Source organism: Ovis canadensis, chromosome 3 (genome assembly GCF_042477335.2).
Source record: "Ovis canadensis isolate MfBH-ARS-UI-01 breed Bighorn chromosome 3, ARS-UI_OviCan_v2, whole genome shotgun sequence".
In the NCBI taxonomy this organism is placed as follows: domain Eukaryota; kingdom Metazoa; phylum Chordata; class Mammalia; order Artiodactyla; family Bovidae; genus Ovis; species Ovis canadensis.
The window spans coordinates 143,301,750-143,445,928 of record NC_091247.1 but is presented as its reverse complement, the minus strand read 5'-3'; the positions used below and the strand labels follow the sequence as shown (position 1 = coordinate 143,445,928).

Genomic DNA, 144,179 nt, shown 5'->3' with positions numbered 1-144,179 from the left:
TAAATATATGAAAGAAGTGAAAGTCATTGCATGAATAGCTAGGGAAATGAGCATTTGTGTGATAAGCTTGATTGCTGTTATGATATTATAATAACTGATCTATCACTATCATGAATCTAGTGAGCAGATCAAGTGGCAATGAACAACTGGAAAGCATTTGAGAGGATGTGTTGAAAAGTATTAATAGAACTGTGATATTTCCTTCCAACTTATCCTTTAATTCACTTACTCCCCTAAATCCACACCTCTTGCCCAATTATAGAGAAAACAGAGAACAAAGACACAAAAATCTTTGAAATCTTAAGTTGAAAAGGTCAAAAACATTTTAAAGAGAACACAAATAGGCATTCCCTCACTAAACAGGGAAGGAGAGAAAAGAGAAAATTCAGGAGAGTTAGTATTTAGAATATGGGTCTCTTGTCATGCTGCTTTCCGTCCTTGGACAATATTTGAGACATTTGTGTGTACTAAATATTCCCCCTTCTTTAAGTTTGGAGACGTAAATGTGAAGGAGAACTGAGTCCTCCTTCTACGTGTAGATCAGAAAGACGTAAATCCCTGTGAGAATTAACTACAGAGATTTTTCTGGTCTTGTATAACAACCAAGGGGGCTTTCCTGGTGGCTCAGATGGTAAAGACTCGGCATATGATGCCAAAAGACCAGAGTTTGAACCTGGGTCAGGAAGATCCCCAGGAGAAGGAAATGACAACCCACTCCAGTATTCTTGCCTGAAGAATCCCTTGGACAAAGGAGTTACACTCCAACCAAGACCAGAAAAGGCAGTATGAATTATTAGATGTTATTGCAGAAACTGGCTGTTGAGAAACCAAGCAACACTCAAGAGCATTGGAGAACTCAGGTTTATTACACTGGTGGCCCAGAGGAGTCAACACTCCAAGCTCTGAGCCCCAACTGTTGGTGTACCATTCCCTTATGGAATCCCAATTCCGGGTTTCCATTCTATATCTTCTATTGGTTACTTTAGGCACGCAGGATGGGGAGGGGGGTGGGGAACTGCCTGACCTTCACACAGACAAGCATGGCTAAGCAAGATTACAGGGACTGGGTAATTGCAATAAGCAGGGTGAGTGAGATAAGCTTAAGTTCCTAGCATGGTTGTAAGTTTCCATTTCCCCAAAACTACATGATCTACAGGATCATGCAAGAGGCAAACTGAGTCACAGAAGCAGAAAGCATTTATTAGGCTCCATTTTGATTTGTATAGGTCCCTCCACAAAGTAAGTGACCAGGAGACGTTCTCCTGACTTTCCTTGATCTTAGAATGCATGGGAAGGGAGGGGGAGAATAGCTCCCTATTAGAGGTCCAAGGCTATAAGCTTAATATGAGAGAGCAAATGCCTGCAAAGTGTCCCATGAGGGGAGTAAGATGCAGTTGAATGAGAAGAATCAGAGTGCCCAGTCTTGCCAGAAAATGAATGGGGAAGATTCACATCATGATAGATTTCCCAGAGAGAGAGGGGCGGGGGAAATGCCTGAGGACAAGAAGGGATGACTTACTTGTGGAGTAGGAGAACAGCACAGGACAAAGACAAACGCTGAGAAACAGATGCTACTCCTCAAAAACATCACAGTCCGTGCCAGACCAGGAGCATAACACTAACGCCTGGAAAGAGACAAAAAGGTGAAAATCATGAATTATAATAAGTTTTAAATTTTAAATGAGAAATTACTAAATGTCATTGCCTTCTTAATCAAGGAACTCGACTAAGCTTCGGTATAACACCTTAATGACAGTTTGAAAGATAAATTATTGTCATACATAAAAAATAAAGTTATATAGTTCCACTCCTGAGGCTACAGATTTTTAAAAAATAACATACACAGCCCATCAAGCAAAGGTATGATGGTATTGATATTATGGAAAACATCTTGCATTTATAGCCAAGAAACAAAGATGATGAACTTTGTGGCATGCATACAGATAACTGAAAATGAGTTCAGTCATAGAAATAAAGGCCAAGACCTTTTCTGCTGATGAACCTCAAAAAGCACTTAAAAGATAATAAGACTCCCTGATTTAGAGTAGGAGAAAGGTGAGTATGCTGTCTTTGTCTCTGGGGATTAGGCAGCAGTCTTTTGCTTTAACCAAAACTCAGCGGCAACCCACTCCAGTATTCTTGCCTGGAGAATTCCATGGACAAAGGAGCCTGGTAGGCTACAATCCATGGGGTCCCAAAGAGTCAGACACGACCAAGTGACTATCACTCACTCATGGTCCTATGCTCTGCTATTTTTACTTAAATGACTTTGAGCATGATGCTGAACCTTTCCTGCCTTGGTTTCCTAATCTATAAATAGGTTGATAATATTACCTACTTATAGGTTGGTTATATTGATTAAAGTATACCCTTAATACATTAAAAACTTAAAATAGTACTTGACCCATATTGCTGTGCTGTGCTTAGTCACTCAGTCATGTCTGACTCTTTGCAACTCCATGGACTGTAGCCCACCAGGATCCTCTGTCCATTGAGATTCTCCAGGCAAGAATACTGGAGTGGGTTGCAATTCCCTCCTCCAAGGGATCTTCTCCACCCAGGGATCGAACCCAGGTCTTCCACACTGCAGGCAGATTCTTTACCATCTGAGCCACCAGGGAAGCCCACATTAACTGTTAATGATTACTGGTTACTTTTCAACTTCTTAAAGAATATTTGACCTTCCCTTTTACCCATGTTTACCAACTATATTTAGACAGATTTCAGTTCAGTTCAGTTCAGTTGCTCTTTCATGTCCAACTCTTTGCAACCCCATGAATTGCAGCACGCCAGGCCTCCCTGTCCATCACTAACTCCCAGAGTTCACTCAAATTCACGTCTATCGAGTCGGTGATACCATCCAGCCATCTCATCCTCTGTCATCCCCTTCTCCTCCTGCCCCCAATCCCTCCCAGCATCAGAGTCTTTTCTAATGAGTCATCTCTTCGCATGAGGTGGCCAAAGTATTGGAGTTTCAGCTTTAGCATCAGTCCTTCCAAAGAACACCCAGGACTAATCTCCTTTAGAATGGACTGATTAGATCTCCCTGCAGTGCAAGGGACTCTCAAGAGTCTTCTCCAACACCACAGTTCAAAAGCATCAATTCTTCGGCACTCAGCCTTCTTCACAGTCCAAGTCTCACATCCATACATGACCACTGGAAAAACCATAGCCTTGACTAGACGGACCTTTGTTGGCAAAGTAATGTCTCTGCTTTTCAATATGCTAAGTTGGTCATAACTTTCCTTCCAAGCAGTAGCATCTTTAATTTCATGGCTGCAATCACCATCTGCAGTGATTTTGGAGCCCAAAAAAATAAAGTCTGACACTGTTTCCACTGTTTCCCCATCTATTTCTCATGAAGTGATGGGACCAGATGCCATGATCTTCGTTTTCTGAATGTTGAGCGTTAAGCCAAGTTTTTCACTCTCCTCTTTCACTTTCATCAAGAGGCTCTTTAGTTCCTCTTCACTTTCTGCCATAAAGGTGGTATCATCTGTGTATCTGAAGTTGATATTTCTCCTGGCCATCTTGATTCCAGCTTATGCTTCTTCCAGCCTAGCGTTTCCCATGTTATACTCTGCATAGAAGTTAAATAAGCAGGGTGACAATATACAGCCTTGACGTACTCCTTTTCCTATTTGGAACCAGTCTGTTGTTCCATGTCCAGTTCTAACTGTTGCTTCTCGACTTGCATACAGGTTTCTCAAGAGGCAGGTCAGGTGGTCTGGTATTCCCATCTCTTTCAGAATTTTCCACAATTTATTGTGATCCACACAGTCAGAGGCTTTGGCATAGTCAATAAAGCAGAAATAGATGTTTTTCTGGTACTCTCTTGCTTTTTCCATGATCCAGCGGGTGTTGGCAATTTGATCTCTGGTTCCTCTGCCTTTTTTAAAACCAGCTTGAACATCTGGAAGTTTATGGTTCATATACTGCTGAAGCCTGGCTTGGAGAATTTTGACCATTACTTTACTAGCGTGTGAGATGAGTGCAATTACGCGGTAGTTTGAGTATTCTTTGGCATTGCCTTTCTTTGGGACTGGAATGAAAACTGACCTTTTCCAGTCCTGTGGCCACTGCTGAGTTTTCCAAACTTGCTGGCATATTGAGTGCAGCACTTTCATAGCATCATCTTTCAGGATTTGAAACAGCTCAACTGGAATTCCATCACCTCCACTAGCTTTGTTCCTAGCGATGCTTTCTAAGGCCCACTTGACTCCACATTCCACCATCTGGCTCTAGGTGAGTGATCACACCATCATGATTATCTTGGTCATGAAGATCTTTTTTGTACAATTCTGTGTTTAAGGAGGGGGGCATCACCCAGAGTTAGTGATGGCAATCCACGACCAAAGGCCCCTGGGTTAGAATCCATCTTGGAAAAAAGTTGTGCACACATATTGGAGAGGACCCTAGGGACGATTAGGGGTGGAAAAAGAAACTAGATAATTGGCCAAATGTAAACAAAGACCCAGAACAACTTGGCCAAAGATAAACAAAGACCCCGCAGAACTGCCCCCATGTAAGTGACTTAACTACTTCTTTACTCTGCTCCTCCTCATTAGTGGGGAAGCCCACATCCTTACTCTCCAGAGTGGGTATCTCTGCCTTGCTTCTGTCTTAACTAAACAAAATGTTTCTCTATGTGCTCTCCCACTTGTTGCGCTATGTCTCTAATAACAAACTTTATACCTGCTTTTACAGTTTTCCTCCCTGAGAAATGCATTTTTCAACGGGAGCAACTTTGCTTTTAGCCTCTAGCCCCCGGTGGGCTGGCAGCTAGGATTTCTGGTTTTCATCCAGCTGCTGCTGCTGCTGCTGCTAAGTCACTTCAGTCGTGTCCGACTCTGTGCAACCCCATAGACGGCAGCCCACCAGGCTCCCCCGTCCCTGGGATTCTCCAGGCGAGAACACTGGAGTGGGTTGCCATTTCCTTCTCCAGTGTGTCAAAGTGAAAAGTGAAAGCGAAGTCGCTCAGTCGTTTCCAACTCTGTGCTACGTAGGTCCAATTCCTAGGAGGGAATTATAGTCTCACTTCAAGCCACTGCTCACTGCTGCCTCTCCGAGATCACATTCATATAGAGATAAAAAGCTGCAGAATAAAGAATAAGATTCGTTTTATTACTGTTTATACAACTTGACCTACATGGACAGATGCAAGAACAAATGATTCCTGCACCAAGAAGTTTGCAACCACCACCATGCCCCTCCTTCACCTGGCCTTTAAAAATGCTTTGCTGAGAGCCTTTGAAGGGTTCAGGGTTTGGGGGACATGAGCCACCAATTTCCTTGCACAGTCCTGCAATCAACTTTTCTCTGCTCCAGACTCCAATGTTTCTGTATTGTTTGGCCTCACTATTGGCCTCACCAATCTGCATTTGGTTACATTTTCATTTCTACAAGTATCCATGTGCCCATGTTACTCATATTTAAAAATAAAATAAATAGCAATCCCCTCTCAACTTTACTGCCTTCAGCCCTATCTCTCTCCTATCTGTTAAAGTGATTCACCATCGAGGTACTGTCAAGACACAAACATGAATAAAGACACAGCATTTAAAAGAGACATTGCCTTTAAAAGAGAACAGCAGATATATAAACACTTAACTATTATATCACAATAGTGTAATTTCAATTTTACACTCAGTGCACAGAATACTAGTAGAACTCACTTCAGTTCATTTCAGTCGCTCAGTTGTGTCCGACTCTTTGCGACTCCATGGATCACAGCACACCAGGCCTCCCTGTCCAACACCAACTCCCAGAGTTCACTCAAATTCACGTCTATCGAGTCAGTGATGCCATCCAGCCATCTCATCCTCTGTCCTCCCCTTCTCCTCCTGCCCCCAATCCCTCCCAGCATCAGAGTCTTTTCCAGTGAGTCAACTCTTCCCATGAGGTGGCCAAAGTATTGGAGTTTCAGCTTCAGCATCATTCCTTCCAAAGAAATCCCAGGGCTGATCTCCTTCAGAATGGACTGGTTGTATCTCCTTGCAGTCCAAGAGACTCTCAAGAGTCTTCTCCAACACCACAGTTCAAAAGCATCAATTCTTCGGTGCTCAGCTTTCTGTACAGTCCAACTCTCACATCCATACATGACCACTGGAAAAACCATAGCCTTGACTAGATGGACCTTTGTTGGCAAAGTAATGTCTCTGCTTTTCGATATGCTAAGTTGGTCATAACTTTCCTTCCAAGCAGTAGCATCTTTAATTTCATGGCTGGAATCACCATCTGCAGTGATTTTGGAGCCCCAAAAAAATAAAGTCTGACACTGTGTCCACTGTTTCCCCATCTATTTCCCATGAAGTGATGGGACGAGATGCCATGATCTTAATTTTCTGAATGTTGAGCTTTAAGCCAGTTGATGATAGATAATAAAATAATTTGGGTGGGGAGCATCAGAAAAAAACTTATTTAAAGCAATGGACTTAGTCTCAAGGGATAATTCTTCACCTAATGCCTCTAGATTCTTCCATCCTAATTGCGTTGATACAGTTTGGCACTACAGATGATGTCTTTCTCTTGAAACTTTGCTTTTTCAAAAAAAAAAAAAACACATTTTTTATATGGACCTTTTTTTAAAAGTCTTTATTGAATTTGCTACACAAGTGCTTCTGTTCTATGTTTTTCTATTTTAGCCACAAATCATGCCAGATCTTAGCTCCCTGAGAGATTGAACCCACACGCCTTACAGTGAAAGGTGAAGTCTTAACAACTGGACCACCAGGAAAGTTCAGAGACTTTGCTTTTTGAATCTCCTGGCTCTCTCTCCTGATTCTAAAGACAACTCCACCAGTCTATTTGCAGTTTCCACTTTTTAAACTACCTCTTTAGGTGATGCTATTCCCCTTGTATCTGTCCTTGGGAATCTTATTTTAATACCCTTCATTCTTTCCTGGTATTACAGTTGACGCTTGAACAATATGGGTTTGAACTACATGGGTTCCCTTACATGCAGATTTTTTTCACTAGATACTACTACAGTAGTACACAATCCCCATTTGGTTGAATCTGCTGATGTGGAACCAAGGATATAAAGGGCCAAATATACTAGTTTTTGGACTTCCCTGGTGGCTTGGATGGTAAAGAATCCTCCTGCAGTGCTGGAGACCTGGGCTCGATCCCTGGAGGAGGGCATGGCAACCCACTCTACTATTCTAGCCTGGAGAATCCCCATTGACAGAGGAGCCTGGTGGGCTACAGTCCATGGGGTCGCAAAGAGTTGGACACAACTGAGCAACTAAACAAATACTGGTTTTCGACTGTGAGGAGGGTTTGTTCTCTCACCCTTAACTCCACTTTTTTCAAGGGTCTGCTACTGCTAAGTCACTTCAGTCATGTCTGACTCCGTGCGATCCATAGATGGCAGCCCACCAGGCTCCCCCATACCTGGGATTCTCCAAGCAAGAACACTGGAGTGGGCTGCCATTTCCTTCTCCAATGTATGAAAGTGAAAAGGGAAAGTGAAGTCACTCAGTTGTGTCCAACTCTTGGCGACCCCATGGACTGCAGCCTACCAGGCTCCTCCGTCCATGGGATTTTCCAGGCAAGAGTACTGGAGTGGGGTGGTCAACTGTGTATTATTCACCACCATAATTTCCACTATCAGAGTACATTCAATTATACCTTCAAGCAATAAATATTTATTGAAATACCTATTGTGGCATCCCCTTACAAGTGAAAGTGGAGAGTGAAAAAGTTGGCTTAAAGCTCAACATTCAGAAAACAAAGATCATGGCGTCTGGTCCCATCACTTCATGGTATATAGATGGGGAAACAGTGGAAACAGTGTCAGACTTTATTTTGGGGGGCTCCAAAATCACTGCAGATGGTGATTGCAGCCATGAAATTAAAAGATGCTTACTCCTTGGAAGAAAAGTTATGACCAACCTAGATAGCATATTCAAAAGCAGAGACATTACTTTGCCAACAAAGGTCCGTCTAGTCAAGGCTATGGTTTTTCCTGTGGTCATGTATGGATGTGAGAGTTGGATTGTGAAGAAAGCTGAGCGCTGAAGAATTGACACTTTTGAAGTGTGGTGTTGGAGAAGACTCTTGAGAGTCCCTTGGACTGCAAGGAGATCCAACCAGTCCATTCTGAAGGAGATCAGCCCTGGGATTTCTTTGGAGGGAATGATGCTAAAGCTGAAACTCCAGTACTTTGGCCACCTCATGGGAAGAGTTGACTCATTGGAAAAGAATTTGATGCTGGGAGGGATTGGGGGCAGGAGGAGAAGGGGAGGACAGAGGATGAGATGGCTGGATGGCATCACTGACTCGATGGACGTGAGTCTGAGTGAACTCTGGGAGTTTGTGTTGGACAGGGAGGCCTGGCGTGCTGCGATTCACGGGGTCGCAGAGTCGGACAAGACTGAGCGACTGAACTGAACTGAATACATTATACACACTAATAACGTGAAACTCTTCACTGTTCTTCTGTTTGATGCCTCCTGGTTGGTGGCATAAATTAAATTGTGAACATCAGAAAAACCTAAAGCATGAATACCATGCTCTGCAATGGTCTCATCTTCTATAAGCCAATTTCATTTCCTCATATAAGAAAATTAAAAATGTTAAACCAGATCGAACTTCTGCAAACATGTTTTAACTCTGAATAAATCTGTGTTGTAGGAAAGCAAGATATTAGCACTTCTCTTCACAAAAATGGAAGAGGCCCTCAGGTCTGTTCAACAAATATATGGTTAGGGATTGCCACTTACTTCATAGCATCATTCATAGTTTTACAACTATTTATTATTTTTTCTAAAGGACAATTAGCCATATAAATTTTTATTGTTGTTTCAATTGTTTCTTAAGGGATAATACACATATTTTTAACTTAGCCTAATCAGCATTGATATTCTATGACTTCATTACTTATATATGATCACTTATACTTCCCACCTTCTGTTTCACTTCACACTATTCAATGTACAAATGTGCAATATCCAAAGATAATGAACTTACAGCATCATATTTTAAAAACTTATATAAAGACAAAAACAGAAGTGAGTAAAGTAGAACCACCCTGGATGAACTGGAGGATTGAAAAGTAACCTCATTCACCTAACCCTTCCTTTCTCCTACTCCCAACAGTGAAAGTGAAAGTGAAAGTCACTCAGTCCTGTCTGACTCTTTGCAACTGTATCAGTTCAGTTCAGTTCAGTCGCTCAGTCATGTCCGACTCTTTGCGACCCCATGATATATAGTCCATGGAATTCTCCAGGCCAGAATACTGGAGTGGGTAGCCTTTCCCTTCTCCAGGGGATCTCCCCGACCCAGGAATCGAACCCAGGTCTCCCACATTGCAGATGGATTCTTTACCAGCTGAGTCACAAGGGAAACCCAAGAATACTGGAGTGGGAAGACTTTGGCTTTTCCAGGGGATCTTCCCAACCCAGGGATTGAACCCGGTTCTCCCACATTGCAGGAGGATTCTTTTCCAACTGAATTATCAGGGAAGCTACTCCCAATAAGGCTACATAAAACTGCCATCACTCAACCACCTGTTTCCTTGGCAACTACATAGAAAGAGTTCTCTCACAAATAACATCAAGTTCAAAAATGTCAGTAACGTTAAGGCTCTCATCTCATGTATACCTCTTATTTATAGATGTAATACAGTCCATGAACAACATTTTCCAAACAACATAAAAATCAAGCCCAACTGACTTCTATTACAAGGGGAAATGTTTGCTTCTTAGAAATGAGGTATCAATTCGCTAACATGAAGTCAAATATTAAAGAATGAGTTAGGACTGGATTTAATGTCTCTCAAAGGATAAAATTACAAAAATAATGCCTATTTCCATCCAGTGAGTTAGTGAAAGTCGCTCAGTCGTATCCAACTCTTTGCAACCCCATGGACTATACAGTTCATGAAATTCTTCAGGCCAGAATACTGGAGTGAGTAGCCTTTCTCTTTTCCAGGGAATCTTCCCAACCCAGGGGTTGAAGCCAGGCACACTGCAGGTGGATTCTTTACCAACTGAGCTATCAGGGAAGCCCCTGATTTCCATCTAGGAGGGCTTAAATGAATGACAAGAAACATGTATTATTTATCAGGAAGCCCATCAGCTGTCAGTACCAAGCACACGACAACAAAATGAGGAAGTACCCAATGAACAAATATCTGTTGGCCATACACGGCGTTAATTAAATTAAGAGACATGTACGTCCTCTGTGTCTTTTAGTTGTATGCAAGTCCATTCAAATGTTGACAATGTGATCTAACATATCTCAGATAAGAAATCAAAACAAAATGTCTAAATTGACTTTAGACATTCTAATAACATATGGCAGAAATTATTAATACTAATTTATTATATTCTTGAACTATTAACTTTTTAACTTAGTATTTAAAAATTCATTGTATGCTTGAACTATAGAAACTCTATAAAACCAAGGCCCAATAATTTTCCTAGGTGGGGTTATCGCCTCTCATTTAATCAATGTAAAGGACAATCTTGATGTATAAAGAAAAACTCTCATCTACAGTAGAAAATGACCTGGAGTTCAGTGATATGTCATACCTCCGAGCCACTGAGAATTCCTAGAGGGCCTTCACAGTCCCATATGGTCATTAGGAAAATGTCCCTTTTTCAGCAAATTAGTTATTTTAATCCATTTCTTATTCTCCCCTTTTCTGCCCCAGCTAACCTTGGTGGCTCAGGTGGTAAAGAAGCTGCCTACAATGTGGGAGACCCAGGTTTTATCCCTGGGTTGGGAAGATGCCCTGGAGAAGGAAATGGCAACCCACTCCAATATTCTTCTATGGAAAATCCCATGGACAGAGGAGCCTGGTGAGCTACAGTCCATGGGGTCACAAAAGAGTCAGACATGATTAGTGACTAACAACCTAATAATACCTTCTTCCAGGCTTTCAATGATTGACTTAAGTGAGAAATTTCAACCACGGCCCTGAAGAGGATCCTATGTGCCTTCTAATAAAGTTGACTTTCTGGTTAACTGAAAACTGTGAGCTTAGTGAGTCCAAAGTTTGGCATCAGAACGAGACTTCAACGAATACAGGGCAGTGGCCCAGCTTCCCCTGGGTGCATGACCCAACCCCTCTGTGACTGCATGAGCACAGATGGCCTTCTGATTGGTTCCATAAAAAGTTCTTTAAGTGGTGCCCTTAGAATAGCATTCAGAACCACAAAGGAAATAAATGAAAAGAAGGCACATTACTGCACTTGATGTCATAAGAGAAGATTTTTCAAGAAATGTATGTGCTGCTGCTGCTGCTGCTGCTACGTCGCTTCAGTCGTGTCCGACTCTGTGCGACCCCATAGACAGCAGCCCACCAGGCTCCCCCGTCCCTGGGATTCTCCAGGCAAGAACACTGGAGTGGGTTGCCATTTCCTTCTCCAATGCATGAAAGTGAAATGTATGTGAGTTGTACAGAATTTGAGCTTCTTTAGTAAGATTGTTTTTCTCCTTTCATATAGTGGCCAGTATTACAGAATGATACTTCTTTAAGATATGCAGAAGAATAATCCAGAATCTGTGATATTTCCAATACTGAGAAGTTGAACTACTCAAATGCTCATTACTCATTGGCAACAAAAAGAAAAGGCCATCTGGTATATCAAGTATCAAACTCCTGTGACACAGGTTCTCCCATGGAGAGACTTTACCACTGATGTGTCAACTTGTGAAAGGAAAGACAGAAAACTCTGGAGCTATTCCCACTGAAAATGTCAAAGACCCAGTAATATCCTCCTTCATTTTCTGATGGTCCCATATTTTCATTCCTGGAAAGTTCTCTATGAGTTTTAATCTGCTGATGATCCTCTCCTCCACTCCTAACCACAGTCACTTGATGACACATTCCATTCATTCAAAAGTCTGAGGTTCCTACTATGCCCATCCCTGGCTGCTGAGCTAGAGATGGTAACTTCCCACTCCTTGGAATGGTACCTTCCTTGGAGGGTACCCAGGTATCACTACTCTCCCAAAGATGCAATTGTTCCAATTGTTCCACTGCCTTGCACAGCTTATCAGAAATTTCTCTCTTCCCTCCACGCACAACACTGAGGGCCAGTGTATCTTACAACCTGGGCATAAATCCTCTCACTGCAGAAAGTTGACACCTGGAATGAGGTGTCACAGATAGATACTGGATTTCTAGGGCTACTAATTCCCCCTAATTGGCAAGAATTCCATTAGGGTGATGGCAGGACATATTTTCGGCTACTTCCCATGGAGGCAGTGTGAATAGTGTGAGGGAGCATAGAAGCAGACAGCTCTGAGAACAGTCTCCAGTGGGTGAAGTTGTCTTGAGTCTCTGACTAATTCTAACATTTCTATCTTTCTCTGCTGATCAAATACCTCCCTCATGCACATAAAGTCTGAATTTGCCCCTAAGCTTTGAGGTCCCTTGAGCCAACCTGTCCAGACTGACCCTACACATACACACGTCATTAATGCATGAATTCATTCCAAAAATGTCTGTAAACAACTGCTGTGGGCAAGGCTTGTCTAGAACATCTCTGAAATTATCTTTTCACAAAGTTTGCCGTTCACCATGATTAACTGCCCCACCCTTCACTTTCCACAGTTTTCTTGTATTTTTACTCTCGCAAAAAATCAGACTCAGCCTCTCACAGTTCAGCATGAAGTGATGCCAGTATCATCCGCTTGGTAAGTAAATGAAAACTTGTAACTGAATGCTTTGATCCAGAATTGAATGGAAAGATTTTATCAGGGTTTAAAGAAACTGACTACATCTGTGTCAGGTGTCGTCTAGGATGGGGAAGTTAGGTCGCCTCCTTTCTCTGTGATACCCTCTAAATCACACAATGCAGCAATTGATGTCTTCATGCACAGTAAATATGGATGCAAGAGAAGAGAGAAAAGAGTTTTCCAGAAATATCACACTGACTAAATACAAGAGATTCCAGACATAGTCTTACCTACTGTGAGGCCCTGAGTCTGCCATGGACACTGTGGTCAGGTCTCCCTGTGAATAAAGGTGGAATGATGAACACGATTTTCAGAATAGGTTGAAAATATCCAAATAATTGAGGTACTTTAAAATAGTTAAGCTTTGCAAAAAAAAAAAAAAACTAAGTCCAATTCATTATTTTAATTTGCTTTAATACGTTTCATGAGAAAATTTTGCTTTCAGCAATATTTATGTATTTATCCATGCATAATCCTGAAAAGTAAATTCTTCAGTTGCCAATGCTTCATTAATACTGGATCCAGGTTCTACAGATACACAAAGGTAAGCATTGCACTGTTTGTCCAGACCCCCAGGTAACATTCACTAATTTAAGATGGGCTTAAGCTGATAGCTTTGTTAATGTGATCAGAATTTAAGCTTCTCCTGATTATTCAGTTTATGGTCATAGATTGCTGGCAAGGACAGAGTGACCAAAAACAGGTGCTCTGTGAAAAAAAGCAATTTTAACATTTTTGTGAATTCAGAAAGTTACCTTGAGTTAGATGGTAGAGTGCTAAACAAAAGAAGAAAACTGGTCAGTCAGCCTAAAATGACCAAGACAGGCAGGAATCTTCATATTATGAGACATGCCCTGGTACATAGAACTATGAATTAGGATTCAAAATTATCCAGAGTATAGCATCCCTTCCCAAATGTACTGCTCACCATCCTGGTCCTCATGAACAACTAAGTGAGACTAAGGGCAAGAGGATGAAAATTATGGTTAAGAAAAAACTGTAGTAACATTTCATCCAACCCTCAAAGAGCAATAAAGGAATAATGCACCCATATCAAAACTGGAAGGAGCTTCTTCCATTATTGCAAAAGGTCTGTACCCTCTGAAGAGTGATATATCATCAGGAATTTTGCAGTGACAAGAAATAACATGACCCATATTGATAACAGCATCCTTGAAATTCAGTAGCAGAACTTCTGCCAGGCATTAGTGCTATTTGGACATTTGGAAAAAAAGGAAGGAAATTATGCTTGGAGGTGTGGGAGTCTTGTCTGAGACACCCATGAAATACCATATAGAAGTGTCTAGACTCATACTAAAGGCATAACTGAAGCTAACACAGAATGGAAATGAAGTATAAGAACTGGCGGCTTATGATTGCTGTTATTATGATGGGATCCATGTTCACAAGGGGTTCACAGTGTGGAGGGAAAAACTGAGATGTGTGTTAAACATCAAATGAGAAAAGAAGCAAATTTCAGACTCTGACATAACACAGGGAACCTAGCATTTGAACAGAGAGCAGTAGGGAGCAATCAAGACAGGGTACAAGAGAAAAGCTCAGGCTGGAAGGGCCATGAGAATGTAGATCAACTAAATTAAGAAGGAGGACATTTGAAGTAGAGAAAAGTAGTATAAACATAGACAGAGGGAAATACAAACCAATCTGACATCAAAAGTAACTTAAAACTTTGAAAAGTTAAGGAAAAACAAAGATGAACTCCAACTGTAAGAGTAGGAAAACAGTCTATGATGCCATGCACTAAAATTAGATCTGACTTAGCCAAAATAATTGAATTTATTTCCTGGTTCTTATACTGTTTCTCAACATGTCATTATAAAATCTTCATGGATATCAGTTTCATCATGAATAAAATGGACATGAGTGACTGCTAAAATAAATGACAAAATCACAGTAAGAATAAATTGAAAGTGATTAAGTATAGACCCTATACATAAAAATCTCATTAAAAATTAATATCCTATTAAATTTAAAAGCTACTAGATGACCATGAGCAAAGAAATAATGATTGGGGAACAAGGAGCTGAGAGAAGATTTAGAACAACTGCTGCAGATAATGGTTTTCAAAACTAAGTGATTATAAGGATTTCTAAACTATATGAAGAATTAAACTGAAATGAAATACTATATATGAGTAGATGAGCCAGATACAATCATTTTTTCAGTTAAAACTCTATGGAAAAAGAATAGGATTCTCTGAAGTATGTGAAGACTATGACACAAAAACAAATATAAAAAATCAACATACACACAGTGAGGGCAAGTTTGAGATGTTATCACACAGTATTCGGGGAGACCAGGGAGGGATGGTGAGGAAAAGTGATGATGACATAAAGGAAAGGGACAATGACAAGTGATCTCATTTCTCTTTCTATTGTCCTTCAAGGAAACAGCCTCCACAAATGGCCTTGAGGAACCACAGCACCATCACCGAGCTCATCCTCACTGGGCTGTCAGACGACCCCCACATCCAGGCTCTGCTCTTTGTGCTCTTCCTGGTGATTTACCTCCTGACCGTGATGGGGAACCTGACGATGCTGCTGCTGATCAGGGCTGACTCCCACCTCCACACGCCCATGTACTTCTTCTTGAGTCATCTATCATTCCTAGACCTCTGCTTCTCCTCTGTCACTGTGCCCAAGCTCCTGAAGGACCTCCTGTCTGAGAGGAAGACTATCTCCATAGAGGGCTGCCTGGCTCAGGTCTTCTTTGTGTTTATTGCTCCAGGGACTGAAGTCTGTCTGCTCTCTGCCATGGCCTATGACCGCTATGCTGCAGTCTGCCACCCGCTGCTCTATAGCCAGGTGATGAGCAACCAGCTCTGTGTGAGGCTCGTGTTGATTTCGTGGGGTCTGGCCTCTCTTGATGCAGTCATCATTGTGCTTTTGGCTGTTAACCTGGACTTCTGTGAGGCCCAAACTATCCACCACTACACCTGTGAGCTGCCCTCCCTCTTCCCCCTGTCTTGCTCTGATATCTCCATCAATATCAGTATCTTGATCTGCTCAATCTTACTCCATGGATTTGGAACCTTCCTCCCAATAATCTTCTCTTATGCTCGCATTGTCTCCACCATCCTGAGCATCAGCTCCACCACAGGCAGGAGCAAGGCCTTCTCCACCTGCTCCTCCCACCTCATCACAGTGATCCTGTTCTTTGGGTCAGGTATGCTTCGCTATCTCATGCCTTCCTCTGGTTCCTCCCTGGATTTGCTCTCTTCCTTACAATACAGTGTGATCACACCCATGCTGAATCCCCTTATCTACAGCTTCAAAAACAAGGAGGTAAAGGGAGCTGTGAAAAGGACTTTGGGGAAATATCTGCACTATTGCACAGGTTGAACTGTAAGTCACAGTTTACCCAGCATACCTGGAAAGACTAAATTTCTTCTTGTGTTCCCTCCTGTTCTGTTTCCAACCTCTCCCCCTACACAGAGTCAAGTAGGACTCAGGAAAGAACACAGAGCTTCCCTGAATATCCCAGGTAATGATTACAAAGGAATCCTCACTTTTGAGACACTATTTGGAAATTCTATGCTGTACCAAAGTGGGACACAATGTAAAGAAACACTTACACAAAGCCCATCAATAATAAAACATGATTATTAGGGGGAAAAAAACAGGGATTGTTCGAATTCTCAAAAGGCATAAAAGTCACAAGAATTTCTACTTAAAATGATTCATAAATAAAGATTCAAATCATTCTTCCTGTATTTGATAAATGCTTCATAATAAAATGTCAGATTGGGAGAATGACATTTGAAATAACCAGAAAAAATTTATTATAAGCTCTTATTACTTATCAGAATTATGCAATTTCTCTACAATGTATTCATATGAAGATAAGATCTGGTATTTAAATTTCCATAGAAGAAGAAGAACCTATGACTATTTGAAGATGACATAATTCTATGGAAAGCCTAAAAACTCCTCATAGGAAAATAAACTTATTGGTACTCCAAAGAATTTAATAGGCAAAAAATTAATATTAATACAATCAGTACTATTTCTATATACTAGCCACTGTTAAGTAAACAAAAAATATGCTTCAGGCAGAAAAAGATATATTCACTCAGGATTAAACTTGATGAGTAGTTAGAGCAAATACAATTAAAGTCAAAAAATTAACTAAATGATATAAAAGATGCTTAAATATAGGATATATTTTTAGACATACTCTTCCCTTACAGTTTTATGCAATCAACAAAAGAAAAATATTGAATTTACAAGCAATCTGGAAATCCAGAGTTCTAGTCTTGATTCCATAGAACCATTAGTGATTCAGTCTTTCCTTTTCTTTTTTTTTCCTTCTATTGAATATGTCATCTTCATATATTGGGTTTTACTCTAGGCATTATGTTTTTTACAACACATAACATAGCTATTTTTTTTGTAGAGCTATTTGTTGGAGAAGGCAATGGCACCCCACTCCAGTACTCTTGTCTGGAAAATCCCATGGACGGAGGAGCCTAATGGGCTGCAGTCCACGGGGTCGCTAAGAGTCAGACACGACTGAGCGACTTCACTTTCACCTTTCACTTTCATGCATTGAAGAAGGAAATGGCAACCCACTCCAGTGTTCTTACCTGGAGAATCCCAGGGATGGGGGAGCCCGGTGGACTGCCATCTATGGGGTCGCGCAGAGTTGGACACGACTGAAGTGACTTAGCAGCAGCAGCAGCAGCAAAGCTATTTGTATATTCTGTTCTTGAACTTTATATAAATGGAATGATTCTAATCCTAAAATTAAAATACTGGATATATTCAAGACTTGATGAGGCAGTGGAGCAATCAGACTCACATATATTGGTAGTGGAATTGTAAATGGGTTCAATCACTTCAGAAAAATAGTGGGCAGTATCTACTAATTGCACACTATATGTCTACTCTAAGATTCACTAGTTATATTTTTAGGTAAATATGAAGAGAAATGAGTAAACATGTCCAGAAAAGACATTAATAGAATAGTCATAACAGTTTATTATTGCAGCCAAAATCTATAATAAACCTAAATGTCCATCACTTGGAGAACAGATAAATAAATTCATACATGTAGTATATTTATACAATGAAACATAATACAGAAAAAATTTTTAACTGCAAACAATAAGTGAATAAATCTCACAGACACTATGTAACAGAAGCCAGATATAATGGGTACTTGTTTATTTATATGAGGTTAAAGACAGTGAATTGATCATGTTTCTATTTTCTTAATTTCTTTTCCTCGCCTTTACTGAGATATAATTGACATATAATTTTGTATAAGTTCAGTTCAGTTCAGTCACTCAGTCGTGTCCGACTCTTTGTGACCCCATGAATCGCAGCACACCAGGCCTCCCTGTCCATCACCAACTCCCGGAGTTCACCCAGACTCACGTCCATCGAGTCTGTGATGCCATCCAGCCATCTCATCCTCTGTCGTCCCCTTCTCCTCCTGCCCCCAATCCCTCCCAGCATCAGAGTCTTTTCTAATGAGTCAACTCTTCGCATGAGGTGGCCAAAGTATTGGAGTTTCAGCTTTAGCATCAGTCCTTCCAAAGAAATCCCAGGGCTGATCTCCTTCAAAATGGACTGGTTGGATCTCCTTGCAGTCCAAGGGACTCTCAAGAGTCTTCTCCAACACCACAGTTCAAACGCAACAATTCTTCGGCGTTCAGCCTTCTTCACAGTCCAACTCTCACATCCATACATGACCACTGGAAAAACCATAGCCTTGACTAGATGGACCTTAGTCGGCAAAGTAATGTCTCTGCTTTTGAATATGCTATCTAGGTTGGTCATAACTTTTCTTCCAAGGAGTAAGCGTCTTTTAATTTCATGGCTGCAGTCACCATCTGCAGTGATTTTGGAGCCCAAAAAAATAGTCTGACACTGTTTCCACTGTTTCCCCATCTATTTCCCATGGAGTGATGGGACCAGATGCCATGATCTTCGTTTTCTGAATGTTGAGCTTTAAGCCAAGTTTTTCACTCTCCTCTTTCACTTTCATCAAGAGGCTTTTTTGTTCCTCTTCCCTTTCTGCCATAAGGGTGGTGTCATCTGCATATCTGAGGTTATTGATATTTCTCCCGGCAATCTTGATTCCAGAGGTGTACAATGTGCTGATTTGATACACTTACATGTTGCAAAATGTTTACCATCTCCATCAATTCACATCCTTACCATTCATTTTTTAAGGTCTGAGTATTTGAGATACATTTTCTTAGCAACCAAGTATAAAATATAGTATTATTAACTATAATCACCATGCTGTCTTTTTTTTTCTGCCCTCTTAAGTTTTATTTTAATTTATTTATTTTAATTGGAGGCTAATTACTTTACAATATTGTATTGTTCTGCCATACATCAATATGAATCCGCCACGGGTATACACGTGTTCCCCATCCTGAACCCCCCGCCCACCTTCCTCCCCGTACCATCCCTCTGGGTCATGCTGTCTTTTAGATTCCCCAAACTTACTCATCTTATAACTGGATGTTACATTTTATTTTTCCTGATACTTTGATATCTTCAAATCTTGCTGACCTTGGAGAGACTATCCACCCAGGGCTAGCTGGGTCCTAGGAACAATAAACAACTCACCTGATCAACACATTTTTCAGATGTAATCTAATTAATCAAGAACCCATACCCTCAATTGCCTCCTTTATTTAGCAATCACACTGCAGGCCACTATCTACATGCTCTAATCACTTCAGGGCCAGGTACCAGACAACAAGAGACAGCCCCTTAAACCAAGATTCCACTGAAATAATTCAAATTATTCTATCCTAAACTTGCTTACACTGCCTTATTCATCTCTTCCTACAAAAAACACAATAAAGCCTGTTACCCACATTTTCCTCTCACTCTCTCTGCCTCCTGACCAGTCCAAGGCCTCCCTGTGTGGTCCTATAAGTAATAAATTATCTTTTCAATAAAAAATTGTCTCCTATCTCTTTATTTTATCATACCTGACTAATAATAAAACTTGCATTTTAAAATAGTCAGGAAAAGTAATAATTTCATAAATTCATTCACGATGAAATCAGAACAGCAGTTTCCTATAGAGAATGGATTGACCAGGAAGTATCAAGAGGAATCTTTTCAGGCAGATGAAAGGTTTTGGACTTGGTCTCTGTAGTGGTTACTAAGTGTACACTTATCAAAATTCACCAAGCTGTCCCTTTAAAATGGGTGCACTTAATCACTTTATATATGTATTTTAAATTGAAATCAATGGGAAAACAAAACAACCAAAAACATTTGTTTCATGAATGTTCTCATACTTCTTACAGGTACCTATTGCCCATGTCCTACAAATACTTTAGTGAATAATTCCCTTCCTTTCATATCAAGGCAGTATTTCCCCCACTCCAGTCATGATGGGAATTAACCCCCACTATAAGTCTCAAGGATCTTCCCTGTAGCTCAGATGGTAAAGAATCTGCCTGCAGTGCAGGAGATCTGAGTTTGATCCCTAGGTCGGGAAGATCCTCTGGAGAAGGGAATGGCAGTTCACTCCAGTATTCTTATCTAGAGAATCCAGTGGACAGAGGAGCCTGGCAGGCCACAGTCCAGGGGGCTGTAAAGAGTTGGACACGACTGAGCAACCAGCCATTTATAAGTCTCGAAGCCATGGGGGAGGTGGCAGAGGACAAGTAACATCTTCCAAGGTATCTACCCAAAGCGAAGCTTTGCTTGGTCTCTGCATTAGTAATGGGTCTCCAAAGAAACAGAGCCAATAGGAGAGACACACACAGACATGGTGAATTCTAAGGCACTGACTCACACACTTGTGTGGCTTGACAAATCTGGAATTTGTAGAGCAAGCTGGCGTATTCAGGTGAGGCTTCTTGTTGTAATTTTGAGGCCAAAATCCACAGGGCAGGCCAGCAGGCTGGAATTTCAGACAGAGTTTCTATGTTCCAGTCCTGAGGAGAACTCCTTCCTCTTTGGGAAACCTCAGTCTTTGCTCTTACAGCCTTCAGTTTTTTGAGGCCTGTCCACACTATGGAGGAGAATCTGCTTTAGTCACAGTCAACAGTTTAAATGTTATATCTAAAAAATACTTTCACAGGAGCATCTAGACTGATGTTTGATTAAACAGCTGGGATCCATATACTAGTTGTTTTTTTTTTTTCACTTCTAAACATTTAATATGCATTTATAAAACTATGAATATTTTAGGATAACCACAACACCAGTATCTCTACTAATATAATTAACAAATATTTCCCAATAGTGCCTAAAACACAATTCTAGTTAAATTGACACAAAACTAACCATTACAGCCTCTGAGCAAAGAGAAACTGTTTTTTGCTAGCAAGCATTAGTAGGTTAATTCTGTGGTCCCCTTCAGAGACTCAGTGTCTCAAACATATCTGTCCAGGTATCCTCATCCCATGTGTTGTGGTCCTAGTCTTTTCCTAGTGGGACCCTGAATTTAACATAGAAGTTACATGAATACAGCCTTCTTCATAATTCAGTTTCTGTCATACTCATAACCTGGGCCTGGTTTTTGGCACAATTTACCTACTTGGTGAAGGAGATATGTCCTTTAATAAAGCCATTAATAAATAATAAGAACAATGCCATAAAGACTCTGGCCTTGGGATGGTATGTGCCTAACACAAGTCTCATTTTATCTCTTTAATATACCAACGACATCGCAACAGCAAAGTACCTGCACACTTCCTGTACTTGACATTGTGCCCTTATACTTCAATTTGCATATGCCAACGCATTCCCTTATACAAGTTTCTCTTCCCATTCACCACAGGTTGGAAATGTTTGGTCACATGGATCACAGCTTTGTGTAACTGAATGAAACAGAGCCATGCCATGTGGGGCCACCCAAGACGGACAGGTCATGGTGAAGAGTTCTAACAAAACATGGTCCACTGGAGAAGGGAATGGCAAACCACTTCAGCATTCTTGCCTTGAGAACCCCATGAACAGCATGAAAAGGCAGAAAGATATGACACTGAATGATGAACCCTCCAGGTCAGCAGGTGTTCAATATGCTACTGGAGAAGAGCAGAGAAATAGCACCAGAAGGAATGAAGAGGCTGAACCAAAGTGGAAATGACCCCCAGTTGTAGGTATGTCTGGAGGTAAAGTAAAGTCCAATGATGTAAAGAACAATATTGCACAGGAATCTGGAATGTTAGGTCCATGAATCAAGGTAAATTGGAAGTGGTCAAACAGGAGATGACAAGAGTGAACACAGACATTTTAGGAATCAGCGAACTAAAATGGACAAGGGTTTCCCTGGTAGCTCAGATGGCAAAGAATCTGCCTGTATTGCAGGAGACCCCAGTTCTATTCCTGGGTTGGGAAGACCCCCTGGAAAAAACATAGGCTACCCACTCTAGTATTTTGGGGATGTCCCTGCGGCTCAGTCAGTAAAGAATCCACCTGCAATGTGGGAGACCTGGATTTGATCCCTGGGTTGGGAAGATCACCTGGAGGAGGGCATGGAGACCCACTCCAGTATTCTTGCTTGCAGAATTCTCAAGGACAGGAAAGCCTGGCAGGTCACAACCAAGCAACTAAGCACATCACACAAAATGGACAGGAATGGGAGAATTTAATTCAAATGACCTTTATATCTACTACTGTGGGCAACAACCCCTTAGAAGAAATGGAGTAGACCTCACAGTAAGCAAAACAGTCCAAAATGCAGTACCTGGGTACAATCTCAAAAATGACAGAGTGATTTCGGCTCTTTTCAGAGCCAAACCATTCAATATCACAGCGATCCAAGTTTATGCCCCAAACACTAACATCAAAGAAGACAAAGTTGAATGGTTCTATGAAGACCTATAAGACATTCTAGAAATAAAACAAAAAAGATGCCCTTTACATCATAGGGGACTGGAAAGCAAAAGTAGAAAGTCAGGATATACCTGGGGTAATAGGCAACTTTGGCCTTACAGCACAAAATGAAGGAGGGCAAAGGCTAAGAGAGTCTTCCCTAGAGAATACATTGGTCAAAGCTTATACCCTCTTCCAACAACACAAGAGACGACTCTACACACAACATCAAAAGAAGGTCAATACAAAAATCTGATTATATTCTTCACAACCAAAGATGGAGAAACTCTATAGAGTCACCAAAAACAAGACTGGAGGCTGACTATGATTCACATCATGAACACCTTACTGCAAAATTCAGACCTAAATTGAAGAAAGTAGGGAAAACCACTAGGCCATTCAGGTATGAACTAAATCAAATCCCTTATGATTATACAGTGGAAGTGAAAAACAGATTCAAGGGATTAGATCTGATAGAGTGCCTAAAGAACTATGGACAGAGGTTCATAACACTATACAGGAGGAGGTGACCAAAACTATCCCCAAGAAAAAGGAAATGTAACAAGACAAAATGGTTGTCTGAGGAGGCCTTACAAATAGCAGAGAAAAAGAAGCAAGAGGCAAAGAAGTAAAGGAAAGATATACGCATCTGAATGCAGAGTTCCAAAGAATAGCAAGGAGAGAATAAGAAAGACTTCCTAAGTGAACAGTGCAAAGAAAAAGAAGGAAATAATAGAATGAGAAAGACTAGAGATTTCTACAAGAAAATCAGAGATACAAAGGGAACATATCATGCAAAGATGGGCACAATAAAGGACACAAATGGTATGGACCTAACAGAAGCAGAAGAGGTTAAGAAGAAGTGCCAATAATGATCTTATTGACCTGGATAACCACGATGGTGTGATCACTCACTTAGAGCCAGACATTCTGGAGTGTGAAGTCAAGCAGGTCTTAAGAAACATTACTATGAACAAAGTTAGTAGAGGTGATGGAACTCCAGCTGAGTTATTTCAAATCATAAAAGATGATGCTGTGAAAGTGCTGCACTCAATATGCCAGCAAATTTGGAAAACTCAGCAGGGGCCACAGGACTGGAAAATGTCAGTTTTCATTCCAGTCCCAAAGAAGGGCAATGCCAAAGAATGTTCAAGCTACTACACAATTGCACTCATTCACATGCTAGCAAGGTAATGCTCAGAATCCTTCAAGCTGGGCTTCAACAGTAAGTGTACCAAGAACTTCCAGGTGTACAAGTTGGGTTTAGAAAAGGCAGAGGAACTAGTGATCAAATTGCCAACATCCACTGTATCACAGAAAAAGTTAGGGAATTCCAGGAAAACATCTACTTGTCCTTCACTGACTACATGAAAGCTTTTGACTGTGTGGATCACAACAAACTGTGGAAAATTCTGAAAGAGATGGGAATACCAGATCACCTTACCTGCCTCCTAAAAAACATGTATACAGGTTAAGAAGCAACAGAACCAACCATGGAACAACAGACTGGTTCCAAATTGTGAAAGGAGTACATCAAAGCTGTATATTGTCACCCTGCTTACTTAATTTAAATGTGGAGTACATCTTGTGAAATACTGGGCTAGATGAAGCACAAGCTGGAATCAAGATTGCCGGGAGAACTACCTATAACCTCAGATATGCAAATGACACCACCGTTATGGCAGAAAGTGAAGAGGAACTAAAGAGATTCTTGATGAAAGTGAAAGAGGAGAGTGAAAAAGCTGGATTAAAACTCAACATTGGAAAAACAGAGATCAGGACATCCAGTCCCATCACTTCATGGCAAATAGATGGGGAAGAAGTGAAAGCAAAGATAGACTTTATTTTCTTAAGCTCCAAAATCACTGCAGATGGTGACTGCAGCCATGAAATTTAAAGACACTTGCTCCTTGGAAGAAAAGCTATGACCAACCTAGACAGCATATTTAAAAGCAGAGACATTACTTTGCCAACAAAAGTCTTTCTAGTCAAAGCTATGTTTTTTCCAATAGTCATGTACGCATGTGAGAGTTGGACCATAAAGAAGGCTGAGCACCAAGGAATTGATGCTTTTGAACTGTGGTGTTGGAGAAGACTCTTGAGAGTCCCTTGGACTGCCAGGAGATCAAACCAGTCAATCCTAAAGGAAATCAGTCCTGCTTATTCATTGGGAGGACTAATGCTAAAGCTGGAGCTCCAATACTTTGGCCACCTGATGCAAAGAAATGATTGATTAGAAAAGACCCTGATCCTGGGAAAGAGTGAAGGCAGGAGAAGAAGGGGATGACAGAGGACAAGATGATTGGATAGCATCATTGACTCAAATGGAATTTGAGCAAGCTCAGAGACGTGGTGAAAGACAGGGAAGCCTGGCATGCTGCAGCCCATGGGTTGCAAAGAGTAAAACATAAGTGAGCGACTGAACAACAACAATAACAAATCAGTGCAGTTCAATTCAGTTCAGTTCGGTCACTCAGTCTTGTCCAACTCTTTGTGATCCCATGGACCGCAGCTCACCAGGCCTTCCTGTCCATCACCAACTCCCAGAGCTTGCTCAAATTCATACCCACTGAGTTGGTGATGCCATCCAACCATCTGTCATCCCCTTCTCCTCCTGCCTTCAATCTTTCCCAGCATGAGGGTCTTTTCAAATGAGTCAGCTCTTTGCATCAGGTGGCCAAAGTATTGGAGTTTCAGCCTCAGCATCAGTCCTTCCAATGAATATTTAGGACTGATTTCCCTTAGGATGGACTGGTTTATCTCCTTGCAATCCAAGGGACTCTCAAGAGTCTTCTCCAACACCACAGTTCAAAAGCATCAATTCTTTGGTGCTCAGCTTTCTTTATAGTCCAACTCTCACATCCATATATGACTACTAGAAAAACCATAGCCTTGTCTAGATGGACCTTTATTGGCAAAGTAATGTCTCTGCTTTTTAATATGCTGTCTAGGTTGGCCTTAGCTTTTCTTTCAAGGAGCAAGCATCTTTTAATATCATGGCTGCAGTCACCATCTGCAGTGATTTTGGAGCCCCAAAAAATAAAGTTTGTCACTATTCCCATTGTTTCCCCATCTATTTGCCATGGAGTGATGGGACTGGATGCCATGATTCTAGTTTTTCAAATGTTGAGTTTTAAGCCAGCTTTTTCACTTCCCTTTTTCACTTTCATCAAGAGGCTCTTCAGCTCCTCTTCACTTTCTGCCATAAGGGTGGTGTCATCTGCATATCTGAGGTTATTGATATTTCTCCCAACAATCTTGATTCCAGCTTGTGCTTCTTCCAGCCCAGCATTTTTCATGATGTACTCTGCATGTAAATTAAGTAAGCAGGTTGACAACACACAGCCTTGATGTACTCCTTTTCCAATTCGGAACCAGTTTGTTGTTCCATGTCCAGTTCTAACTGTCGCTTCTTGACCTGCATACAGATTTCTCAGGAGGCAGGTCACGTGGTCTGGTATTGCCATCTTTTGAAGAATTCTTTTCCACAGTTTGTTATGATCCACACAGTCAAAGGCTTTGGCATAGTCAATAAAGCAGAAGCAGATGTCTTTCTGGAACTCTCTTGCTTTTTCTATTATCCAACAGATGTTGGCAATTTGATCTCTGGTTCCTCTGCCTTTTCTAAATCCAGCTTGAACATCTGGAAGTTCACTGTACTGTTGAAGCCTTAGAGAATTTTGAGTATTACTTTGCTAGCATGGGAGATGAGTGCAATTGTGTGGTAGTTTGAACATTCTTTGGGATTGGAATGAAAACTGACCTTTTCCAGTCCTGTGGTCACTGCTGAGTTTTCCAAATTTGCTGACATATTGAGTGCAGCACTTTCACAGCAACATCTTTCAGGACTTGAAAGAGCTCAGTTGGAATTCTATCACCTCCACTAGCTTTGTTCGTAGGGATGTTTCATAAGGCCCACGTGACTTTGGACTCCAGGATGTCTGGCTCTAGCAATTAGAGTCATTCAATTAGTGGAGCAATTAGACTCACATATAATATGTTGGTAGTGGAATTGCAAATTGGTTCAATCACCTCAGAAAAATATTGGGCAGGGACTTCTCTGGTGGTATAGTGCATAAGAATCCACCTACCAAGGCAGGGGAATGCAAGTTTGATCCCTAATCCAGGAAGATTCCACATGCCGCCGGCAACTAAAGCCCCTGAGCCACAACTGCTGAGCTCTCAGTCCAGAGCCTGTGAGCTGCGACTACTGGAGCCTTTGTGCCTAGAACGTGTGCTTCACAAGAGAAGCCACTGCAATGAAAAGCCCGTGCTTTGAAACTAGAAAAAGCCTATGCACAGCAACCAAGACTGAGAGCAACCAAACAGGAAGAAAGAAAGAAGAAAGAGAATAATATTGGACAATATCTACTAACTGCACACTATACATCTACTCTGTGCATGCATGCGTGCTAAACAGCTGCAGTCGTGTCCAACTCCTTGACCCCATGGACTGTAGCCCGCCAGGCTCCTCTGTTCATGGGATTCGACAGGCAAGAATACTTGAGTGCACTGCGATGCCCTCCTCTAGGGGATCTTCCTGACCCAGGGATCAAACCCGCTACTTTTAAGTCTCCTGCATTGGAAGGCAGGTTTTTTACCACTAAGGCCATATAGGAAGCCCATTTATCTACTCTAAGACCCATAAATTACATTTCTAAGTAAGCATGAAGAGAAATGAGCAAACATATTCAGAAAAGATGTTAACAGAATATTCACGACAGTTTATTATTGTAACCAAAAATTATAATTAACCCAAATGTCGATTACCTGGAGAAGAGGTAAATAAATGTATACATGTAGTATATTTATACAATGAAATATTATACACTAAAATTTTAAAATTGCAAACAAGTAGATAAATTCCATAGACATTGTATAATAGAAGGCAAATAAATGGGTAAGGGAATATTTCATGCAAAGAAATATTCATGCAAGGGAATATTTCATGCAAAGATGGACACAATAAAGGACAGAAATGGCAGGGACCTAACAGAAGCAGAAGCGATTAAGAAGAAGTGGTAAGAATATACAGAAAAACAGCATAAGAAAGGCCTTAATGACCTGGATAACCATGATAGTGTGATCACTCACCTGGAGCCAGACATCTTAGAGTGTGAAGTCAAGTGGGCCTTAGGAAGCATTACTAAGAACAAAGCTAGTGGAGGTGATGGAATTCCAGCTGAGCTATTTAAAAATCCTAAAAGATGATGCTGCTGTTAAAGTGCTGCACTCAATATACCAGCAAATTTGGAAAACTCAGCAGTGGCCACAGGACTGGAAAAAGTCAGTTTTCTTTCCAATCCCAAAGAAAGGCAATGCTAAAGAGTGTTCAAAACTGTATAATTGGTATCTCCAATTTTCTGAAGAGATTTCTAGTCTGTCCCATTCTATTGTTTTCCTCTATTTCTTTGCATTGTTCACTTAAAGAGGCTTTCTTATCTCTCTTTGCTAATCTCTGGAACTCTGCATTCAGTTGGCATATTTTTCCCTTTCTCCTTTGCCTTTCACTTCTCGTCTTTTCTCTGCTATTTGTATGGCCTCCTCTGACAAACATTTTGCCTTCTTGTGTTTCTTTTTCTTTGGGATGGTTTTGGTCACCACCTCCTGTACAATGTTATGAACCTCCATCCATAGTTTTTCCATCACTCTGTCTTATCCCTTGAATCTAATTCCTTGAATCTATTTGTCCCCTCCACTGTATAATCATAAAGTATATGATTTAGGTCATATCTGAATGGTCTAGCGGTTTCCTCTGCTTTCTTCAATTTAAGTCTGAATTTTTCAACAAGGAGCTCATGATCTGAGCCACAGTCACCTCCAGGTCTTGTTTTAGATGACTGTATAGAGCTTCTCCATCTTAAGCTGCAAAGAATATAACCAAACTGATTTTCATATTGACTGTTTGATGATGGGATTCTCTGGTGGCTCAGATGGTAAAGAATCCACCTGCAATGTTGGAGACCTCAGTTCGATCCCTGGATTGGGAAGATCCCCTGACGGAGGGCATGGCAACCCAACCCAGTATTCTTGCCTGGAGAATCCCCATGGACAGAGAAGCCTGGTGGGCTACTGTCCATGGGATCACAAAGAGTCAGACACGAGCGAGCAACTAAGCACAGCACAGCACAGCACATCTGGTGATGTCCATGTGTAGAGTCATCTCTTTTGTTGTTGGAAGAGGCTGTTTGCTATGACCAGTGTGTTCTCTTGGCAAAACTCTGCTAGCCTTTGCCTTGCTTCATCTTGTACTCCAAGGCCAAACTTGCCCGTTACTCCAGGTATCTCCTGACTTCCTACTTTTGCATTCCAATCCCCTATGATGAAAAGGACATCTTTTTTTTTTTTTTTTTGTATTAATTCTAGAAGGTCTTGTAGGTCTTCTTAGAACTATTCAACTTCAGCTTCTTTGGCATTAGTGTTTGGGGCATAGACTTCGATTACTGTGACATTGAATGGTTTGCCTTGGAAATGAACTGAGATCATTCTGTCATTTTTAAGACTGCACCAAAGTACTTCATTTCAGACTGTTTTGTTGACTACCATATGACCCAGCAATCTCACTTTGGTATTGCATACACCCAGAGAAACTCTAATTTGAAAAGATACATGGACCCTAAGGTTCACAGTAGTACTAGTCACAATAGCCAAGACACGCAAGCAACATAAACATCCATCAACAAATGAATGGATAAAGAAGATGTGGGGTGTGTGTGTGTGTGTGTGTGTGTGTGTGAGTGTGTACAGGCTTCCCTGAGAGGTCAGCTGGCAAAGAATCTGCCTGTAATGCAGGAGACCCTGGTTTGATTCTTGGGTTAGGGAGATCCCCTGGAGAAGGGATAGGCTACCCATTCCAGTATTCTTGGGCTTCCCTGGTGGCTCAGATGGTAAAGAATCCACCTGCAATGTGGGAGACCTGGGTTTGAATCCTGGGTTGGGAAGATCCCATGGAGGAGGGCATGGAAACCCACTCCAGGATTCTTGCCTGGAGAATCCCCATGGACAGAAGAGCCTGGCGGACTACAGTCCATGGGGTCCCAAAGAGTCATACATGACTGACTGGCTAAGCGCAGCACAGCATATAATGAGAATATTAAGGAACCATAAAAAAGAATGAAATAATGCTCTTTTCAGCAACATGGACGAATCTGGAGATTATCATAGTAAGTGATATATATAAACTGAATCATTGTGTTGTATACCTGAAACTAACATAACATTGTAAATCAACTATATTTCTTAAAGTATACTTTATACTTATACTTTTTCAAAAAATTAAGCCAAATTGGCCTCTATTACTAGAATAAGTGTTTGTTTCCTAGCCCTGAGGCATCTATTTGCTAACATGTCATCAAATGTTAAAGAATGAGATCAAATTGGATTTAACATATCTCAAGAGGAGGAAACCACAAAATTAATGCCTATTTCCACCTGGTGGTGGTTGTCTAGTTGCTAATTCATGTCCAAATCTTGAGACCCCAGGGACTGCAGCCCACCAAGCTCCTCTATCCATGGGATTTCCCAGGGATGAATACTGGAATGGGTTGCCATTTCCTTTTCCAGATGATCTTTCCAACCCAGGGATTGAACCCATATATCCTACATTGCAGGTAGATTCTTTACCAAATGAGCCACCAGGCAAGTCCCTATTTCCACCTAGGAGGTCTTAATTAGATGACAATAAATACATAATATTTATCTTGAAGCTCCATGATCTGTTAATACCTAGCACACATACCAAAATAAGGAGGTACTTGCTAAACAAATGTTGACCACATATTTTGACCATTGGAGACACATCATTTGATCATTTGTGTGTTTTAGTTGTATGTAAATCCCATTAAAATGTTGAAATGTTTCATCTAACATATACCAGAAAAGAAATTTAAAAACATTAACTTTAGACATTTTAATAGCACATAAGATAAAATTATTGGGCTTCCACAGTGGCTCAGCAGGTAAAGATTTTACCTGCATGCAGGAGACATAGGAGACGTGAGCTCGATTGCTGGTTCGGGATGATCCCCTGTAGGAGGAAATGGTGACCCGCTCTAGTATTCTTCCTGAAAAATACCATGGACAGAAGAGTATAATGGCTACAGTCCAAAGGGTCACAAAGAGTCAGACATGACTAAGCAACTAAGCACAACAGAAATTAATACTAATTTATGTATTCTTGAACTGTTAACTCCTTCATATACTAGTTAAAATTATATTGTATGCTTGGAATATAGAAACTCTACAAAATCTAGGCCCACCTAATAATTTTCCAAGGGTGATGTTTTTCTCCTCTCAATTAATCGATATAATGAACAATCTTGTATGAAGTAAAACTCTCACCAACACTAAAAAGTCACTTGGATATCAGTGAGATGTCACAGCTCAGTGCCACTGAGAATTTCTGAAAGGTATTCCCAACTCCACATGGTCATGAGGAAAATGTTCCTTTTTTAGTACATTCATTAGTTCTTTATTCATTTTATTATTCTCCCTTTTACAGTCCTAACTAACCTAATAATATAGCTTTTCTAGACTTTTAATCATTGCCTTTAGGATAAATTTCAAATAGATCCCTGAAGAGAATCCATGTGCCTCCTAATAAGTTTAAACTTCCAGTTAACTGGAAACTGTAAGGTAGTGAGTCCAGAGCTTGGCTTCAGGCTGAGACTTCAGGGGATATAGGACAAAGGCCCAGCTTCTCCTGGGTGCCTGACAAAAACCATGGCTTCCTATTGGTTCTACTAAAGATGTTTTCACAGGTGATGCTATTAGAAGAACATTCAAAATCCCAGAGAAAATTTTAAAAGCATGTTGTTGCACTTGATATCATATGAGAAGATGTTAAAGAAATACATGCCAGTTGTACAGAATTTGAGCTTCTTTAGTGAGACTGTTTTTGCATTTCCATATAGTGGCCTGCATTGCAGAAGGACATCATTCTAAGACATACAGAAGAATAATCCTGAATAATCCTGACATTTCCAGTACTTCTAGAGTTTGAACTACACTATTCCCCATCACTCACTGGAAACAAAGAGAAAAGGCTATCTTGTATGTGAAGTGTCCAACTCCTGTGAAAGTGGTCCACTTATGGGGAGACTTCACCACTGATGTCAGCCTGTGGCAGGGAAGACAGAAAATGCAAGGGCTGCTTCCTCCAGAAATATCAAAAATATGATAATATCCTCCTTTATTTTCTGACGGTCCCATATTTTTCTTCCTGGAATGTTTCTGTGTGGTTTAATCTGCTGATGATCCTCTCTTTCACTCCTAACCACTGCCACTTGATGACACATTCCATTCAGTCAGGAGTCTAAGGCTCCTTCTATGCACATCCCCACCCCCTGAGCTAGAGATGGTAACTTTCCACTCCTTGGAATGGTACCTCCTTCTCCTGAGGGGACCCAAGTATCACTACTCTCCTGAAAATGCAATTGTTCCAGCTACCTTGCACAGTTTATCAGTAAAATCTCTCTTCCCTCCTTTTATAACACTGAGGATTCGGACATCTTATAACCTGGTCATAAATCCTCTCATTGCAGGAAGTTGACACCTGGAATGAAATAAGGGTATCACAGATAGATACTGGGTTTTTAGAGCTTTTATCCCCTCTAATTGGCCAGAATTCCATTAGGGTGACAGCAGGAAATATTTTCTGCTAGTTAAAGAGATCTGATTCCGATGGAGACAGTGTAACTAGTGCAAGGGAGCACAGGAGTAGACACCTCTGAAAACAATCTCCAGTGAATGAGGTTCATCTTTAGTCCCTCCCTAATTCCAGCACTTCTGTCTTTCTCTGCTGATCAAATTCCTCCCTCTTGCACCTAAAGTCTGAATTTTCCCCTCACCTCTGGGATCCCTTTAGCCCACCTGTCCAGGCTGACCCACTACCCACATCATTGTGTGTGTGTGTGAGTTGCTCAGTCATGTCTGAATTTTTCGACCCATGGACTGTAGCCTGCCAAGCTCCTCCATCCATGGAATTCTCCAAGCAAGAATACTGGGGTGGGTAGCAATTTCCTGCTCCGGGGATCTTCCTGACTCAGGGATCGAACCTAGGTGTCCGGCATTGCACACACCATCAATGCGTATATTCATTCCAAAAACATCTTTAAACAACCACTTGGGTAGGGCTTGTTTAAAACAGATGAATCGCCAGTCTAGGTTTGATGCAGGATACAGGATACCTGGGGCTGGTGCACTGGGATGACCCAGAGAGATGGTATGGGGAGGGAGATGGGAGGGGGGTTCAGGATTGGGAACTCATGTATACCCGTGGTGGATTCATGTTGATGTATGGTGCCGGGAGCCAGCGTGAGGAACTCTGCCCATGGCAAAGGTCATGAAGAAGGAGGCTTGGCATTACGCAAAGGCAAGATCGAGCCTCAGGAGACCCCCTGTTCCCGAGCATCTGTTCCCAAGCATCTATCCCCAAAACCAGAGTCTGTTTTATGCTTTCACCTACACCTCTGACTTTACGGGGGGCTCTCTCCCATTACCATTTCTCTTGGAGAAGGAGTTAACTTGCAGCTCCAGTTAATAAAAATTCCTGGGTGTGACAAGAGTGTTTCAACTTACAAACTCCTCTGAAGGTTCTCTAGCCTGCCTGAGCGGGTTCGTCTGGCCACATGTGATTGTTTACAGCCTCCCAACCGTGAGAGGCACGAGATGCTTTAAACTTTCTATATACAGACTCTTTTGAAAAGTTAGAAAATTATTAGTATAGTATGCTGCTAAGTCACTTCAGTCGTGTCCGACTCTGTGCGACCCCATAGACGGCAGCTCACCAGGCTCCCCCATCCCTGGGATTCTCCAGGCAAGAACACCAGAGTGGGTTGCCATTTCCTTCTCCAATGCATGAAAGTGGAAGTGAAAGTGAAGTCACTCAGTCGTGTCTGACTCTTAGTGACCCCATGGACTGCAGCCCACTAGGCTCCTCCATCCATGGGATTTTCCAGGCAAGAGTACTGGAGTGGGGTGCCATTGCCTCCGTAGTATAGTATAGTGGGTTGATTAGGAATTACATTGGTGAAGGGTTTTTCATTTATTGTGCCAATAATTACTGCTAATTCCCTGCCCTGGGTGTGACAAGGGTGTCTCAGGTCAAACCTCTCTGCTGGCAAACTAGCTTGTGTGACAGGATTATCCATACTCCTACCAAACACATGATTGTTTACTACCTCTCAACCATAAACAGCACAGAGAGTTTGGAGTATTCTGAAAGTCTTAATTAGCATAGGGCTTTTCTCATTGTTGAGTCAATGATTGCCGCCAGGCCTCCATATCCTTAGGCACCTGGGAATATATTAATCAATGTATTTGGAATATAGAAAAGGAAATATAGTAGTTTTTGACATTAGCAATACTAGACCTTTTGAGTTAATGAATTTTCTCTTTTGTTATAGATCACTGTACTTTGTTATAAATCACTGTGTCCTTGCTATGTAAAAATGTAACTTTATCACTATCTTAAGACTAAATAGATCTTAAGGGGAATACTGGTGAAGGGTTTTCATTTGCTGAGCCAATATTTGCTGTTAAATCTCCATATTCCTTGCCCCTATAATGAATATAACTAGCATATAGGAGAAATATGTATTAACCTTTAAGCTTAATCATGTTAAACCTTAAATTAAGTAAATTCCTTTCTTGATTGTAACCCACTACACCCTCACCCTATAGGAATGCAACTTTATTTGGAGAGTGGTGCCTGGTTTAAGAAAAAATCACCCCTGGAAAAAATAAGTTTTCTGGTTGACTGACCATTATCAGAAAGGGCCGTAAAATGTCAGCAGGCCTCATGGCCAGAAGATGATGTAAAACCCATAAGACCTTTGTATAATTTTATATGAAGCACCTGATTGTGACAAGGGTCAGGTCTGCTGACCCCCGTGTGACTCTGTATTCATCCCTACGTATAACAAACAGTATATAAGCAAACCTGAAAAATAAAGAAATCGGATCAGTTTCTGGAAAGACTGATTCCCCTGTGTCATTCTTTCCCCTTCTGGCTGAATTCCCATCTGGTACGTGGGTACTCACCAAGCCTGCTAATTTTGCCTGGGCTTCTAAGATCGGACCAGGGAGGCGTCAGTGCCTCCTCTCCTTCAGGAGAACGGAAAGACACCTGTGGCCTACGTAGGTGGTGATTGGTATTCCACGTAAACCAAGTTATTCAGCCTCTTTTTCTCCACTAATTTTCCTACTACACTATCCATTTCTAATCTCTCTCTATCTTTAATTAAATAAGTTTTTTCCTGGGATGCCTACTCCGTCTCCCCTCGAATTACCCTGGATCCACCGGGGCTGGACCCTGGCAGTATGGCAAAACCAATACAGTAGTGTAAAATAAAATAAAATAAAAAACACAGTTCTAAAATCCTCTTTTTAAAACCTTTACCCTCTACCATGATCAACCCTTCACTTTCCACAGTTTTCTCCTGTTCCCACCCTGGTATAAACCTGATTCAGCCTCCCACAGGACAGCATGATATGAAGCTGGTATCTTCCACTCAGTAAGTAAATGAAAACTCAGGTTTATAACCTAACAACTTGATCCAGAATTGAGATTTTCATTAGTGTTTAAAGACATCTAACACATCTAGAAAGGCATTGTTTAAGATGGGGCAGGAAGGTCACCTCCTTTCTCTGTGATACCCTCTAAATCTTAAATGATGCAGTAGTTAATGTCTTCATGCACAGTAACTGTGGATGGAGGATAAGAGAAAAAAGTTTCTCTAAAAATGTCACAGTGAGTAAATACAAGAGATTCCAGAAATATTCTCACTTACTGTGAGAGGCTCTGAGCCTGCCATGGACCCTGTGGTCAGGTCTTCTTGTGAGTAAAGTGGAAGAATGAACACAATCTTCAGGATAGTTTGAAAATACCCAAACAATTGAAAAATATTAAAATAGGTAAGCACTGCAAAAAATAAGTCCAATTTATTGTTTTAACTTGCTTTAATAAGCTTTATGAGACAGTTTTGCTTTCAGCAACGTGTACAAATGTATCCATTCAGGATCCTCAAAAGTAAATTTTTCAGCTGCTCATGCTTCATCACTACTGGATCCTGGTTCTACAGACACACAAAGGTAAGCAATGCCCTTTTTGTCCAGGCCCACAGGTTAACATGGACTAGTTGAAGATGGGCTTAAGCTGATGGGTTGTTAATGTGATCACAATTTAAATTTCTCTTGATTATTTATTAACAGCTTGGGGTCACAGATTGCTGACAAGGAGAGAATGTCCAAAAACAGATGCTCTGTGAAAAAAGCAGTTTTAACAGTTTTGTGAGTTTAGGCTACCTTGACTTAAACAATAGAGTGTCAAACAGAAGAGGACTGGTCAGTCAGCCTAAAATGTCCAAGACATGTAGGAGTCTTCATATATAGGACATGACCTAGTACACAGAACTATGAATTAGGATTCAAAATTATCCAGGGTATAGCATCCCTTCCCAAATGTACTGCTCACCATCCTGGTCCTCAAGGACAACTGAGTGAGACTAAGGGCAAGAGGATGAAAGTTATGGTTAAGAAAAACTTGCAGTAATATTTCACTGAACCTTTAAAGAGCAATAATACAATAATTCATACACAACAAAACTGGAAGGAGCTTCTTCCATTATTGCAAAAGGCTGGTGCCCTCTAAAAGATGATATATCATCAGAAATTTTGCAGTGACATGAGATAACATGATTCTTGCTGATAACAGCATCCTTGAAATTCAATAGCAGAACTTTTGCCAGGCACCAGTGCTATTTGAATATTTGGAAAGAAAGAAGGAAATTGTGCTTGGAGTTCTCAGAAGTCTTGTCTGAGGCACACATGAGATGCCATACAGGAGTTTCTAGAATCATCCAAAAGACATAATCTAAAGCTAACACAGAATGGGTGGAAATGAAGTCAGAGAAGTGGTATTTTGTGATTGCTAGTTATGATGGGTCCATATTCACAAGAAGTTCACAGACTGGAGGGAAAAATTGAGATATATATTTATAATCAAGTAAAAAAGAAGCAAATTTCAGACTATGACATCATGCAAGGAACCCAGTGTTTGAACAGAGAGATGTGGATTTAGAGGAGGGAGCAGTCAACACAGCCTACAAGAGAAAGGCTCAGCTGAAAAGGCCATGAGAATTTGGAACAAATGAACTGTGAAGAAAGCTGAGCACTGAACTTTTGAACTGTGGTGTTGGAGAAGACTCTTGAGAGTCCCTTGGACTGCAAGGAGATCCAACCAGTCCATTCTAAAGATCAGTCCTGGGATTTCTTTGGAAGGAATGATGCTAAAGCTGAAACTCCAGTACTTTGGTCACCTCATGTGAAGAGTTGACTCATTGGAAAAGACTCTGATGCTGGGAGGGATTAGGGGCAGGAGGAGAAGGGGACGACAGAAGATGAGATGGCTGGATGGCACCACCAACTTGATGGATGTCAGTTTGAGTGAACTCTGGTAGTTGGTGATGGACTGGGAGGCCTGGCATGCTGCAATTCATGGGGTCACAAAGAGTCAGACACAACTGAGTGACTGAACTGAACTGAACTGAACTAAGAAGAAGGATATTTGAAGGAAAGAATAGTGTGAGCACAGACACAGGAAAATATAAACCTGTCTGGTATCAAAAGTAACTTAATATGTTGAAGGTTAAGGAAAAGTGCAGAAGAACTCCAATTTTAGGAATAGGAAAACAATTCATAATGCTATGTCCCAAACCCAGAACTGATTTAGAAAAAATAGTTGAATTTATTTCCTGGTGCTTATACTGTCTCTCAACATGGCATTACAAAATCCTGATAAAAATCAGTTTTCTCATGAGTAAAATGGACATGATTGCCAGTCAAAATAAATCACAAAATCACAATGAGAACAAATTGACAGTGTGATTGAATAAAGACCATACACATAAAAATGTCATTAAAATTTAAAATACTGTTAAATTTAAAAGGTATGTTGTCCATTCTAATGAGGTGGATGAACCTAGAGTCTATTATACAGATGGAAGTAAGTCATAAAGAGAAAGATAAATATCATATACTAACACATACATCGGAGAAGGCAATGGCACCCCACTCTAGCACTCTTGCCTGGAGAATCCCATGGACAGAGGAGCATGGTGGGCTGCAGTCAATGGGGTCGCTAAGAGTCGGACATGACTGAGCGACTTCACTATCACTTTTCACTTTCATGCGTTCGGAAAGGAAATAGCAACCCACTCCAGTGTTCTTGCCTAGAGAATCCCAGGGACGCGGGAGCCTGGTGGGCTGCCGTCTATGGGGTCGCACAGAGTCGGACACGACTGAAGCGACTTAGCAGCAGCAGCAGCAACACATATATATGAAATCTAGAAAGATGGTACCGAAGAATTCATTTGCAAGGGGGCAATGGAGAAACAGACATAGAGAATAGACTTATGCATGGGGAAAGGGTGAGCTGTATGGAGAGAGTAACACAGAAACTTACGTTACCGTATGTAAAATAGACAGCCAACAGGAATTTGCTGTATGTCTCAGGAAACTCAAACAGGGGCTCTGTACCAACCTGCAGGTGTGGGATGGGGAGGGAGATGGGAGTGAGGTTCAAGAGAGAGGGGACATGTGTATACCTATGACTGATTCAAGTTGAGGTTTGACAGAAAACAACAAAATTCTGTAAAGCAATTATCCTTCAATTAAAAAGTTAATTAATTAATAAAAAATAAATAAGCAACAGTGATAAATTATACAGCACAGGGAAATATAGCCATTAACTTGTAATAATTTTATATTGAATATAGCCTATAAATATAGAGTCACTATGCTGTACACTTGAAACATAATACTGTAAATCAACTATACTTCAATAAAAAAGGGATGTAAATAATCAAAAAAAATTTAAAAGTATTGATGACTATGAACAAAAAATAATGATTGGGAAAAAAGGAACTGAGAGATTTAGAACAACTGCTGCAGATATGTGCTACAATGTTTTCCATACTAAATGATTACAAGGATTTCTAAACTATAAGAATTTAGCTGAAACTAAGTATACCGTATATGAGTAGATGAGTCAAATACATTCACTTTTTCCAGTTAACTCCCAATGGAGGAAGAATAGGATTCTCTGAAGTATGTGAAGACTGTGATTCAAAATCAATAATGAAAAAACAAGATAAACATTCTTGCTGCCACACAGTGAGGACAAGTTTGAGATGTTATAACTCAGCATTTAGGAAGACCAGGATGTAATGATGAGGAGTAATGATGAACTGAAGGAAAAGGAAGAGATTACAATTATAGGTAATCTCATTTCTCTTTCTATTTTATTCCAAGGAAACAGCCTCCACAAATGGCCTTGAGGAACCACACCACCATCACCGAGTTCATCCTCACTGGGCTGTCAGACGACCCCCACATCCAGGCTCTGCTCTTTGTGCTCTTCCTGGTGATTTACCTCCTGACCGTGATGGGAACCTGACGATGCTGCTGCTGATCAGGGCTGACTCCCACCTCCACACGCCCATGTACTTCTTCTTGAGTAATCTATCATTTGTGGACTTCTGCTTCTCCTCTGTCACTGTGCCCAAGGCGCTTGAAGGATCTTATGTCTGAGAAGACCATCTCCATAGAGGGCTGCCTGGCCCAGGTCTTCTTTGTGTTTATCGCTCCAGGAACTGAAGCCTGTCTGCTCTCTGCCATGGCCTATGACCACTATGCTGTCATCTGCCACCGGCTGCTCTATAGCCAGATGATGAGCAACAGCTCTGTGTGAGGCTGGTGTTGATCTCCTGGGGCCTGGCTTCTCTCAATGCAGTCATCATTGTGCTTTTGACTGTTAACCTGGACTTCTGTGAGGCCCAAGCCATCCACCACTACACCTGTGAGCTGCCCTCCCTCTTCCCTCTGTCTTGTTCCGATATCTCCATCAATATCAGTATTTTGTCCTTCTCCACTATATTCCTTGCGCTTGGAAACTTCCTCCCACTCTTCTTCTCCTATGTGTGTATTATATTCAAAATTCTGAGCATCAACTCCACCACAGGCAAGAGCAAAGCTTTCTCTTCCTGCTCCCCCCACCTCATCACAGTGATCCTGTTCTTTGGCTCAGGTATGCTTTGCTATCTCATGCCTCCCTCTGTTTCCTCCCTGGATTTACTCTTCTCCATACAGTAAGGTGTGATCACACCCAAGCTGAGTCCCCTCATCTACAGCCTCAAAAACAAAGAAATAAAGACAGCTGTGAAAAGAATACTGAGTATATATTTGCAATATTTCACATGGTGAACTAAGTTATATTTACTCAGCATAATTGCAAAAATTAAACTTCCTCTTATGTTCCCAACCCCTCCAACTACATAGAGTCAAGCAGGATGCATGAATGATTCCAGACCTTCCCTGAACATCCCAGGTAATGATTACAAAGGAACCCTTGATTGTGGACCCCCATCATCTGGAAATTCTATGCTGTGTTGACTGGGACAGAATGTGAAGACACGCTTACACAAGTACCTCAATAAGACAACAAAAATACTAGGGTGAAAAAGTAAAATACAGAGATTACTTGATTTCTCAAAAGTTACAAAATAAAATTCATAAGAATTTCTGCCTGAACTGTTTCATTTTTAAAAAGATTCAGATAATTCCTCCTTCATAAGAATATCACACTGGAAGAATAACAGTTGAAATAAATAATCAGAAAAGAACAGTTACTATTGCTCATATTGTTTAAGTGAATTATGCAATTTATTCCCAATGTAGTTATATGAAGATAAGATTTGATATTTAAATTTTAATAGGGAGAAGAAAAATCTGTAAGTATTTGAAAACAATATGATTACTTGGAATCTCTATGAAAACTCTACTACAAATAAAAAGTTATCAGCACTCCAAAAGAACTTAATAGGTTAAAAATTTTAATAATAAAACAGTCAGTAGAGTTTCTATACTTACAACTGTTGAACAAACCAAAATCATGTATCATGTAGAAAAGCATCCTTTTGTTATTATAAGTTCCATAGAAAATCCTCAGGATTAAACATAACAAGTACTTAGAGCTAATATAAACAAAGAAACAAACTTAACTAAATGATTTGAAAGATGTTTCATTAACACAGGATATATTTTTAGACATACTCTCATGTGGCTGAGACAATAAAGCGTCTGTCTACAATGTGGGAGACCGGGGTTCAATCCCTGGGTCGGGAAGATCCCCTGGAGAAGGAAATGGCAACCCACTCCAGTAGTCTTGCCTGGAAAATCCCATGGACGGAGAAGCATGGTAGGCTACAGTCCATGGGGTTGCAAACGGTTGGACATGACTGAGCCACTTCACTTTCCTTTCCTTTCCCTCTTCCAGTATTAGAAAATATGATTAACATTATATATCCCATTGAATATCATTGAATTTACATCAATGATACATCAAGAAATCAATCTGGAGATTGATGGTCCTAGAGTTGATTTGGAATTCCTAGTGGCTCAGATCATGAAGAATCTGCCTGCAATGTGGTAGACCTCGGTTCTATCCTTGGGTCAGGAAGATCCCCAGGAAAAGGGCATGGCAACACACTCGAGTATTCTTGCCTGGAGAATTCCATGGACAGAAGAGCCTGGTGAGCTACAGTCCATGGGGTCACAAAGAGTTGGACATGACTGAGGGACTCACACACACACAGAGTTGATTAACTAATCATCAGTGCTTCAGGCTTTTTTCATCTAATATGTCATCCTCATATACTGGGTTTTATCCTAGATTTGTTCCTGCTGCTGTAGTTCTAGACATTATGGTCATCACAATACAAAACAAAACTTTCTTTTTTAAGTGGAACTATTAGTTTATCGGAGAAGGCAATGGCACCCCACTCCAGTACTCTTGCCTGGAAAATCCCATGGACAGAGGAGCCTGGTGGGCTGCTGTCCATTGGGTCACACAGAGTCGGACACAACTGAAGCGACTTAGCAGCAACAGCAGCATTAGTTTATCCTGTTCTTGAACTTTATATATGGATTCATCTTAATGCTAAAATGAAAAGTGCTATATATATGCAACTAATTGAGAACAGACTGTATAGCACAGGGAACTCTACTTGATGCTCTGTGGTACCTAACTAGGAAAGAAATCCAGCGAAGAGGGGATATACATATATATGTGTGGCTGATTTACTTTGCTGTACAACAGAAACTAACACAACATTGTAAAACAACGATACTTCAATTAAAAAAGAAAGTACTGCATGTATTCAAGTCTTCGTAAGGCACAGCAATTAGACTCACATACATTGGTGGTCAGCTTGTAAGCTGTTTCAACTACTTCAGAAGAATATTGGGCAGTATCTGCTAATTGCACACTATATAACTACTCTGTGTGTGCTAATTGCTCAGTTGTGTCTGACCCTTTGCAACCCTATGGACTGCAGCCTGCCAGGTTCCTCTGTCCATGGGGTTTTCCCAGAAAGAATACTGGAGTGGTTTGCCATTTCCTTCTCCATATAACTATTCTAAGGCCCATTAACTACATTTCTAAGTATACATGAAGAGAAATAAGCGACCTTACCCAGCAAAGACATTACTAGGATGTTCATGACAATTTTATTATTGTAGCCAAAACTATAATAAACCCAAATGTCTGTCACCTGGAGAACAGATAATTCATACATGTGGCATATTTATACAATGAAACATAATATAGCTAATTTTTTAAAACTGCAGATGACAAATGGATAAATCTCACAGACACTGCAATAACAGACTCAAGGAGTATTTATTATGATTGTATTTCTATGAGATTAAAGACAGTGTATTAATCATGTTTCTCCTTTCTGTATTTCTTTTCCTCAGCTTTACTGAGATATAACTGACATATAATATTGTATGAGGTTAAGGCATACAATGTGTTGACTGGATACACTTAAATGTTGCAAAATGATTACCATCTCCATCATGCCACATCATTACCATTTCTTTTTTGTGGTCAGAACATTTAAGATATACTTTCTTAGCAACCAAGCATAAAGTACAACACTATTAATTATAATCACCATACTGTGTGTTAGATTTCCAAAGCTTATTCATCTTACAAGTACAAGTTAGTTTTCTTATTTATTGATGCTTTGACACCTTCAGAACTTGCTGACCCTTGAGAAATTGCCCTCCTAGGACTAACCAGTTCCAAGAGATAACAAAAAACTCACCTTATTAACATTTTTCAGATGCAAACTAATGAATCAAGAATCCATACTCTCAACTGCCTTCTTGATTTAGCAATCACACTCCAGGCCACTATCCACCTTCACTAATCACCTCAGTGCCAGGTACAACTCTCTCTGCCTCCTGACCAACCCAATGATTCCCCATTTGGTCTATATGTAACAAATTATCTTTTCAATGAAAATTGTCTCCTAATCTGTTGTCTTCACCATACCTGACTAATAATAAAACCTACATTTTAAAAATAAACAGGAAAAGTAATCATTTGAGTCAAGTCAGAGCAGTAGTTACCTATAGGAGAATGGATTGACTGGGAAGTGTCCACAGGAACCTTTCCAAGCAGATAAAAGCTTTTGGGCTTAGCCTCTGCAGTGGTAACAAAGTGCATGTGTGTTATTCGCTCAGTCATGCCCGACTCTGCAACCCAATGGACTGTAGACTGCCAGGCTCTTCTGTCCATGGAATTCTCCAGGCAAGAATACTGGAGGGGGTAGCCTTTCCCTTCTCCAGTACTCTTGCCTGGAAAATCCCACAGACGGAGGAACCTGGTGGGCTGCAGTCCATGGGGTCGCGAGGAGTTGGACACAACTGAGCGACTTCACTTTCACTTTTCACTTTCATCACTGGAGAAGGAAATGGCAACCCACTCCAGTGTTCTTGCCTGGAGAATCCCAGGGATGGGGGAGCCTGGTGGGCTGCTGTCTATGGGGTCACGCAGAGTCAGACATGACTGAAGCAACTTAGCAGCAGCAGCAGCAGCCTTTCCCGTCTCGAGGGGATCTTCCCTGGATCTCCTGCATTGCAGGGAGATTATTTACCATCTGAGACACCAGGGAAGCCCTAAAAAGTGTATAAATATATCAAAATTCACCAAGTTCTCCCTTTAAAATGGCTGCACTTAGTTTATTACCATATGTAAAAGAGACGACCAGTGCAAATTCGATGCATGAAGCAAGGCACTCAAAGCCAGTACTCTGGGACAATCCATAAGGATGAGGTGGGGAGGGATGTGGGAGGGGGGTTCAGGATGGTGGAACACATGTACACCCATGGCTGATTCATGTTGATGTATGGCAAAAACCACAACACTGTACAGTAATTAGCCTTCAATTAAAAGAAATAAATAAATTTTTAAATGGCTGCACTTAATCACTTTACTTATGCATTTTAAACTGCAATAAATAGGGAAATAAAACTACTAAAAAGATTATTTCATGAATGCTCTCCCACTTCTTATAGATACATATTATCCATGTCCCACAGATGCTTTGATAAATAATCCCCTTCCTCTCACATCAAAGCAGTATTTCTCCTAGCAGTATTTCTTCCAGTCATGCTGGAAACTGATCCCAGGTATTGGTCTTAAAGCCATGAGGGAGGTGGGAGAGGGCAAGTAATATCTTCCAAGGCACCTATCCCACAGAAACCTTTGTGTGGTCTCTGTATTAGTGGTGGTTCTCTGAAGAAACAGAACCAATAGAATGGTGTGGGGCAGACCAGGAGAGGAGACATGGTGAATTTTAAAGAGTTGGCTCATGTAGTTGTATGGCCTAACAAGTTTGAAATTTGTAGAGCAGGCTGGAAGGTTGGAGTCAAGTAAGACTTCATGTTATAGTTGTTGTTGCTTTTTCATTTTATAGCTTGAGTCCAAAAACCGCAGAGTAGACTTGCAGTCTGGAATTTCAGACAGGGTTTCTATATTCCAGTCCTAAGGAGAATTCCTTCCTCTTTGGGAAACCTCAGTCTTTACTCATATAGCCTTCAACTGATTTAACAAGGTCTGCCCACATTATGCAGGGTAATCAGCTTTATTGAAAGCCAACCAGTTTAAATGTGACATCTAAAAAACACATTTACAGCAACATCTAGACTAATTTTTGATTTGAAAAAAAAAAAAACAACTGGGTTTCATAGCCTAGTTACACTGAAATATAAAATTAACCATCACAGTCTCCAGCAAAGAGAAACTGATACTATCTAGCAAGGGTCAGCAGACCAATTCTGACCTGTCAGGGATTCAGGGTCTCAGTAAATCCATCCAGAAGTCCCCATTACAAGCCTCATGGTCCTAGTCCTTTCCTATCAAGACCCTGAGTTTAATATGGCAGATTTGTTGAATGTGAATTCAGACTTCTTGATAATTCAGCTGCTCTCAAACTCAAATTAGAGGCCAGGTTTTCAGAACAGCTTATTTACTGGCTGAAGGAGATAAACGTGTCATTGAACAGTCTGCCTTAGGTCGATACATGGCTAAAATTCATGTAGGTAAGATAGAGATGGTTGTGATGGTGATAGCAATGAAGGATTCAGAAATCAAACAGAAATACCTCAGGAAAAAAACTCAAGACTACTATACGGAAGTGTGGAGAAGGCAATGGCACCCCACTCCAGTACTCTTGCCTGGAAAATCCCATGGACAGAGGAGCCTGGTAGGCTGCAGTCCATGGGGTCGCTAAGAGTCGGACACGACTGAGCGACTTCACTTTCATTTTTCACTTTCACACATTGGAGAAGGAAATGGCAGCCCACTCCAGTGTTCTTGCTTGGAGAATCCCAGGGATGGGGGAGCCTGGTGGGCTGCCGTCTATGGGGTCGCACAGAGTCGGACACGACTGAAGTGACTTAGCAGCAGCATACAGAAGTGTGGCCAGTGTGTATTGAAGTGGTAGTGGTGAGAGCATAAGGATACTATCATTCAAGAGGGTGGGGACATATGTATGCCTATGGCTGATTTATGGCTTAGCTGGTAAAGAATCCACCTGCAATGTGGGAGACGTGGGTTTGATCCCTGGGTTGGGAAGATCCCCTGGAGAAGGAAAAGACTACTCACTCCAGTATTCTGGCCTGGGGATCACAAAGAGTCAGACACGACTGTGCGACTTTCACTTTTGCTATGGCAGAAACCAACACAACACTGTAAAGTAATTATCCTTCAATCTAAAAAAAATTTTTCTTAATTTTAAAGGATACTATCAACAGCATCTGCTACACTATGTAAAGAAATGTGTATAATAAATCAATGAAAATTTCAGAGAGAATTGGGTCCAATATTCATATTCAACAAATAATATAATTAAGAAAGTATAAAGGGTAGGAATATATTAAAGAAAACATGGGTTTCCTCTATCAATAGTTTATAAAAATACAATGAGAATATATAGGGAAAATTAGTCTATGCAAGAAAAAATAAATCTATGAAGCATGCTAAGTATAGCATGATCACAAGAAACAGAAAGAATGTAAAAAAAAAAAATTATACTTGATGTTTAGACTATGGCCCCACAAGCAGCACAAACCTAGTGCCACTAACAGATTAAACCATACTATCATTCTTCAGAGAATAATACTGCACCACTTATTCCATTGCTTTTGGTTTTCAATTTTCCAACTCAATGCATAAACAAAATCACAATACTATAGTTATAAAACTGAGAGGTAAATATTAAAGTCCTGAACAGTGTAAAATATGGAGAAAACGTAAAAGTGTTGAGAAGTGGAAAAACAAAAGGAAAGGAGAAACAAAGAATATAAGAAATAAAGTAACAGTATTTTGTTGCAAGGAGTAAAGATACCCTGTCTAAGATGACAGCACTAAAAATATAATTGGGCTAGATATTGTCTATTGATTCTTAGCATCATCCCTCCTCTTCTAGGAACTCCTTCAAATTACAAGAGCTGGAAACGTGGGCACTATGCTTCCTGTATTCCTTTGCAAACTGTGTGTCAATTCATATCCCACAAGTAAGAGGCACTCAAATAAGGACAAGTAAAAGCTGATGTTATCAGTGTCCCTCAGAAATTGGTGAGCAAATACATGTATTTTTAGAATAGAGACTGGGTTTTGCAAATTTTGACAAAAAATTATGTTGGACTAAGAAACTAATTTTCTGGTGGATTGCAACTAAATTTCTATACCCACCATAATCTTCAGGGAAATCCTATTTATTGAACTCTTTGCCCTGTTTCCTGAGTGCTACTCTTACTACTGGTGAGCATTCTCTCTGCATTTTACAGAGACTGAACTAAGCCTGCATCGTATTCTCAATGGATGCCTCATCCCAGTGTGCTAGACTAATTTAGAGACCCAGGAAAGGCTTCTTAGAAGAGACATTTTACCGGGTACTAAAATTTATGCCCATTCTTCCTTGAAATCTTAAGGAAGCCATAAATTGAATAGGTAAATGATATAAACAAATATTCCTAGGGTCAACACAGGAGCAGTCCTTTCTTGCAAATTAATGCAGGTGTTGCCAAATTAACAGAATAGTAATAATGATAGCACTTCTCACACTTTAAAATGCTTAAACTTTGCTCATATAATAGAGAATAATGCCTCCCAACTCAACAATCACCTTCAGTTGTTGTTGTTCAGCCACTCAGTCGTGTCCAACACTTTACAACCACATACTGCAGCATGCCAGGCTTCCCTGTCCATCACCAACTCCCAGGATTACTCAAACTCATGTCATTGACTCGGTGATGCCATCCAACCTTCTTGTCCTCTATTGCCCTCTTCTCCTCCTGCCTTCACTCTTTCCCAGCATCGGGGTCTTTCCAATGTTAGTCACCAGGTGGCTAACATATTGGAGTTTCGGCTTCAGCATCAGTCCTTCCAATGAACATTCAGGACTGATTTCCTTTAGGATGGACTGGTTGGATCTCCTTGCAGTCCAGGGGACTCTCAAGAGTCTTCTCCAACCCCACAGTTCAAAAGCATCAATACTTCGGTGCTCAGTTTTCTTTATGGTCCAATTCTCACATCTGTACGTGACTACTGGGAAAACCATAGCTTTGACTATACGGACCTTTGTTAGCAAAGTAATGTCTCTGCTTTTTAATATGCTGTCTAGATTGGGCATAGCTTTTCTCCCAAGCAAGCATCTTTTAATTTCATGGCTGCAGTCACAATTTGCAGTGACTTTGGAGCCCAAGAAAGCAGAGACTGTCACTGTTTCCATTGTTTCCCCATCTATTTGCCATGGAGTGATGGGACTGGATGTCATGATCTTAGTTTTTTGAATGCTGAGTTTTAAGCCAGCTTTTTCACTCTCCTCTTTCTCTTTCATCAAGAGGCTCTTTAGTTCCTCTTTGCTTTCTGCCATAAGGGTGGGGTCATCTGCATATCTGAGGTTATTGATTTTCTCCCAGCAATCTTGATTCCAGCTTGTGCTTCATCCAGCCCAGCGTTTCACATGATGTACTCTGCATATAAGTTAAATAAGCAGGGTGACAATATACAGCCTTGACATACACCTCTCTCAATTTGAAACCAGTCCATTGTTCCAAATTTGGTTCTAACTATTGCTTATTGACCTGCATACAGATTTCTCAGGAAGCAGGTAAAGTGGTCTGGTATTCCCATTTCCCTAAGAATTTTTCACATTTGTTATGATCCAAATAATATGTTGGCAATTTGATCTCTGGTTCCTCTGCCTTTTCTAATCCAGCTTGTACATCTGGAAGTTCTCGATTCATGTACTGTTGAAGCCTAGCTTGAGCATTACCTTGCTAGAATGTGAAATGAGTGCAATTGTGCGGTAGTTTGAACATTCTTTGGCATTGCCCTTCTTTGGGATTGGAATGAAAACTGACCTTTTCCAGTCCTGTGGCCCCAGATGAGTTTTCCACATTTGCGGGCATATTGAGTGCAGCACTTTCACAGCATCATCTTTTAGGATTTGAAATAGTTCAGCTGGAATTCCATCACCTCCACTAGCTTTGTTCATAGTGATACTTCCTAAAGTGCAGTTGACTTCAAACTCCAGGATGTCTGGCTCTAGGTGAGTGATCACACCATCCTGGTTATCTGGGTCATTAAGATCTTTTTTGTATAGTTCTTTTGTGTATTCATGCCACCTCTTCTTAATATCTTCTGCTTCTGTTAGGTCCATACTGTTTGTCCTTTATTATGCCCATCTTTGCGTGAAATGTTCCCTGGTATCTCTAACTTTCTTGAAGAGGTTTCTAGTCTTTCCCATTCTATTGTTTTCCTCTAATTCTTTGCATTGTTCACTTAGAAAGGCTTTCTTATCTCCCCATGTTATTCTTTGGAACTCTGCATTCAGATGGATATAGCTTTCCTTTTCTCGTTTGCCTTTTGCTTCTCTTCTTTTCTCAGCTGTTTGTAAGTGCTCCTCAGACAAGCATTTTTGCCTTTTTGCATTCCCTTTTCTTGGGGGTGGTTTTGATCACTGCCTCCTGTACAATATTACAAACCTCCATCCAGACCTTCAGGCACTCTGTCAGTTCTAATCCCTTGAATCTATTTGTCACTTCCACTGTATGGTCATAAGGGATTTGACTTACGTCATACCTGAATGGTCTACTGATTTGCCCTACTTTCTTCAATTTAAGTCTGAATTTTGCAATAAGGAGCTCATGATCCGAGCCACAGTCAGCTCCCCAGTCTTATTTTTGCTGACTGTATAGAGCCTGTCCTTCTTCAGTTTTGAAGGATATACACTTTAACAAATACTGAAAGACTTTTAAACAAGTTGAAACCTGATTTCCTAATCCATCAATGCAAAAATAAAAGGCCAGTCCAGCCTCCCACCAGCATAGTAATGGGACCTCATGCTCTCAGAATCCTTTCCGTCATTCAGTTCAGTTTCAGTTCAGTCACTCAGTCGTGTCCGACTCTTTGCGACCCCATGAATCTCACACCAGGCCTCCCTGTCCATCACCAACTCCCGGAGTTCACTCAGACTCACGTCCATCGAGTCTGTGATGCCATCCAGGCATCTCATCCTCTGTCATCCCCTTCTCCTCCTGCCCCCAATCCCTCCCAGCATCAGAGTCTTTTCCAATGAGTCAACTCTTTCCATGAGGTGGCCAAAGTATTGGAGTTTCAGCTTTAGCATCATTCCTTCCAAAGAAATCCTCCCCTAAATCTTCGCTGACAGTGAGAAACTACAAATCTTATATAGAGGGGATCTGGGGCAGGCAAACTAGGGGGGAAGTGGTGAAATTGTGCAGCATCTCACAAAAGCTTGGGAAATTTTTTTCTATCAAAGAAAAAAGGTGCTGAAGATATAGGGATTTCAGGCCACCTTCAGCATCACTGCTCGCAGATATCTACATCTAATTCTCCAAACCTCAGTGACCCAACAAAAAGAAATTGAGTCCCCTTTTAAGAAAGACTCAAGTGTTTGTTCCTGTTCTGTCAATAAGGCGTGTCTTATCCTGCCCTCAATCTTTCCCAAGATCAGGTTCATTTCTGATGAGTCAGCTCTTCGCATCAGGTGGCCAAAGTACTGGAGCTTCGGCATTAATCCTTCCAATGAATATTCAGGGTTGATTTCTTTAAGACTTACTGGTTTGATCTCCTTGCTGTCAAAGGGACTCTCAAGAGCCTTCTCCAGCACCACAGTTTGAAAGCATCAAATCTTCAAAGCTCTGCCTTCTTTCTGGTCCCACTCTCACATCCATACATGACTACTGGGGAAAAAAAAAACATAGCTTGACTATACAAACCTTTGCCAGCAAAGTGATATCGCTGCTTTTTAATACCCTGATTTGTCATAGCGTTTCTTCCAAAGAGCAAGCGTCTTTTGATTTCATAGCTGCAGTCACTATCTGCAGTCATTTTGGACCCAAGAAAATAAAGTCTGTCACTGTTTACATTTTTTCCCCACCTATTAACCATGATTTGATGGGACCAGATGCCATGATCTATCAGCCAAGGTCCATCTAGTCAAGGCTACGGTTTTTCCAGTAGTCATGTATGGATGTGAGAGTTGGACTATAAAGAAAGCTGAGCAACAAAGAATTGATGCTTTTGAACTGTGGTGTTGGAGAAGACTCTTGAGAGTCCCTTGGACTACAAGGAGATCCAACCAGTCAATCCTAAAGGAGATCAGTCCTGGGTATTCATTGGAAGGATGGATGTTGAAGCTGAAACTCCAATACTTTGGCCACCTGATGCAAAGAGCTGACTCATTTGAAAAGACCCTGATGCTGGGAAAGATTGAGGGCAGGAGAAGGGGATGACAGAGAATGAGATGGTTGGATGGCATCACCAACTCAATGGACATGAGTTTGAGTGGACTCCAGGAGTTGGTGATGGACAGGGAGGCCTGGCATGCTGCGATTCATGAGATCGCAAAGAGACAGACATGACTGAGCAACTGAACTGAAGGGAACTGAACTGATGCCATGATCTTAGTTTTTGAATGAGGTATAGCCGATTAACAATGTTGTGATAGTTTCAGGTTAACAGCAAAGGGACTCAGCCATATATATATATAGATGTATCCATTCCAAAACAGTTTTAAAATTCTTCTCTTTCAGAAAGGGCAATGTTGTGGAGAACAGATAGTGTATCAAAAAACAGAAGATGACAGGGCTACCTCAAACAATTTTGTAAGTGGGTTAGAAGAAGCAAAAGATATATCAATTTTTAACACATGACAGACAGAAAAGTCAGAGCATGATGTTTAGTCAGGAAAATGAGCTTCTATGTAAATAGCCCTGAAGACCAACTTGAGAGTATAATATATGACCATTCACCATCATGGAGCTAGTGAGAGGATCAAGTGGCAAAAGACTCAAAAGCATCTGTGAAATTGTAGAGTGTTATTGAAAGTACTATGGAACTGGGGTATTTTCTCCCAAGCTATGCTTTATTTGCTTGAAACCCAAGTTCATCTGCCTATGCATCGAAGAATCAGAAACCAAAAACAACAAAAATCCTTGGATTTGAAGTTGAAAAGATATGAAAGTATTTGAAAAAGTGCAAGCATACACACCCTGACTAAACTGGGCAAGAGAGAAGAAAATTCAGGGGAGCTAGTTGTGAGCAAGTGGGGCTCTGCCATCCAACCCCTGCACCATGCGTGTTGCATGCTTACGGGTATTAAAGGTTATCTCTCTCAGTAAGTATGACGATGTGACAATAAAGAATTGAGCTTTGTCTTTGTATGTGGCTCAGGAAAATGGTAAGCCCTTTGAAATTCTCCCACAAACAATGACACAACCACCATGGCCCAGAAAAGGTAGTATGAATCACATAGACATAAGTAGGTAGAAGACAATCTCCTGAGTTTCTTTTGGAGTTAGAAAGGCCTGGGAGGACAGATGAAGACTTCAGTGTTTCTGCTAGAGATACAAGAATATTATCTTACAGTGAGAGAGCTAGTGACCAGCAAAGTATCCTATGAGTAGAATAAGAAGTAGTTGAACTACAGGATTCAGCATGGTCCACATTGCCAGCAACTGGCTGAGAGTGATTCAAGCCACATGGATTGCCAAGAAGGAGAGAGAGATACCTGAGGACAAGAAGGGGTGAGTCAGTTGTGGAGGATTAAGGAAGCCACTGTTGTGATCTAGATGCCCCGCCACAAACAAGACAACCAGTGCCTGCCCCAAAGTATAACATTTCCCATGGTAACACACAAAGGTGAAAATCATGAATGTGTATGAGTTTTAGATGAGTCATCTGTAGATGACTGAGAATTTACTGACTTTGCCTGAGTTCATAATTAAGTGGCTGGAATAAGTTTCTGCATCAGACTTAAATGGCAGCTTGAAAGAGAAATTATTATCAACTATAAAAAAATAAAGTTACCCAGAGGAATGGTACGGGGAAGGAGGTGGGAGGGGGGTTCAGGATGGGGAACATGTGTATACCCGTGGCAGATTTATGTTGATGTATGGCAAAACCAATACAATATTGTAAAGTAATTGCCTCCAATTAAAATAAATAAATTTAAATTTTTAAAAATAATAATAAAGTTATAATTTTACACTCCTGAAATAGTAGATTAAAAATTAATTAATACACACAATCTATCAAGCAAAGGTAAGAAGTTATTATACTGGGGTATCCTGCATTTATGGCCAAGAGACAAAGATGATGAACTTCATGGTATGCCAATAGATGACCCAAAGAAAATTATTTCAGTGAGTGAAATTAAGAATAAAAACTTACTTGTTGATTCACCTCAAGGAGCATCTGGAGAACATGTTACTTTCTGATTTAAGCAGAGTCAGGGGTTTACAGTGCAGTTTATAGTTAAAGTTGAGTACACGACTTTGTGATTTGGGATTAGGCAGCAGTTTTATACTTTAACCAAAACTCATGATTTTCCATGTCCTTTGCTCATGTATAAAATAGGATTGATAATACTCTCTACTCATAGGCTTGTTGTGTGGATTAAATAATATCCTGATGTGTTAAAAAGTTGAGTATTTAGTTAACATATTATTAATAACTCTCAGCTGTTTTTGAAAATTTTACCAGCTCTCATGAGGTATATTTGACAAATAATTATGTATCTTTAAGATGTAATATGATGTTCTTAGAGAAGTATACATTGTGGAATGATTACTATAATCAGGTTAACACATCCATCACCTCATATAATTTATTTGTGTGTGTGTGTGTATGTGAACATGAGCTCTAACCTCTTAGCAACTTTCAAGTGTACAATACAATATCATTAACTACAGTTGCTTGCTGTACAGTAGCTCTCCAGAACTTAATCACTCTGCACAGCATAGACCTTACTACCTTCGACCAACATCTCTCCATTTTCCCCACCACTTAGGCACTGGCAACCATTCTGCTTGACTACAACCTGACTTTTTTAGATTTCACATGTAAGTAATACCATGCAAAACTTGTCGTTCTGTGTCTGGCTTATTTCATTTAGCATAATGTCCTCAAGGTCCATCCATGTTGTCACAAATGGTAGGATTTCCTTCTTCTACAGAATGAATACTATTACAGTTCGTAGGTATGTGTGTGTCTCACATTTCCTATCCATCCCTTGATGAATCCTTACGTTGTTTCCATGTCTCAGCAATTGTAATCAATACTGTATTGAACATGCAAGTGCAGATACCTCTTCAAGATCCTGATTTAATTCTGTTAATATATACCCAGAGGTATAGGACTGCTTGATCATATGGACCAGTTGGATCATATGATGAATCACATATTACATATATGTTTATTATAATAAATATATTATATATAATGGAATCTATTCCTTTAAAAAGGAAAGAAATTCTGTCATCTGGGACAACATGGATAAAACTGGAGGATATTATGCTAAGCGAAATAAGCCAGAAACAGACTATGTGATCCCACATAATTGAGGAAACTAAAATAGGCAAACTCATAGAAGCAGAGAGCAGAGTAGTGGTTGTCAGGGCCTGAAGGGAAGGGAAAACAGGGAGACAGTGGTCAAAGTGTACAAAATTTTATCGTGGAAGGTGAATAAGTCCAAAAAGTTACTGCCAATATAGTGCCTACAGTTAGCAACATTGTACTGTAACTTAAAAATTCACTGAGAGTAGATCTTATTTTAGATGCACTTATCTCAAAAAATAAAGTAAGGAAGGCTGGATGAAACTTTCAAAGGTGATAGATATGTTTATTTGATTGATTGTCATGACGGTTTCACAAGTGTACACTAATCACAAAATTCATGAAGTTGTATACATGAAATATGTATGAACTTTTCAATGTGAATCATACCTCAATAAAGTGATATTTTTAAGAAAGAACTGTTATGTCATCAGAGGGACTGATACCATCCCATCATATGTGAAATCTAAATTCGGCACCAGAGATTTTAGGCAAATGCATATTTATACAAAGGGGCTTTTCACACTGATTTGTCTAGAGAACTGGTTTGAGCCAATTTATTCCTGAACCATCCATACCAACTGAATGGTTCTTCATACGATGAAATGTTCTCTCCATAAATTTGTAAAAGCAGTATCAGTGGCAGCCGTGGTGATGGAAGCCAGACATCAGGGTGTAGAGCAAGTAAAAAGTAAGAAGATATAAAATAAAACAGTTAATTCAGACCACACTCTCAAGGAATTTAGCATTAAAAAAAATGAAAGAGGAAAACAATAACAAATGGTGTCAAAGTGAGAAAAATTTTAATGGGAAAAAGATTTGACCATATTAATGTATGAAGAAGAAGAAATTAAAATAGAGAATTGAGAAGTTTGAACAGAAAAACTGCCAAGGAAGCACTTAGGCTGGTTAAGTCTAATCACTCCTAGACTAGTCACTGTGACCAAGGGCCTTGGATACTATAGTTGTTTATACCCAGGAAATGGGCCCATCATAGAATAGAGGTCAGGCTACTACAATTCTGGTGCACTTAAGCCTGGAAGTTGTGAGGTCACCCATAAAACACACCCTTTTTCTCCTTCACTGTTTTTCTCTACCAGTTGTTCTCAGCCTTCCTTCGCATTTGAACTGCACTTTGGTCTGGGGTTCAGTGTTCCTGTAAACCTCAGTTCCCTGTGTCAAATAGCCAGTTTCAGCATTAATGTTGATAAGTCATCCAATAACCTGATTTCACGTTTCTATAATGACTAACTCTATCCACTGTTGCTCAACATGATTTCAGCCTTGTACTAATTAGGTGATCTTCAAGATATGATCATTCATCTCATCTGAACGGTAACACCACTGTTCTTTAATCTCCAGTTGTAATCTTCCTGGTTTCTCACTTTTTCACTTGCTTTCTAAAAATTCCAGTTCTTCAGTCCATCCCTTCATTCCATCCATCACTATCAATCTATGAGAGCTTCATTCTATTTCTCTCTGTCTTGAAACCATGATGCATCATTTTAGCAACCCTCATGTTTGTGAGGGCTTCCCTGGTGGCTCAGACAGTAAAGAATTTGCCTGCAATGGAGGAGACCTGAGCTCAATACCTGGGTCAGGAAGATCCCCTGGATAAGCGAATGGCAACTCACTTCAGTATTCTTACCTGGAGAATTCCCTGGACAGCGGAGACTGGCAGGCTACAGTCCATGGGGTCACAAAGAGTCAGATATGACTAAGTGACTAACATTTTCACTTTTTCATGTCTGTACCTTCAATGTCTTCCCACTTGTTCTTTCATTGGAGTCACAAGCCTTACTCACTTTCTCCATTTCTATATCCAGGGCAATAATTCTAGCAAACATAATCCAACAACACATTAAAAGAATCAAACACCATGATCAAGTAGGGATTATCCCAGGGATGTAAGAATTCTTCAATATAGGCAAATCAGTGTGATATACCATATTAACAAATTGAAAGGTAAAAACCATATGATCATCTCAATAGATGCAAAGAAAGCTTTTGACAAAACTCAACACCCATTTATGATGAAAACTATACAGAAAATGGGCATAGAGGTAACCTGCTACCTGCTAAGTCACTTCAGTCGTGTCCGACTCTGTGCAACCCCTTAGACGGCAGCCCACCAGGCTCCCCGGTCCCTGGGATTCTCCAGGCAAGAACACTGGAGTGGGTTGCCATTTCCTTCTCCAATGCGTGAAAGTGAAGTCGCTCAGTCATGTCTGACCCTCAGCAACCCCATGGACTGCAACCTACCAGGCTCCTCCATCCATGGGATTTTCCAGGCAAGAGTACTGGACTGGGGTGCCATTGTCTTCTCCGAATATTAAACCTTCATCTCTGTGGATGCTACAGCACCACTCAAGGGTACATTTCACATGGCAAAGAACACAGCCACAGACAGCAGGTTCCTGAGGGTGCCCAGAGGACCTTGTACAAGGACATGATGGTGGAGAGGTAACCTACCTCAGCATAATAAAGGCCATATATGAAAACCCACAGGAAACATTATTGCTGATGTGAAAAACTGAAAGCATTTGCTCTAAAATCAGGAACAAGACAAGGGTGCCCATTCTCAAAACTATTGTTCAATATAGTTTTGGAAGTCCTAGCAATCAAAGAAGAAAAAGAAACAAAAGGAATCCAGATTGGAAAAGAAGTAAAACCCTCACTTTTTGCAGATGACATATACTATTTATAGAAAGTCCTAAAAAGGCCACCAAAAGTATGCAGGTCAGGAAGCCACAGTTAGAACTGGACATGGAACAACAGACTGGTTCCAAATAGGAAAAGGAGTACGTCAAGGCTGTATATTGTCACCCTGCTTATTTAACTTATATGCAGAGTACATCATGAGAAACGCTGAGCTGGAAGAAACACAAGCTGGAATCAAGATTGCCGGGAGAAATATCAATAACCTCAGATATGCAGATGATACCACCCTTATGGCAGAAAGTGAAGAGGAACTAAAAAGCCTCTTGATGAAAGTGAAAGAGGAGAGTGAAAAAGTTGGCTTAAAGCTCAACATTCAGAAAACGAAGATCATAGCATCTGGTCCCATCACTTCATGGGAAATAGATGAGGAAACCGTGGAAACAGTGTCAGACTTTATTTTGGGGGGCTCCAAAATCACTGCAGATGGTGACTGCAGCCATGAAATTAAAAGATGCTTACTCCTTGGAAGAAAAGTTATGACCAACCTAGATAGTATGTTCAAAAGCAGAGACATTACTTTGCCGACTAAGGTCCATCTAGTCAAGGCTATGGTTTTTCCAGTGGTCATGTATGGATGTGAGACTTGGACTGTGAAGAAGGCTGAGTGCCGAAGAATTGATGCTTTTGAAATGTGGTGTTGGAGAAGACTCTTGAGAGTCCCCTGGACTGCAAGGAGATCCAACCAGTCCATTCTGAAGGAGATCAATCCTGGGATTTCTTTGGAAGGACTGATGCTAAAGCTGAAACTCCAGTACTTTGGCCACCTCATGCGACGAGTGGACTCATTGGAAAAGACTCTGATGCTGGGAGGGATTGGGGGCAGAAGGAGAAGGGGACGACAGAGGATGAGATGGCTGGATGGCATCACTGACTCGATGGACGTGAGTCTGAGTGAACTCCAGGAGATAGTGATGGACAGGGAGGCCTGGTGTGCTGCGATTCATGGGGTCACAAAGAGTCGGACACGACTGAGCGACTGAACTGAATTAATGAATTTCGTAAAGTCACAAGATGAAAAATTAATACACAGAAATCCCTCGTATTCCTATACACTAAAATAAAAACTCAGGAAGAGAAACTAAAAAAACAATGCCATTCACCATTGCAACAAAAATAATAAAAAACCTAGGAACAAACCTACCTAAAGAGAAAAAGACCTATAAGAAAACTATAAGACATTGATGAAAGAAATTAAAGACACAAACAGATGGAGAGATATACCATGTTCCTGGATTGGAAGAATTAATACTGTGAAAATGACTATACTACCCAAAGCAATCTACAGAGTCATTGTAATCCCTATCAAATTACAAAAGACATTTTTCACAACACTAGAACAAAAAAGTTCACAATTTGTATGGAAATATAAAAGACTCCCCAAATGCCAAAGCTATATTGAAAAAGAAAAACAGAGGTGGAAGAATTAACCTTCTTGACTTCAGACTATACTACAAAGTAATAGTCATCAAGACAGTACTGTATGGGCACAAAAACAGAAACATCTATCACTGGAACAGGACAGGAGGCCAGAGACAAGCCCACACACCTACAGGCACCTTATTTTTGACAATAATATCCAACGGAGAAAAGACAGCCTCTTCAATAAGTGGTGCTTGGAAAACTGGACAGGTACATGTAAAAGAATGAAATTAGAACACTTTCTAATACCATACACAAAAATAAAATGGGAAAATAAAAACCCAATCAAAAAGTGGGGAAAAAACCTCAACAGACATTTCTCCAAAGAAGACATACAGATGGCTAACAAACACATGAAAAGATGCTCAACATCACTCATTATCAGAGAAATGCAAATCAAAACCACAATGAGGTACCATTTCACACCAGTCAGAATGGCTGCGATCCAAAAGTCTGCAAGCAATAAATGCTGGAGAGGGTGTGGAGAAAAGGGAACCCTCTTACACTGTTGGTGGGAATGCAAACTAGTACAGCCACTATGGAGAACAGTGTAGAGATTCCTTTAAAAATTGCAAATAGAACTGCCTTATGACCCAGTAATCCCACTGCTGGGCATACACACTGAGGAAACCAGAATTGAAAGAGACACATGTACCCCAATGTTTATTGCAGCACTGTTTATAATAGCCAGGACATGGAAACAACCTAGATGTCCATCAGCAGATGAATGGATAAGAAAGCAGTGGTACATATACACAATGAAGTATTACTCAGCCATTAAAAAGAATACATTTGAATCAGTTCTAATGAGATGGATGAAACTGGAGCCGATTATACAGAGTGAAGTAAGCCAGAAAGTAAAACACCAATACAGTATACTAACACATATATATGGAATTTAGAAAGATGGTAATGATGACCCTGTATGCGAGACAGCAAAAGAGACACAGATGTATAGAACGGACTTTTGGACTCTATGGGAGAGGGAGAGGGTGGGATGATTTGGGAGAATGGCACTGAAACATGTATACTATCATAGAAGAAATGAATCGCCAGTCTATGTTCGATACAGGATACAGGATGCTTGGGGCTGGTGCACAGGGATGATCCAGAGAGATGATTTGGGGTGGGAGGTGGGAGGGGGGTTCAGGACTGGGAACTCATGTACACCCGTGGTGGATTCATGTCAATGTATGGCAAAACCAATACTGTATTGTAAAGTAAAATAAAGTAAAAATAAAAAAATTTTTTTAAGTCTACAAAAAATAAATGCTGGAGAGGGTGTGGAAAAAAGGGAACCCTCTTGTACTGTTGGTGGTAATGTAAGTTGAGACAGCCACTGTGGAAGACAGTATGGAGATTCCTTAAAAAACTAGGAATAAAACCACAATATGACCCAGAAATCCCACTCCTAGGCATATACCCTGAGGAAACCAAAACTGAAAAAGACACATGAACCCCAATGTTTACTGCAGCACTATTTACAACCTGGAACATAGATATTCATCAACAGATGAATGGATAAAGAAGCTGTGATACATATATACAATGGAATATTACTCAGCCATAAAATGGAATGCATTTGAGCCAGTGCTAATGAGGTGGATGAACCTAGAGCCTATTATATAGAATGAAGTAAAGCAGAAAGAGGAAGATAAATATCATATACTAATGAATATATATGGAATCTAGAAAGATGGTATCAATAGATTTATTTGCAGGGCAGCAATGGAGAATCAGACATAGAGAGTAGACTTATAGACATGGGGTGGGAGGAGAAGAGGGTGAGATGTATGGAGAGAGTAACATGGAAACTGGAAAATGGAGAGAGTAACACGGAAAATAGATAGCCGATGAGAATTTTCTCTGTGACTCAGGGAACTGAAGAGGGGCTTTGTATCAACCTAGAGGGGTGGGATGGAAAGGGGAAAGGGAGGGAGGTTCAATAGGAAGGGGACATATACATACCTATGGTTGATTCATGCTGATGTTTGACAGAAAACAACAAAACTCTGTAAAGCAATTATCCTTCAAATAAAAATAAATTAATTTTAAAAACTTAAAATGGATTACAAACTAAATGTAAACCCATATACTATAAAACTTTTAGAGGAAAACATAGGCAGAACCCTTTGACATAAATCACGGCAAGATCCTCTTTGACCTATCCTCTAGAATAATGAAAATAAAAACAAAACTAAGCACGTTGGACCTCATTCAACTTAAAAGGATTTGCACAGCAAAGGAAACCATAAACAAGATGAAAAGACAACCCTATTCATGTATGGATGTGAGAGCTGGACTATAAAGAAAGCTGAGCACTGAAGAAATGATGCTTTTGAACTGTGGTGTTGGAGAAAACTCTTGAGAGTCCCTTGGACTGCAAGGAGATCCAACCAGTCCATCCTAAAGGAGATCGGTCCTGGGTGTTCATTAGAAGGACTGATGTTGATGCTGAAACTCCAATACTTTGGCCACCTGATGCAAAGAGCTGACTCATTTGAAAAGACCCTGATGCTGGGAAAGATTGAGGGTAGGAGGAGAAGGGGACGACGGAGGATGAGATGGTTGGATGGCATCACCAACTCAATGGGCGTCGGTTTGGGTAGAGTCTGGGAGTTGGTGATGGACAGGGAGGCCTGGCGTGCTGCGGTTCATAGGGTCACAAAGAGTTGGACATGACTGAGCAACTGAACTGAACTGAACTGGAAGAAGACATTCACAAATGAATCAACTGACAAAGGATTAATCTCCAAAATATAAAAGCAACTCATGCAACTCAACATCAAAAAAAACAAACAACTCAAAACATGGGCAGCAGACCGAAACAGACATTTCTTCAAAGATGACATGCAGATGGCCAATGAGCACATGGAAAGGTGCTCAACATCGCTTATTTTTAGAGAAATGCAAATCAAAACTATAATGAGGTATCACCTCACACTGGTCAGAATGGCCGTAATCAAAATACCTACAAATAATAAATGCTGGAGAGGATGTGGAAAAAAAGGAAACCCTTTTGCACTGCTGGTAGGAATGTAAATTGACACAGTCACTGTGGAGAAAAGCATGGAGACTCCTTAAAAACTAGGAATAAAATTATCATATGACTCAGCAATCCCACTACTGAGATACCCTGAGAAAATCGTAATTCAAAAAGATACATGTATCCCAATGTTCTAACTGTTGCCTCTTGACCTGCATACAGGTTCCTCAGAGACAAGTAAGGTGGTCTGGTATTTCCATCTCTTTAAGAATTTTCCAGTTGTAGAACAGGATGTAGAATAGTGTAGTAGAACTTTGGCCACCTGATTCGAGGAACTGACTCACTGGAAAAGACCCTGATGCTGGGAAAGATTGAAGGCCGGAGAATGGGATGACAGAGGATGAGATGGTTGGATGGCATTACTGACTCGATAGAAATGAGTTTGAGCAAGTTCCAGGAGCTGGTGACGGACAGCTAAGCCTGGTGTGCAGCAGTCCATGGGGTCACAAAGAGTTGGACAGGACTCAGCAACTGAACTAACTGAACTGAGATCCGAATATGGAACAGCGGATTGCTTCCAAATTGGGAAAGAAATGTGTCAAGACTGTATGTTGTCACCCTGATTATTTAACTTATATGCAGAGTACACCATGCAAAATGCTGGGCTGAATGAATCACAAGTTGGAATTAAGATTTCTGGGAGAAATATTAACAACCTCAGATATGCACATGATAACACTCTAATGGCAGAAAGTAAAGAGGAACTAAAGGGTGATAAGGGTGAAAGAAGAGAGTGAAAAAATCTGCCTTAAAAATCAACATTCAAAAAACGAAGATCATGGCATGTAGTCTCATCACTTCAGGACAAATAGAAGGGGCAAGCGTGGAAACAGTGACAGATTTTCTTTCCTTGGGATCCAAAATTACTGCACTCAGTGACTTCAGCCATGAAATTTGAAGACGCTTGCTCCTTGGAAGAAAAGCTATGACACATTAAAAACCAGAGACAACCACTTTGCCAACAAAGATTCATATAACCAAAACTATGCTTTTTCTCAGTAGTCATGTACAAATGTGAGAGTTGGACCAGAAGCAAGGTGGAGCTTTGAAGAACTGATGCTTTTGAACTGTGCTGTTGGAGAAGACTCTTGAGAGTCCCTTGGACTGCAAGGAGATCAAACCAGTCAGTCATAAAGGAAATCAACCCCAAATATTCATTGGAAGGACTGATGCTGAAGCTGAAGCTTCAATACTTTGGCTACCTGATGCGAAGAGTTGACTCATTGGAAAAGACTCTGATGCTGGGAGGGATTGGGGGCAGGAGGAAAAGGGGACGACAGAGGATGAGATGGCTGGATGGCATCACCGACTTGATGGACGTGAGTTTGAGTGAACTCCAGGAGATGGTGATGGACAGGAAGGCCTGGCATGACACAACTGAGCGACTGAACTGAACTGAACTGATTATATACTTTATATATAAGGTGTATATATACATACATATATATATGTATATATACACACACACACACGGTATATATACCTTAACAAACTCTTTTTAAAATTCATTATATACTAACAATAGAAGCTCTAGAAACTTAAGGTTTAATTTCCTAAGAATGGTTATCTGCTCTCATTTAATTATTATAATAGACAATCCTATTGTGAAAATACAGAAAACTCAAATGTACACTCAAAAATGACCTAGAGATCAGTACTGTGTCATAGCTCATCTCCCGTGACAATCCCTAAAGCACATTCTCAGCTCCATGTTACCTGAGGAAAATGTCAGCTTTTCAGCAGTTATTTCTTAAAGACTTTTTATTATTCTCCTTTCTCCCCCACCCCCACCAAGGCTAGTAAGAGTTCTCTTCTAGGTTTTAAATAATTGCCTTAATCAGAAACTTCAAATATTGTCCTGGAAAGAATCCCCTGTGCCTCCTACTAAGTTTAACTTTCCAGTTAACTGGAAACTGCAGTTAGAGAGCCAAGAGCTTGGCTTCAGGCTGAGACTTCAGGGAATACAGGGCAATACCGCAGCTTCCACTGGGTCCCAAACTCAGCCCTTGGCTACAGAAGAAGCACAGATGGCCTTCTGATTGGTTCTATTAGAGTTCTTTCTTCAAGTGATGCTCTTAAAAGAGTATTTAGAATCAGAGAGGAAATGAGTGAAGAGAAGACAAGTTACTGTACTTGAGATCATGTAAGAAGATTTTAATGAAATACATGCCTGTTGTTCAAAATATGAGCTTCTTTAGATAAATCTTCCTTATCTTTCTATACCATGCCCTGCATTGCAGAATGACAGCACTCTAGGTTAAGTCATTCAGGGAAGAATCCTGATAACTGTGGCATACCTATTGCTTCCAGAGCTTGAAGTATTCTAATTTCCTTCACTAGCTGATAGCAAAGAGAAAAAGCTATATACTCAATAGTAAAGAGTCAGCCTCTCGTGACAGAGGTTCCCTTGTAGGGAGACTTTACCTATGACCTGTCTACCCAAGATGGAAAAGACAGAGTATGTGGAGCTGCTTCCTCCAAGAAGAGCCAGGAGAATGGTAATATCTTCTCTGATTTTCTGGTGTTCTCCCCCTATTTTTCTGCTTATAAAGTTCCGTGTTTGTTTTAATTCTGCTGCCTATCCTCTCCTCCACCTCCTGCTCCTGCCACTTCATGATACAGTTCATTAGTCCAAAACCTGGAGCCGCCCATTCCTCATCCCTCAGGTAGAGGTGGAAATATCCTACTCTTTGGCAGGCCATCTCCCCTGGATAGGACTCTGATACCTGCTTCTCCAAGTGGGGCATTTGTACAGCTGCCTTGGACACCTTCTCTGAAAGGTCTTTCTTCCTTCTCTGCTTAACACAAAGGACAGTAACACTTTAAAGCCTGGGCATCCATCCTCTCCTGTTTCAGGATCCCAAAAGATTGCACAAAGCTGAAGCCTGGAATGAAATGAGGGTATCAGTGATAGATATTACAGTGTTTGAGGTACCTATTTATCTGCTTTCTCAGTACTCCAGTTAGGAGAACTGTAGTAGATTTTTTTCCATGATTGAAATCACCCTCATGTCTATTCACTTCAGAGATACTGTTAACAGTGCAAGGATGCATAGAAGAGGAGAATCCTGACAAGCAGTTCAAAAGGACAAAGTTTGCCTTTGGTCCTTCCTGCTTCCAGGGCTGATATCCTTCTCAAAGTTCAGGTTCCTCTCTCTTGCACCTAGGGTCTGACTGTTACCCCTCAATATGCTGGATCCCTCAAGTCACTTTGTCCAGTCTGACCTTCCACACACACACCCTTCATTCAATTCTTCATTCCAGAAACTTCTCTTAGCAGCCAGTTCAAGCAGGGCTCTTCACCAGACACCTAAAAAGTCTCTCATTTTATAGAAAACTGCTGTCAAATAACTGATCCAGGCAAGCTCAGGTAACTAAGATAATATCTCCATCAGAGTTGTTCCTCTTAACTTTGGACTTAAATCCAAAATTGGTGAAATACATTTGGATTTTCTCTATTAAACAGGTGAATTAGGGAAGATGTTTATTTTAGTGAACCTTCTGAGAACTATAAAATAGAGACATATCCAGTATCCTACTTCATCTCTTTGTAAGAGATATAGATCATATGGCCAGATGTGCCATGGATAGGAAGTATCTATGTTGACAAAATGGTGACACAGGTGCTTATCGAAGACACTTCTGAAATCCACTTTTTACATCTCCTACCCATCCACAATTAACCTCTCAGTTTCTTCCTTTAGTCTTTTTCTGCTCTCACTCAAAATATTATAAATATTATATATTTAAATATTATATTATAGTATTTAATATAATAATATACTATATTATATTATGTAATATATTCTAATACATTTACATATTATAAATAAGATATATATTAAAAATATTATAAATCTGGCATCAATCTTCTATACTTCAGGATTCAATGAAGTCAATATCATCCCTTTCTAAAAATGACTGCAAATTTGGTTTATTTTATGCTTAATTATAGAATTTAAATGAAAAGAGTTGCTCCTGATCATTAAAGAAATTTCAGATATCAATTTGAGATACTGTTTAGAGATGGCAAGGGAGTAGGATATTCCTTCCTAAGTGATAACTGGAAAATCATGTAAGAGAAGAAGCTGCCACCTTATTCCCACAAAATGTGGGTGTCAGGTAGGACAGAAAGTGATTCTCTGCAAATGCTACGGTGTTCTTAAGAAGAAAGCTTGAAGCCCCTGTGAACACTGTGGACACTGGCCAGGTCCCCTTTTGTGAATGAAAGTGGAAGAATGGAAGCAATTTTCAAGATAGCCATTCAATAAATATTTTGAAATATCTAAATCATTGGAAAGACTTGCTTTCACTCATCATTTATTTTGCCTGGCGAAATTCAAGATACTGCTTTCAAGAGTATTTACATTTCATCCATGCAGGATCCTCAAAAGACATTTCTCCAGCTGGTTATGCTTCACCATCATTGGGTCTAAGCTAACATCCCAAAGACATTCAAAGGTGAACACTGCCCTCTATTCTGGCACATAGGTAACCTAGACTTGAGTCTAAGATGGACTTCAGCTTGGGTTTATGGGATTGTTAATGAAATCAAAATTCAAACTTCTCTTGACATAAGTTAGCACCTGGTAACAAAGCCTTTGACTGTGTGGATCACAATAAACTGTGGAAAATTCTGAAAGAGATGGGAATACCAGACCACCTGACCTGCCTCTTGAGAAACCTATATGCAGGTCAGGAAGCAACAGTTAGAACTGGACATGGAACAACAGACTGGTTCCAAATAGGAAAAGAAGTACATCAAGGCTGTATATTGTCACCCTGCTTATTTAACTTATATGCAGAGTACATCATGAGAAACGCTGGGCTGGAAGAAACACAAGCTGGAATCAAGATTGCCGGGAGAAATATCAATAACCTCAGATATGCAGATGACACCACCCTTATGGCAGAAAGTGAAGAGGAACTAAAAAGCCTCTTGACGAAAGTGAAAGAGGAGAACAAAAAAGTTGGCTTAAAGTTCAACATTCAGAAAACGAAGATCATGGCATCTGGTCCCATCACTTCATGGGAAATAGATGGGGAAACAGTGGAAACAGTGCCAGACTTTATTTTTTGGGGCTCCAAAATCACTGCAGATGGTGACTGCAGCCATGAAATTAAAAGACGCTTACTCCTTGGAAGAAAAGTTATGACCAACCTAGATAGCATATTCAAAAGCAGACATTACTTTGCCATCTAAGGTCTGTCTAGTCAAGGCTATGGTTTTTCCTGTGGTCATGTATGGATGTGAGAGTTGGACTGTGAAGAAGGCTGAGCACTGAAGAATTGATGCGTTTGAACTGTGGTGCTGGAGAAGACTCTTGAGAGTCCCTTGGACTGCAAGGAGATCCAACCAGTCCATTCTGAAGGAGATCAATCCTGGGATTTCTTTGGAAGGACTGATGCTAAAGCTGAAACTCCAGTACTTTGGCCACCTCATGTGAAGAGCTGACTCATTGGAAAAGACTGTGATGCTGGGAGGGATTGGGGGCAGGGGGAGAAGGGGACGACCCAGGATGAGATGGCTGGATGGCATCACGGACTCAGTGGACGTTAGTCTGAGTGATCTCTGGGAGTTGGTGATGGACAGGGAGGCCTGGCATGCTGCGATTCATGGGGTCGCAAAGAGTCGGACACAACTGAGCAACTGAACTGAACTGAACTGAACTGAACAGATTTCTGGCAAGCTGGAAGGGTTAGAAACAGGGTTCTCTGAATCAGCAAGATTATGTTCTTAGGAGGACAGAAGACTACTACAGGATCAGACTGTGGATTGACAGACAAAAACAGAATGCCTGTAAATTAGCCTCAAAAGGTCTAAGTGAGGCAGGAATCTTCACCTAAGACAGTGACTTACCATTTAGTGCCAGAAATTAGGCTTCAAAATGGTTCTTAGTATCATTATTAACATAAACTACTAACCATCTGGTCCTCTTGGACACAGCTGATACTTTAAATAATAGGATGCAATAAAGTTTAAATGAAAATTATGAGACTCTTTCCACTTTGACCCTCCTGGGAAAACAGAATAATGTATCCACAACATGAGTGCAAGAGCTTCTTGCAGCAACGGCAAAATCACTTGTGGATTATAAAAAAATGAGAGTGCATCAAAGGGTTTTGCAATGACATGAGACAGCACACCTGTGTAGATAACACCATCCTTGAAATTCAACAATAGTAGCCCCTATGCAACATGGATAGACTGTATAGCAACACTGAAATATTTCTGCCAGGCATTACTATAACTGAAGCCACTGGACTAAAAGGATGAGACTGCTCAGAGTCATCATCAATCTTAGCAAGGTTTTAAAGAAAAATATGTATATATATGATTGAGAAACTGAAAAGAGAAGAAAAGGTTTAGAAAATCACTGCAGATATGTGCTAGAATTTTCAGGATTTCTAAACTGTAAAATGGGTGGAACAGAATCAAGTTCTATAAATGTGCAGGTAATCCAGAGATACTCATTTTTATAGGAATCTCTGAGGTATGTGAAGACTGAGACCCAAGAGAAGTGATAACAAAACAGGATGAAAACACTTACTGAGATACAGATGGGGCAGTTTTGAGATGTCTGAGCACAGAGTCTAGGCAGAGTAGAAAGGAACGTATAAGAAGAGGAGTGAAACTCTGAAAAAGACAGGACGTCTCATCTCTCTATTTTATTTCAAGGAAACAGCCTCCACAAATGGCCTTGAGGAACCACAGCACCATTACCGAGTTCATCCTCACTGGGCTGTCAGACGACCCCCACATCCAGGCTCTGCTCTTTGTGCTCTTCCTGGTGATTTACCTCCTGACCGTGATGGGGAACCTGACGATGCTGCTGCTGATCAGGGCTGACTCCCACCTCCACACGCCCATGTACTTCTTCTTGAGTAATCTATCATTCCTAGACCTCTGCTTCTCCTCTGTCACTGTGCCCAAGCTCCTGAAGGACCTCCTGTCTGAGAAGAAACAATCTCTGTCGAGGGCTGCCTGGCCCAGGTCTTCTTTGTGTTTATCACTGCAGGGACTGAAGCTTTTCTTCTCTCAATGATGGCCTATGACCGCTATGCCGCCATCTGCCACCCACTGCTCTACAGCCAGCTGATGAGCACCCAGCTCTGTGTAAAGCTTATACTGGCCTCATGGGGCCTGGCCTCCCTCAATTCAGTTGTCATTGTGCTTTTGGCTGTTAACCTGGACTTCTGTGAGGCACAAACCATCCACCACTATACCTGTGAGCTGCCCTCCCTCTTCCCTCTGTCTTGCTCTGATATCTCTATCAATATTGACATCCTGATCTGCTCCATCTTACTACATGGTCTTGGAACCTTCCTCCCAGTCTTCTTCTCTTATGCTCACATTGTCTCCACCATCCTGAGCATCAGCTCCACAACAGGCAGAAGCAAGGCCTTCTCCACCTGCTCCTCCCACATCATTGCAGTGATCCTGTTCTTTGGGTCAGGTTTGATTCGCTATCTCATGCCCACTTCTGGTTCCTCCCTAGATTTGCTCTCATCCTTGCAGTACAGTGCGGTCACACCCATGCTGAACCCCCTCATCTACAGCCTAAAGAACATGGAGGTGAAGGCAGCTGTGAAAAGGACATTGGGGAAATACCTGCAATATTTTAAGTAGTGAACAAGAACATAGAATAAAAGGAAATGAGTTTGTGTTGCCAAGTGCTTGAACTTAAGGTAGAATTCTAGACCACTAACTGTAAGGGAGCTCTCTACCACCCTCTCCTCTTCCTGGCTATACTGAGAATGAAAAATAAAATACAAGAAATTTTATCTCGTTTTTATCTGTTTTTCTTTCTACCCTCTGGTCTGTTTTTCCTTCTACCCTCTCACACAACCACCATCACCTTCTTTCTAGAATTCAGTTAAATGTTGTATCTTCTGAATTAATTATTTATGTATTTTATCTTGACACTTCGTTTTTTGTCTTATTGATCAACTTTGTTACAGATTTTATTCAATTTATTGTCCTCTATGGTATTTAACTATTTTTATTTTCTTTTTATAATTTTGGACATCTTGAATATATACTTATGAATTTAAACCATAAGAACAAAGCATGTTGACAGCTCCCATGAAAGATTACAGATTTATTTTACTTTAACAGTCTCCATCTTCTGTCTGCCACTTTAATTCACTCCCTTCCTGCCTTTTTTTCTATTTTCTGGGATTATTGTTTCTGGGTATCGTTCATTAATTATTGCTTTACATTATGTGACTTTTTTTTGAGGGAGGGGCTTCTGCAATGGCTTAGTGGTAAAGAATCCACCTGCAATGCAGGGGACACAAGAGACATGAGTTCAGTCCCTGGGTTAGGAAGACCCCCCGAAGAAGGAAATGACAACCCAATCCAGATTCTTGCCTGGGAAATCCCATGAACAGAGGAGCCTGCTGGGCTACAGCCCATGCGGATGCAGAAGAGTTGGACACAACCAAGTGACTAAGCATGAGATGTGACTTTTTAATCAATTATATTATGGAGTTTAGTCATAATTTCTATAGTTCTTTGGTCTCATTCTAATTTTAAAATTATTTAGTACTGACAAGTATTCCTTTTACAGAACATTTATCCAGTTTTACTTCCGTTTTCATTAGAGCACAATGGTTAGGTGCATTGCCTTAAGATCCCAGTTGCCTATATTCACACCCTTGCTCTGCCCATGTAAGCTTTATGACTCCAGTAAATTACTTAACTTTTCTGTGTCAATTTCCTATAAATAATATAGCAAAATATCTAAATTATAAAGACACTTGTGGGTATTAAATGAAATGAACATATAGAGCATTAGAGCAGTAATAACAACATTTGAGTGTTACCCATCATTATAAGTTCTTTATTTCATTCTGCTTTTATTTTGTTGTAATGTGCACTCATCTAGATTTTCTTAAAGAAATGGACATTATTAAATCTAAACACTGCATGTTTGTGAATCTATTTATTTTGGAAAGTAGCTATGCTCACCACTATACCACCAACACTGCACAATCTCTTTATTTTGACACTACATATAAATGAAAACTCCTAATTGTAGAATTTGAGAGTTCTCATCATTTTACTTCTGTATAGGTGGTATACTATTATCTGGTATTTAACGTTCTTTAGAGTGTAAGGACAGCAGGAGATTTTTGTCACAAACAAAAGACAGAAAACAAAATAACACAAAGACAGCATAAAAATGATATTTAAAAAGTTTTAAAATTACCACATGCAAAAATCCTTAACAAACTTCTAGCAAACAGAATCCAACAACATATTAAAAAGATCATACATAATGACCAAGAGGGCTTTATCCCAGGGATGCAAGGATTCTTCAGTATTCACAAATCAATCGATGTAATCCACCACATTAACAAATTGAAAAATAAAACCATATGATTATCTCAATAGATGCAGAGAAAGCCTTTGACAAAATTCAACATCCATTTATGATTTTAAAAAAACCCTCCAGAAAGCAGGAATAGAAGGAACATACCTCAACATAATAAAAGCTTAATATGACAAACCCACAGCAAACATTATCCTCAATGGTGAAAAATTGAAAGCATTTCTCCTAAAGTCAGGAACAAGACAAGGGTGCCCACTCTCACCACTATTTTCAACATAGTTTTGGAAGTTTTGGCCACAGCAATCAGAGTAGAAAAAGAAATAAAAGGAATCCAAACTGGAAAAGAAGAAGTAAAACCCTCACTGTTTGCAGATGACATGATCCTCTACATAAAAAACCCTAAAGACTCCACCAGAAAATTACTAGAGCTAATCAATCAATATCATAAAGTTGCAGGATATAAAATCACCACACAGAAATCCCTTGCATTCCTATACACTAGTAATGAGAAAATAGGAAGAGAAATTAAGGAAACAATTCCATTCACCATTGCAACAAAAAGAATAAAATACTTAGGAATATATCTACCTAAAGAAACTAAAGACCTATATATAGAAAACTATAAAACACTGGTGAAAGAAATCAAAGAGGACACTAATAGATGGAGAAATATACTGTGTTCATGGATCGGAAGAATCAATATCGTGAAAATGAGCATACTACCCAAAGAAATCTATAGATTCAATGCAATTCCTATCAAGCTACCAATGGTATTTTTCACAGAACTAGAAAAATAATTTCACAATTTGTATGGAAATACAAAAAAACCTCGAATAGCAAAAGCAATCATGAGAAAGAAGAATGGAACTGGAGGAATCAACCTGCCTGACTTCAGGCTCTACTACAAAGCCACAGTCATCAGGACAGTATGATACTGGCACAAAGACAGAAATATAGATCAATGGAACAAAACAGAAAGCCCAGAGATAAATCCACGCACCTATGGACACCTATCTTTGACAAAGGAGGCAAGAATATACAGGGAAGTAAAGACAATCTCTTTAACAAGTGGTGCTGGGGAAACTGGTCAACCACTTGTAAAAGAATGAAACTAGATCACTTTCTAACACCATACACAAAAGTAAACTCAAAATGGATTAAAGATCTAAATGTAAGACCGGAAACTATAAAACTCCTAGAGGAGAACATAGGCAAAACACTCTCCGACATAAATCACAGCAGGATCTTCTATGACCCACTTCCCAGAATATTGGGAATAAAAGCAAAAATTAACAAATGGGACCTAATTAAAATTAAAAGCTTCTGCACAACGAAGGAAACTCTAAGCAAGGTGAAAAGACAGCCTTTGGAATGGGGGAAAATAATAGCAAATGAAGCAACTGACAAACAACTAATCTCAAAAACATACAAGCAACTTATGCAGCTCAATTCCAGAAAAATAAACGACCCAATCAAAAAATGGGCCAAAGAACTAAATAGACATTTCTCCAAAGAAGACATACAGATGGCTAACAAACACATGAAAAGATGCTCAACATCACTCATTATCAGAGAAATGCAAATCAAAACCTCAATGAGGTACCATTTCATGCCAGTCAGAATGGCTGCTATCCAAAAGCCTACAAGCAATAAATGCTGGAGCGGGTGTGGAGAAAAGGGAACCCTCTTACACTGTTGGTGGGAATGCAAACTAGTACAGCCACTATGGAGAACAGTGTGGAGATTCCTTAAAAAAACTGTAAAGAGAACAGCCATACGACCCAACAGTCCCACTGCTGGGTATACACACTGAGGAAACCAGAATGGAAAGAGACACATGTACCCCAATGTTCATCGCAGCACTGTTTATAATAGCCAGGACATGGAAGCAATCTAGATGTCCATCAGCAGATGAATGGATAAGAAAGCTGTGGTACATATACACAATGTAATATTACTCAGCCATTAAAAACAATACATTTGAATCAGTTCTAATGAGGTGGATGAAACTGGAGTCTATCATACAGAGTGAAGCAAGCCAGAAAGAAAAACACCAATACAGTATACTAACGCATGTATATGGAATTTAGAAAGATGGTAATGATAACCCTGTATGCGAGACAGCAAAAGAGACACAGAAGTATAGAACAGTCTTTTGGACTCTGTGGGAGAGGGCAAGGGTGGGATGATTTGGGAGAATGGCATTGAAACATGTATATTATCATATGTGAAATGAATCTCCAGTCCAGGTTCGATGCATGATACAGGATGCTCGGGGCTGGTGCACCGGAATGACCCACAGGGATGGGATGGGGAGGGAGGTGGGAGGGGGCTTCAGGATGGGGAACACATGTACACCCATGGAGGATTAATGTCAATGTGCGGCAAAACCAATAGAATATTATAAAGTAAATAGCCTCCAATTAAATAAATTTATATTAAAAATAAATAAAAATTACAACATCATAGAAAATTTCAAGATGCATATAAGAATAACAGAAATGATCCAGAGAGATGATATGGGGTGGGAGGAGGGAGGGGGATTCAGGATTGGGAGCTTGTATACACCCGTGTTGGATTCACATCAATGTATGGCAAAACCAATACAGTATTGTAAAGTAAAATAAAGTAAAAATAAAATAAAATAAAAGCAGATAGTATTAAAAAATAAAAATTAAAAAAATAAACTCATCAAATAAAAAGAAAAGACTCTGATGAAAGAAATTGAAGAAGACACAAATAAATGAAATGATGACTGGATAGGAAGAATTAATATTGAAAATACCTAGACTACCTAAAGTTGTCTACAGTTTCAATGGAATCTCTACCAACATTTCAATGGCATTTTTCACTAAACAGATAATACTAAAATTTGTGTGGAACCACAAAAGATCTCAAATAGCCAAAGCAATCCTGAAAAAGAAATATAAAACTGCAGATATCACACTTCTTGACTCCAGACTTTATTGAAAAGCTACAGTAATCAAAACATTATGGTACTGGCATCAAGCCCCACCTTGGTGCTTCCCAGATAGTGCTAGTGGTAAAGAACCCATCTGCTAATGCAGGAGACGGAAAAGACACGGATTCAATCCCTGGGTTGGGAAAATCCCCTAGAGGAGGAAATGGCAACCCACCCCAGTATTCCTGCCTCAAAATCTCATGGACAGAGAAACCCGGTGGGCCACAGTCCCTGGGGTCCCAAAGAGTCAGACATGACTGAGAGACTGACTAACACACCGGAATAAAAACTGACACATAGGTCAACGGGACAGAATCAAAAAATAATCCCTCATAGGTATGATTAACTAATATTTGACAAGGAGCCAAAAATACCCATTGGAGAAAGGACAGTCTCTTCTATAAATGATACTGGGGGGAAAGGGTATTCACATGCAGAAGAATAAACTTGGATGATTATCTCATAATAATAAATGAGTTGCTCAGTCGTGTCTGACTCTTTGAAACCCCATGGACTATACCCCACCAGACTCCTCTGTCCATGGAATTCTCCAAGCAAGAATACTGGAGTGGGTAGCTATTTCCCTCTAGAGGGGATCCTCCTGACCCAGAGATTGAACCCAGGTCTCCTACGTTGCAGGAGGATTCCTTACCATCTGAGCCACCAGGGAAGCCACCAGGGAAGGTATTTGAACACCAAATACAAAAAATCAACTCAAAATGGATATAGAGAATTATATATATACAATGGAATGTTATTCAGCCACAAAAAAAAGGAAATCCTACCATTTATAACAACATGGATGGACCTTGAGGGCATTATGCTAAGCGAAATAAGTTAGAAAGGGAGAGACAAACACTGTTATGATCTTATCTCTGTGTGGATTCTAAAGACATCAAACTCATAGAAACAGTTTAGAGTGGTGGTTGCTGGGGTTCAGTGGTACGTAAATGGGGGTATGTTGGGCAAAGGGTACAAACTTCCAGTTATAACATGAGTAAGTTCTGAGTTTCTAGGGTAGAACATAGTGACTACAGTTAACAATACTTTATTGTATACTTGAAAGTAACTGTGAGAGTAGAGCTTTAATGCTTTCATTATAACAACATCAAGAACAAAATGGTGATTATGTGTGGTAGAGGGTATGATAACTAACTTTATTGTGGTAAAACATTCTGCAATATATACATGGACCAAATCATTATACTATATACCTTAAACTTACATGAGGTTATATGTCAATTATATTTCAATAAAGCTGAGGAAAGTTCAGAACAAATTAAATACTTAAATGTAAGGCATGAAGCCATAAAACTAATAGAAGAAAACATACAGAATACACTTCTTGGCTTTGACCTGGGCAAAGATTTTTTGATATGACACCAAAACTACAGGCAACAAAAGCAGTAACAGGAATAACTGGGACAGCATCAAACTAAAAAGCTTCTGCAAAGTAAAGGAAACAGTCAATGAAATGAAAAGGCAACCTATAGAATAACAGAAAATATTTGCAAACCACATGCCTGGTAAGGGTTAATATCTGAAATATATAATAAATTCACACAACTCAATAGCTACATAGATACCTATACAGATTCATACATACATACATGATTTTTAAATGGGCAAAAGATCTATATAGACATTCCTCGAAAGACATATAAGTAGCAAACATATATATGAAACCCCATGAACCTCATGAAACCTTGAGAACCCCATGAACAGTATGAAAAGGCAAAAAGATATCACACTGAAAGATTAACTCCCCAGGTTGGTAGGTGCCCAATACACTACTGGAGAAGAGTGAAGAAATAACTCCACAGGGAATAAAGAGACAGAGCCAAAGTGAAAAAAATGCCCGATTGTGGATATGACTGGTGATGGAAGTAAACTCTGATGGTGTAAAGAACAATTTTGCATAGGAATCTGGAACATTAGGTCCATGAATCAGGGTAAATTAGAAGTGGTCTAACAGGAGATGGCAAGTGTGAACACCAACACTTAGGTGCAATCTCAAAAATGAAATAATGATTTCTGTTCACTTCCAAGGCAAGCCATTGAATATCACAGCAATCCAAGTCTATGCCCCAACAAGTAATGCTGAAGAAGCTGAAGTTGAACAATTCTATGAAGACCTACAAGACCTTCTAGAACTAACACCTAAAAAAGATGTCCTTTTCATCACAGGGGACTGGAATGCAAAAGTAGGAAATCAAGACATACCTGGAGTAACAGGCAAATTTGGACTTGGAGTACAAAATGAAGCAGGGCAAAGGCTAACAGAGTTATGCCCAGAGAACGCACTGGTCATAGCAAACACCCTGTTCCAACAACACAAGAGAAGACTCTGCACATGGATATCACCAGATGGTCAACATCAAAATCAGATTAATTATATTCTTTGCAGCCAAAGATGGAGAAGCTCTATACAGTCAGCAAAAACAAGACCGGGAGCTGACTGTGGCTCAGATCATGAACTCCTTATTGCAAAATTCAGACTTAAATTGAAGAGAGTAGGGAAAACCACTAGACCATTCAGGTATGACCTAAATAAAATCCCTAATGATTTTACAGTGGAAGTGACAAAAAAATTCATACCAGTTAGGCAGCATCACTATGAACAAAACTAGTGAAGGTGACGGAATTCCAGTTGAGCTATTTCAAATCCTAAAAGATGATGCTGTGAAAGTGCTACACTCGATATGCCAGCAAATTTGGAAAACTCAGCAAGGGCCAAATGACTGGAAAAGGTCAGTTTTCCAATCCCAAAGGACAATGCCAAAGAATGTTCGAACTATCACAAAACTAAACTCATCTCACACTCTAGCAAAGAAATGCTCAAAATTCTCCAAGCCAGGTTTCAACAGTACATGAACCATGAACTTCCAGATGTTCAAAGTGGATTAAGAAAAAGCAGAGGAACCAGAGATCAAATTGCCAACATCCACTGGATCATCGAAAAAGAAAACAGTTCCAGAAAAACATCTGCTTTTGCTTTATTGACTATGCCAAAGCCTTTGACTGTGTGGATCACAATAAATTGTGGAAAATCCCTCAAGAGATGGGAGACCACCTGACCTGCCTCCTGAGAAATCGGTATGCAGGTCAAGAAGCAACAGTTAGAACTGGACATGGAACAACAGACTGGTTCCAAATTGGGAAAGGAGTACATCAAGACTGCATATTGTCACCCTGCTTATTTAACTTATATGCAGAGCACATTGTGTGAAACCCTGGGCTTGGTGAATCACAAGCTGGAATCAAGATTGCTGGGAGAAATATCAATAACCTCAGATATACAGATGATACCACCCTTATGGCAGAAAGCAAAGAAGAACTAAAGACCTTCTTGATGAAAGTGAAAGGGGAGAATGAAAAGGCTGGCTTAAAACTCAGCATTTAAAAAACAAAGATCATGGCATCTGGTCCCATCACTTCATGGCAAATAAGTGGAGGAATAATGGAAACAGTGAGACTTTTTTTTTTCTGGACTCCAAAATCACTGCAGATGGTGACTACAGCCATGAAATTAAAAGATGCTTGCTGCTTGGAAGAAAAGTTATGACCAACCTAGACAGCAGATTAAAAAGCAGAGACATTACTTTGCCAGCAAAGGTCCATCTAGTCAAAGCTATGGCTTTTTCAGTGGTCGTGTCTGGATGTGAGAATTGGACTATAAAGAAAGATGAGGACCAAAGAATTGATGCTTTTGAACTGTGGTGTTGGAGAAGACTCTTGAGAGTCCCTTGGACTGCAAGGAGATCCAACCAGTCTATCCTAAAGGAAATCAGTCCTGAATATTCACTGGAAGGACTGATGTTGAAGCTGAAACTCCAATACTTTGGCCACCTGATGCGAAGAACTGACTCATTGGAAAAGATGTTGGGAAAGATTGAAGGTGGGAGGAGAAGGGGATGACAGAGGATGAGATGGTTGGATGGCATCACCAATTCAACGGACATGTGTTTGAGCAAGCTCAGGGAGTTGGTGATGGACAGAGAAGCCTGGTGAGCTGCGGTCCATGGGATCACAAAGAGTCTGACATGACTGAGTGACTGAACTGATCTGATGCACACAGAAAAGAAAGAGGTTTAAAAAAAAAAGACAGAGAGAGGCAAAGACAGAGTTAGAGAGACTGAGAAACAGCAAGAGAGGAGGAATGAGTAGAAGTCACCGACTTTTCATAAATCAGTCCACATGTTAGAACCCAATCTCATTGTCCATCCACTAAAAACAGTGGGGATTATACAAGGATGTGTAACCAGGAACCAGGAACCCTGTGAGCTACGATGGGGGCAGCCCACCACATAGGCCAAGATGAAACACTCAGATCCTAATCTAAACACAATAAGGGGACCTGGAAGGCTGTAGGCCAGAGAGGACAATGTCTGAATTTCATTTAATTTAAACTCTCCCACAGGAGGACTGGGAAACAGGCAGGAAGGGGAGTGAGTGACTTTCCCTAGGCTTGTTGCAGTTGTGTTCTGTGCTACAGTAGCCCTTTATGTAATCCCTCCTTTGCTAAGTCTGTCCATGAGCCATGTGTGATACCAGCCTATGGGCTTTACAGGCAATGTAGGTGTTTATAAGTCTATACACCTGATGGTCTCCCTAGGAAGTAGACACCAGAATGACCTCATTGCACAGATGGGTAGCTTGGGGACCCTGGGAGGCATGTTGCTTCTCAAGGGACACATCACTGATGAGAAGAAGCTGGGTCTGAACCCAGTTATGTCTTTAGAGTTGGGGTCCTTATTGCACCCAGGCCTCCCTGAAACCATGAAGTGGGTTGTATTGGTATCACTGTGCACGGACAATGCATGGGGTTGGGGGTGAATAGTCATCAGTGCAGAGGTAGGAGTTTTATGTAAGCGGTAAGCCCAGAGAAGGGGATCCCAGGAAGTGACCTCAATTCCCTGGCAATGAAACCAACGAACTCAAGAGAATTCAGTAAGTGAACAGAAAAAAAAAGAAAAAGAAAGTGAAGTTGCTCAGTCGTGTCAGACTCTTTGCAACACCGTGGACTGTAGTCTACCAGGCTCTTCTGTCCATGGGATTCTCCAGGCAAGAATACTGGAGTGGGTGGCCATTTCCTTCTCCAGGGGATTTTCCCAACCCAGGGATTGAACCCGGGTCTCCCACATTGCAGGCAGACGCTTTACCCTCTGAGCCACCACGGAAGCTAGGGCTTATCAAATGTAAAGTTTGCTGCAATTCAAATAACCCTCTGCTCAATTTCATATCACTAAAATCATACGAACACTTAAAATTTGTATTTTATTTTCAGTAGTCAATATGCCCATGTGTAGAATTTTCTCTTGTATTGTTGGAAGAGGGTGTTTGCTATGACCAGTGCATTTTCTTGGCAAAACTCTATTAGTCTTTGCCCTGCTTCATTCTGCATTCCAAGGCCAAATTTGCCTGTTACTCCAGGTGTTTCTTGACTTCCTACTTTTGCATTCCAGTCCCCTATAATGAAAAGAATATCTTTTTTAGGTGTTAGTTCTAAAAGGTCTTGTAGATCTTCATAAAACCATTCAACTTCAGCTTCTTCAGCATTATTGGTTGGGGCATAAACTTGGATTACCGTGATATTGAATGGTTTGCCTTGGAGATGACCAGAGATCATTCTGTCGTTTATGAGACTGCATCCAAGTACTGCATTTCGGACTCTTTTGTTGACCATGATGGCTACTCCATTTCTTCTGAGGGATTCCTGCCCACAGCAGTAGATATAATGGTCATCTGAGTTAAATTTACCCATTCCAGTCCATTTTAGTTCGCTGATTCCTAGAATGTCGACATTCACTCTTGCCATCTCTTGTTTGACCACTTCCAATTTGCCTTGATTCATGGACCTGACATTCCAGGTTCCTATGCAATATTGCTCTTTATAGCATCGGACCTTGCTTCTATCGCCAGTCACATCCACAGCTGGGTATTGTTTTTGCTTTGGCTCCATCCTTTCATTCTTTCTACAGTTATTTCTCCACTGATCTCCAGTGGCATACTGGGCACCTACTGACCTGGGGAGTTCCTCTTTCAGTATCCTATCATTTTGCCTTTTCATACTGTTCATGGGGTTCTCAAGGCAAGAATACTGAAGTGGTTTGCCATTCCCTTCTCCAGTGGACCACATTCTGTTAGACCTCTCCACCATGACCCGCCTGCCCTGGGTTGCCCCTTGGGCATGGCTTAGTTTCATTGAGTTAGATAAGGCTGTGGTCCTAGTGTGATTGGATTAACTAGTTTTCTGTGAGTATTGTTTCAGTGTGTCTGCCCTCTGATGCCCTCTTGCAACACCTACCATCTTACTTGGGTTTCTCTTACCTTGGGCGTGAAGCATCTCTTCACGGCTGCTCTAGCAAAGCACAGCCACTGCTCCTTACCTTGGATGAGGGGTATCTCCTCCCGCCGCCCTTCCTGACCTTCAACGTGGGATGGCTCCTCTAGGCCCTCCTGTGCCCATGCAGCCACCACTCCTTGGACGTGACTAAGTCCATATGCTGCCATTACTGTGCCCTAAAACTGTAACAAGAGAAGCTACCACAATGAGAAGCTACTGTGTAGAGAGAAACTAGAAAGTAGCCCACACTCACTACAACTAGAGAAAAACCTGAGCAACAGTGAAGACCCAGTAGAGCCAAAAATCAATCCAGCAATAAATTTTTTTTTTAAAAAAAGAACGCTTTTCCAGGGATTGGTTACCCAGGTCAAAGACACCTTGCAGAGAATGATGGAGAAGCTCTATACAGTCAACAAACACAAGACCAGGAGCTGACTGTGGCTCAGATCATGAACTCCTTATTGCCAAATTCAGACTTAATTTGAAGAAAGTAGAGAAAACCGCTAGACCATTCAGGTATAACCTAAATCAAATCCCTTATGATTATACAGTGGAAGTGAGAAGTAGACTTAAGGGCCTAGATCTGATAGATAGAGTGCCTGATGAACTATGGAATGAGGTTCTTGACATTGTACAGGAGACAGGGATCAAGACCATCCCCATGGAAAAGAAAGGTAAAAAAACAAAATGGCTGTCTGGGGAGGCCTTACAAATAGCTGTGAAAAGAAGAGAAGCGAAAAGCAAAGGAGAAAAGGAAAGATATAAGCATCTGAATGCAGAGTTCCAGAGAATAGGAAGAAGAGATAAGAAAGCCATCTTCAGCGATCAATGCAAAAAAATAGAGGAAAAGAACAGAATGGGAATGACTAGAGATCTCTTCAAGAAAATTAGAGATACCAAGGGAACATTTCATACAAAGATGGGCTCAATAAAGGACAAAAATGGTATGGACCTAACAGGAGCAGAAGATATTAAGAAGAGGTGGCAAGAATACACAGAAGAACTGTAAAAAAAGATCTTCACGACCCAGATAATCATGATGTGTGACCACTAATCTAGAGCCAGACATCCTGGAATGTGAAGTCCAGAGGGCCTTAGAAAGCATCACTACAAGCAAAGTTAGTGGAGGTGATGGAGTTCCAGTTGAGCTCTTTCAAATCCTGAAAGATGATGCTGTGAAAGTGCTGCACTCAATATGTCAGCAAATTTGGAACACTCAGCAGCGGCCACAGGAATGGAAAAGGTCAGTTTTCATTCTAATTCCAAAGAAAGGCAATGCCAAAGAATGCTCAAACTACCTCTCAATTGCACTCATCTCACACACTAGTAAAGTAATGCTCAAAATTCTCCAAGCCAGGCTTCAGCAATACGTGAACCGTGAACTTCCTGATGTTCAAGTTTAGAAAAGGCAGAGGAACCAGAGATCAAATTGCCAACATCCGCTGGATCATGGAAAAAGCAAGAGAGTTCCAGAAAAACATCTATTTCTGCTTTATTGACTATGCCAAAGCCTTTGACTGTGTGGATCACAATAAACTGTGGAAAATTCTGAAAGAGATGGGAATATCAGACCACCTGACCTGCCTCTTGCGAAATCTGTATGCAGGCCAGGAAGTAACAGTTAGAACTGGACATGGAACAACAGACTGGTTCCAAACAGGAAAAGGAGTATGTCAAGGCTGTATATGGTCACCCTGCTTATTTAACTTCTATGCAGAGTACATCATGAGAAACGCTGGACTGGAAGAAACACAAGCTGGAATCAAGATTGCCAGGAGAAATATCAATAACCTCAGATACGCAGATGACACCACCCTTATGGCAGAAAGTGAAGAGGAACTAAAGAGCCTCTTGATGAAAGTGAAAGAGGAGAGTGAAAAAGTTGGCTTAAAGCTCAACATTCAGAAAATGAAGATCATGGCATCCGGTCCCATCACTTCATGGGAAATAGATGGGGAAACAGTGGAAACAGTGTCAGACTTTATTTTTTTGGGCTCCAAAATCACTGCAGATGATGACTGCAGCCATGAAATTAAAAGACGCTTACTCCTTGGAAGAAAAGTTATGACCAACCTAGATAGCATATTCAAAAGCAGAGACATTACTTTGCCAACTAACGTCCACCTAGTCAAGGCTATGGTTTTTCCAATAGTCATGTTTGGATGTGGGAGTTGGACTGTGAAGAAGGCTGAGCGCCGAAGAATTGATGCTTTTGAACTGTGGTGCTGGAGAAGACTCTTGAGAGTCCCTTGGACTGCAAGGAGATCCAACCAGTCCGTTCTGAAGATCAATCCTGGGTGTTCTTTGGAAGGAATGATTCTAAAGCTGAAACTCCAGTACTTTGGCCACCTCATGCGAAGAGTTGACTCATTGGAAAAGAATTTGATGCTCGGAGGGATTGGGGGCAGGAGGAGAAGGGGACGACAGAGGATGAGATGGCTGGATTGCATCACTGACTCGATGAATGTGAATCTGAGTGAACTCCGGGAGTGGGTGATGGACAGGGAGGCCTGGCGTGCTGCGATTCATGGGGTCACAGAGTCGGACACGACTGAGCGACTGAACTGACTGACTGAACTGAGTCAATATGCCCAGAGCAACTAGCTAGGTGCTGCAGAAAATAAATGGTATTTGCCTACAATTTACTTATAAAAATACATTAGGTAAAGACTTGTAAATGTGAAAGAGGAATAAAATAATAAAATTTAAGCCTTTTTAATTTTGCAATTCTAGACCATTAAGTACATTCACAACACTATACAACAATCACCACTGTCTAGTTTCAAAATACTTTATTCTTCCAAATAAAACCCTTTATCTGATGCATGCAGTCCCCAATTCCTCCCTCCCCCAGCCCCTGGCAACCCCTAATCCCCTTTCATTCTCCGTTTCTTTACATATTCTCAATGTTTCCTATAAATCAAATTATACAAAAGTGGTTTTTTGTGTCTGCCCACATATTTAAGAGGAACTGGTGACTTTTTATTTTGTTTTTATCTGAAATAGCATTTTTGTTACTTGAAAGGGAAATCCACATGGATTAAAGATGAAATGTACAAAATGAAGCATTAGTAAATATGTGCATAAAATTGGCATACACACATGGTTCTAAGTGTGACACCAAAGGACATGAAACAGTATATTCCTCCTAAAAAAGAAAAGTCATGTGAGAAAGAACATATGGAATAGAAACAGACTCACAGACACAGAAAACAGACTTGTGGAGAGAACAAGACGGTGCAGGAGTAGGTGGACGTGGAGTATCTCTCTCTCCACAGATACATCAGGAATACACCTTCAGACACAGAAGTGCATGCAGAACAGCAGCTGAGAGCAGCTGTTCTGAAATGAATATATGGAAACGAATATATAGAACCAATGGAAAAGAATATATCAGTTCAGCTCAGTTCAGTCACTCAGTCATGTCCAACTCTTTGTGATCCCATGAATCACAGCACGCCAGGCCTCCCTGTCCATCACCAACTCCCGGAGTTCACTCAGACTCACGTCCATCAAGTCAGTGATGCCATCCAGCCATCTCATCCTCTATCATCCCCTTCTCCTCCTGCCCCCAATCCCTCCCAGCATCAGAGTCTTTTCCAATGAGTCAGCTCTTCACATTGGAAGAGTTGACTGGCCAAAGTACTGGAGTTTCAGCTTTAGCATCATTCCTTCCAAAGAACACCCAGGACTGACCTTCTTCAGAATGGACTGGTTGGATCTCCTTGAAGTCCAAGGGACTCTCAAGAGTCTTCTCCAGCACCACAATTCAAAAGCACCAATTCTTCGGCACTCAGCTTTCTTCACAGTCCAACTCTCACATCCATATATGACCACTGGAAAAACCATAGCCTTGACTAGACAGACCCTTGTTGACAAAGTAATGTCTCTGCTTTTTAATCAGCTGTCTAGGTTGGTCATAACTTTTCTTCCAAGGAGTAAGTGTCTTTTAATTTCATGGCTGCAGTCATCATCTGCAGTGATTTTGGAGCCCAGAAAAATAAAGTCTGACACTGTTTCTACTGTTTCCCCATCTATTTGCCATGAAGTGATGGGACCAGATGCTATGATCTTTGTTTTCTGAATGTTGAGCTTTAAGCCAACTTTTTCACTCTCCTCTTTCACTTTCATCAAGAGGCTCTTTAGTTCTCTTCACTTTCTGCCATAATGGTGGTATCATCTGCATATCTGAGGTTATTGATATTTCTCCCAGCATTCATGATTCCAGCTTGTGCTTTCTCCAGCCCAGCGTTTCTCATGATGTACTGTGCATATAAATTAAATAAGTAGGGTGACAATATACAGCCTTGACATACTCCTTTTCCTATTTGGAACCACTCATCATTAGTGAAATGCAGATAAAAACTCAATGAGATATCACCTCACACTGGTCAGAATGGCCATCATCAAAAATCTACAAACAGTAAATGCTCAAGGGGGTGTGAAGAAAAGGGAATGCTCTTGCACTGCTGGTGGGAATGCAAACTGACACAGCCACTATGGAAGGTGGTATGGAGATTCCTTTGAAAACTAGGAAACAAAAATTGAAAAGACACATGTCCCATTGTTCTTTGCAGCACTATTTATAATAGCTAGTAAATGGAAGCAACCTAGATGTCCATTGACAGATGAATGGATAAAGAAGTTGTGGTACATATACCCACTGGAATATTGCTCAGCCATAAAATGGAAGGCTTTGAGCCAATTCTAATGAGGTGGATGAACCTACAGAGTGAAGTAAGTCAGAAAGGGAAAAATAAATGTCATATTCTAATGCATATATATGGAATCTATAAAAATGGTACTGAAGAATTTATTTAAGGGCAGCAATGGAGAAACAGACATAGAGAATAGACTTATGGACATAGGAGAGGGGAGGAGAGGGTGAGATGTATGGAAAGAGTAACATGGAAACTTATATTACCATATGTAAATTACATAGCCAATGGGAATTTGCTGTATGGCTCAGGAAACTCAAACAGGGGCTCTGTATCAACCTAGCTAGAGGGATGGGATGGGGAGGCAGATGGGAGGGAGGTTCAAAAGGGAGGGGTTATATGTACCTATGGCTGATTCATGTTGAAGTTTGACAGAAAACAACAAAATTCGGTAAAGCAATTATCCTTCAATTTAAAAAATTAATTAATTAAAAAAAAGACTTGTGGTTGCCTAGGAGAAGTGGAGGGTGAGGGTTGGATTGGGAGTTTGGGACTAGCAGATGCAAATTATTATACAGAGAATGGATAAACAACAAAGTCCTATTGTATAGCACAGAGACCAATACTCAATATCCTATAATAAATCATAATTGTTAAATGTATACAGAGATGCTCAACTCAATAGCAACTAAAAAATATTAAGTTAAAACAGCAAAGAGATGGCATTCCACACCTGATAGATGACCAAATATTAGCTAACAATTATTTATGAAAGAAACTTACAAGGATTATAGTGAAAGTTACATCATCTCCATTGCATGTGTACTTGATCAAATTATACCTACATATAAAGACTCTGATGCTGGGAGGGATTGAGGGCAGGAGGAGAAGGGGACAACAGAGGATGAGATGGCTGGATGGCATCACCAACTCGATGGACGGGAGTTTGAGTGAACTCCAGGAGTTGGTGATGGACAGGGAGGCCTGGCGTGCTGCGATTCATGGGGTTGCAAAGAGTCGGACACGACTGAGCGACTGAACTGAACTGATACACTATGATCCAGATATATTCATCCAGGTATAATTCTCTAAAATATTATCATATACATTCTTGAGGAAACATGTATTAAATGTTTATTGCAGACAATCCTGTTCAACTTTCAATGTTCCACACTCTTGGCCTGGACTTCCTCGGCTTCCTGTTTGCCTTCCCTGCCTCTTCCTCACCTCCTCCAATAACCATAGCATCCAGGGACTGGGCTGAGCAGGCAGCAGAATTTTCCAAGAAATAAATTCTCCAAGATGTCCAATCTGGTGAATGTCTCATGATGAGAGCCACGGGCCGACGTGCTAATTCAGACATGGATTGGTGAAATCTAGCCACTCCAAAGCCTAAAAACAAGTGAGAAAAATTTTTGCCACCCAGGAAAAGAAAAGCACCACACTCTAGCAAAACCGCTGCTAAGTTATCCACTAGCACCGTAAGAACTCAGAAGGAACTAGCTGAAATAACCTTGATTCTCCCCTCCTAACTTGCTGGGCCAATGGAGACATTGATGAGTGGAAATCGATTACATTTGGTCCACCAGGTTCTGTATGTGAAAGTGATACGTTCTTTCTGGATATCACATTTTCATCTTACTGTCCACACCAAATATTTCTTTTAAATTTTTTATTTTATATTGGAATATAAGCTGGCTAAAATGTTTGGCTAATTTCAAGTGTATAGCAAAGTGATTCAGTTATACATATACATGCGTCTCTTCTTTTTCAAACTCTTTTCCCATTTAGGTTATTACGGAGCATTGAGTAGAGTTCTCTGTGCTACACAGTAGGTCATTTTGGGTTATCTATTTTAAATAAAGCAATGTGTGGCTTTCCCTCAGTGGTAAAGAATCAGCCTGCCAATGCAAGAGACTCGTGATTGATCCCTGATCCGGGAGGATTCCATGTGCCTTGGAGCAAATAAGCCCGTGTGTCAGAATTATTGAGCCTGTGCTCTAGAGTCCAAGAGCCACAACCACTGAGTCCACATGACACAACTCCTGAAGTCAGCGTACCCTAGGCCCTGTGCTCCCCCACAAAAGAGGCCACTGCAATGAGAAGCCCATGCACCACAAGAAAGTAAGCCGACACACTACTAAAGAATAGACTCCGCTCTCTGCAACTAGAAAACACAGCAATGAAGGCCCAACACAGTCAAAAATAAATAAATTTTTTTTAATATAATACAATGTTCTGCACCAGAACCTATAACAGCAACATCCACAGTCCAGGAATCATCTGTCTGGACATCCTTAAAGACAGAGTATCTTTGACAATTTCAAAGGTTTTGCTGTCAGTTTGTTCTTTTGACTGACTGCAACCCTGTGGATCCTCTGCTCAGCTGTATAGACATTCAGTATTTGATCAATAGAGCAGAAAATGACAGGATAACTGGTAAGTGAACCAAGAAATATACAACACAAATCACATAATTTCTGTGCAATGTTAAGGAACTGAAGGCATCTTATCAGGATGCTGCAAATCTTCAGAGCCTCTACTTAGAAACTCGGTGGACATCTTACACTGATTCTGCTCTCTGCTTTGTCCTTTGAAGACTGGGAGACTCCCCCAAAACATAAATGCTACCAAGAACAGAATTTTATAGCTATGGACACTTATGTTTAAAATGCCTACTTGCAAGTTGTTTCTTTCCTCTGTAAAAACATGTTTTTATTTCCTGAACCTATAAAATATTAGAGTGCGTTTTAGCCTAATTCATTATTTTCATGAAGTTATAAAAGACTGGAATCAAGATTGCCGGGAGAAATATCAATAACCTCAGGTATGCAGATGACACCACCCTTATGGCAGAAAGTGAAGAACTAAAGAGCCTCTTGATGAAAGTGAAAGAGGAGAGTGAAAAAGTTGGCTTAAAACACAACATTCAGAAAACTAAGATCATGGCATCTGGTCCCATCACTTCATGGCAGATAGATGGGGAAACAGTGGAAACAGTAACAGACTTTATTTGGGGGGGCTCCAAAATCACTGCAGATGGTAACTGAAGCCATGAAATTAAAAGGTGCTCGCTCCTTGGAAGAAAAGTTATGACCAACCTAGACAGCATATTAAAAAGCAGAGACATTACTTTGCCAACAAAGTTCCATCTAGTCAAGGCTATGGCTTTTCCAGTAGTCATATAGATGTGTTGGACTATAAAGAAAGCTGAGCGCCAAAGAATTGATGCTTTTGAACTGTGGTGTTGGAGAAGACTCTTGAGAGTCCCCTGGACTGCAAGAAGATCCAACCAGTCCATCCTAAAGGAAATCAATCCTGAATATTCATTGGAAGGACTGATGCTGAAGCTGAAACTCCAATACTTTGGCCACCTGATGCAAAGCACTGACTCATTTGAAAAGACCTTGATGCTGGGAAAGATTGAAGGCGGGAGAAGAAGGGGAAGACAGAGGATGAGATGGTTGGATGGCATCACCGACTTAATGGACACGAGTTTGAGTAAAGTCCAGGAGCTGGTGATGGACAAAGAAGCTTGGCATGCTACAGTCCATGGGGTCGCAAAGAGTCGGACACAGAGTGACTGGACTGAACTGAACTGATAAAAGACTAGGAATTATGTAACTTGTATTAAAATGCAGATATATTTCCAAGTATGCAGTTTAAGCTTTTGCAAAATAAAAAAGTTCTACTTTTTACTTTTGTCAGTTCATAATAAGATTTCCTATTACCATTTGTAGCTCAGAGAACACCTAACATACATCTCAAATATAAAAGAAACGCTTCTGAAGGTACTAAAAAATTGTTTTTTGCAACCTTATTTTTGGCGGTGGGAAATTGGAGATAAATTGGAGTTAGTTAGGCAATCTGTTTTAGAAAGATAAAGGCTAAGCTGTTACAGAAGAGATCCCAAAATAAAATGAATCAAACAAAATAAAAGCGTATTTTCTCCTAAATCCAGAGATGTATTAAAGAGTCCAGAGTTAAAAACCCAAGTTCCATCGATATTGTTGCTTTGTTATTTCCTAGGTATTTTTTCAATCAACCATCATTCAGTCAGTATCCCTGGGAAAGACTGATAATTTTTCATCAATACTTATCCTTCCCTTCTACCTTTGAACATGTCCATGTTTTAGACACTTGACTATTCATGTAATATGGAGACCACATTTTTCGGTCCCATGTGGTCAAAGGTGCATAACAGTAAATGAGTTGATAAATGCTGAAGCTGGATAATGGATACAGAAGGATTATTACACTATTCTTCTTACTCAGCATATTAAAAACAGAGACATCGATTTCTGACAAAGGTCTGTACGGTCAAGGCTAGGGTTTTTCCAGTAGGCACATATGGTTGTAAGAGTTGCACCATAAAGAAGACTGAACACTCAAGAACTGATGCTTTCAAATTGTGGTGCTAGAAAAGACTCCTGAGAGACCCTTGGACATTAAGATCAAACCAGTCAAACCTAAAGGAAATCAACAATGAATATTCATTGGAAGGACTAATGCTGAAGCTGAAGCTTCAATACTTTGACCACTTGATGCGAAGAGCCAACTCATTGGAAGAGACTTTGATGCTGGGAAAGACTGAAAACAAAAGGAGAAGGATGAAATGGTTAGATGGCATTGCCAACACAATGGACATGAATCTGAGCAAACTCCAGGAGACAGTGAAAGACAGGTGAGCTGAGGGTGCGGCAATCAATGGAGTTGCAAAGAGCTGGACACGACTTAGTGATTGAAAAACAATCCTTAAATTTTTCAATAATAAAAAGTTTTTATGACAGTTAAATTTTTTAAGCTTTTTTACCTTTATAAAATTGAAGTTAGATGATTTAAAACGTTCTGTTAATTTCTGCTATACATCAAAAGATTCTGGAATACATACATTCTTTTTTTATATTCTTTTCCATTATGCTTTCTGACAAGATATTGAAATACTTTTCTGTGTTGTACAGTTGGACCTTGTTATTTATCCATTTTATATATACTAGTTTACCCCTCTAACCCAAAACTTCTTACAGCTTTTAATCTATTTGGATTTTTGAGAATTACAATAAATTAATGAATCAATTTTGGATAACATAATAAATTTGTATTTTCTCCTGTTATCGTGAAAATATCTTTAATATAGTTTTTCACTTTTAAAATACCTTTTCCATATTGTATCTTTTATCATTGCACAGTCAGTTGCTTCAGTCATGTCCAACTCTTTGTGACCCTATGGACTATAGCCTGCCAGACTCCACTATCTATGGGATTCTCCATATAAGAATACTGGAATGGGTTGCCATACCCCCTCCAGGGGATCTTCCTGACCCAGTGATCTAACCCACATCTCTTGAGTCTCCTGCATTGGCAAGCATATTCTTTACTACTAATGCGACCTGGGAAGCCCAGCTTTTATCATTATATTTCTATAATCATAAATATTACTTAAATTTAACAAAAAGAGGACTTCCCTGGTGGCCCAATGGATGTAAATCTGCCTGCCAGTGAAGGGGACACAGGTCCAATCCCTTGTCAGATAAGACGTCACATGCTTCAGGGCACCTAAGCCCAGGCACCACAACTTCTGAGCTCTTCAATCTAGAGCCCACAAGATGCAACTACAGAGCCCACGTGCACCTCCTGAAACCTGCAAGCTCTAGGGCCCGTGAGCCAGAACTAATCAAACCCTGTACTGCAACTACTGAAGCCTGTGTGCCTATAGCCTGTGCTCTACAAGAGAAACCACCACAACAAGAAGCAACACTGCAACAGAGGGGTAGACCTGACCATCCGCAACAGAGCAAGTGTGCACATAGCAACGAAAACTCAGTGCGACCAAAAATACCAAAGTAGTTTCCTGAGACATACAGCAAATTCCCGTTGGCCATCTATTTTACATATGGTAATGTAAGCTCCACAGGGGCTCTATATCAACCTAGATGGGTCGGATGGGGGTGGGGTGGGGAGAAAGGAGGGAGGTTCAAAAGGGAGTGGATACATGTATACCTATGGCTGATTCATGTTGAGGTTTGACAGAAAACAACAAAATTCTGTAAAGCAATTATCCTTCAACTAAAAATAAATTTCTAAAAAAATATCAAACAAATAAATAAATATTGTTTTCAGTTAACAAAAACAGAAGGAAAGGAAGGAAGGAAGAGAAGAGAAGAAGGAAGGAATCCCAAGATTTAGAACTAAGAAATTTTAGAACTCTATATTTTTATCTTGAGAAATTCTTGGCCACCCAAGCGTACCTCTTAGATGATGCAACTCACTGAAACAAGAATAACACAGGGAAGAAATAGTTGGCCTAGGAACTCATTTAGATCAGTGCAGGCCTCCTATCTAAGGGCCTCTCTAAGGTCTAGAGCTGAGATCAAGTCCCTCTGGTCATTGTTAATTTGGAGGCAAAGTCAAGAAATCTTCCTGTTGGACAGAATGACTATAGGATATTTCCTTGCTCAGAAGCACCACCTCTGCATCTTCTAAAGGAAGAACAAAGTTCAGGGAAGCCCAGGAAGCCTTAACCATATTTGTGGCTTTTGCTCCAAGGTTGGAAAGGATGCCACTCAGGCAGCCTCCACTAAGAGCATCTCTTGTTGGCCTAGAGAACACAGGTGAAGACAAATATTATTCTCATTCAACTACATTTTCTCCTAAAACTATCCATTCTGAGAACTCGTGAGTGTAAAAGCCATAAATAGAGATCAGATTCTTATTTATCATCCTCCTGAATTACCCTTCGGGGGGGGAGAGGTGGACGCTTTTATCTTCCTTTGTTCTAGACTAAACCCTCTGTCTATTGTTCCACACGTTCTAGGTTGTCTTTTATCTCTCCTCTTTTTTCTTTACCATCTCTCTGATACACAGCAGGTGCTCCAAATTTGACTTGATTTTATCCAGATCCTCTGGTAAAAGCTCAGAGAATAGCACAGTCTTCATGGACTCTCATGTTAAATCCTGAGAGTACAGTACAAACACTGGGTATTATAACTTCACAGAAATCCCTTGGAGTCACTGATGTGCACAGCCATTGCCTCCAATTTGAGGGCTTCCTCCTGTCTGGTTTCTGTGAAACCAGCATCTCCGGGGCCACTTCCGCTTGTGTTGACACAAAAGGCAAAAAGGTTTCCATTTAGTATCAGAGATACCCATGGAAGACTGTCCCCTAATCTTCAGAATTTCTCAGCTGGAATAGACTTTAGAAACCATCTAGTTTTCCTGATTCGGGTGGTTTCCTTTTTTTTGGTAAGAAAGTCAAGTGAATTATTCATGAACTTACAGTGACAGAGGAAGGTCTTATGCCATCATCAGCTGTCACAATACCTCTGTCAATCATGCAAACATGCATCATGGACTACCAGCCAGATGGCCAGCCAACGTGTTTATTGCTTGCTCACTATGCCAGTGAGCCTTCCTGTGCTTTGAACTCCATTCTTTTTGGAACTGGAAACCGTACTTCTCAGTGCACTGGCGGCTATTTCCAACTCCCTTTGTTTCCTTCTCCAATCTCAATAATCTCTTTTTTTTCTCTCTTTCGTCTCTAAGTTTGATTCTCTATACTCTTCCTTCCCACTGTCTCCACCTTAGCCAATAGATTATTGCCCTGAGCTGGAAAGGGTTGATGAGGTCTGACATGGCAAGGTTGCCTCTGCTATACAATCCATTCTGGGTCAGCCCTGAAACTTATTCATGACACTTCATCCTCAGTAATGCTCTGAGACTCATAGCACACTGGAGCATTATTTTCTGTTCTTGTGCCTCTGAAGGGAATCTCTAATGCTCCATGGAAGCTGGCAACACAACCAGAGTCACTGTGTTTGTTCTCCAAGGACTATCCAACAACCCTCAGATCCAGGTAGTACTCTTTGTAACATTCCTGGTGATTTACCTCCTGACCCTCACAGGGAACCTGCTGATGCTGCTGGTGATCAGGACTGATTCCCACCTGCACACCCCCATGTACTTCTTCCTCAGTCACCTCTCCTTCCTGGATGCTTTCTATGCCTCAATCATGGTGCCAAAGCTGCTAAAGAACCTTCTTTCCAACTGGAAGACTATATCCTTCTTTGAATGTTTCACCCAGATCTCTTTGGTCATATTTTCTGGGGCCACTGAAGCTTGCCTCCTTTCGGTCATGGCCTATGACCGGTTCCAGGCTGTGTGCCGCCCGCTGCTGTATGTGGTGACTATGAACAAGAAGGTGTGTGCTGGCCTGGCAGGAGCCTCCTGGGCCATAGGAATGGGGACTGGCCTGCTTAACACCATCCTCCTGGCTCAGCAGGATTTCTGTGGCCCCAACCTCATCCACAGTTTTGCCTGTGAGCTTCCTCCAGTGCTCCTGTTAGCCTGTTCTGACCCCTACATTAGCATTGCCTCTATCCTGACCACCTTGGTGGTCCTGGGCCTTGGTTCTCTTGTCCTATTGGTGGGATCTTACACCTGTATTATCCTGACTGCTCTGGGGATCAACTCTGCCACAGGTTGGAACAAGATCTTCTCTACCTGTTCATCTCATTTTCTTGTGGTCACCACTTTTTATGGTTCAGGAATTTTCAGGTATGTCATTGCTATACCTTTGAATGTAAATGTGGGATATTTTTCACACTAAGTAAACTTTCTCTGTAGACAGAGCATTGCAGAGTAGCAGGAAAACAATTGTACTAGAATCAGTAGGCCTAGATTCTAGTTCTGGCTCTGTTCCTGATGTGTGAATTATTTTAAAAAATCCATTTTCTTTCTGAGGCCTCAATTGTCTACTCTGAAAAATAAGTTAATACAAGGAAGACTTTCTTACTTTCATTAACCTATGATTTTCAGAGTCATCAGAAGAAAATCACAGGGCCTCTGGTAGACATTTATTCAGTGCTAGACAAGAAAATAAAATAAAATACATCATCTTGAAACAGATGCCATTTCTCCTTCTTTCTGGAAGTTCATGTCTCCACAGATTATTTCTGGTTTATTTATTAGGCATCTACTATACAATAGCTCAACTTTAATATATATTACAACACAGGAGGAATATTATTAATGTCAACTTCTGATAAGAAACCTGAGTTTCAGGAGTAACCAAGTACCTTACAAAAGTTGCCAGAACCAGCTAGGAATGGAACCTAAATATAAGCCAAGTCTCCCTGACTCGAAACTGCAAGTTCTTTTCTACCATGTTTCTCTCAAACATAAACAGTTCCAGCTGATGTGTCCTTGCTTCCTAGGAAACAGTAACTAATGGCCTGTGCTCTCTACTAATGAAATGGAGATGGATTTACACAAATTGCTCTATACTTTTCTCACTTGTTTGTTACTTGGTAAGAGGTGTGGCATGGGAAAAAATAAAGAAAGCTCTAGGAGAGCTTATCTGAGCCTGAGGACAAATCTCTGCAGCTCTCTTTGTCTCAGTTTCCTCATTTGCCACAAGGGGGTACAAGATTTCTCCTACCTACTTCACAGATATGTTAGGAGGGATAATTTAAAAATTAAAAAATGACAGTAAAATGAATACCTTTTTTAATCAAGCACAGCAAACCCAAAAAGAACATTTCAATGATAATGGCACAATTGCAAAAAAAAAAAAAAAAAATTTATGCTTCTTTGGAAAATACTCTCAGTAACACTTAACAAGTTACATTCAAAATTTTAATCTTACTCTTGTGGATTCCTATCTCAAGCTAAACACAAAATTTTTATATTTCACTTTATTTACAAAGCTTAGCTTGTTTTCTAAACCAAAGACAAACATACGAAAAAGGACAAAATTTTATTCCACTACACATTATAAAAATAATGTGCTATGATTCTGAGGTAACTCCCCATAAATGTTTGGGGAAAATGACAACATTATTTGGACTAGGATATAGTTTTGTAAGGAATAATCATCATACGATGGGAATAAACAGCTGTATATATATATTAAAAAAAAGAAAAAGAAAGGAAAAACTCCTCATATTGTCATCATAATTATTGAGGAAAAGTACTTTGAAAAGTGAAGTGTTACAGAAATGCATGAAATTATTTTTTGTTCTAATCTGTAGCACTTGATATGCTACAGAACTTCCTTTTTCCTTGGGGCAGCTCCAATAATGTTTTGTATAATTCATCTATGGAGGTGTTTAAAGGCAGAAATGACAGACTTCTCACAGATAATAGTCATCTCTAGATGCTTCTACCAGTGATAGCTGACTCAGCCCTGAGCACCCTCTTTGCAGAGTCTGGGGTGGGATGAACCATGGCTGCCAACATCATTGTGGCCGCTGTCCTGAGCTCATTTTATTCCTTTGTGCAATTCTCTTCAAGGTACATGACTCCACCTTCTGGCTCAGCCCTGGAGCAAGTGCTATCCTTGCAGTACAGTGTGGTGACCCCACTACTGAACCCCCTTATCTACAGTTTGAAGAACCAGGAGGTGAAGGCAGCTCTAAGGAGGATGCTGACCAGGAAACCCAGGCTTACCTTCTAAGCAAGGCTCTACTGCTTCTTCATAATAAGAGGAAAAGTCATGGGAAAGAAGAGGAGATGGAGAGAGCTTCATCTCTAAGCTTAGTTACTTAGAGATGTTTTTCAGCGAGAAAAACAGAAGCCTTAGTTCCTCTGACCCTAGTGCCTTCCCGTAGTCAAGCAAGATGGGAAAACCTCCACAGAACTAATGGCAGCCATCCATAGAGGATCCAATCACCACACAAGAAAATCTTCTCAATAAACATCTGGACGATCATCAAAACACAAAACCAGAACCACTATCTATCCAGCAATTCCACTTGTGGGACTATATCCAAAGGAAATGAAAATACTAACTCAAAAAGTTATCTGCACCCCCATGTTCATGGCAGCATTATTTGCAATACCCAACACATAGGAAGAAACTAGGTTTCCTTGATGGATGAATAGATAAAGAGGCATGGATAAAGTAATGGAACATCACTCATTCATTAAAAAAAAAAAAGGAGAAACTCTACCATTTGTAACAACATGGGTGGATTGTGAAGGCATTATTATGCTCAGTGAGATAAATCAGACAAAGACAGACAAATACAATATGATCTCACTTACATGCAGAACCTAGGGAAAAGCTGAACTCATAGAAAAAGAGATCAGACATGTAGTTACCAGGAGTGGATGGTAGGAGGAAAGTAAAGTAATTAAAAGGTACAAATTTTCAGGGTAAGATAAGTCCTAGGTGTAATGTACAATATGAAGATTGTAGTTAATACCACTGTATGATGTGTAGGAAATCTGGTAAGTGAGTAAATCCTAAGAATTCTCATCACAACGAGAAAAGTTTTTACTTTCTTTTTCTGCTTGCTTTTCTGTATATAACATCTTTATGAGATGATGGAATTTTTTTGAGGAATAGAAAAGAGGTTTATTTCAGTCAAACTGAGGATTATCACCCAAAAGACAGCCTTTCAGATAACTCTGAGAAAGTGCTCTGTTTAACCATTTTTTTTAGCATAGACATATACCTTACCAGAACACAGAATACCCATCAAAGATGACCTGGGAATATTCTTTCAAGGTTCCAAAAGAGATAGGTTTAGTAAATATCGAGCGAGATAGCAGGACCCTGGTGTCTAGGAAGAGAACCTTATCTTCAAGAGATTAAATATGGATGTCATAACATAAATATGGATGTCTTCTCGGTCTGTCCATGGGGCCCCTCGCTTGTCTTCCCCCCTGCTGCCCATCAGGGAGGGTGAGGAAGGCAGGGGTTGGGTGTGTGGCCTCTGGCCCTGATCTTCGGTCTCCTGCTGTCCCTTGCCTCGGGGCGTCAGTGGGGGCCGTTGGTCTTCTTTATCCTTATCTTCAAAACAGACATTCTTTACCTTAAGGTTAAAAATCAGACATGCCATGATGTGGCAGGTTTTTGACAGGCTCTTCAAGTTCACACAAACTTCAGGCTGAACCATGTATAAGGCAAAATGACTCCCTCAAAACTCAACATATGAAATTTTCTCCATCAGAGGGAACTTTCAAGATTTTCCCAGTTAGAAGTTTCAAGATGATGAATATTAACTGAACATATTGCAATACTCATTTATATATGTATATCGAGCCACTCTGCTATATGCCTTGAACTTATACATTAACGTATGTCAGTTATCTCTCCATAAAACTAGGGGGGAAAAGTAAAGACTATCTTCACAGCTCCACCAGCCATTTCCACAGCCACTGCTTCTCTCTCTCGTTTCGTGCCTGTTCCACCCCTCCTCTTTTGTCCTTCCCTCACTCTTTTACTTTTGTCTATGCACAAAGTGGAAATCTGACCACTAGCAAATTTCCCACTTCATACTGTGAGGGTCCCGTCTTAATACTGAGATCCAACTCCTACTTGGTTCCCACACTGAAAACTACCTGGCAGAATCTAAAGCTCCAGAGTAACCTGGAAAGAAGTGAAATAAAATAAGTGTGTCATCTGTATTTTTCTTAACTAGAAATACCTAAATCAGAACATAACAAATAATAAATCCTGAATAACTATTTGTTGATTAAGGAAAGCATGAAGGAATGAATGATCAGTCTGTCTCAGGAGTCCATTCTCTTGCATGATCCTAGGAAATAGGAGGGCATATTTTCCTCTAAAGCATAAGCCCTGAGAGCAAAATCCTGTCTAATGATTCTGTACGTAGTCCTATCACTTAATTGTCTCTCAATTAGTGTGTAAAAAAAAAATGAATGAATGAATGAATGAGAGAGAAGGGAGAGAAGGAACATATGAAAAGAAATATTTAATTTTGTCCAATAAAATTCCTGCCTTCACAACAATATACATGTCAGCAGAAAGTAGCATGAAAGAGAGATCAGGATAGAAAGAGAGAAAAAGAGCCCATATTTTGCGACACCACTGAGGGTCATACTCATAAGAGCTTGCTGAAACACGTGCACTCCGTCACCCCAGCCCGAGTCTCTCCACCACCCACCTGAGCCCAGACCATTTGAGATCCCTGACTTAGCTCAAGACTTGTTCCAAGCCTAAAGGAAGGAGAAGCAGTTGGAGAAAGTAAAACAAAAGCTCAGCTACCAGCCCATCTCCCATTCAGCTCCAAAGAGAGCTCCTTGAAAGACAACAGCAGTTGTTCCATCCAAAAACAGACAGGTCTACAACAGCTGAGACCACTTCTATGCCAGCTCCCTGATTTCTATCTGTTCTCGATCCTTTGACCCTTAGACTACGATCTTCTCTGCAACTGCCAGTTTTCTTCAGCAAAGCCCTCTGAAAATCATGGCCTCATTTGTGGCACACTAACGGGAAATTTCCAAGATGAAGATATTTCTCTATAGAATGAGGCCAGGGCTAGGAGCTGAGCAAAACAGTCCCAGCTTAGGTAGCATTTCTGTTCTGACCTGTTGGTCCTACATTTTCCAGAGCATATGCCTTCCTGAGGGTGTCAGTTCAGTCACTCAGTCGTGTCCAACTCTTTGGGACCCCATGAACTGCACCAGGATTCCCTGTCCATCACCAACTCCCGGAGCCTACTCAAACTCATGTCCATCACGTTGGTGATGCCATCCTACCATCTCATCCTCTGTCATCCCTTTCTCCTCCCACCTTCAATTGTGCCCAGCATTAGGGTCTTTCCAATAAGTCAGTTATTCGCATCAGGTGGCCAAAGTATTGGAGTTTCAGCTTCAGCATCAGTCCTTCCAATTAATTTTCAGGACTGATTTCCTTTAGGAATGACTGGTTGGATCTCCTTGCAGTCCAAGGGACTCTAAAGAGTCTTCTCCAGCACCACAGTTCAAAAGCATCAATTCTTCAGTGGTAAGCTCTCTTTATAGTCCAACTCTCACATGCATACATGACTACTGGAAAAACCATAGCTTTGACTAGACAAACAAAGGGCATGAGGGTGTAACTGAGGCAAAATAATAAGCAGATTGTGAGATCAGTGGAGGAATGGCCATTCAATCCTTCCCTCCCACACAACCACACACAGGGATTATTCCTACAACCCTGTAGACTTGGAGGAAAGCCTTTCACCCCATGACTAAAGAGGGAAATGCACACCTCTGAGAGATGTGTCACATTGTGTTCAAATTCAGACCAAAGTCATAGGATGAATATCAAGTTATTTCCTGTGACTTATTTTTCATTAAGTATAGGAAAGGGATGCCCTGTCCACCACTTGCCTGGCCCTATATGTCCATAAACAGGCTGAGCCTCCATTAAGGAGCTGCTGGTCTCTGAGACAAGTGAAACATGGCCTAAATGCCAAAATGCCCAGTGGGTATATAGGGTGTAGGTGCTTTGTGGGTGCCAAGTCGCTTCAGCCATGTCTAGCTCTGTACGACCCTACAGACTGTAGCCTGCCAGGCTCCTCTGTCCATGGGATTCTCCAGGCAAGAATACTAGAGGGGTTTACCATGCTCTCCTCCAGGGAATCTTCTCAACCCAGGGATCGAACCCATGCCTGTTAGGTCTCCTGCATTGGCAGGTGGGTTCTTTAGCACTAGAGCCACCTGGGAAGACCAGGTATATAGGGGAGAATGAGGGAATTAGAAAAATAAAACTTGGCTAATACAGAAAAGGGAAATTTAAAGTTTTGGAATACTAGATTGTCAAAGCAGGAAAAGATCTCAGGAAAATCACTAGACCAAAATCTTCGTTTAATAATGAGGAAACTGAGCCACAGAGACAGAGATGACTTAACCAGCTTCGGACCATCAGTGAAAAGCAGAAATAGATTTAGGACTCAAATCTCCTGATTACCCTTCTTCACATTTTTCATAATCAAATTAGAATAAAGTTCTGCAAACATGGTCCTTAATGACCAACCAACTAACAAGAAGGAGGAATGAAATATAGAGTCCCAACCACAAGGCCCCAAGGGTCCAGGTTCTTCTATTGCTCAGCTCTCCTCATCTAGTGGTTCTCAGAAAGAGTTCCTCTCACAGCAATTTGTAAAGGGTGTTTTCTTATCTCAGAGGTAAGGAAATACCTCAAAGCTGCCTCAGGTCATTCATTTCAGATTCTTTGAGCTCCTGCCCTTACTGTCCTTTTACCACCCCACAACTTTACCTGTCAGAATCCCACCAATACTTCAAAACAAGCTTAAATCTCACTCCTCTCATGAATCTTTCCTTGAGTGCTTTTTCCCACAACCCGCCCCCCCCCACCAAATATAAATTATCTTTCCTCTTATGAACATTTAGGGCACATTTCTAATCTAATGATACTTATGATACTATATCTTATACTTTAATTACTTCTTAATGTTTATCTTATCTTCCCTACTATTCCTTGACGGAAGAGATGCTTTTAGCCAACATTAGATCCCCTCCATCTAAACGTGGAGGTGACGGAATACTAGTTGAACTATTTCAAATTCTAAAATGATGTTGTTAAAGTGCTGCACTCAATATGCCAGCATATTTGGAAAACTCAGCAGTGGCCACAAGACTGTAAAAGGTCAGTTTTCATTCCAATCCCAAAGAAGGGCAATGCCAAAGAATGTTCAAACTACTGTACAATTTCACTCATTTCACATGCTAGCAAGGTAATGCTCAAAATACTTCAAGCTAGGCTTCAGCAGTATGTGAACTGAGCACTTCTAGATTTACAAGTTGAGTTTAGAAAAGGCAGCAGAATTAGTGATCAAATTGCCAACATCCCCTGGATCATACACAAAGCAAGGGAGTTCCAGAAAAATATTTACTTCTGCTTCATTGTCTACACTAAAGCCTTTGACTGTGTAGCTCACAAAAAAACTGTGGAAAATTCTTAAAGAGACAGGAATACCAGACCACCTTACCAGTGTCCTGAGAAACCTGTATGTGGGTCAAGAAGCAACAATCAGAACCGAACATGGAACAATGAACTGGTTCAAAATTGGGAAAGGAGTATGACAAGGTTGTATACTATCACCTTGCTTATTTAACTTATGTGCAGAGTACATCATGTGAAATGTTGGGCTGAATGAATCACAAGCAGGAGTCAAGATCACTGGGAGAAATATCAACAACCTCAGATATGCAGATGATACCACAGTAATGGCCAAAAGTGAAGAGGAACTAAAGAGGCCCTTGATGAAAGAAAAAGAGGGAAAATGAAAAAGCTGTCTTGAAACTCAACATTCAAAAACATTAAGACCATGGCATCAGTCCCATCACTTCATCACAAATAAAAGGGGAAAAAGTGGAAGGAGTGACAGCTTTTATTTTCCTGGGCTCCAAAATCACTGCGGACAGTGACTTCAGCCATGAAATTAAAAGATGCTTGCTCACTGGAAGGAAAGCTATGACAAACCTAAATAGCATGATGCTAAAAAGCAAACACACCACTTTACCAGCAAAGGCCTTATACAGTCAAAGCTGTGGATTTTCTCATGTATGGATGTGAGAGCTAGACCATAAAGGAGGCTGAGCGACAAAATTTGATGCTTTCAAATTGTGTTGCTGGAGAAGACACTTGAAAGTTCTTTGAACTGCAAGATCAAACCAGTCAACCCTAAAGGAAATCTACCCTAAATATTCTTTGGAGGACTGATGCAGAAACTAAAGCTGCAATACTTTGGCCATCTGATGTGAAGAGCCAACTCATTGGAAAAGAACCTGATGCTGGCAAGATTTAAGGCAAAAGGAGAAGGGGGCGACAGAGGGTGAGATGGTTACATACCATCACCAACTCAACAGATGAGAATCTGAGCAAACCCCAGGAGACAGTGGAGGACAGAAGAGCCTGGTGTGCTGCAGTTCATGGGGTCCAAGTGGGTCACAAAGAGTCAGACAAGACTTAACAACTGAACAATAACAACAATAAGATCCTCTCCATAGTTCTTTGAATAATCTAGGTGATCAATGAAACTTTGTTGAATTGAACTGATACAGGAAGGAATCTCCATCCTTGAGTTGTTACAAGTTGAGTCCATTTCCTCTTCAGTGGAGATGAAGGTGGCTATGAGCCATGGCCATGTCTACCTCTCCACTCTATTTCCTCCCTTGTCCTCTGGGGAAAAAATATACCCAGCCACTCAAAATCAGGCCCTTTATTCAGGATACCATCTAGCCATCTCATCCTCTGTCGTGAATAAAGGGCCTGATTTTGAGTGGAATACAGGTGGAATACACTGTTGTAGTGCCTTCAGGGGGACTGTTGTTGTTGTTCAGTAGACTTCCAAGATTTTCTACAAATAACTTAAAGCCACAAGTTATATCATTTCTAACTCTCTGTGGTTTCTAGCCAAACCAACAAAGTGCTTAGGTTACAGTCCTGAAGAGACCCTTCATAGCTTACCTAAAGTTTCTAGTCTTAAGTTTTATTAAAAGCAATAATATGTATTAACTAGCAATATTTGTGTGATCACCAGCAGCTCTGAATTTGCATGTGATGCAGGAGACCTGGGTTTGATCCCTGGGTGGGAAAGATCCCCTGGAAAAGAAAATGGCAAACCATTCCAGTAGTCTTGCCTGTAGACAAGGACAGAGGAGCCCAAGGACAGAGGAGCCTAGCGGGCTACAGTCCATGGGGTCGCAATGAGTCAGCCACAACTGAGCAACTTTCACTTTCTTTCAAAACCAAGAAAAGATATCCTTTTCATCACTGTTGTTCAGTTGCTCAGTCATACCTAACTTTTTTCAGTGCCATGGACTGCAGCAAGCCATGCTTCCTTGTCCTTCACTACCTCCCAGAGTTTGCTCAAACTCGTGTCCATTGAGTTGATGATACCATCCAGCCATCTTATCCTCTATCATTCCCTTCTCCTCCTGCCCTCAATCTTTCCCAGTAACAGGGTCTTTTCCAATGACTCAGCTCTTCGCATCAGGTGGCCAAAGTACTGGAGCTTCAGCATCAGTCCTTCCAATGAATATTCAGAGTTTATTTCTTTAGGATTGACTGGTTTGATCTACTTGCTGTCCATAGGGGAAAGAAAGAAAGTAAGAAAACTTTCTTTTCTTTCTTTTTTTTTTTCCAGTCCATAGGGGAAGGGAATGTAAAAGCAGGAAGTCAAGAAATACCTGATGCAACAGTCAAGTTTGACCTTGGAGTACAAAAGAAGCAGGCAAAGGCTAACAGAGCTTTGTGAAGAGAATGCACTGGTCATAGCAAACACCATCTTCCAACAACACAAGAGACAACTCCACACATGACATCACCAGACGGTCAATACTGAAATCAGAGTGATTATCTTCTTTGCAGCTAAAGATGAAGAAACTCTAAACAGTCAGCAAAAAAAAAAAAAGACCTGGAGGTGACTGTGGCTCAGAACATGAGCTCCTTAATGAAAAAGTCAGACTTAAATTGAAGAAAGTAGGGAAAACCACTAGGCCATTCAAGTATGACCTAAATCAAATCCCTTATGATTATACAGTGGAAGTGACAAATAGATTCAACAGATTAGATCTAACAGATAGAGTGCCTGAAGAACTATGGACGGAGGTTTGTAACACTATACAGGAGGTGGTGACCAAAATCATGCCCAAGTAAAAGAAATGCAAGATGGTAAAATGGTTGTCTGAAAAGGCCTTACAAATAGCTAAGAAGAGAAGAGAAGTGGAAGGCAAAGGAGAAAGGGAAAGATATACCCATCTGAAGGCAGAGTGCCAGAAAATAGCAAGGAGAGATAAGAAAGCCTTCCTAAGTACACAATGCAAAGAAATAGAAAAAAAAAAAAAAATAGAATAGGAAAGACTACAGATCTCTTCAAGAAAACTAGAGACACCAAGGGAATATTTCATGCAAAGATGGGCACAATAAAGGACAGAAGTTGCAAGAACCTAACAGAAGCAGAAGAGATTAAGAAGAGGTAGCAAGAATACACAGAAGAACTATACAAAAAAGGTCTTAAACCTGGATAAACACAATGGTGTGTTCACTCACCTTCAGCCAGACATGCTGGAGTGTGAAGTCAAGTGGGCCTTAGGAAACATTACTACGAACAAAGCTAGTGGAGGTGATGGAATTCCAACTGAGTTATTTCAAATCCTAAAAGATGATTGTGTTAAAGTGTTGCACTTGATATGTCAACAAATTTGGAAAACTCAGCAGTGGCCACAGGATTGGAAACAGTCAGTTTTTATTCCAGTACCAAAGAAAGGCAATGCCAAATAATTTTCAGGGTCACTGAAAAAGGGTCAAAAGTTCAGAGCATCAGTCACGCATCCCTGGAGATCAGTCCTAATGTCCAGTGGTGTCAATACAGGGCCCAGGGCTCAGAGATGAGTTAGCTTCATGGGGGTACAAAGAAGCAAAACAAGGTAGCCACAGGGAAGAGGAATTCCAGGAATAGAAAGAGGGCAGAAGCAGCAAAGGCAGCAAGTATTTCCAACTTCTCACAGAGCCACTGATCCAGCTTCTCAGAGCAGAGTATATCATAGGCCAACCTGATCAAGAAGAAGAGGACAAGGCAAGTTGACTGACAGGATCTCAGCTCAACTTTCATTTAGCTTTGTCTCCTAGAAGGCTGAGGTGGAAGAGTATGGGTGAAAGTTAAAACCAAAAAGATTTTCCTGGCCACGTGGCAAGGAACACTGTGCCACCGCCATTTTTTTTTAACTCCAAGAAAATTGTAGGGCCGTGGTACAAAGAACTTGCCTTAGGGTTTACGTCTAAACAAGCCGAATTAAATGTGCAAGACTTGCTGAAGGAAACCCTGGATCTCAGCCCTCTGTTAGGGAAACCTTGTTAGGAAAATTGTTAAACAGCAGTGAAGTAAATGAGACTTGAAAACTGGAAACCTGAGTTGTTTTGAGGACTCCATTCTATCTTAAAAGACCAAGAAATACAGAGAAAGGGGTATGGTGCTAGGATTAAAGTTCTGAGAAAAAGGACAGAGGGTAAAGGAGGAAACAGATCGGGGACTCACCAGGAGTTAATTCCTACTTTATCCAGAACCTTCTTGACATCCATAATGTCATCAGTAAGGTCATCAACCAGGAACTCTGGCAGGAGTTATGGAAGGGAAATGAGAGACCTAAGTGTTACCCAGAAAAGTAATGAGCATCCCTCTTCTCTAGTCCTGCTCTAAACTAGAGGTTTATGCCTATTGCCTTTTATGTGAGAAATCCAATACAGTAATATCTTCCCCTTGTAAGGACTCCCTTCACTTCTCTGGGGCATCTCCAGAGGAATTCTCAACTTAATCAAATGAATTACTCTGGAAATATAGGGTATTAGATTTCAAGATCCCCAAACAGCTCAGATCATCTACCAGTGAACTTTATGGGACTATTGGTAGATTTGGTGGTAATGACAAATTCTAAGAGCCTCTTACTCAATACAATCAGTTCAAGTCCCACGGCTGATGTCAGGTCCTAGGCAACGAAGCCAGAGGTGTGCTTGACACTGAAAAAAGAAATTATCCCAGAAGTAGACAATCTTAAAAAAGAAAATCAAAGTTGGATGCTCACACTTTCCACTTCCACGTCTTAGTGCAAACCAACAGTGAATAAAACACCTAAGAGACTGGCATACAGATATACATATAGAAAATGAAATTGAAGGAAGTTTTCAGAAATAAACCCACCCATCTATGGTAAACTGATTTTAGACAATGATCAACAACATTAAATTGGGGAAAAATGCTGTTTTCAACAGTGCTAGGCAATTGGCTACCCCGTGCAGAGGAATGAAATTGGACTGTTTCCTCCTTCCATATACAAAAAATAACTCAAAATACACAAAAGGCTTAAATGTAAGAAGTAAAATTACAGTCAAAACCCTGTATCCACAGGTTCCATATCATTGGATTCAACCAACTCTGTACTGAAAATATTAGAAAGAGGAAATTACAAGAAGTTTGTAAAGGCAAAAGTTGAATTTTCCATGTGCCAGCAAATTTTTATTGATACATAACATTTACTTTGTATTACAACATTTATATAGCATTTATACCTTATTAATTATTATAAGTAACCTAGAGATGATTTAAAGCATACAGGAAGATGTACTTAGGTTACATGCAAACACTATACCATTTGTATTATAAGAGACTTGAGCATATGTGGATTTTGGTATGCTCAGTGTCCTTGAACCAACCCTCCACAGATACCGAGGAATGAATGTAGAAATGTTTCAGTGAAACATGGGGATAAACCTTTGCAATCTGGGTTTAGTGCTGGTTTCTTAGATCTGAAAGAAAACCACAAGCAATGAAAGAAAAGAAATAAATTGGATTTCCTCAAAGTTAAAAACCTTTGTGCATCAACAGTTACAATTCAGAAAGTGAAAATATAGCCCAGAGAATGTAAGAAAACATCTGCACATTATATATCTGATGAATTTTTATCCCAAGAACTTGACCAACAACATAAAGACAAACAACCCAAACTTAAAAATGGATAAATGACTTCAACAGACTGTTCTCCACACAAGACATACAAATGGTCACCAAGCAGATGAAAACATGTCAAACATCATTAGTCATTATGGAGATACAAATTAAAACCACAATGTAACAACTCCTCCACCTATTCTAAAATGGTTAAAATCAAGAAATCCTAAAATAACAAAAGTTGACAACAATGCAGAAAAATTGGAACCTTTAAATTTTAATTGTGGAAATAGAAAAGGGTGCTACTTATGTTTACAATATACAACTAACATAGGATTCAACAACTCCACTCCTAGATATAAACCCCAAAGAATTAATAACAGATGTACATATATATTGATAGTAACACTGTTCACAATAGCTAACAAGTAGAAATAATGCAAACGTCCATCAATGGATAAATGGATAAACAAAATGGGATAGATCCATAAACAGCCATATTATTCACCATAGAAGGAATAAAGCAAAATGGTTTGGCCTCTGTGGAAAATACATGGCAGTTCTTCAAAATTTTAAACATAATTAATGGATGATCCACCAATTTCACATTAGGGTATATAATCAAAAGATTGAAAGTAGGGACAGGAAAAGATATGGGTACACGCATAGCCATAGCAGCATTAACCACAAGAGCAAAAGATAGAAACATATCAAGTTCCCAGGTGGTTCTAGTGGTAAAGAACCACTTGCCAATGCAGGAGATATAAGAGAGAGATGCAGGTTCAATCCCTGGTTCAGGAAGATTCCCTGGCTTAGCAAATGGCAATCCACTCCAGTAGCCTTGCCTGGAGAATCCCATGGTCAGAGGAGTCTGGCAGGCTATAGTCCATAGTGTCACAAAGAGTTGGACATGACTAAAGTGACTTAGCATGCACACACACACACCACCAATTTCATATGAGGGTATATAATCAAAAGATTGAAAGCAGGACAGGTGAAGATATGGGAACACTCATATTCATAGTAGCATTAACTATAAAAACAGAAGATAGAAATAAACCAAGTGTCCATCAATGAATGAATAAATAAATGTGGCATATACACAATATAATTCAGTCTTAAAAGCTAAGAATACCAACACATACTATTAATACAACATATATTAACCTTAAAATCAACATGATACATGATCTTCCCTGGTGGCTCAGAAGGGTGAAGCATCTGCCTGCAGTGCGGGAGAACCAGGTTCGATTCCTGGGTTGGGAAGATCCCCTGGAGAAGGAAATGGCAACCCACTCCAGTACTCTTGCCTGGAAAATTCCATGGACTGAGGAGCCCTGTAGACTACAGTCCATGGGGTCGCAAAGAGTCAAACACGACTGAGTGACTTTATGATACATGAAATAACTCCAGTTCCAAAAGGTCAAAAATTATATGATTCCACTTATATGAAGTATCCAGAGAAGTCAAATTCAAAGAAAGAAAGGAGAATGTGGTTGCCAGGGGATGAGGGGAATTTGAGTTTAATGGCTGCAGAGTTTCACTAGTGAAAATTGACAATTTCTGAACACAGATGGTGACGATATTTGTACAACAATGTGAATGTGGTTTTAATGCCATAGAACTGTACACTTACAATGGCTTGAATGGTAAATGTTTCTATATTTAAGTACAATGAAAAAAGTGAATAAAATGCTGGCACAAACATATGGATGAACATTGAAAACATCCTAAAGGGAAAGAAGCCATACAGAAAAGGGCAGCCAGATCATATTCATCTAGTGAGCTTTAAATCCATCAAGGTTATGAAACTGAGGGAAAGTATAAGTAATGGTTCCCAAAAAAGAAAAGTGGATCAGAATGGGAAAAGACATGTCCTTAGAGTTGGGGCCAGCTGACAAAAGTGGAAGTGGGCCTGTGGAGTGGATTATAATGTGGAAACCACACCAACGTCCTCATTTGGAGGTTGCATGCTGGTTCCCTGGGAGAGTGTCCTTGTTGTGGAGAAAACACACTAAAATATTTCATGTGAGCAGCAAATGAGTTAAAGTAAAGATGGCTGGAGAATCTAAGAGATAAACAGTACTTTGCACTGCTATTGTGATTTTTCTCTATTCTTGAAAGAGAAAACATTACACTTCCTTATAGAGGGCAAGCCTTACTCAGATGCAATTCATACAAAGTCATGAACCTAATTGCTCATATAGGAATCCACCTGTAATTGAGAGGCACCATGGGAAGATATTAGGAGCCACTATGTCATCAGTGTTGTGGGTGACCTGGATGTAACAGAAGGAATGGGCTTTTTTTAATTCCAATTTTCTACAGCATTCCACAAAAAAACTAACAGGACTAATAAATGAATTCAGTGAAGTTCCAAAATCAATATACAAAAATCAATTACATTTCTAAACAATAAAAAGCCATCAGAAAGAGAAAGAAAACAATCCAATTTACAATTATATCAAAAAGAACAAAATATCTAGAAATAACTTTAACCGAGGACTTGAAAGACCTGCACACAAAAAACTTAAACTGAGGAAGATACAAATAAATGGAAAGATATCCCACATTTATAGAATGAAAGAATTACTGTAATATTAAAATATCCATCCTACTCAAAGCATATAGTAAAACGCAATCCATACAAAAATTCCAATGGTATTTTTTATAGAAATAGAGCAAATTATCTTAATATTTGTGGAACCACAAAGGACCCCATATAGCCAAAGTGATCCTCAGAAAGGAGAACCTGCTGGAGGCATCTCACAGCTACAGTATCCAAAATGTGGAACTGGAACAAAAACAGTCTCAAGGGCCAGAGGAGGACAACAGAGACCCCAGAATTAAACCCATGTGGATGCGGTCAGTTAACTTAGGAGAAAGTAGCCAAGAACACACCAAGGGGGAAGGACAGTCTTCACAATAACCACTGCTTGAAAACTGGACACCACACATCAAAGAACTACATCAGACACCATCTACTTTGCATAAAAAATTGACTAAAAACCCAATTTTCCACAACAAGCCCCTGCGGCATCAGCGGAAGATGGACCCTCCCCCACCCATTACACACTCATACACAGGAAGCTTCTACTCACTTCTCACCTTTCACTCCCAATGGTGCTTCCACAGGCAGATACTCAGGAAACCCAGGACCTGTCAGCACAGACGCAACTTCAGGTTGTCCTAAAGGCCAAATATCGGCGAGCCCTACAGAGACTGAACTCCTGTTGCATGGACACCTGCCCGGCGCTTCCCAAAGCTCAAGCTCTGGTGGTGCCTCAGGGGACACATCCTTTCAGCTGCTGCTGTTGCTAAGTCGCTTCAGTCGTGTCCGACTCTGGGCGACCCCATAGACGGCAGCCTACTTTCAGCTGCTCAGAGCAGTTTCACAGAGGAAGGTGCATGCGCGGGCGGGTCAGAGAAGTGGGCTCAGCGCCCCCTATGGTTGGTACAGGGATTGTAGACCGCGTTTTGCTCACAGTTCTGTGCTGGCCAACCTGCTGAACTTATTCAGCTGTTGAAATTCAAACTAAAATGGAATCAAACACCCTGTAACTTCTCCGAAAAGGAACAATTCATTTCCAAGGAACAATTCATTGGAAACTGCTGCTGCTGCTGCTAAGTCGCTTCAGTCGTGTCTGACTCTGTGCGACCCCGTAGACGGCAGCCCACCAGGTTCCTCCGTCCATGGGATTTTCCAGGCAAGAGTACTGGAGTGGGTTGCCATTGCCTTCTCCTCATTGGAAACTATATACAGTGAAATGAATGCACACATAAACTTTATAACTTAACTCCAAATTCACTCAAAATTATTTATAGGCAAACTTTAAATGCAAAACTACTCAAAATTAAAGAAGAAAATCGACATGAGATTGGGTTTGTAGATCAGTAGATTTGAATTTTAACATACAAAACACAAAAGACAATCCACAAAGAAAAGTCATACTATAAGCATTCTAAAAATTAAAGATTTCTATTACGTGAAAGAGCTCATTCAGAAAATCAAAGCCAAGTCACAAACTGGGAGAAAAATATTTGCAAACACATATCTAATAAGGGATTTGGCTCAAAAAATACAAAGAATTCTAACACAAGTAATCCCATTAAAAATAGGTAAATATCTGAATGGACACCTGGCTAAAGATGATAGACAGAAATATACCAAGGATTGAGCTGAGGGGGCTGGAGCAGAAAACAATGGTCCAGCTAAATTCCCTGAGTCAAGTGTGACCCTGAAGTAGTTCTATCCTCCCCAGAGGCCTTAGAGAGACAAAGAGGGAGAAAGGAAAAGAGAGATAGTTATGCTTAAACCTAACTAAAACCCTAATCACTCTTACCATTTTCATCCAATATGGTCTAGGAAGTCATAGCCATTGTAATTAGATGGAAAAAAGTAATAAAAAGAATCTGACTGGAGAGGAAGAATTAAAATTTTCACTGATAGTAGATGACATGATATTTTATGTCATGATATGATAATATCATGATATGACATGATAATCCTGAAGACAACACCCCAAAACAAACAGAATTCATCAGAAAATTCAGCTGACTTATAGAATACAAAAATAACATATAGAAATCTGTCATACAGCAAAAGAGACACAGATGTATAGAACAGTCTTTTGGACTCTGTGGGAGAGAGAGAGGGTGGGATGATTTGGGAGAATGGCATTGAAACATGCATAATATCATATAAGAAATGAATCACCAGTCCAGTTTCAATGCAGGACACAGGATGCTTGGGGCTGGTGCACTGGGATGACCCAGAGGAATGGGATGGGGAGGGAGGTGGGAGGGAGGTTCAGGATGGGGAACACGTGTACACCCATGGCAGATTCATGTTGATGTGTGGCAAAACCAATACAATATTGTAAATTAATTAGCCTCCAATTAAAATAAATAAATGTAAATTAAAAAAAAGAAATCTGTCATAATTCTATACACTTATAAACTCTCAGAATGAGAAATTAAGTGAACAATTCCAATGACAATGAGATTAATAAAAATAAAATACCTAAGAATACATCTAACCAAAGAGGTAAAAGACTTGTACTCAGAAAACTGGAAGACAACGATGAAAGAAATTGAAGATGACACAAATGGAAAGATATACTGCGCTCACAGATTTGAAGAATTTGTATTATTAAAATGATTCCACACCTCGAGACAATCTAGTGATTTGATGTCATTCTTATCAAAATACCAATGGAATATTTCAAAGAAGTAAAGCAAAGAACTCTAAAATGTATATGGAAACACAAAAGAGCCTGAATAGTCAACACAACCTTAAGAAAGAAGCACAACTCTGAACATAACATGCTTCCTCATTTCAAACTATACTACAGACCTGGAATCCTCAGTCATATGGTATTGGCACACACACACACAAAGAAAAAGTTCCACACAGATCGATGGGACAGAATAAAGAGCCTAGAAATGAACCCACACTTATATGGTCAAGTGGTCTACGACAACGGAGATGAGCATATACAACGCAGAAAAGGAAGCCTCTTCAATAATAAATGGTGTTGGGAAAACTGGACTGATGAATGCACAAGAATCAAACTAGAATCCTTTCTCATGGCATCTGCAAAAATAACCTCAGTTCAGTTCTGTCGCTCAGTCGTGTCCAACTCTTTGCAACCCCATGGACTACAGCACGTCAGGCCTCCCTGCCCATCACCAAACCTCAAAATGAATCAAATGCTTCAATGCAAGATCTGAAGTCATGGAATTCCTAGAAGAATATATGGGCAGTATGCTCTTTGACATGAGTCTTAGCAATATTTTGGGGAGATCTCTCTCCTCAAACAAGGAAAACAAAAGGAAAATAAACCACTGGGAATCCATCCAACTGAAAATCTTTGGAACAGCAAAGGTAATCACTCACAAAACCAAAAGGCACCCTACTGAACATGAGAAAATATTTGCAAAAAAAAAAGAGAATGAAATCTTGTGACAAGAAGAATTGACCTAGAGGATATTATGCTAAGTGAGATATGTCAAATGGAGAAAGAGCAATACCTTATGATGTCATTTATATGTGTATAGAATCTACAAAATGAGCAAATGGATGCATAGATCCCAAGAATATGCTCGTGGTTGCTAGAAAAGAGTGGCAGGGGGATGGCTACACTAGGTGAGAAAGATTAAGAGGTAAAAAATTCCAATTATAAAACAAATGTCCTAAGAATGTAATGTACAGCATATGGAATACAACCCATAATATTGTAAAAACATTGTATGGTGATGAATGGTAGCTAAACAAATCTTGATGATCATTTTGTAGTGTATAAAAATATTGAACCACTATGTTGCATTCCAGAAAGCTAATATAATATTGACAGTCAATTACACATCAATCAAAAAAAGAAGAAGAAATACTATCTTAGAAAAGAAAGAGTGTAGTGAGGTAAAAAGCAGATGTCAGATGAAACTGTGAAAAGGTGTGTGTTGAAGAGATCATGTCTGTTGAAGTTCAGCCCTCAAGTCGCTCAGATAAATTGAAGGACTCAAAGAGGTAAGGACATTTGATACTACTAGAGAACTTGCTCATATCTTTGTTTAAATAAGCTTTATTATCTGTTTAAAGAAGGGCTGTTGTTGTTCATTCACTAAGCTATGTCCGACTGTTTGCGACCCCATGGACTGCAGCACTCCAGGCATTCCTATCTCTCACAATCTTCTGGAGTTTGCCCAAGTTCAAAGCAAAATCGGGTAAGGTATAGAGAGTTCCCATAAGCCCTCTGCTGTGACCTGGCTGAGTCTCCCATCGCTCACCATGGGTGCTCAGAGCCTTCCACATCCAAACTCTATCAACATCCTGTGTGGTGGTCACACACCATGATCACCAGAGTCCAGAGTTTACATTAGGGTTCACACCTGGTGGTGTACATTCTATGGGTTTTGACAAATGTATGTCACCATGAATACATCCTACTGAATAATTTCACTGCCTTTAAAATCCTCTGTGCTCAGCGTATTCATTACTCCTCACCCCTCAACCCCACCATGAGCCCCTCACATCCCCACTGATCTTTTCATCCTTTCCATGGTTTGCCTTTTCCCAAATGTCATACATAGTTGGTACTCTATGGTATGCCCCTTTTCCAAATTGACTTCTTCCAGTGCTGCTAAGTCACTTCAGTTGTGTCCAACTCTGTGCGACCCCATAGACAGCAGCCCACCAGGCTCCCCCGTCCCTGGGATTCTCCAGGCAAGAATACTGGAGTGGGTTGCCATTTCCTTCTTCAATGCATGAAAGTGAAAGTGTAAATAAAAGCAAAAATAAACAAATGAGACCTAATTAAAATTAAAAGCTCCTGCACAACAAAGGAAACTATAAGCAAGATGAAAAGGTAGCCTTCAGAATGGGAGAAACTAATAGCAAATGAAGCAACTGACAAACAACTAATCTCAAAAATATACAAGCAACTCCCGCAGCTCAATTCCAGAAAAAATAAACAACCCAATCAAAAAATGGGCCAAAGAACTAAACAGACATTTCTCCAAAGAAGACATACAGATGGCTAACAAACACATGATACAAAAGATATTCAACATCACTCATTATCAGAGAAATGCAAATCAAAACCACAATGAGGGACCATTTCATGCCAGTCAGAATGGCTGCGATCCAAAAGTCTACAAGCAATAAATGCTGGAGAGGGTGTGGAGAAAAGGGAACCCTCTTACACTGTTGGTGGGAATGCAAACTAGTACAGCCACTATGGAGAACAGTGTGGAGATTCCTTAAAAAACTGGAAATAGAACTGCCTTATGACCCAGCAGTCCCACTGCTAGGCATACACACTGAGGAAACCAGAATGGAAAGAGACACGTGTACCCCAGTGTTCATCACAGCACTGTTTATAATAGCCAGGACATGGAAGCAAGCTAGATGCCCACCAGCAGACGAATGGATAAGAAAGCTGTGGTACATATACACAATGGAGTATTACTCAGCCATTAAAAAGAATACATTTGAATCAGTTCTAATGAGGCAGATAAAACTTGAGCCTATTATACAGAGTGAATTAAGCCAGAAAGAAAAACACCAATACAGTATACTAAAGCATATATATGGAATTTAGAAAGATGGTAATGATAACCCTGTATGCAAGACAGCAAAAGAGATACAGAAGTATAGAACAGTCTTTTGGACTCTGTGGGAGAGGGCGAGGGTGGGATGATTTGGGAGAAAGGCATTGAAACATGTATAATATCATATAAGAATCGAATTGCCAGTCTAGGTTCGATGCAGGATACAGGATGCTTGGGGCTGGTGCACTGGGATGACCCAGAGGGATGGTACAGGGAGAGAGGTGGGAGGGGGGGTTCAGGATGGGGAACACATGTACACCCATGGCAGATTCATGTTGATATATGGCAAAACCAACACAATATTGTAAAGTAATTAGCCTCCAATTAAGATAAATAAATTTAAATTTTAAAAAAAGAAAGAAAAGTGAAAGTGAAGTCACTCAGTCATGTCCGACTCTTCGCGACCCCATGGACTACAGCCTACCAGGCTCCTCCGTCCATGGGATTTTCCAGGCAAGAGTACTGGAGCTGGGTGCCATTGCCTCCTCTGACAGGGAAGCCTGGCGTGCTGCAATTCATAGGGTCATAAAGAGTCAGACACGACTGAGCGACTGAACTGAACTGAACTGAACTGAGGACCTCTGTTTTAGGAAAATAAAGGATAAAGCTATTACAGAAAAGGTTCCAAAATAAAGTGAATCAAACAAATTAAAAGGTTATTTTTTTGTTGAAGTTCAATAGTATTGGATGATCCAGAGTGAAAAACCCAAGTTCCTTGCATATTGTTGCTTTGTTATCTCCTAGGGATTTATTCAATTAACCATCATTCAGTCCTTATCTGTGGCAAAGACTGATAATTGCTCTTCAATATCTATCCTTTTCTACCTTGAACAAGTTCATGTTTTAAGCACTTGACTTCATGTAATATAGAGATTTCATTTTTCAATCACATGTGGTCAAAGTGTCAATGAGTTGATAATTGTTGAAACTGGGTGATGGATACAGAAGGATTATTACATTATTCTTTTTACTTCTATATATGCTTAAAATTTTCCATAATAAAAAGTTACTACCACAGTTAAAATTTTAAGTGTTTTTTTTCCTTTTTAACTGAAAGTGAAAGTGACTCAGTCATGTCTGACTCTTTGTAACCCCCTGGACTATAGCCTCTCGGGCTTTTCGGTCCATGGAATTCTCCATGGCAAGAATACTGGAATGGATAGCCTTTCCCTTCTCCAGACAATCTTCCTGACCCAGGGATCAAACCCCATCTCCCGCATTTCAGGCAGATTTTTTACTGTCTGAGCCACTAGGGAAGCCCTTTTAACTGAAGTTTGATGATTCAAAGTGTTGTGTTAATTTCTACCATACATCAAAAACATTCATCAAAAACATTTATACATTCTTTTTCCTATTATGGTTTATGACAGGATATTGAAAATAATTTCCTGTGATATATGATAGGACCTTGTTGTTTATACATTTTAGATACACTACTTTGCATCTACTAACCCAAAACTGTTTTACAGTTTTTAACCTACTTGGATTTTTTCAAATTGCAAAAAATTAAAGACTTAATATTGGATAACATAATAAATTTGTATTTTTGCCTGTTATCATGAAGTTATTTAAATATACTTTTTGATTTTTAAAATACCTAAAATATCTTTTTTGTATTATATCTTTTATCATTATATTTCTATAATCACAAATATTATTTAAAATTGAACAGAAAGAGGAATTCCCTGGTGGTGCAATGGATGGGAATCTGCCTGCCGATACAGGGGACATGGGTTCAGTCCCTGGTCCACGAAAATTCTACATGCCACAGTGCAACTAAGCCCACAGGCCACAACTTCTGAGCACATGCTCGTGAGCCCTCAAGCCGCAACAAATGAGCCCCTGTGCCGCAACTATTGAAGCCCATACAGCCTAAAGCCAGCAAGCTGCAACTACTGAGCCCGTGTGCTGCAACCACCGAGCCCGTGTGCACACAGACCCCGTGTTCCACAGCAAGAGAGGCCACCGCATTAAGAAGCTCATGCCACATTGCAGGGAGAAGTAGCCCCCTCTCTTCACAACTAGAGAAAGCACACATGAGCAACAAAGACCCGGTGCAACAAAAAGTAACAAATGAATACACACCTATTTCTAAAAAATTTAACAAAAACATAAGAAAAAGAAGGAAGGAGGGGAAAGAGAAAGGAGTAACAAGATTTAAAACTAAGAAACATTAGTTTTAAGGTTTCTAAATCTTAAAAGAGAGACTTTGTTCATAGTCTCTTATAGAAAAGACTCTATCTTCATCTTCAGAAACTCTTAGCCACTCAAGGGTACATCTTGCAACCCACTGAAACAAGAGTAATACAGGGAGGAATGTTGGCCCTGGAGGACTCATTCAGATCAGAGCAGGCCTCCTGCTTAAGGGCCTCTCCAGGGACCACCAACACTCTCCAAGGTCTAGGGCTGAGATCAAGTCCCTCTGGCCGTTGTTATTTTGGAGGCAAAGCCAAGAAATTTTCCCATTGGACAGGACTATAGGGATATTTCCTTGCTCAAAATCTCCACCTCGGCATCTTCTAAAGGAAAGATAGTTGTCGGTAGTCCATGAAGCCCTAGCCATATCTGTGGCTTTTGCTCCAGTGTTAGAAAGAATGCCATTCAAATATCCACCACCGAGAGTGTCTCTTGTTGGCCTAGGGAACCCATGTGAAGACAATATCCTTCTCGTTCAGCTCTATCTTATCTTAAAACTATCCAACCTGGGAATTCTTGAGTATATAAGCCATAAATAGAGATCAGATTCTCATTTATCCTCCTCCTGAGTTACCCTTCAAGGGGAGAGAGGGGAAGACAATATCTTGCTTTGCTCTGCACTGAATCCTCTTGACTGTTCATTTTGCCACATGTTCTAGGTGGTCTTTTATCTCCCCTCTTTTTCTCTTTTACTATCTCTGTGATGCACAGAACATGGTCCAAATTTGACTTGGCTTCATCCAAATCCTCTACTACCAACTCAGAGAATAGCACAGTCTTCATGGACTCTCATGTTAAGTGATGAGATTACAGTACAAACAGTGGACACTATAAATTCACAGAAATCTTGGAATGGGAAGCCCTTGGAGTCACTGAAGTACACAGCCCTTGCCTCCCATTTGACGGCTTCCTCCTGCCTGACTTCCATGAAAACAACTACTCCTGTGCCACTTCTGCTTCTGTTGACACAGAAGGGGAGAAAGTTTCCATTTAGTACCAGAGATACCCAAGGAAGATTGGCTCCCAATCTGTAGAATCTCTAAGCTGGAACAGATTTTAAAATGTCTGGTTTTTCCAGATTTTCTTTTAATGAGAAACCCAAGTGACTGATTCATGAACTTACAGTGACAGAGAACGGTTTTGTGCCATCATCCGCTGTCACAATACCTCTGCCAATCACTCAAACATGCATCATGGACTATCAGCCTTAGGTCAGCCAAGATCTTTATTGCTCACTCACTATACCAATGAGCCTTCCTGTGCTTTGAATTCAGATACTTTTGGAACTGGAGAAGAGCACTTCTCAGTGCTCTGGAGGCTATTTACAACTCCCTTCCTTTCCTTCTCCAGTCTGAATAATCTCTTTTCTTCTTCCTTTCTAGGTTTGAGCCTCTACATCGTCCTTCGCACCATCTCCACCGCAGCCAACAGATTATTGCTCTGAGCTGGGCAGGACTGATGAGGTCTGACATAGCAAGTTTGCCTCTGCTACACACTCTGTCCTGGGTCAGCCCTGAAGCTTTATTCATAACACCTCATCCCCAGCCATTCTCTGAGACTCATAGCACATTGGAGCATTCTTTTCTGTTCTTGTCCTTCTAAAAAGAAACTCCAGTGCTCCATGGAAGCTGGCAACACAACCAGAGTCACTTTCTTTATTCTCCAAGGACTATCCAACAACCCACACATTCAGGTAGTACTCTTTGTAATATTCCTGGTGATTTACCTCCTGATCCTCATAGTGAACCTGCTAATGCTGTTGGTGATCAGGACTGATTCCCACCTGCACACCCCCATGTACTTCTTCCTCAGTCACCTCTCCTTCCTGGATGCTTTCTATGCCTCAATCATTGTGCCTAAGTTGCTAAAGAACCTACTTTCCAACTGGAAGACTATATCCTTCCTTGAATGTTTCATCCAGATCTTCTTCGTTATATTTCTTGGGGGCACTGAAACTTGCCTCCTTTCAGTCATGGCCTATGACTGGTACCAGGCTGTGTGCCGCCCGCTGCTGTTATGTGGTGACAATGAACAAGAAGGTGTGTGCTGGCCTGGCGGGAGCCTCCTGGGCCATAGGAATGGGGACTGGCCTGCTTAACACCATCCTGCTGGCTCAGCAGCACTTCTGTGGCCCCAACCTCATCCGCAGTTTTGCCTGTGAGCTTCCTCCAGTGCTCCTGTTGGCCTGTTCTGACCCCTCCGTTAGTGTGTTCTCCATCCTGACCACCATGGTGGTCCTGGGCCTTGGCACCTTTGTCATACTGGTGGGTTCTTACACCTGTATTATCCTGACAGCCCTGGGGATGAACTCTGCCACAGGTTGGAACAAGATCTTCTCTACCTGCTCATCCCATTTTCTTGTGGTCACCATCTTTTATGGTTCTGGGATTTCCAGGTATGTCATTGCTAAAACTTTGCCTACAAATACAGTGTGTTTTTCACACTAAGTAAGTTTGCCCTGTAGACAGAGCATTGCAGAGTAGCAGGAAAAGAATTATACTGGAATCAGTAGGCCTAGGTTCTAGTTCTGGCTCTGCTGTGGACCTAATACATGAATTATTATTTTTTTTAATCCATTTTCTTTCTGAGGCCTCAATTGTCTAACTCTGTAAAATAAGTTTATACAAGAAATAAAGACTTTCTTACTTTCATTAACCAATGATTTTAGAGTCATCAAAAGAAAATCATACTGCCTTTTGCCAGACTTTTATTAGTGGTAGACAAAAAATTAAATAAAGTATATCATCCTTGCAACAGATGCCATTTCTCTTTCCTGCTGGAAATTGATGTCTCCACAGCTTATTTCTGCCTTAACTATTTATGAGGTGTTTGTTACATAAGAGCTGATTTACATAATCAAGCTCAATTTTAGTATACATCACACCACATCAAAAGAGAAATATTATTAATCTCATTTTCTGATAAGAAACTTGATTTTTAGGAGTAACCAAGTACCCTACAAAACTTTCCAAAACAAGCTAGGAATGAAGCCAAAATAAAAACCAAGTCTCACTGACTTGACACCTCAAGCTCTTTTCTACCATGTTTCTCTCAAACAGAAACAGCAATACCTGATGGGTCCTTGCTTCCCAGGGAACAGAGTAACTGTTCCCTATGCTCCCTATGCCTATGCTCTCTACTAGTGAACTGGGGATGGATTTACTAAAATTGCTCTAAACTTCTCTCACTTGCTTTTTACTTTTGGACAGAAGTCATAAGGTGTGAAAGGATAAGGAATGGTCTAGGAGAGCTCACCTGAGCCTGTGGACAAATCTCTTGAGTTCTCTTTGTCTCGGTTTCCTCATTTTCCCAAGGGGGTAGGAGATTTCTCCCACTTACTTCACAGATATGTTAGGAGAATGAAATTAAAAGATAAAAAATGACAGTAAGATGAATATCTTTCTTAATCAAGCACACCAAACCCAAAAAAGAATGTTCCAATGATAATGGAATAATTGCAAAAAATTGTTTTCCAATGCTTCTTTGGGAAATATTCCCTGTGCTACTTAACAAAGTACATCCAAATTTTAATTCTTACTATTTTGGAATCATATCTCAAGCTAAATACACTTTTATAGTTCACTTTATTTACAAAGTGTGGTTTCTTTTCTAAGCCAAAGACAAATATGTTAAAAAGGACAAAATCTTATTCCACTAAGCATTGTAAAAATAAAGTGCTGTGATTCTGGGTTAATTCCCCATAAATGTTTGGAAAAAATGACATTATTGGACTAGCATATAGTTTTGCATATGCTAGTCCAATAATGGAACTATCATCACAAGATGGGAACATACAGTTGTGTATATGAGAAAAAAAAGAGAAAAAAAATCCTCATCATCATCATAACTGTTAAGAAAAGATACTTTGAAATGTATGAAGTACAACAGAAATGCATGAAATCATTTTTAGTTCTATTCTAACCTGCAGCATTTCATATGCTGCAGAACTTCCTTTTGCCTCAGGTTAGCTCCTATAATGTTTTGCATAAGATAAGTCATGTATGGAAGTGTTTGAAGGCAGAAATGACAGACTTCTCACTGATAATACAGTCACTCCTAGATGCTTCTACTGGTGATAGCTGACTCAGCCCTGAGGATGCTCTTTGCAGAATCTAGGATGGAATGGACCCTGGCTGCCAACAGCATTGTGGTCATTGTCCTGAGCTCATTTTTTCCCTTTGTGCAATTCCCTTCAAGGTACATGACTCCAGCTTCTGGCTCAGCCCTGGAGCAAGTGCTATCCATGCAGTACAGTGTGGTGACCCCACTACTGAACCCGCTTATTTACAGTTTGAAGAACCAGGAGGTGAAGGCAGCTCTTAGGAGGAGGTTGGCCAGGAAACCCAGGTTTATCTTCTAAGCCAAGCTCTACTGCATCCTCATAAAAGGAGGAAAAGTCATGAGAAAGGAGAGGAGACAGAAAAACCTTCATCTCAAAGCCATCTCAGCACAAAAAACAGAAGCCTTCGTTGCTCTGACCCCAGTGCCCTCCCCTAGTCAAGCAAAATGGAAAAACCTCCACAAAACCAATGGCAGCCATCCACAGAGGACCCAGTCACCACACAAGAAAATCTTTTCAATAAACACATGAAGGATCTTCAAAAAACTAAAAATGAAGCCACCATATGTATCAGCAATTCCGTTTCTGGGAATATATTCAAAGGAAATGAAACCAACAACTCAGAAAGGTATCTGCACCCTCATGTTCATGACAGCCTTATTTACAACACCCAACACATGGAAAGAACCTAGGTTTCCCTAATGGATGAATGGATAAAGAAGGCATAGATAAAGCAATGGAATATTATTCAGCTGTAAAAATTAGGGAATTCTACCATTTGTGATGACACGCATGGACCATGAAGGCATTTTGCTCAGTGAAATGTCAGACAAATAAAGACAAATGCAATATGATCTCACATACATGCGGAACCTAGGGAAAACCAAACTCTTAGAAAAAAAGGTCAGACATATGGTTATCAGAGATGGGGGGTAGGAGGAAAGGCAATTGGAGGAAAGTAATTAAAAGGTACAAATTTCTAGTGTAAGGTAAATATTAAGTGTAATGTACAATATGATGACTATAGTTAACAGCATTGTATGATATACAAAATCTGATAAGAAAGTAAATCCTAACTAGTAACATCACAAGGAGAAAAGTTTTTTCTTTTTCTTTTCTTCTTGCTTTTCTTTATATTATACCTTTATGAGATGATGGAATATTTTGAGGAATAGAGAAGAGTTTTACATGAGACAAACTGAGGACTATAGCCCAGAAGACTGCCTCTCAGATAACTCTGAGAAACTGCTCCATTGAAGCATGATTTTCGCATAGTCATATACCTTATCAGAACACAGAACATACATCAAACATTATCCGAATATATTCCTTCAAGCTTCCAAAAGAGATAGGATAAGTAGATATAGAATGAGATAGCAGGACCCTGGTGTCTAGGAAAGGAACCTTTCTTCAAGGGAGTTAAACACAGATGTCATATCTTTATCTTCAAAACAGATATTCTTTACCTTAATGATTGAAGCAGACCTGCTGTGTGTGTTTGACAGGCTCTTCAGATTTAAACAAACTCCAGGCTAACCATGTATAACCCAAAATGGCTTCCCCAAAACTCAATGTGTGAAATTTTCTCAATCAGAGCTAACTTTCAAGATTTTTCCAACTAAAAGTTTTTAGATGATAGATATTAACTGAACCTATTGCAATACACATTTATATGTGTATATATATATATATATATATGTATATATATTCTCATGCTGTGCACCTTAAACTTACACATTAATATATGTCAATCAGCTCTCATAAAACTGGGGGAAAAACAGTAAAGAAAATCTTCACAGCTCCAACAGCCATTTCCACCATCTCTCTCCTCTCATTTCTTACCCTTTCAACTCCTCCTCTTTTGCCTCTCCTGCAATCTTTTACTTTTGTTTATGCACAAAGCAGAAATCCAACCACTAGCAAATTTCCCACTTCATTCTGGGAGACTCTTATCTTAGTACTGAGACCCAGCTCCTCCTTTGTTCCCATACAGAAAACTGCCTGGCAAAATCTACAGCTCCAGAGTAATCTGGGAAGAAATGAAATAAAAATAAGTATGCTTCCAACTGTATTATTTTTAGTAATACCTGAAGTAGAACATAGCAAATAATAAATCCTGAATAACTATTTGTCTATTAAGGGGTGCATAAAGAAATGAATGATCAGTCTGTCTCAGGAGTCCTTTCCCTTGCATGATCCTAGGAAAGAACAGGAAATATTTTCCTCTAAAATGTGAGTCTTGAGAGTAAAACCCTATCTTACAGATTCTGTATCCTCAGTGTCTGGTAGTTCCTATTACTTAATAGGCTCTCAATTAGAATACAAAAAAAAAATGAGAGAGAAGGGAGTGAGAGAAGGAACATATGAAAAGAAACATTTAATTTATTTAGTCCAATAAAATTCTTGCCTTCATAACAATATAGATATCAGAGGAAAGTAGCATGGAGGAGAGATCAGGATAGAAAAAGAGAAGAACAGTCTTGATTTTGGGACACCATCCAGGGTCATCTTCACAAGAGGTTGCTGAAACACGTGCACTCTGACCCCCTGTCCTAAGTCTCTCCATCAGCCACCTGAGTCCAGACAACTTCAGATCCCTAAAGCGTTTAAGAACTGTTCCAAGCCTAGAGGAAAGAGAAGTTGGAGAAAGCAAAACAAATGCCCAGCTGCCACCTCATCTCCCATTCAGCTCCAAGAACGTTCTCAGAAAGACAATAGCAGACCACTCCCATGCCAGCTCCCTGACTTCTATCTGTTCTCAATCCTTTGACCCTCAGGCTAAGATCTTCTTCTCAATTATCAGTTTTCTTCAGCAAAGCCGTCTGAAAATCAAGTCCTCATATGTGGCATACTCCAGGTGAAATTTCCAAAATGAGGATATTTCTCTGGAGATGAAGGCCAGGGCTGAGGAGCTAGCAAAACAGTCCCAGGTTCAGTAGCATTTCTGCTTTGCACACTTGGTGGAGCTGGTGCTTTACATTTTCCAGAGCGTATGCCTTCCTGAGGGTGTAACTGAGGCAAAATAATAAGCAGATTGTGAGACCAGTAGGAGGAATGGCCATTCAATCCTGCCTACCCACACACAACACACAGGAATTATTCCTAAAACCCTATCGATTGGGGAAGACTATTATCTCATAATTAGGGAAGAAAATACATGCAATATCCCCGGGAGATGTGTCATATTGTGTTCAAATTCAGATTAAAATCATATTATGAAAGCCAAGTTATTTCCTGAGAGTTTGGTTTCATTAAGTACAGGAAAGGGCTGTCTTGTCCACCACTTGCCAGGGCCTATATGTCCTTTAACAGGCTATGGAGGCTTCATGTGGGAGCTGCTGGTCCCTGAGACAAGAGAAATATGGTCTGAATGCCAAAAGTACCAGCGGTATAGAGTGTAGGAAGAGAGAATTAGAAGATAAATAATTTGGCTAAGACAGAAATGGAGTATCTTGAATGGAATTTTGGCAAGCTGAATTGTCAAAGCAGGATAAGATCTCAGAAAAATCACTAGACCAAAGCCTTCATTTAATGATGAAAAAATTGAGCCACAGAGACAAAGATGATTTGCCCAGATTTGGACCATCAGTGTGACGCAGAAACAGACTTTAGGACTAGATCTCCTAATATCCTTCTTTCACATTTCTCATGATCAAATTACAATAAAGTTCTGCAAACCTACCCCATAAAGGCCAGTAAAGCAGCAAGAAAGAGTAATGGAGTGCAGGGTCCCAACCACAGGCCCCAGGTGTTCAAATTTTTCAGTTGCTGAGTTGCTGTCATATATTTATTTATTTATCAGTTAATTTTTATGGCAGTATAGCTGCTTCCCTGTAGCTCAAACAGTAAAGAATCTGCCTGCAAGGCAGGAGACCAGGGTTCAATCCCTGGGTTAGGAAATTCCTCTGGAGAAGGGAATGCAATCCACTCCACTATTCTTGCCTGGAGAATTCCATGGATAGAGAAGCCTGGTGGGCTACAGTCCATGGGGTCGCAAAGAGTCAGACCCAACTGAGTGACTAACATAAACACATAGCTGTTTATAAGGCTGTTAGCTTCTGCTGCACAGCAAAATGAATCAGCCATATATATATTTCTTCCCTTTTAGATTTCCCTCCCATTTAGGACACCACTTTAGGTGCATCAAGAGGAGTTCTCTGTATTATACAGTATGTTCCCATCAGTTGTCTATTTTATACACAGTATCAATAGTGTGTATGTGTCAGTCCTAATCCCCCAATTACTCTCACCCTTTCCCCCTAGGTATCCATACATTTGTTCTGTACATTGTGTCTTTATTTCTGCTTTGCAAATAAGGTCATCTATACTGTTGCTGAGGGCCAAAGAATGATGCTTTTGAACTGTGGTATTGGAGAAGATACTTGAAAGTCCCTTGGACTGCAAGGAGATCCAACTAGTCAATCCTAAAGGAAATCAGTCCTGAACATTCATTGGAAGGACTGATGCTGGAGCTGAAACTCCAATACTTTGACCACCTGATGGGAAGAACTGACTCATTGGAAAAGACCCTGATGCTGGGAAAGATTGAAGTTGGGAGGAGAAGGGGACGACAGAGGATGAGATGGTTGGATGGCATCACCAACGTGATGGACATGAGTTTGAGTAAGTTCTGGGAGTTGGTAATGGACAGGGAAGCCTGGTGTTCTGCAGTCCATAGGGTCGCAAAGAGTCAGACACAACTAAGCATTTGAACTGAACTGATACCATTTTTCTAGATTAACATATATGCATTAATATGTGATATTTGTTTTTCTCTTTCTGACTTACTTCACTCTGGACTAACTAGGTACATCCATGTCTCTACAAAAGAACAAATTGTATTCCTTTTTATGGCTGAGTAATAGTCCATTGTATAATCTTCAAAATATAAAAGCAGCCCATGCAGTTCAAAATCGAAAAAAAAAAAATCAAAAAATGGGCAGAAGACCTAGATACACATTTCTCCAAAACAGACATACAGATGGCCAACAAACACAAGAAAAGATGCTCAACGTCACTAATCATTAGAAAAATGTAAATCAAAACTGCAATGTGGTATCACCTCACACCAGTCAGAATGGCAATCATCTAAAAATCTACAATCAATAAAGCTAGCGAGGGTATGGAGAAAAGGGAAACTTTACACTGTTAGTGGGAATGTAAACTGATACAACCATTATGGGAAAATATCTGGAGGTTCCTTAAAAAGCTAAAAATAAGACTTCCCTGGTGGTCCAGTGGTCGGGCGTGCCAATAGGGAACACGGGTTAGATCTTTGGTCTGTGAAGATTCCAGGTGCCACAGGGCCACTCAGCCCACGTGACGAAACTACTGAAGCCCAGGTGCCCTAGAGCCTGTGCTCTGCAACGAAGAAGCCATCACAATGAGAAGCCCACACGCTGAATCAAAAGAGTAATCCCCACTCGCCACAGCCAGAGGAAGCTCATGTGCAGCAGAGAAGACCCAGCGCAGGCAAAAGCAATAAATAACTTCTTAACAATACTCTGCTCTCTGAGGGGGCTTCCCAGGTGGTGCTAGTGGTAACGAACTCACCTGCCAGTGCAGGAGATATAAGAGACATAGGTTCGATCCATGGGTCAGGAAGATCCCCTAGAGAAGGATATGACAACCCACTCCAGTATTCTTGCCTGGAGAATCCCATGGACAGAGGAGCCTGATGGGCTACAGTCCAACCAAGACCAGAAAAGGCAGTACGAATTATTAGATGTAAGTGGGTAGGAGACAGTCTCCTGATTTTCCTTGATCTTAGAATGCATGGGAAGTGAGGGACCCTACAGTCCATAGGGTCACAAAGAGTCAGACACAGCTGAAGCGACTTAGCACACATACACTATCTGAGATTGTTTTCTTCAAATGAGTCATGGGGTACTGGGAGAGAAATGGAAGCCTGGCCAACCAGATCAGCATGGAATAGCCCACACAAACCATCCTCACATTCCATAGAGTGAAATACAGATTTCTGGTATTCAGTGTTTTAGTGATGTTGATGAATTATTGATAACCTTTGTTTCACATACTTTTCTTTCAGACTGAGGTAGCCATATTTAGTTATCTATACCAACATTTCTTATTGTTTCCAAATATCCACATGACTGCCTTTTAGAGAGTTTGATCTGGACATAAGGTGCTATCTCTACATTGATTCAGTGGTATTAAATGCCAAAAGAGTCATTTAAAATAAGTAAATAACTTGTTTAAAAAACTAAAAATAGAACTACCGTCTGACCCAACAATCCCACTACTGGGCATCACCCAGAGAAAACCATAATTCAAAAATACACATGCACCCAAATGTTTACTGCAGCAGCATGGAAGCAACCAAATGTCCATCAGCAGAGGAGTGGATAAAGAAGACGTGGTTCATCTATTGTTTCTAGAAAGATTACCTCTCACACCAATTTCTGAAGGGTAGATTCTTATCTCAGGGATAAGGAAATACTTCAACCCCCCTCAAGTCACCCATTTCAGATTCTTGGAGCCCCTGCCCTTCCTGTCCTTTTCCCACTCCACACCTCTACCTGTGAAAATCCCACCAACATTTCAGAAGAAGCTTAAATTCATTCCTGTGCCATCGGGGGCATTGAGCAAGGATCAAAAGTCAGAGCACCAGTAACATATCCCTGGAGAATAGTCCCTGAATGTCCAATGGTGTCACTACAGGGCCCAGGGCTCAGACACAAATTAGCTTCAAGAAAGTACAAAGAAGCAAAATAAGGTAGCCATAGGGAAGAGGAGTTCCAGGAAGAGAAAGAAGCAGAAGCAGCAAAGACAGCAGGTGTTCACAGCTTCTCACAGAGCTGCTGATCCAGCTCCTCAGAACAGAATGCTTTATGGGCCAACCTGATCAAAAAGGAGACAAGGCAAGTTGACTGACAGGATCTTAGCTCGACTTCAATCTACCTTTGTCCCCAGGAAAGCTGAGGTAGAAGAGTGAGGGTGAAAACTAAAACCAAAAAGATTTTCCTGGCCAGCTGGCAAAAGACACTGAGCCACCTCCATTTTTTAAAAAACTCCAAGAAGATAGTAGGGCCGTGAACAAAGAGCTTGCCTTAGAGTTTAGGTCTAAACAAGCCAAATTAAATGTGCAAGACCCGCTGAAGGAAATCCTGGGTTTCAGCCCTGTATTAGGGAATCCTTGTTAGGAAAATTGTTAAACAGAAGCAGAGTAAGTGAGGCTTGAAAATTGGAAACCTGAGTCTGGTTGACGATTTTTGTTTAGAAGACTACGTTCTAGCTTAAAATACCAGGAGATAAAGAAAAAGGGCTAAGGTAATAGAACTAAAGAGCTCAGAAGAAGGAGAGGAAGGTAAAGTAGAAAATAGAATGGGGACTCTCCAGGAGTTAATTCCTACTTTACCCAGAATCTTCTTGACACACATAATGTCATCATCCAGGAACTCTGGCAGGAGTTACAGGGGGTGGGAAATGAGAGAGCTAAGTATTACCCAGGAAGGTAATGAGTGTCTCTGTTCCCTGGTCCTTCTCGGAACTAGAGATTTGTGCTTGTTGTCTTTCTATATGAGAAATCCAATACAATAATGCCTCCCCTAGGTAAGGGCTCCCTTTGCTTTTCTCAGGCATCACCAGAGGAATTACCAACGTCATCAACTGAATTACTCTGAAAATGCCAGAGTATTACACTTCAAGATCCCCAAAGAGCTCAGAATATCTACCTGTGAACTTCAATAAGCTATCTGTGAATTTAGTGATGATGAAATTTTCTAACAGCCTCTTGCTCAGTATTATCAAGTCTCGCAGTTGATGTGGAATCCAAGACAATGAAGCGAGAGGTGTGCTTTACACCAAAAAAGACTGTCACAGTGGTAGGCAATCTCAAAAAGAAAATCAAACCTGGAGGCTCACACTTCCCATTTTTACGTGTTAGTACAAAGCAACAAACAGCAAATAAAACTCTATGAGACTATGAGGCATAAAGACATACATACAGATGAATGAAATGGATTGGAGATCCCCAAAATGAACCCACCCATCTAAGGTGAACTGATTTTAGACAATAGTTAACAATATTAAATTGCAGGAAAAACGTGTTTTTAAAAAATGGTGCTGGGCAATTTGCTATCCACATGAAATTGGACTCTTTCCTCCTACCATATACAAAAAATAACTTAAAATACATAAAAAGCTTGAACGCTAAGAAGTAAAATTACAACCAGCACACCATATCCACAGGTTCCACATCTATGGACTCAACCAACTCCAGATTGAAAATATTAGGAAAAAGAAATTACAATGTTTCAAAAAGTAAAACTAGAATTTGCCATATAAAAGCAAATATTTACATAGTATTTACATTGTAATTACAATGTTTATATAGCATTTACATTATATTAGCTGACATAAGTAATCTAGAAATTATTTAAAGCAAATAGGAAGATGTGCCTGTGTTATATGGAAACACTATACCATTTTACATAAGAGACTTCAGCACACATGGATTTTGATGTGCCCGGATGTCTTTGAACCAATGCTCCACAGATACCAAAGGATGACTGTACAAATGCTCCAATGAAACATTGGGATAAATCTTGAATTTAGTGGTGATTTCTTAGATCTGAGAGCAAAGCACAAGCAATGAAAGAAAAAACAGATTAAATGGATTTCCTCAAAATTAAAAACCTTTTTGCATCAAAAGTTCAAATCAGAAAGTGAAAATATAGCCCACGGTATTTAAGAAAATATTTTCACATTACTTATCTGATATATCATTATCCAGAGTATATCAAGAACTTTTGCAATTTGTCAACATAAAGACAAACAAGCCAAGTTTAAAAATGAATAAATGACTTCAATAGACCATTCTCCACACAAGACATACAAATAGTCAACAAGTAGATGAAAACATATCAAACAACATTAGTCATGATGGAAAATGGCAAATTAAAACAGCAACGCATCAATTCCTTCACATACTCTAAAGTGGTTAAAATCAAGAAATCTAAAAATCACATAGATTGGCAACAGTGTGCAGAAATTGGAACCTTTAAACAGTATTTGAAAAAATGGAAAACATGTAACCTAGGTTAAGACTATAAATATACAATTAACACACGGTTCAACAACTCCACTCCTACACGGTTCAACAACTCCACTCCTAGACATATACCCCAAAGAAATGATAGCAGATGTAACAACACATTGATAACAGCACGTTCACAATAGCCAATAGGAGAAACAAAGCAAATGTCCATCAAAGGATCAATGGATAAACAAAATGGAATACGTCCATAAACAGCTGTATTATTGACCGTAAAAGAAATAAAGTAAGATGGTTGGGCCACTGTGGAAAATAGTATGGCCATTCTTGAAAAACTTAAACCTAGAATTAAAGTATGATCAATTAATTCCACATCAGGGTATATACTCAAAGGACTGAAAGCAGGGACTAGAAAAGATATAGGTACACTTATATTCATAGTAGCATTAACCGCAAGAGCAAATGGATAAACTAAATGCGGCATATACACAAAGTAATATAATTCAGCCTTAAAAACAGAAGCAACCATAAATAGGTGCTGGATTTTGTCCAATGATTTTTCTGCAGTTATTGAGATTATCATATGATTTTTATCTTTCAGTTTGTTAATATGGTATATCACATCGATTAATTTGCATATATTGAAGAATCCGTGAATCCCTGGCATAAATCCCTCTTGATTATGGTATATGATCCTTTTAATGTGTCGATGGATTCCGTTTATTAGTGTTTTGTTAAGGATTTTTGCATCTGTGTTCATCAGTGATTGTTGTTGTTCAGTTGCTCAGTCATGTCTGACTCTTTGTGAGCCCATGAACTGCAGCACACCTGTCTTCCAATATCTCCCAGAGTTTGCTCAAATTCATATCACTGAGTCAGTGATACCATCCAACCACCTCATCTTCTGTTTCCCCCTTCTCCTCCTGCTTTCAATCTTTCCCAGCATCAGGGTCTTTTCCAATGAGTCAGCTCTCCCCCTCTGGTGGCCAAAGGATTGGAGTTTCAGCTTCAGCATCAGTCCTTTCAATGAATGTTCAGGACTGATTTCCTTTAGGATTGACTGGTTTGATCTGCTTGTAGTCCAAGAGACTCTCAAAAGTCTTCTCCAGCACCACAGTTCAAAAGCATCAGTTGTTTGGCCCTCAACATTCTTTATGGTCCAACTCTCAGATCTGTACATGACTACTTGAAAAACCATAGCTTTGGCTAGGCGGATCTTTGTTGGCAAAGTAATGTCTCTGCTTTTTAATATGCTATTTAGGTTTGTCATAGTTCTTTTCCAAGGAACAAGTGTCTTTTAATTTCATGACTGCAGTCATCATCCACAGTGATTTTGGAGCCCAAGAAAATGAAGTCTGTCACTGTTTCCATCGTTTCCCCATCTATTTGCCGTGAAGCGATGGGACCGAATGCCATGATCTTTGTTTTCTGAACGTTGAGTTTTAAGCCATCTTTTTCATTCTCCTCTTTCACCTTCATCAAGAGGCTCTTTAGTTCCTCTTCACTTTCTGCCATCAGGGTGGTGTCATCTGCATATCTGAGGTTCTTGATACTTCTCCCAGCAATCTTGAATCCAGTTTCTGCTTCACCCAGCCCAGCATTTAGCATGATGTACTCTGCATATAAGTTAAATAAGCAGGCTGACAGTATACAGCCTTGGCATATTCCTTTCCCATTTTGAACCAGTCCTTTGTTCCATACCCAGTTCATCAGTGATATGGGCCTGTAATTCTTTTTTTGTGGTATCTTTGTCTGGTTTTGATATCAGGGTGATGGTGGCCTCATAGAATGAGTTTGGGAGTGTTACTCTCTGTAATTTAATGAAAGAGTTTAAGAAGGATAGGTGTTAGCTTTTCTCTAAACTTTTGATAGAATTCGCCTTTGAAAGCTTCTGACCCTGAGCTTTTGTGTTGGAAGATTTTTTTTCATAGTTTCCATTTCAGTGCTTGTGATTGGTCTGCTCATATTTTCTTTTTTTTTAAGTAAAATAAAGTTTTATTAAATTCTTAACTCCTTTATATATGAATGCTCATATTTTCTATTTCTTCCTGGTTCATTTCAGAAGGTTGTACTTTTCTAAGAATTTGTCTGTTTCTTTAAGGTTGCCCATTTAATTGGCATATAGTGGCTGGTAGTAGTCTCTTAAGATCTTTTGTATTTCTGCATTGTCTGCTATAACTTCTCCGTTTTCATTCCTAATTTTATTGATTTGAGTCCTCTCCCTTTTTTTCTTTATGAGTCTGGCTAATGGTTTATCAATTTTGTCTATCTTCTCAAAGAACTAGCTTTTAGTCTTATTGATCTTTGCTTTCTTTTTCTTCATTTCTATTTCATTTATTTCTGCTCTGGTTTTTATGATTTCTTTGCTTCTACTAACTGTGGGGGGGGTGTTCTTCTTTTTCTAGATGCAGCAGGTGTAAGGTTAGGATGCTTATATGATATATTTCTCATTTCTAGAGGTAGGATTGTATTGCTGTCAGCTTCTCTCTTAGAAGTGTTTTGCTGCACCCCAGAGGTTTTGAGTCATCATGTTTTTGTTGTCATTTGCTTCTAGGTATTTTTATTTCTTTTTAAATTTGTTCAGTGATCTCTTGGTTATATAGACGTGTATAAAATAACTTCAACATTTTTTTTCATCTTAAATGTTTCATCATTTTATTTTTACAAGCATAAATATTATTTAAAGTATAACAAAATGAGAAAGAATGCAAGAAGAGAGGGGAGAAGGGTAGGAATCCCAAGCTTTGAAATAAGAAACCTTAGAACTCTATTATATTTTTTCTTTAGAAATTATTGGCCACCCAAGGGTACCTCTTAGATGATGCAATTCTCTGAAACAAGACTAATACAGGGAAAAAATAGCTGGCCCTGGAGAACTCATTCAGATCAGAGTAAGCCTCCTTCCTAAGGGCCTCTCCAGGGACTCTTTAGACACTCTCCAGGGTCTAAAGCTGAGATAAAGTCCCTCTAGCCATTGTTACTCTGGAGGCAGAGTCAGAAGTCATCCCATTGGACAGAAGGACTATAGGAATATTTCCTTACTCAGAAGCCCCACCTCTGCATCTTCTAAGGGAAAGTTGTAGGAATCACATGAAGCCTTACTTATATCTGTGGCTTTGTTCCAGTGTTAAAAAGAATGCCATTCAGGTATCCTCCACTGAGAACATCTCTTGTTAGCCTAAGGAACCCAGGTGAAGAAAAATATCCTTCTCATTCAGCTACATCTTCTCCTAAAACTATCTAATCTGGGAACTTGTGAGTGTACAAGCCACAAATAGTAACTAGATCCTCATTCATCATCTTCTTGAGTTAGCCTTCAAGGGGAAAGAGGTCATCACTTGGTGTTCCCGTGGCCTGGACTAACCCCTCTCACTGTCCATCTTACCAGGTATTCTAGGGAGTCTTTTTTCCTCTGCTCTTGTTTTTACTATCACATTACTGTCTCTCTTATGCACAGAAGGTGGTTCAAATTTGACTTGGCCTTATCCAAACGCTCTGTTACCAACTCAGAGAATTCATTGTTTTCACAGACTCTAGCGTTAAGTCCTGAGATTACAATGCAAACAGTGAACATTGTAAATTCACAGAAATCCTGGAATGGGAAACTGTTGGAATAACTGATGTGCACAGCCCTCACCTCCAATTTGAGGGCTTCCTCATGCCTGGCTCCCCTGAAACCAGACTGTGACTGTGCCACTTCTCTATGGGTTGACACAGAAGGGGAGAAATTTCCATTTAGTACCAGAGATATCCAAGGAAGATTGTCTCCAATCTGTTTTGTTTAAATATTTGTTCACTTTTATTTATATATTTGGCTGCACTGCATCTTAGTTGTGACACTCAAGATCTTCAAGCTTCGCTTTGTGGTATGGGGGGTTTTTAGCTGTGGTATGAGAACACTTAGTTGAGGCATATGGGATCTAGTTACCTGGCCAAGGTTTGACTCTTGGCTGCTTGCATTGGGAGTGCAGCGTCTCAGCCATTGGCCCCTTAGGGAAGTTCATCTGCATTCTTCAGAATTTCTAAGATGGTATGGACTTTAGAAACCATCTAAAGTTTTCCAAGATGGTTTTTTTTTTTTAATAAGAAGTGCAAATGACTGATTCATGAACTTACAGTGAGAGAGAAAGGTCCTGTGCCATCATCAACTGTCACGATACTTCTATTAATCATTCAGCATGCATCATGGACTGTCAGTCAGATGGTTGGCCAAAAGCATTATTGCTTAGTCACTATGCCTGTGAGGCTTCCTGTGGTTTGAACTCTGTTGCTTTTGTAACTGGAGAACAGCCCCTCTCAGTGCTCTGGAGACTATTTCCATTCCCTTCATTTCCTTCTTCAGTCTGAATGGTATCTTTTCTCTTCTCCTTCCTTTCTAGGTTTGATTCTCTACACTCATCCTTCTCACCTTTTCCACCTTATCCAATAGATTATTGCCCTGAGCTGGAAAGGGTTGATGAGGTCTGACATGGCTAGGTTACCTCTGCTACACAAACTGTCTTTGATTAGTCCTAAAGCTTTATTCATAACACCTCATTCCCAGCCATGCTCTGAGACTCATAGCACACTGGAACATTCTTTTCTGTTCTTGTCCCTCTGAAGGGAATCTCTAATGCTCCATGGAAGTTGGCAACACAACCAGAGTCACTGTGTTTGTTCTCCAAGGACTATCCAACAACCCTCAGATCCAGATGGTACTCTTTGTAACATTCCTGGTGATTTACCTCCTGATCCTCACAGTGAACCTGCTGATGCTGCTGGTGATCAGGACTGATTCCCACCTGCACACCCCCATGTACTTCTTCCTCAGTCACCTCTCCTTCCTGGATGCTTTCTATGCCTCAATCATTGTGCCTAAGCTGCTAGAGAACCTGCTTTCCAAGCAGAAAACTATATCCCTCCTAGAGTGTTTCACTCAGATCTCCTTGGTCATATTTTCAGGGGGCACTGAAACCTGCCTGCTTTCAGTCATGGCCTATGACCGGTACCAGGCTGTGTGCCGCCCACTGCTGTATGTGGGGACTATGAACAAGAAGGTGTGTGCTGGCCTGGCGGGAGCCTCCTGGGCCATAGGAATGACTGGCCTGCTTAACACCATCCTGCTGGCTCAGCAGCACTTCTGTGGCCCCAACCTCATCCTCAGTTTTGCCTGCGAGTTTCCTCTAGTGCTCCTGTTGGCCTGTTCTGACCCCTCCATGAGCGTTGCCTCCATCCTGACCACCATGGTGGTCCTGGGCCTTGGCACCCTTGTCCTACTCCTGGGATCCTACACCCATATCATCATGACAGCCCTGGGGATCAACTCTGCCTCAGGTCAGAACAAGATCTTCTCTACCTGCTATTCTCATTTTCTTGTGGTCACCATTTTTTATGGCTCAGGAGTTTTCAGGTAAGTCATTGCTATACCTCCAGAATGTGGAAGTGGGATATTTTTCACTTGAAATTAATGGTGATCTGTAGAACAGAGCACTGCAAAGTAGTAGGAAAAGAACCGCACAAGAATTCAGAAGTCCTGAGTTCTAGTTCTGGCTCTGCTGTGTGGAGTATTAAAAATTTATTTTCTTTCCAAGATCTCAATTGTCTAACTCTGAAAAATGATCTTACAAGGACTAAAGTATTTTCTAATTTCATTAACCTATGTTTTGGGAGTTTTGGAAGGAAATCAGAGAGATCTTCGTAGGCTTTTATTCGGAGTTGGATAAAATATATATATAATATATTATACTTGAAACAGATGCCATTTCTCTTTCCTACTGAAAGATGATGATCCAAAGCCTATTTGTCCTATAACTATTAATTAGGCAGCTACGTACAACGACTGCTTTGCACAATCAAGGTCAATTTTAGTATGTGTCATACCACAAGACAAATATTACTAACCTCATTTTCGGATTTAAAAAAACTGAGTTTCAGGAGTAACCAGGTGCTTTATCAAAGTTGCCTGAACAAGCTAAGAATGGAGGCAAAATATAAACTGAGTCTCACTGGCTTGAAAACCTCAAGCTCTTTTCTACCATGTTTCTCTCGAACATAAACAGCTGTAGTTAATGAGCCCTTGCTTCCCAGGAAATAGAGTCACTAATGGCCTGTGCTCTCTACTAGTGAATCTGGAGATGGATTTTCACAATTAGTCTTACCATTATTGGATTAATAATCATTTAGCATTCATATCATGCTAAACACAGTTTTATCTTTCACTTTATTTACAGATCTTGGCTTCTTTTCTAAGCCAAATGTGCTAAAAAGGACAAATGTTTGTTCCACTGAGCATTAGAAAAATAATGTGCTGCCATTCTGGGGTAATTCCAAGAGCCATAAATGTTGGGGAAAATGACAGCATGATTGGATGAGCATATAGTTTTGTAAGGAACAATCATGACAAGATGGGAACATACAGTTGTATATATTAAAAAAAAGGAAGAGAAAACATTCTTCATATTCTCAACGTAACTACTAAGGAAAGACACTTTGAAAAGTATGAAGTGCTATAGAAATGCATGAAATCATTTTTAGTTCTATTCTAACCTGGAGCACTTCATATACTGCAGAACTTCCTTTTTCTCCTGAGGGCAGCTCCTATAATGTTCGGCATAAGATCACTCATGTATGGAGGCATTTGAAGGCGGCAATGACTGACTTCTCATGATAATACAGTCATTTCTAGATGCTTCTACCAGTGATAGCTAATTCAGCCCAGAGGACCCTCTTTGCAGAGTCTGAGATGGGATGGACCCTGGCTGCCTACAGCCATGTGTCTGTTGTCCTGAGCTCATTTTATTCCTTTGTGCAATTCCCTTCAAGGTACAGGACTCCAGCTTCTGGCTCAGCCCTGGAGCAAGTTCTATCTGTGCAGTACAGTGTGGTGACCCCGCTACTGAATCCCCTTATCTACAGTCTGAAGAACCAGGAGGTGAAGGCAGCTCTAAGGAGGATGCTGGCCAGGAAGCCTAGGCTTACCTTCTAAGCCAGGCTCTACTGTCTCCTCATAATCGAGGAAAAATCAAGAGAAGGAAGAGGAGATAGAGAGTTTCATTTCTAAGATATCTCAGCATGAATCCTTGTCCCAAATAGAAGTCTTAGTTCCTCTGACCCTTGTGCCCTCCCCTAGTCAAGCAAGATGGATAAACCTCCACAGAATTGATGGCATTCATCCACAAATGACCCAGTCACTACACAAGAAAATTTTCTCAAAAACCATAAAGAGGAATTATCAAAAAGTGAAAAATAGAACCACCAAATGTCCCAGCAACTCCACTTCTGGGAATAGAGCCAAAGGAAATGAAAATACTAACTCAAAAAGACATATGCAAGTACGTCTGTGGTGATCCAGGGGTAAAGAATCTGCCTTGCAATGCAGGGGACATAGGTTCAATCCCTGGTCAGGGAACTAAGATCCCACATACAGAGGAGCAACTAAGTCAACGAGCTACAGCTACTGAGCGTGCACACTCTAGAGCCCATGAAACCAGGCCCCCTCAAGAAGCCTTTGGAGGGCAGTGAGAGAAGCCTGTGTGGGGCAACTAAATACACCCACAGCCACCTCAGCTAGAGAAATTTTGCACACCTCCATGAGCCTAGGGGCCATAGCAAAGACCCAGCACAGCCAATAAGTAAATAAATAATAAATATCTTTTAAAAATATATGAGCTCCCATGTTGATACATGCATGCTCAGTCACACCTGACTCTGGGCGACCCTATGGACTGTAGCCCTCCAGGCTCCTCTGTCCATGGAATTATCCACCCAAGAATACTGGAGCGGATTGCCATTTCCTCCTCCAAGAGATCTTCACAACACAGGGATCAACCCCCTGTCTCCTGCGCCTCTTGCATTGCAGGCAAATTCTTTATCACTGAGCCATGCAGAAGTCCCAAGTTCATAGCAGCATTATTTACAGTACCCAAGACATGGAAAGAACCTAGGTATTCATTAATGGATGAATGGATAAAAAAGGTAGGGATAAAGCAATGGAATATTATTCAGCCTTAAAAATGAGGAAATTCTACCACTTGTGACAACATGGAATTTCCTTGAAGGCATTATGCTGAGTGAAATGGGTCAGACATAGAAAGACAAATGCAATACAATGTCACATACATGTGGAACCTAGAGATCAACCAAACTCATAGAAAAAGATATCAGACGTGTAGTTATCAGGAATGGAGGGTGGGAGGAAGGTGATCAAAAGGTACAAATTTCCAGTGTAAAATAAGTACTAGGGGTGTACACAACATGATGACTATAGTTAACACCATTGTATGATATACAGGTAATCTGTTAAGAGAGTAAATCCTAAGAGTTCTCATCACAAGGAGAAAAGATCTTCCTCTTTCTTCTTTATTTTCTTTATATGATATCTTTATGAGAGCTTCCCTGGTGGCTCAGACGGTAAAGCATCTACCTACAATGTGGGGGACCCGGGTTCAATCCCTGGGTCAGGAAAATCTCCTGGAGAAGGAAATGGCAACCCACTCCAGTATTCTTGCCTGGAAAATCCCATGGATGGAGGAACCTGGTAGGCTACAGTCCATGGGGTCGCAAAGAGTTGGACATGACTAAGCGACTTCACTTTCACTTTTATGAGATAATGGGGTTTTTGGGTTTTTTTTAGGAATAGAGGAGTTTTATTTAAGCCAAATTTAGGGCTATAGCCCAGGAGACAGCCTCTCAGATAACTGAGAAACTTCCCCACTGAAGCGTGATTTTTAGCATGATCATCTACCTTAACAGAACAAAGAACATACATCAAACATGACAGGGGTATATTCCTCAAGTGTCCAAAAAGAGATAGTTGTAATCCATATAGAGTGAGACAGCAGGACCCTAGTGTCTATGAATGGAACCATATTTTTGAGAATGTTAATATGGATGTCATATGAAGGGAGTTTGTTATCCTTATTTTCAAAACAGACATTCTTTATCTCAGTGGTTAAAACAGATATTCTCTGTGAGTTTGACAGGCTGTTCTGGTTCAACAAAATTCAGGCTGAACCATGTACGGGCCAAAAATACTTCCCCTTACCTCAATGTGTAAAAATATTCTACATCAGAGAGAACTCTCAGGATTTTCCCAATTAGTAGTTTTGAGATGATGCATATTAATTAAACCTATTGCAATGCATATATATATATATACACATACAGATATATATACATATATATACATGCATGCATATATATGTATATATATACATGCATGCTCAGTCACTTCAGTTGTGTTCAACTCTGCAAGCTTATGGACTGTGGCCCACCAGGCTCCTCTGTCCATGGGATTCTCCAGACAAGAATACTGCAGTGGATTGCCATTTCTTCCTCCAATACATATATCTAAAAAACAATCACACTGTATGCCTAGAATTTACACATTAATTTATGTCAATTGCTGCTACTGCTGCTGCTAAGTTGCTTCAGTCATGTCCGACTCTGTGCAGCCCCATAGAAGGCAGCCCACCGCTCCCTCATCCCTGGGATTCTCCAGGCAAGAACACTGGAGTGGGTTGCCGTTTCCTTCTCCAATGCATGAAAAGTGGAAAGTGAAAGTGAAGTCGCTCAGTCTTGTCTGACTCCTAGAGACCCCATGGACTGCAGCCTACCAGGCTCCTCCGTCCACGGGATTTTCCAGGAAAGAGTACTGGAGTGGGGTGCCATTGCCTTCTCCATTATGTCAATTATCTCTCCATAAAACTAGGAGGAAAAGGTAAGAAAGATCTTTACAATTCCATCAGCCATTTCACAGCTTTTGCTTTTTCTTTCATTTCTTGCCCTTTCCACACCTCCTCTTTGCCTCTCCCTCACTTGTTTTACTTTTATCTATGCACAAAGTAGAAATCTGACCACTAGTAAATACCCCACTTCATTCCGGGAGAGTCCCATCTCAGTACTGAGACCTTCTTTGTTCCCATACCAAAAACTGCCTGGCAAAATCTAGAGCTGCAGAGTAACTTGGAAAGAAATGAAATAAAATCAGTGTGTCTCCTGTTGTCTTTGTCCTTAATAAGTAACACATGGAGTAGAACATAGCAAATAGTAAATCTTCAATAACTATTTGTTGATTATAGAGTGAATGAAGGAATGAATAGTGGACCTGTCTAAGGAGTCCATTCTCTTATATGGTTCTAGGAAATAGGAGGGACTATCCACCTCTACTGGAGAAGGCAATGGCACCCCATCCAGTAATCTTGCCTGGAAAATCCCATGGATGGAGGAGCCTGGTAGGCTGGAGTCCATGGGGTCTCTAGGAGTCAGACACGACTGAGTGACTTCACTTTCACTTTTCGCTTTCATGCATGGAGAAGGAAATGACAACCCACTCCAGTGTTCTTGCCTGGAGAATCCCAGGGACCGGGGAGCCTGGTGGGCTGCCATCTATGGGGTCGCACAGAGTCGGACACGACTGAAGCGACTTAGCAGCAGCAGCAGCATCCACCTCGAAGGACTTTCTAGGTGGCACTAGTAGTAAAGTCAATGCAGGAGGCATAGGAGATGTGGGCTCAACACCTGGGTCGGGAAGATTCCCCTGTAGGAGGGCATGGCAACTGACTCCAGTATTCTTGTCTGGAGAATTCCATGGACAGAGGATCCTGGCAGGCTAGAGTCCATAGTGTCAGAAAGAGACACAATTGAGCAACTTAGCACGTATCCTCCTTTAAAACCTTGTCTAACAGATTCTGTATCGCTAATATTTAGTATGTTCTGTTAGTGTTAATGAAGTTAAGTGTGTCTGTTAGTTAATCAAGTCAGTCCTGTCTGACTCTTTGCAACCCCCATGGGCTATACAATCTATGGAATTCTTCAGGCCAGAATACTGGAGTGGGGAGCTTTTCCCTTTTCCAAGGGATCTTCCAAACCCAGGGATCAAACCCAGGTCTCCCTCATTGGAGGTGGATTCTTTACCAGCTGGGCTACAAGGGAATAGTGTGCAAAGAAAAAGAATGAATGAGACAGAAGGGGTGAGAGAAGGAGCATATGAGAAAAAAAAACGTGTGTCCTTCACAACAATACGGATGTCAGAGGGAAGTACTATAGGAGAGATCGGGATCCAAAGAGATGAGTCAAAATTTCGGTTCACCACCCAAGGTCATCATCACAAGAGCTTGCTGAAACATGTGCACTCTGACCCCCTGCCCAGAGTCTCTCCATCACCTATCTGAGCCTGGACCATTTCAGATCCCTGACTTGGTTCAAGACCTGTTCCAGGTGTAGAGGAAGGAGAAGGAGTTAGAGAATGCAGAACAAATGCTCAGCTGCCACCCCATCTCCCATTCAGCTCTCAAGAGAGTTCTCAGAAATACAACAGCAATTGTTCCACCCAAAAACTGACAGGTCACATCAGCCAAGACCACTTCCATGCCAGCTCCCTGGCTTCTATCTGTTCTTGATCCTTTGACCCTCAGGCTAAGATCCTCTCTGCAATTGTCTGTTTCCTTCCGCAAAGCCCTCTGAAAATCATGGCCTCATAATGTGGTACACGCAGGGAAAGTTTCCAAAATGAGGCTATTTCTCCGGAGATGAAGGCCAGGGATGTGGAACTGAGCCAAACAGTCCCAGCTTCAGCAGAATTTCTGCTCTGCACACTTGATGGAGCTGGTCATTTTCCAGAGCATACGCCTTCCTGAGGATGCAACTAAGGCAAAATAGTAAGTAGATGTGTGAGATCAGTGGAGGAATGGCTATTTAATCCTGCCTTCACATACACAAACACACACAGGGATTATTCCTAAAACCCTGTTGACTTGGGAGAAAGCCTTTTGTCCCATAATTAGGGAAGGAAGAGCATGGGAATAGACTGGGTTCAAATTCAAACTAAAATTATGTGATGAATACCAAGTTGTTTTCTGAGTCTTAGTTTTCATTAAGAATAGGAGAGGAATGTCATATTCCCCCCTTGCCTAGCACTATATGTCCCTAAACAGGCTATGGGGACTTCATTAGGGAGCTGCTGGGCTCTGAAAGAAGAGAAATATGGTCTGAATGCCAAAAGCCCTATGGTGAATACAGGGCAGGAAGAGGGAATCAGAAAATATAACTTGGCTAACGCAGAAACGGGGTCGTTTAAGTTGGAGTTTTGGTAGGCTGGATTGTCAAAGCAGGAAAAGATCTCATAAAAATCGCTAGACCAAAACCTTCATTTAAAAATGAGGAAAGTGAGCCACAGAGACAAAGATGACTTGCCCAGGTTTAGACCATCAGTAAGAAGCAGAAACAGACTTTAGGACTCATGTCTCCTGCTTCTCCATCTTTCACATTCCTTATAATCAAATTAGAATAAAGCTCTGCAAACATCCTCCTATAAATTAGAGAATCAGCAAGGATGAGTAATAGTGTGCAGGGTCCCAACCAAAAGGCCCCCAAGTGTACAGATTCTTCATTACTGATCTGTCTTATCTAATCTTTTTATTTATTGTTATTAATTAATTTTTATTGCAGTATAGTTGCTTTAGTTTCTACTCCATAGCAAAGTAATCAGCCCTACATACACATATATCACTTCCCTTTGTGATTTCGCCCCCATTTGGGATACCGCAGTGCATTAATTGGAGTACCCTGTACTATACAGGATGTTCACATCAGTTGTCTATTTTGTACACAGTATCCAAAGTACTTATGCATCAACCCCAATCTCCCAATTCCTGCCACCCTACCCCTTTCTCCCTTGAGCTCCATACATTTGTTCTCTAAGTCTCTATTTCTGCTTTGGAAATGTTGCAGTGAAAAGGAAAAAAAAGAGGAATGAGTTTTTTTCTTTCTCTTTCCTGAGAACAAAGAAGATAAAGAGAACGGTGAGCAGGACTGAACATTCCTAATGTTTTGTTTTGTTTTGTTCACTTTAACTGCTCCTAATTCTGCATGTCTATAAGTAAGTTTGTGTTTCTGCCCCTAACTCTGCAGGGGCTACACTTCGCACTTATTTTGCTTTGTCTCTATGCTCAATACATCCCGTATATCGTGTTTACCCTTACAGCACCCTTCTCCTTGTAGTTAACTATTAGAAAGAAGGCCACAGAGCCACTGAACTGCTACACTCAATCACTGCATTACAGATGCCAGCCTATGGCTGCTTTTAACAAGATCCTAAAATCCTTGCTCCTCATCAAAGACTCCTGGGAACCCTCATCTTATATAAGCTTCTAGAATCTTCATGGAGTAGGAGCACAGTTCTTGAGGCATGAGCCTACTATATTCCACCCTCCGCCAGCTGAGAATTAAATCAACTCTCTATTTCCAAACTCTGTCTCCATATTTTTTATTCAGCTCTGGTGGGCAGAGAAAGCCAAGATTTTGGCCAGCAACAGAAATAAAGTCATCTATACTGTTTTTCTAGATGACAAACACATGAGAAGATGCCTAATATCACTATTTACTAGAAAACTACTGTGAGGTATACCCTTACACACGTCAGAACGGCCATCATCAAAAAATGTACAAATAATAAGCACTGGAGAGGATGTGGAGAAAAGAGAAACTCTCACACTGCTGGTGCTAATGTAAACTGATAGAGCCACTGTGGAAAAGAGTATGGAGTTTCCTTAAAAAACTAAAAATAGAACTACCATATGACCCAACAATCCCACTCCTAAGCATATACCCAGAGAAAATCGTAATTCAAAAAGACACATGCACCCCCGTGTTCATGGCCGCAGTACTTACAATAGCCAGGACATGGAAGCTACCTAAATTTCCATCAACAGAGAAACAGATAAAGAAGATCTAGATGGTAGATCTAGATGGTAACCAGTTTGTGAAGGGTATTTTCTTATCTTAGGGGTAAGGAAGTACCTCAATCCCCCTCAAGTCACCCATTTCAGATTCTTGGAGCCCCTGCCCTTCCTGCCCTTTTCCCACTCCACACCTCTACCCGTTAAAATCCCACCAATACTTCAAAATGAGCTTAAATTCACTCTTGTCATGAATCTTTTCTTGAGCCCTTTTTCTCACAGCCTCCCACCAAATATAAATTATCTTTCCTCTTATCAATACTCAGGGCACATTTCTAACCTCCCTCATAATATTAATGATACTATATCTTGTATTATAATTATTTATTAATGTTTATCTTATGATTCCTACTAGTCCATGAGGGAAGTGATGTTTTTAGCCAGATTTAGATCCCCTCCAAAGTTCTTTGAATTATGCTAGGTGATCAATAAAACTTGGTCGAATTGAATTGATACAGAAAGGAATCTCCATCTTTGAGTTGTTGTAAGTTCAGCCTATTTCCTCTTTGGTAGAGATGAAGGTGGCTGTGACCCTTAGCCATGTCCGCCTTTCACCCTGTTTCCTCCCTCTCCCTCCAGGAAGAAAATAACAACCAGCCACTCAAAATCAAGCCCTTTATTTAGGACACAGGACACTGATGTAGTGAAAGTGCCATTGTGAGCACTGAGCCAGAGTCAAAAGTCTCAGAGCACTGTTTACCGACTCCTGGAGAACAGTCCCTGTATGTCCAACAATATCACTAGAGGGCCCAGGCCCAGAGACAAATCAGCTTCAACGCAGTATGAGCAAGCAAAATGAGGTAGCCGAGGGCAAAGGAATTTCAGGAACAGAAAGAGGGCAAAAGCAGCAAAGACAGGTGTTCACAACTTCTCACAGAACCACTGAACCAGCTTCTCAGAACAGAGTGCTTTATGGGCCAACCTGATCGTGAAGAAGGAGACAAGGTAAGTTGACTGACTGGATTTTAGCTCAGACTCTCACTCAGTTTTATCCCCAGGAGGGCTGAGGTGGAAGTGTGGATGAAAATTACAGATTTTCCTAGCCAAGTGGCAAGGGACATTGAGCCACCTACTGGAATAAGGTCCATTTCCTTAAACTCCAAAAATTGGAGGGCAGTGGTAACAAGGGTTTGTCTTAGGGCTTAGGACTAAACAAGTCGAATTAGATGTTCAAGTCCAGGTGAAGGAAATCCTGGGACTCAGCCCTCTCTTAAGGAATCCTTGTTAGGAAAATTGCTAAACAGCGGTGGAGTAAGTGGGGCTTGAAAATTGGAAACCTGAGTCAGCTTGATGAATTTTGTTTTGAAAACTATATTCTAGCTTAAAAACAGGAAATAGAAAGGGGTATGGTGCTGGGACTAAAGGGCTGAGAATAGGGAGAGGAAGTGTAAAATAGAAAATAGAATGGAGACTCACTGTAGTTAATTCCTACTTTATCCAGAATCTTCTTGACACACATAATGTCATCAGTAAGGTCATTATCCAGGAACCCTGGCAGGAGTTTTAGGTGGAAAAAAGGAGAGAGCTAAGGATTACCCAGAAAGGTAATGAATTTCCCTCTTCCCTGGTCCTTCTCTGAACTAGAGGCTTAAGCCTGTTG

At 40.5% G+C, this 144,179-nt stretch overlaps 3 protein-coding genes, 1 non-coding gene and 4 pseudogenes across 4 annotated transcripts; all 8 read left to right on the top strand.

Annotated features, from left to right (window-relative positions):
* The first annotated feature begins 8,628 nt into the window (after positions 1–8,628).
* LOC138438512 (U6atac minor spliceosomal RNA) lies at positions 8,629–8,751 on the top strand. The gene has a single exon (XR_011256434.1). It is a non-coding gene; the product is annotated as a U6atac minor spliceosomal RNA (small nuclear RNA).
* A 6,365-nt stretch (positions 8,752–15,116) lies between these two features.
* Positions 15,117–16,055, top strand: LOC138438208 (olfactory receptor 8S1-like). The gene has a single exon (XM_069586404.1). It carries the CDS (start codon positions 15,117–15,119, stop codon positions 16,053–16,055), a length of 939 nt encoding a protein of 312 aa, XP_069442505.1.
* A 22,786-nt stretch (positions 16,056–38,841) lies between these two features.
* Positions 38,842–39,776, top strand: LOC138436327 (olfactory receptor 8S1-like; annotated as a pseudogene).
* A 27,895-nt stretch (positions 39,777–67,671) lies between these two features.
* Positions 67,672–68,606, top strand: LOC138438207 (olfactory receptor 8S1-like; annotated as a pseudogene).
* A 15,412-nt stretch (positions 68,607–84,018) lies between these two features.
* Positions 84,019–86,757, top strand: LOC138436326 (ubiquitin-conjugating enzyme E2 E3-like; annotated as a pseudogene).
* Positions 86,758–92,060: 5,303 nt separating this feature from the next.
* Positions 92,061–94,733, top strand: LOC138436325 (olfactory receptor 8S1-like). Its single transcript, XM_069581955.1, has 2 exons — positions 92,061–92,833; positions 94,571–94,733. Exons 1-2 carry the CDS (start codon positions 92,061–92,063, stop codon positions 94,731–94,733), a joined length of 936 nt encoding a protein of 311 aa, XP_069438056.1.
* Positions 94,734–117,409: 22,676 nt separating this feature from the next.
* On the top strand, positions 117,410–120,148 carry LOC138436324 (olfactory receptor 8S1-like; annotated as a pseudogene).
* Positions 120,149–133,483: 13,335 nt separating this feature from the next.
* On the top strand, positions 133,484–135,828 carry LOC138436323 (olfactory receptor 8S1-like). The gene is made up of 2 exons (XM_069581954.1): positions 133,484–134,253; positions 135,666–135,828. Exons 1-2 carry the CDS (start codon positions 133,484–133,486, stop codon positions 135,826–135,828), a joined length of 933 nt encoding a protein of 310 aa, XP_069438055.1.
* Positions 135,829–144,179: the final 8,351 nt, after the last annotated feature.

Excerpts from the sequence above, each read along its gene's own strand:
- LOC138436323 (XM_069581954.1), top strand. The coding sequence starts at position 133,484 with ATGGAAGTTGGCAACACAACCAGAGTCACTGTGTTTGTTCTCCAAGGA. Across the intron at positions 134,254-135,665 it reads TATGGCTCAGGAGTTTTCAG|GTACAGGACTCCAGCTTCTG; the intron begins GTAAGTCATTGC and ends ATTCCCTTCAAG.
- LOC138438208 (XM_069586404.1), top strand. The coding sequence starts at position 15,117 with ATGGCCTTGAGGAACCACAGCACCATCACCGAGCTCATCCTCACTGGG.
- LOC138436325 (XM_069581955.1), top strand. The coding sequence starts at position 92,061 with ATGGAAGCTGGCAACACAACCAGAGTCACTGTGTTTGTTCTCCAAGGA. Across the intron at positions 92,834-94,570 it reads TATGGTTCAGGAATTTTCAG|GTACATGACTCCACCTTCTG; the intron begins GTATGTCATTGC and ends ATTCTCTTCAAG.